The sequence below is a fragment of the Hyla sarda genome, chromosome 12, assembly GCF_029499605.1.
Source record: "Hyla sarda isolate aHylSar1 chromosome 12, aHylSar1.hap1, whole genome shotgun sequence".
Taxonomy (NCBI): domain Eukaryota; kingdom Metazoa; phylum Chordata; class Amphibia; order Anura; family Hylidae; genus Hyla; species Hyla sarda.
In genome coordinates this window covers 24381360-24495308 of record NC_079200.1, presented here as the reverse complement: position 1 = coordinate 24495308, position 113949 = coordinate 24381360, and the positions used below count along the sequence as shown (strand labels likewise).

At 45.8% G+C, this 113949-nt stretch overlaps 1 protein-coding gene across 1 annotated transcript; it reads left to right on the top strand.

Moving 5' to 3' along the window:
* Positions 1-33144: 33144 nt before the first annotated feature.
* Positions 33145-113037, top strand: IGFBP4 (insulin like growth factor binding protein 4). Its single transcript, XM_056548450.1, has 4 exons — positions 33145-33624; positions 105132-105286; positions 106219-106347; positions 111612-113037. The coding sequence occupies exons 1-4, from the start codon at positions 33279-33281 to the stop codon at positions 111744-111746; spliced, it is 765 nt and encodes a 254-aa protein (XP_056404425.1). The 5' UTR covers positions 33145-33278; the 3' UTR covers positions 111747-113037.
* Positions 113038-113949: the final 912 nt, after the last annotated feature.

Here is a 113949-nt window from a genome sequence, read left to right as displayed (position 1 = left end):
ACTTTGGTCAGGTCTTCGTTAATTTTGTCATGTTCGATACGACTTCTAGTCAGAACTATATGAAGTAGTGTCATGGAGTGCTCATGATGAGCTTGCTTCCATATATTAATGAAAACTGGATCCTCATTGAATTGTGCCGGGACTTTATAGGCTCTAAGTCCCCTAGGTGATCTTTCGCATTGGACGTATGACTGCAACGAGTTGATCGTCCAGAAGATGTTCATTTCTTTCTCAGATAGATTTGTTATGCGATGTTCTAGGGACTTCACATCTATCAGTTCGATGTCGTCCTTGATGTTACATTCCAGGAAATACCCCCCCGGATCCTCTCTCCCAGTGAGTAACAAGTTTTCCAAATCTGTCAGCATCCCGTCCGATTCCACGATTCCATGTCCATATTTTGAGGCATGGTTTCTGCCATAGTAGCGCGCTCTGAATACAAAGGAATCTCACGATCAAATAAACAAAGCAGAGGTGTAATATTCGGCACTGCTACACCTGGCTAAGCTGGACTATTGGACGGACACTCGACTAGGAAAAGTCCATAGAGGTGTGGTGGTGCTCTCATATGATAGCAAGATGCAAATCTTCAATGCAATGAAGGAGTAGAAATAATCGGCACTCACCAGTCTTCTCCAAAATCAGCTTCTTTATTGAAAAATACTCACAACATGTAATGCAGCTTATAGCCCACATGATGGAGACCCACAGGGGACAACTGGACCATTTTTAATTCTCCGGAATAGAAAGAGTTAAACCTAAGCCGGGGATTAGCCTAGACCAATATCTATTGCAACGAGAAACATATTGGATTATTCAGACAGCAGCAGCAGGTCCTCTTGGCCTTAATGAGAAGGTAGATTATGCGCCTTGTTTTTAAACTGTATAGTTTTTAACTTGCACACTTTTTTAACAAGTTTCTATTCTTAATGCTAGCTTCTACTGACGCACTTACAAAATGGCGACGTTTAGCCAATGACGAGACTCTAACGAGGACTCGTCAGGTACGTCAGGTAAGGAGGGCGGTCCAGAGCTTCTGCGATTGGCCGCTCACCCGTATAAGAAGCAGCACAGAATCCCAGGTAGTCATGGCCGGATGATGCTCGCGTAACGAGCGAAACAGCATCTGTTGCCTACTACTTACCCCCCCCCCCCCTGCACCGATCCCTCTCCCCGACTGCATTACATGTTGTGAGTATTTTTCAATAAAGAAGCTGATTTTGGAGAAGACTGGTGAGTGCCGATTATTTCTACTCCTTCATTGCATTGAAGATTTGTAAATTACTTCTATTAAAAATTCTTAATCCTTCCAGTATTTTTTAGCGGCTGTATACTACAGAGGAAATTTTTTTCTTTTTAGATTTCTTTTCTGTCACGACCACAGTGCTCTCTGCTGACACCTCTGTCCATATCAGGAACTGTCCAGAGCAGGAGAAAATCCCATTAGCAAACATATTCTGCTCAAGACAGTTCCTAAAATGGACAGACGTCTCAGCACAGAGCACTGTGGTCGTGACAGAAAAGACATCCAAAAATAAAAGAATTTCCTCTGTAGTATACAGCCACTAAAAAGAACTGGAAGGATTAAGAATTTTTAATAGAAGTAATTAACAAATCTGTTTTACTTTCTGGCATCAGTTGATTAAAAAAATCTGCCCTTCAGGGCAGGTGACCAGGGTTTTTATAGATCCTGACTCACATGTATCTGACATGTGCTTTGGTTCTTAAAGGGGTACTCCGGTGGAATTTATTTAATTTTTTTTTAAATTCAACTGGTGCGAGAAAGTTAAACAGATTTTTAAATTACTTCAATTATAAAATCTTAATCCTTCCAGTACTTATCAGCTGCTGTATGCTCCACGGGAAGTTCTTTTCTTTTTGAATTTCTTTTCTGCCTGACCACAGTGCTCTCTGTTGACACCTCTGTTCATGTCAGGAACTGTCCGGAGCAGGAGAGGTTTGCTTGCACTCTGGACAGATATTTTAGTTGTCTTTGACTTTATAGAATTTTGAATTGATGCAATATATAAATCTTTTCCTGAACTGTTCTGTTTAAAGGGGTACTCCGGTGGAAAACATTTTCTTTTTAAATTAACTGGTGCCAGAAAGTTAAACAGATTTGTAAATTACTTCTATTAAAAAATCTTTACCCTTCCAGTGCTTTTTAGCAGCTGTATGCTACAGAGGAAATTCTTTTCTTTTTGAATTTCTTTTTTGTCTTGTCCACAGTGCTCTCTGCTGACACCTGATGCCCGTATCAGGAACTGTCCAGAGCAGGAGAAAATCCCCATCGCAACCTATGCTGCTCTGGACAGTTCCTGACACGGACAGAGGTGTCAGCAGAGAGCACTGTGGACAAGACAAAAAAGAAATTCAAAAAGAAAAGAATTTCCTCTGTAGCATACAGCTGCTAAAAAGTACTGGAAGGGTAAAGATTTTTTAATAGAAGTAATTTACAAATCTGTTTAACTTTCTGGCACCAGTTGATTTAAAAAAAAAAAAAAAAATGTTTTCCACCGGAGTATCCCTTTAAAAATGCACTTCATTTATTGTACGTCATTCTCGGATCTTACCATGAGGTGGCAGCAGAGATCAGTAGATGAGTTTGAGTTAACTATGACCAATGGAGCAAATATGAAATACAACAATGGAGCAAAGTCCGTAATAAATTAGGCCAAACTGATAAATAGGAAGCCATTGCTATAGGCCAGAGGCTGGCTCTATCTGTTCAATCACTGCTTGCCATCTGTGGACAAACTGTGGCTCACAAACGTTGTAAAACTACAAATCCCAGGATGCCTTGACAGGGAAAGCTGGGAGTTATAAGGGTTTATTTTTGACTTTAGCCATAGATATTAACTGTGGACAACTTAATAGAGTGTTTCCCAGCCGGAGTGCCTCCAGCTGTTGCAAAACTACAACTCCCAGTATGCCCGGACAGCCAAAGGCTGTTCGGGCATGCTGGGAGTTGTAGTTATGAAACAGCTGGAGGCACCCTGGCTGGGAAACACTGACGTGGATAATGGAACCGATCTTTTTCAACTGGTTTTATTTTTACAATAGTTGCTGCTTGTAGTTCCTTATGCTATAACCTATATGTGCAATAATAAAACAAAAGTTTGACAGTTTCGGGAACCTTCACTTGCTGTAAAACATTTTAATTTTAAATCAACTGGTGGCAGAAAGTTAAACAGATTTGTAAATGACTTCTACTTAAAAATCTTAATCCTTTCAGTACTTATCAGCTGCTGTATGCTCCGCAGGATGTTCTTTTCTTTTTGAATTTCCTTTCTGTCTGACAACAGTGCTCTCTGCTGACACCCCTGTCCATGTCAGGAACTGTCCAGAGCAGGAGAGGTTTTCTATAGGGATTTGTTCCTAGTCTGGACAGTTCCTAAAATGGACAGAGGTGTCAGCAGAGAGCACTGTGGTCAGAAATTCAAAAAGAAAAAGAACTTCGTGTGGAGCATACAGCAGTTGATAAGTACTGGAAGGATTAAGATTTTTTTTTAAATAGAAGTAATTTACAAATCTGTTTAACTTTCTGGAGCCAGTTGGTATATAAAAAATGTTTTTTTCTGGATCTACTCCTAGTTATCAGACATAAGATGGAGGTCTTCCGGGATTTTTTTTTAAGTGTAGTTCATAATATAGTGTCTGTTCCTGTGTTTCATGGTAGTCTAGTAATTCCTCTGAAATTTTTGCCCCAATGTTTATTTTTAACAGTATACAAAAATGAGTGTCGTCTCAGGTTTTCCCAGGTTGCAGTGTGGCCCGAGATAATACATCACTAGTCAGGTGATCAGAGGGAGCCTGTCTTTGCTTTCATGGTTGGAGTGACCACTAGGTGGAAGGGAGATCATTTTGCAGGGAATTTGAAATTTTGCAACAGCTAGAGGCCCCATGGTCAGAAAACACTGGTCTATTGCATTGAAGGCAGCACAGGTGTGTTTCAGTGGGTGGGGTGGCTAATGTGTGGGAGGGAGAAAAAAAATCAACTCACACTTACAAACAAGAAATCATGGGATTTGTGGTTTGAGAGAACAAACTCCAACAGGAAATAGCCAGTTCACATTAAGGTAGCCACAGCGTTATGATAATCTCATAACATAACAATTGAGCCCCAGGACAAGCACAGATCCTTCCTAAGCATGTCCATTACTGCCTGGCAGGTAAGTACTAAAAATCACCTTATAGTAGACAACCCCTTTAATCTTGTACCTGAGATGCTCTATAGCAGTGGTCCCTAACCCAATCCTCAAGACCCACTAACATATATATATATATATATATATATATATATATATATATATATATTTATATTTATTTATATATATATTTTTTTAGTTACTCCATTGGAATAGAACAAGGAAAAATTCAAATCCTGGACTGTTGGTGGACCTTGAGTACTGGGTTGGGGACTTAAGAATTAAAGGGGTACTCCAGTGAAAAACTTTTTTTTTTTTTTTTTTTTCAATCAACTGGTGCCAGAAAGTTAAACAGATTTGTAAATTAATCCTAATCCTTCCAGTACTTATTAGCTGCTGACTACTTCAGTGGAAATTCTTTTCCGTTTGAAACACAGAGCTCTCTGCTGACATCACAAGCACAGTGTTCTCTGCTGACATCTCTGTCCATTTTAGGAACTGTCCAGAGTAGGAGAGTTCTGGACAGTTCTGGAGAGTTCCTAAAATGGACAGAGATGTCAGCAGAGAGCACTGTGCTTGCGATGTCAGCAGACAGCTCTGTGTTTCAAAAAGCAAATCATTTCCACTGTAGTATTCAGCAGCTAATAAGTACTGGAAGGATTAAGATTTTTAATAGAAGTAATTTACAAATCTGTTTAACTTTCTGGCACCAGTTGATTTAAAAAAAAAAAAGTTTTCCACCGGAGTACCCCTTTAACCCCTTAAGGACCCATGACGTATGCATACGTCATCACACCCTGGGTCTTAAGGACCCATGACGTATGCATACGTCATGGTCTTTTTCTGGTCTCTGCCGCTCACCCGGCGGAGATCGGAAGCGGATCCCTGCTGAAATCCTTCAGCAGGGATCCAGGGCAAACGCCGAGGGGGGCCATGTAGGCCCCCTATGTCGGTGATCGCCGCAAATCGCAAGGGAAATCGCCCTTGCGATTTGCGGCGATACCGGGCTGATCGGACCGCCCGGTAATTTCGCATGATCACAGACAGCCAGGACCATGCTGAAGACTAGGAGCGAGGTGGCAAGCCGGCCACCTCCTCCGATCCCCTGCGATTCTTCGGTTAGTTAACCGACCAATCGCAGGGGGGGGGGGGGGGGGGGGGCAGTTACTTCCTCCCGGCCCCTGGAAGTCCGGAGAGGACGGGGGGAAGACTGGAGGAAGCGGCGGGGGACGGGGGAGTGCTGGGGACCGGCCCCGGTACTTACCTCGTCCCTGAAGACCCGGATCCCGGCGATGAAGACGGCGGCGGCGACAGGTGAGTAGATCTTCAGCCGCGGTCGGGCCCTTTACAGCAATGCACGTCGGCGTAAAGCGACATGCATTGCTGTATTGGGACCCTGTATACAACAACTCCCAGCATGCCCAGACAGCCCTTGGCATCTGGGCATGCTGGGAGTTGCAGTTTTGCAACATCTGGAGGTCAGAGTTTTGGGACCACTGTGCCCTTCCAGATGTTGCAAAACTACACATCCTCAGCATGCCCTTACTGTCCAGGCATGCTGGGAGTTGTAGTTCTGTAACATCTGGCCCTTCAGATGTTGCAGAACTACAACTCCCAGCATGCCTGGACAGTTTTGGCATACTGGGAGTTGTAGTTTTGCAACATCTGGAAGGGCACAGATTGGGAACCACTGTATAAGTGGTCTGCAAACTGTAGTCCTCCAGATGTTGCAAACTACAACTCCAAGCATGCTGGGAGTTGTAGTTCGGCAACATCTGGCTCTAAAGATGTTGCCGAACTACTACTTCCAGCATGCCTGAGAATGTTTGGGAGTAGTGGTTTTGCAACAACTGGAGGCACACAGGTTGGGAAACATTGTCTGTTTCCTAACTCAGTGTTTCCCAAGCCGTGTGCCTCCAGCTGTTGCAAAACTATAACTACCAGCATGCACTGATAGACTGTGCATGCTGGGAGTTGTAGTTTTGCAACAGCTGGAGGTCCCCCCCCCCCTGTGAATGTACAGGGTACATTCACATTGGCAGGGGCTTACCGTGAGTATCAGGCTGCAAGTTTGCGATGCAGCAAATTTTGCGCGGCAGCTCAAACTCGCAGCAGGAAACTCGCTGTAACCCCCGCCAGTGTGACTGTACCCTAAAAACACTACACTACACTAACACAAAATAAGATATAAAGTAAAAACACTACATATACACATACCCCTACACAGCCCCCTCCCCAATAAAAATGAAAAAAGTCTGGTACGCCACTGTTTTCAAAATGGAGCCTCCAGCTGTTGCAAAACAACAACTCCCAGTATTGCCGGACAGCCGTTGACTGCCCAAGCATGCTGGGAGTTTTGCAACAGCTGGAGGCACCCTGTTTGGCAATCACTGGCGTAGAATACCCCTATGTCCACCCCTATGCAAATCCCTAATTCAGGCCTCAAATGCACATGGCGCTCTCACTTTGGAGCCCTGTCGTATTTCAAGGCAACAGTTTAGGGTCACATATGGGGTATCGCCGTACTCGGGAGAAATTGCCTTACAAATTTTGGGGGGCTTTTTCTCCTTTCACCCCTTATGAAAAGGTGAAGTTGGGGTCTACAACAGCATGTTAGTGTAAAAAAATTAATTTTTTACACTAACACGCTGGTGTTGCCCTATACTGTTCATTTTGACAAGAGGTAAAAGGGAAAAAAGCCCCCCAAAATTTGTAATGCAATTTCTCCCGACTACGGAGATACCCCATATGTGGGCGCAAAGTGCTCTGGGGGCGCACAACAAGGCCCAGAAGGGAGAGTGCGCCATGTACATTTGAGGTGATTTGCACAGGGGTGGCTGATTGTTACAGCAGTTTTGACAAACACAAAAAAAACAAAACCCCACATGTGACCCCATTTCAGAAACTACACCCCTCACGGAATGTAATGAGGGGTGCAGTGAGAATTTCCACCCCACTGGTGTCTGACAGATCTTTGGAACAGTGGGCTGTGCAAATAAAAAATTTTGTACAGCCCACTGTTCCAAAGATCTGACAGACACCAGTGGGGGCTAAATGCTCACTGTACCCCTTGTTACGTTCCTCAAGGGGTCTAGTTTCCAAAATGGTATGCCATGTGGGGGTTATTTTGCTGTTCTGGCACCATAGGGGCTTCCTAAATGCGACATGCCCCCCCGAGCAAAATTTGCTCTCAAAAAGCCAAATAGGACTCCTTCTCTTCTGAGCATTGTAGTTCGCCCGTAGTGCACTTCAGGTCAACTTATGGGGTACCTCCATACTCAGAAGAGATGGGGTTACACATTTTGGGGGGTATTTTCTGCTATTAAGCCTTGCAAAAATATAAAATTTGGGGGGGAAACACACATTTTAGTGATTTTTTTTTTTTTTTTTTACGTATGCAATTTTACGTATGCAAAAGTCGTGAAACCCCTGTGGGGTATTAAGGCTCACTTTATTCCTTGTTACGTTCCTCAAGGGGTCTAGTTTCCAAAATGGTATGGCATGTGGGTATTTTTTGCTGTCCTGGCACCATAGGAGCTTCCTAAATGCTACATGCCCCCGAGCAAAATTTGCTCTCAAAAAGCCAAATATGACTCCTTCTCTTCCGAGCATTGTAGTTCGCCCGTAGTGCACTTCAGGTCAACTTATGGGGTACCTCCATACTCAGAAGAGATGGGGTTACAAATTTTGGGGGGTATTTTCTGCTATTAACCCTTGCAAAAATGTAAAATTTGGGGGGAAACACACATTTTATTGAAATTTTTTAACATATACAAAAGTCGTGAAACACCTGTGGGGTATTAAGGCTCACTTTATTCCTTGTTACGTTCCTCAAGGGGTCTAGTTTCCAAAATGGTATGCCATGTGTTTTTTTTTGCTGTTCTGGCACCATAGGGGCTTCCTAAATGCAACATGCCCCCCAAAAACCATTTCAGAAAAACGTACTCTCCAAAATCCCCTTGTCGCTCCTTCCCTTCAGAGCCCTCTACTGCGCCCGCCGAACACTTTACAAAGACATATGAGGTATGTGCTTACTCGAGAGAAATTGGGCTACAAATAGAAGTATACATTTTCTCCTTTTACCCCTTGTAAAAATTCAAAAATTGGGTCTACAAGAACATGCAAGTGTAAAAATGAAGATTGTGAATTTTCTCCTTCACTTTGCTGCTATTCCTGTGAAACATCTAAAGGGTTAAAATGCTGACTGAATGTCATTTTGAATACTTTGGGGGGTGCAGTTTTTATAATGGGGTCATTTGTGGGGTATTTCTAAGATGAAGACCCTTCAAATCCACTTCAAACCTGAACTGGTCCCTGAAAAATTGTGATTTTGGAAATTTTGTGAAAAATTGGAAAATTGCTGCAGAACTTTGAAGCCCTCTGGTGTCTTCCAAAAGTAAAAACACGTCAATGTTATGATGCAAACATAAAGTAGACATATTGTATATGTGAATAAAAAAAGCAGAGAGCTTCAAAGTTAGAAAAATGCAAAATTTTATAATTTTTCATCAAATTTTGGGATTTTTCACCAAGAAAGGATGCAAGTTACCAAAAATTTTTACCACTATGTTAAAGTAGAATATGTCACGAAAAAACAATCTCGGAATCAGAATGATAAGTAAAAGCATTCCAGAGTTATTAATGTTTAAAGTGACAGTGGTCAGATGTGCAAAAAATGGCCGGGTCCTAAGGTGTAAAATGGCTGGGTCCTTAAGGGGTTAAAGCCTTACTGTCATAAAAAAACAAAAAAAAACAACAACAAAGCTTTCAAATGTACCACAGATGTGTCAAAAGTTTAGATTGGTTGGGGTCTCAAAGCTTAGACCCCCACCAATCTCTAGATATGCTTTTTCCTGTCTTGTTCACTGTTTAACCTAATGCAGGGGATGGAGTTCAAAGACTTACATGCTTGGTGGGGGTACATGTCAAAAGTTTTTATTTTATTTTTTTTTTTTAAATGACAGTAACACTTTAGGTTTTGGGAACTGTGACAGTAACACTTTAGGTTTGGGAAAAGGCTGGAAAGCATGGAAAACTTGCTGTCATGTTCCTGGAACCAATCTATGACTATATTACCATAGTGGTATTGTGCACAGTCCTGACAGTGTCCTTCTACAAAAAGGGAAACCGCTGCCATGAAGAGATGAATTTGATGGGCCTCAATGATTACATAAGACCTACTGTCCAAAGGTCCAGGGGGTGTCAAGAAAACATTCCCCACACCATTACGTCTCCTCTAGTAGGGGCTCATGGTGCTTGTCCAAAATTCTGACCCTTACAACAGCGTGGTGCGGTGTCCCAGGGCAAGAACACCTTTACTACCTGAGCTCTGTTTGGGTGGTTGTGTGGAGAGCTGGGGTTAATGGTGTGTATGTAGACTATGCGTGAAGTGACTTAGGTAAATCTTTGTGATGTCAGGAATGTTAACCCACCACACACCAAGGATGAAGCGGTTGCCGGGCAAGGAATACCGCAAAGGCAAGGTTAGGGAAGCCACTTTTGAACTTTACTTTACAGACAGGTGATAGAACAGGTACAGTTCAGTTATAGTGCGATTTATGCTGAAGATAGCAGTAGGGAACAATAGTTGCTTTCTTGGCACTTGGAATGGTCTGAACTTGACGTGGACAGACTTGAATGAGCTAGTCTTAAGGTGAATAAACGAAAATTAGGAAACACAGATTGGAGAGAAAGGAGGTAGCTGCCGCTGGCCTAGACTTTCACACACGGTGTTCCTGGGTTGGGGATTACTGCCAAAGTAGACTTATTAGGACCCGAGCTGCCGGAGGCTTTCACTCGCGTTATTCTTTGGTTGCTATGGGGCCCGTCGGCTCTTTTGGCATTTGTCCCCAAAGCTGACTTGAACTTGATTAAAGACCTGGTCTGGGGGATCCTTGTATGGGTGGACAACCACTCTGGAAAAGATAGACTCGAAGAAGATCCTTCACATAGCTCTAAGTGGACTCTACTCTACTCACTCTCTAATTAGCTCCTCCCTGTCTAGACAGACCTGGGGGAGCAGGGCAGGAGGCACTGTTTGGCCAAAGTGCACATGTGATTCCCTATGCATCCTCCCACACAGTTACAGTTCATACTTTCCATGACAAAGAAAATATAAAGACATTAAATGGACTCTAGCCTATAGCATCACAAAGGGGAAGATAGCTCTCAAGTAAACTCATTAGTCAGCCCTCATTCCACGTCAGAACTAGTGATGAGCGGCATTGGCCATATTCGAATTCGCAATATTTCGACAAATATTCATCCTATATTCGCGAATTTCGTGTATTCGAGGAGGAAAACAGTGAGGGGGTGGGCAACTTTACTATTGGTTGCTAGGGATGTTGTTGATAACCTCTGAAAAGTATATTTGCATCATTCTAAGTGGCCACAAGTGAAAAGAAGGAAAATGTGAATATTCACATATGCGGAAAAAAGGGAATATTTGTAATTTTGAATATATAGTGAATATATTTGCAATATTTGCAAATGAGCAAATTTGAAATGCGAATTTTGGTGTCCAACACTAGTCAGAACCTGTACAGTCTGTCCCCAAAGTCAGTGTAAAGTCCTGAGTCAAGTCTGTGCAGAGTGCTTCCACAAGTACTACAAGTCCGATGACCGATGACCACTTCCATTGGAGTTGTGGTAAGTGAACTTTGTCTGCAGGACTCCAACCACCAACTCCAACCACCTCAACATCACACCACCACACATACCTGGTTACACCACACTCCTGGTGTCATTAACTGACTACCAGCCAGCTGAGCATGCCTAACACAATAGTCCACACTTACTCAATCCTCTGAATACCAAAATGGTGCATCAGAAATCTGGATCCATCTGATCAGGCCCTGTTTTCCACTACTTATTGCAATTTTTGCTTTTTTTCCTGCCCACTAGAGTCTCGCCCCTCTGTTTCTCCATGACAGAAATGGCCACTTTCCATTACTGTGCACCTCCTGTCCATCAGAACAATTCTTGACAATCACCTCTGACCCCTTTTGTGTTCACATCCATACGATCCCCATTCACTAGATGTTTTTTTTTGTGTGACTGTATATTCCCTCTTGTTACAGGGACATAGGGAGAGATTTTTTTAAACTTGTGGAGTTGCCCATAACAACCAAGGAGATTGCTTCTTTCATTTTCAAAAAGGCCTCTGATTGGTTGGTATAGACAAGTGCACAATTTTTCCTCTGCACAGGTTTTGATAAATTCAATGCACAGTTCCAAATGTCTTGTATAGAAAGACTTAAAGCGGTATTCAAGCTTTATACATCTTATCCCCTATCCAAAGGATAGGAGATAAGATGTATGATCACAGGGGTCCCGCCACCGTTCTGTGCCAGGCGCTGCCTCCGAGACGGAGACATGACATCATGGCCATGCCTCCTAGTGACGCTACGTCACGTTCCTTCCATTCATGTCTATGGGAGGGGGCGTGATGGCCATCACGCCCCCTCCCATAGACATGAATGGAGGGGCGTGGCTTGGCATCACTCGGGGGGGGCATAGCTGTGATGTCATGTCCCCATCTCGGAGGCAGCACCCGGCACGGAATGCCGGGGGCTGCACCGAGATCGTGGGGGTCCCCAGTGGCGGGGCCCCTGCGATCATACAACGTATCCCCTATTCTTTGGATAGGGGATAAGATGTATAAAGCTGGAATAACTCTTTTAAAAAAATCTCATGATGCCTGCATGTAATAACAAACCTAAATGTACCTTCCTTCGCTCCCCTGGTGCCTCTGCTATTGCTGTCTTGATCCCCGCTGAAATCCTCTTCCTGCTGTAGCTGTGTCCAAGCTTGGCTAGTGATTGGCTGAGTGGCAATATGACAGATTGGGCCAAGGCCCCAGTCTTCTTCCTGAAGCCCAGACATAATCTGCCATACCAGGTAAGAGAATGGTCGGCCCTGTAGTGTCAGTCCGGTGCTCGTGGATAGTAGATTATGATAAAACAGAAAATCCCGGCACTCGATGAAGATCAATAAATTTCTTCTTGTTTTATTTATGCATACGGCACACTTAACAGGCAACGCATCACGCGTTCCGGCTTATGCCTTTTTCAACTGACTGTGCAGTTGAAAGATGCATAAGCCGGAATGCATGCTGTATTGTTTGTTAAGTGTACCGTATGCATAAATAAAACAAGAAGGAATTTATTGATCTTCATCGAGTGTCGGGATTTTCTGTTTTATCATAATCTGCCATACTGCCGCCCAGTCAATCTCTAGCCAAGGCAAGACACTGCCCCAGAAGCAGTAAGAGTATCGCAGTGGAGACCAGGACAGCGATACCGGGGTCACCGGGGGAGTAAGTAAAGGTTATTTTTATTCAGGAAATTTTTTTTTGCCGGCATCCTGGGTATGTTAAGAAATAAAAGATTATTGCAAAATTTAGAAACTTGTCAGAGCAGAATGTTGGCCCTCAAACCAACTTGCTGGCCAAAGATGGATGTAAAGCTTAATGTTTATTTTAAATTTTGAAGAAAAAAAACCTCTATTACCACCAACACATCATCATAAATCCGTAACCTCGGAGTGAAATGACAAGTTACGGCCACTGCTATTTGCCTGGCAATAACTTCTAATCCAGAACCCGGCATTTGCCAAAACCACATCCTATAAAATATGAGTGACATGCTCACTGCGCTTCATCTGCCAATCTACGTTAATCCAGAGCCTGCGATTGGCCAAAACTCTGTCCTTTAAAATAACAAAAAACTGGTTACAACATCATGTCTGCCAATCTCTTCTAATCCAGATATTTGCCAGCAAGTTGTCTTTTATAATAACAGAAGAGCTTTCTTCCCGCCCAGTCTGTCCTAATCCAGAACAAGTCTGCCAAGTCTGAACTACCAGGGAAAAACCCACAGTTCCTTGTGTCAATCTTGGTTCATCTGAGATTGATATATTTTGGTATGATATGCAAAAAAATAAAAATAAATAATGATCGCAATTTACAACTCTCATCATGCCCAATGGGCGTTGTAGTTTTGCAAAAGCTGGTGGTGAGCCGCCACTCAAAGAGCATTTTGCCAAAATAAACCAACAGGTCTATAATGATGCATTATTAGCCAATATCTAGTGTGATCTTTGTAGGGCCAAGGCCCAGTATCAGATGTTTCGATGTACATGTGGATAGTGTTGTCTCATATTTTGTATGGGCACGAACAAAAGTAGAAGAGGCAATTATAAAATACTACATATTCAGTCTATACTCTACTGTATATGTAAAATTTTTATCAACAGGACGGATGCCCGCAGGGTTGACTTTGCACGCTTTGTTGCGAGATGTGCGGGTGTTGCTGTAGGCGTGCGTATGGCGTAGGGTGTTCTGCAGCAGTGGGGAGGGTTCTTGTGGTTGAGGCGCAGTCTGGTGGGGTGGCTGTGGGCTAGTGGGACCTATGGTGGGGTCATTAGGTGGTCAGGCTGTGGGGTAGCTTTGGCATGCCAATGGTGCATAAGAGGTGCGTCTGGTAGACTCACTTGAAGGTTGAGATTAAGGACTGAATATAAAAGCTGGAATATTCAATATTGATTACACAAAATATAAGCTCCTTCAGGTAAAACTTAACAAGTTTAAGAAAGCGGAGGAGGAGCGGTGACGGTATCGGATGATACAGCATATGTTCTCCAACTTTTTGCAGACTTTTGATATTTTTGCCAGGATCACTGGGGAAATGGCTCATTTTATACCTTGATTTCGTGGGGGAGGGATATATGGTTTATGGGGGTAACGCTTGGCTGCGATATGATGAGCAGTTAAGCTAGCAGAAGGCGGCCCGTCTGTCGCTGCAATGGAAACATAAGTGTATTAGCTTGTGGATTTGGCTAATGGCTGTGCCGCGGAAAGGGGCAGTCGTGAGGGAGCCAACAGCTTGGAGCGGGCGGCAGAGGTCATGATGTCACGGCCACGCCCCCATTACTTCACATCACGCCCCCTCAATGCAAGTCTATGGGAGGGGGCGTGGCAGCAGCCACGCCCCCTCCCATAGACTTGCATTGAGGGGACGTGGCGTGATGCCCGCGCCCAGTGTTCTAAATGAACAGAGATCGTGGGTGTCCCAGTTGCAGGGACAGAGCACCCCTTTAAATATCTAGGGGCACAGCACCCCTTTAAATATTTAGTTTCTTTCTTTCTTCCTTTTCTTAGTGTGTTACAAAACCTTGAATGTAATTTTTTTTCTCTTGACCTAGCCGTATGATGGCCGTATCTGTCAATCACTTCTGGTATCCCGCTGAATGACTGAAGGTTTTGGACAGAAAGTCACTCCTAAACTCCAGTTCTGGTGTGAGTTGCTTTGAAGCAGATCAACTTGTTTATGGTATATTGGATGATGATACTCTGCACCAAAAAGACTGACTTTGGGACTGAACCTGCCAACTTTTGGGTAAGAAGCTTAGAAGTTTATGTACAGAACCTGATGGGTTAGTTTCTGTTATACTGCATGCTGCAAGTGGACCTTATTGCTGTATGTGAATTATTACAATAAACCCAAAACTAATGAACTGTGAACCTGGCTTTTTGGGTTTGTTTGCTTGGTGAAAAGACAGTTTGAAAGGTCCCGTTCTGTATATGGTGGAGGATGGTGTTGAAGTAACTTATGCAAACCAGCATACAGCAGACCTAGGCCTCACAGCACCAGTCCAGCCAGGCCATGGTCCAGACCTTGCAACAGCAGTCCTAGGCTATGCAACAGCAAACGGCTGCACTAAAAAGTGCTGGCTCCATACTGGTGAGACATAAAAAGCATATTTGCTGGACTCTAAAGACTACAGTAAAAATATTGTCCCAAGGCTTGTGCTGAGGTCTTTAAAGGAGAACTTTGGGATAGGGAGGTGTGGTGACACAGGGGGCGCAAGGTATACTTGTCAATTCGTGACGTCAGGGCACCGTTAGCCTATACACAGTCCAAGGTGGAGACAGCTTCTCCTGGGCCAGGCACAGGGCAATGAACACACCGACGCCGGGTTAAAGATAACTGTCTTTTACTGAGGCAGGTGTAGATGGTACAACACTCTCAGTATGGAGCAGAGTAGAAGGGGTGCAGTGTAACCCTTGAGAGCCCTGTTGCATTGCTGGGACTTATGGTGCTTTTCACCCACTTGAAATAGATAGACTAGAGACTTGAAGATCAAGAGATATCCCACACTGACTAGGGTTCTGCTAAGGTCCAATTTACTGACACCGCCAGGGTATGACTCACCAACTCCTGTATGGGGGAACACTTGCAGAATGGCGGGGCTGATTTGATTACAAGCTTTTCTTCAGGCTTCACCTCACACTTCTTCCACCTCCTTTCCACACTGCTCAGAACAAAGTCTTAATTGAACTTAGTCCAGACCTAAACTGGGGCTACTCCTCCCCCCCCCACAACACTACATACAGGGCAATTTGGGGGGGGTCACATTGGGTAACAGGGGTTGCCTGGTTACTCTGTATCTCCTTCTTAAAGGTACAGTACATATATCATACAAGTATACAGTAAATATAGTAAAGTGCATAAACACAGTAAACAATAGAACAGTGGGCCCATCACAGGAGCAGCAGGCATGCCCAAGGAGATCCGCAGCCCACAGGACAGCCTTTGGTGCTGGGACACCACAGAGGCTTTTAGCATTATGTCATTTATAAAAAACAAAAAAACAAAATGAACATTTACTTTCCACCTGTTGCTCCGCAGATGCCTCCATTGTCCTTTTGCACTCCTTCCGGGGTACCCGTGGTTAACACGTCACGCTGCGGCTCAGCAATTGCTGGCCGCAGCGATATCCAGTGATTGCCCGTCTGCAATCTGATGTATAAAGCCCTGGCACCAGGAAGAAGACCAGTGCCGGGACTTATGTCAGATATGTCAGATTGCAGAAAGCCAACAATAAAGTAGTGGAACAGTTAGTGATCCCAAGGCCCTTTAGGAAAATGGTGTTAGATATGGCTCATTCTTGTGTGTTGAGGAACATCTACAGATAAGACCAGGGACCAGATTTCAGAGGTTCTAATAGCCAGGTTGCGATACAAAAATAGGAAACCACTGTAAATCTCGTCCTATCTGCAAGTTAAATAATGAATGTATACCATCCACAAACTGATGGGCTGGTAGAGAGGTTTAATAAGACCTTGAAATCCATGTTAAAATTTTCTGTAGAATTGTGAAAGGAGACTTGGGAGAAGTTACCCCATACAAAATTGATCATGTTGCACAAATGCCGAAAGGTGATGCCAAGAGTTAAGGAACAAGCCCAAGAGATCCAAAAAAGTGTGTACAAGTTTTTGGCTAAGTGGCAGGGCTCGCTACACAAGCCTGAGGGGCCATTGTATATCAGGAGAATAATGGGGAAAAGCGTCCGGTTATGTATCTGAGCAGAAAACTGTAGAGAGAGAGAATGTCTCACAATAAAGTGGGCAATAGATTTCCTCTCATTTTCTGCTTGGTAGAAACTTCCGGCTTGTCTCAGACCATGCCCAATTGAAGTGGATCAGTCGAAATTAAGGAAATAATGCTAGGGTAACATGTTGGTTACCCTGTCAATGCTTATGCCCTGTCAAATCTCCAAGTGCTGCAATGAGATCGCAAGGGTCCCCAGCGGCATGACCCCCTCGATAAGACATCTTATCCCCTATATTTTGGATAGGGTGATAACATGTCTAGGGGCAGAGTACCCCTTTAAAGACAATTGAACCTGTAAAGGGGAAAGCAAAAAAAGAATGCTTATGCCCTGTCAAGCGTCCAATGGGGGGTGGGGGGTGTTTATGTAAGCAAGCAGCTAGTAAAATGGCGGATGTGAGGTATGTATCACTAAGGCTTTTGACTCACTGACTTAGGACTGAAGTTTGGGTCGCTAATTTGGTAGTAACGGAAGGTTCTGGACAATTTTGCACAATAAATGAGAACACTGTATTTAGAAAAATCTTTTGTTTTTATGTCACTGTATTCCTAGAACCATAACTTTTTTTTTTCATTTTGCCATCAATGGGGCCGTGTCAGGATGAGTACCGTACAGCAATTCTGGCATTATTTTTGTTATCATTATTTTTTTTTCCAACGGTATGAACTGTATGGCTTATATTCTGGTTTGCTTTGGCTCTGATTTTGTTCTTGTTATAACCCTTCCTGTCTAATTATTTCCTTGTCCTAGCCTTATTCCCTGCATTAAGTTAGCTTAAGGACCATCACCCAGTTGGGGCTGCTATCAGGGGCAAATTGTCCAAGTAAGTAGGGACAGTGTTGCGCGTGGAGTTCAGGGCTGCTCTGCCCCCCTCCACATTATAATTTCTTCTATATCCTGCTGCAGTGTAATATATCTGTCAGTGTAAAATAACAGGCATCAAATTAGGTCCTACCAGGGGGCCTCATCTGCTTGCTAAGATCTGCGTGCGTTCATAAGGCCCTTGGCTGCCCTGACAGCCTTTCACAACTTCATGATTATGTTGCATGGGTGTAAAGGGGGAATTATAGGGGAAATATTTTACATTTATTATTGTGCTCCTCTTTCATCTCAAATACAATTGTGCCTGCTGCTTATATATTATCTGTCATTATGTGTTCTGACACTTGTAATCTAAGATTCTTTTCTTTGACCTTTGCTTTTGATTCACCCCTGATGAAGTTCTAAATGAACAGAAACGCATTGGGTATACAGCAAGGGGTTTGTTTGTGTTTGATTGGTGTACAGAAATTTGGACCTGTTAGGCGATATACTGGGGAGCTGCATCTTTTTCCCCCCTCCTTTTTCGTTTTGGTTAGTGATAGGATCACCCTATATACACAAAGTTATATTTTATAGCACCTACTTCTGGTCATGTGGGTCCAGTTGATATATATATACACAGGTTGGGCCATTTACATGGATACACCTTAATAAAATGGTAATAGTTGGTGATATTAACTTCCTGTTTGTGGCACATTGGTATATGTGAGGGGGGAAACTTTTCAAAATGGGTGGTGACCATGGCGGACATTTTGAAGTCGGACATTTTTAATCCAACTTTTGCTTTTTCAATAGGAAGAGGGTCATGTGACACATCAACCAATGTGCTGCCCATTGTGTTGGATTGTCAATGCAACCCTCTTCTCCCACTCTTCACACACTGATAGCAGGAGAAATGCTAGCACAGGCTTCCAGTATCCATATACACTGCTATATACTACTATATACACCGCAGGAGAAATGCTAGCACAGGCTTCCAGTATCCGTATACACTGCTATATACTACTATATACACCGCAGGAGAAATGCTAGCACAGGCTTCCAGTATCCGTAGTTTCAGGTGCTGCAGAATGGGCAAAACAAAAATTGGAACAAGACCCTCAGTTTACGCAGAAGATTTTGTTCAGTGATGAGGAAACTTTTATGTGAATGGTGAAGTTAATAAACAAAACCACCGCTATTGGTCTGACACCAACCCACATTGGATAGATCCCTCCAAGGCTGTTGGAACACAAGAATTGATGGTATGGTGTGGTAAATGGGGTACAAAGATAGTCGGCCATTCTTCATCAATGGAAACCTCAAGGCCACTGGATATGTGAAATTGCTACATGATGATGTGTTTCCATCTTTATGCACTGAAGCTGCACGTTCCCTGAGTTTTTCCAGCAAGATGGTGACCACCACATTATGGGTGTCAGGTCCGAGCATTCCTAGATGAACAGTTTCCTGGAAAGTGGATTGGTCGTCGTGGGCCAGTTGAATGGCCCCCAAGTTCTCCAGATCTGACCCCCTTAGACTTTTATCTTTGAGGTCATCTGAAGGCAATTGTCTATGCTGTGAAGATACGAGATGTGCAGCACCTGAAACTACGGATACTGGAAGCCTGTGCTAGCATTTCTCCTGTGGTGTATATAGTAGTATATAGCAGTGTATACGGATACTGGAAGCCTGTGCTAGCATTTCTCCTGCGGTGTATATAGTAGTATATAGCAGTGTATACGGATACTGGAAGCCTGTGCTAGCATTTTTCCTGCGGTGTATATAGTAGTATATAGCAGTGTATACGGATACTGGAAGCCTGTGCTAGCATTTCTCCTGCGGTGTATATAGTAGTATATAGCAGTGTATATGGATACTGGAAGCCTGTGCTCGCATTTCTCCTGCGGTGTATATAGTAGTATATAGCAGTGTATACGGATACTGGAAGCCTGTGCTAGCATTTATCCTGCCGTGCATATAGTAGTATATAGCGGTGTATACGGATACTGGAAGCCTGTGCTAGCATTTCTCCTGCGGTGTATATAGTAGTATATAGCAGTGTATACAGATACTGGAAGCATGTGCTAGCATTTCTCCTGCGGTGTATATAGTAGTATATAGAAGTGTATACAGATACTGGAAGCCTGTGCTAGCATTTCTCCTGCGGTGTATATAGTAGTATATAGCAGTGTATACGGATACTGGAAGCCTGTGCTAGCATTTCTCCTGCGGTGTATATAGTAGTATATAGCAGTGTATACGGATACTGGAAGCCTGTGCTAGCATTTCTCCTGCGGTGTATATAGTAGTATATAGCAGTATATACGGATACTGGAAGCCTGTGCTAGCATTTCTCCTGCGGTGTATAAAGTAGTACATAGCAGTGTATACGGATACTGGAATCCTGTGCTAACATTTCTCCTGCAGTGTATATAGTAGTATATAGCAGTGTATACGGATTCTGGAAGCCTGTGCTAGCATTTCTCCTGCGGTGTATATAGTAGTATATAGCAGTGTATACGGATACTGGAAGCCTGTGCTAGCATTTCTCCTGCAGTGTATATAGTAGTATATAGCAGTGTATACGGATACTGGAAGCCTGTGCTAGCATTTCTCCTGCGGTGTTGCTATCAGTGTGTGAAGAGTGGGAGAAGAGGGTTGCATTGACAATCCAACACAATGAACACATTTTATAAGTGGTCAGAAACTTGTAAATAACTCATGGAAGAATAAAATTACGTTAAAACCAAGCACATCATTGTTTTTCTTGTGACATTCCCAATAAGTTTGGTTTGTCACATGACCCTCTCCCTATTGAAAAAACTAAAGTTCGATTAAAAATGGCCGACTTCAAAATGTCCTTCATGGTCACCACCCATCTTGAAAAGTTTCCCCCCTCACATATACTAATGTGCCACAAACAGGAAGTTAATATCACCAACCATTCCCATTTTATTAAGGTGTATATATATATATATATATATATATATATATATATAAATTTGCCACTAGATATGAAGAATGCTTCATTTAAAAGATATTTACATCACATAGTGTGAAGGGGTTAATGTCTACTTCCATAATATGATAATCCTGTCCTGCTCACACAGCTCTTGTAAGAGTTGCGCGCCGTGCACCTGTAAGATCCCCCCATATCGCCAATCCCCACATGGCCAGGACAGATTGTCATCATTTGGAAGTAAACATAAAGATTCAATTACTGTAAGTAAAGATCTTGCAAACCGTGAATAATTGACAAACAAATTATGTTAGAAAATGACATAAGTTTTCATTATGCAGTAAAACAATCCGGCCTACGGAGGCTTCTAATTTCCTCAAAGCCGGCTGGCACGCTACAGTGACATCATTGTAGTCGCCTATACCAGACTACAGAGGACCAGCTGTAAATCTGTCTAGAAGAGCTCGAAACTGAGTGCAAAGAGGACCATGATGGAGGAAGCCAACCCAAGACCCATCACCATTATGACCCAAACACAACAAAAAAAGCATTCTACTGCTGGTGTCCCAATGGGCAAAGAGTAAGACGGATACTGAAAATACTGATAAATCCTGGTGGAGAACTAATGATAAAAGTACCCGGTTGTGCCGTTTTGCTCTGACATGGAATCCACAAGATGGACATAAAATACTCTCCATGTTGTACAAGGTCCCTACCAAAATGAAAAGTACAAAAGAAGAAAAAGACCAGAGGGCGGCACCTCTTGCGTTACCCTGGATAAAGGGGGGGGGGGGGGGGGGGGGGTTCTTGCAGGTTCTATAAATTAGCCGCTCACCTTGAGCATGTAGGAAAAATGTGTATCACCCCGTGGGGGGTTGGTATAGATGGTATGGCTCGGTGCAGCCCAAAGGTCCCAGGTGCAACCAGATGGTGTCCTGTAGATACTGGATAAGGATAGGAAAAAAAACGACCTTGGCAGCAGGCGCTCAGGATCCCAGAAGAAGTCGTCACACTCAGGTCATAAAGTGGCAAAGTACAGCAACTTCATGTGATGTACAGCAATAAAACAATGACGCGTTTCGGGGTGATGTACTACAGTCAATCTGTTGAAGGGGTAGTTTCACCCCGAAACGCGTTATTGTTTTATTGCTGTACATCAAATGAAGTTGTTTCACTTTGCCACTTCATGACCTGAGTGTGACGACTTCCTCTGGGATCCTGAGCGCCTGCTGCCGAGGTCGTTTTTTTCCTATCCTCATCCTCCTACCAAAATGAAAAGAGATACTGTATGTGAACAAGTTCCTCCAAAGAAGGCGCTGGTACCCGAAGATGAAGGTATACTTCTTTATTAGCTACGCGTTTCGATTCCGAACCGGGAACCGGTTCGGGATCGAAACGCGTAGCTGATAAAGAAGTATACCTTCATCTTCGGGTACCAGCGCCTTCTTTAGAGGAACTTGTTCACATTAGTGTTGCTCGCGAATATTCGCAATTCGAATTTTATTCGCGAATATCACATATTCGCGAATTCACGAAAAGTCGCGAATATAGCGCTATATATTCGTAATTACGAATATTCGTTTTTTTATTTTATATTTTTTTATTTTTTTCACAGTACACATCACAGTGATCATCCCTCTCTGCTTCCAGCTTATGTGGTGTAAGAAGGCTCTAATACTACTTTGTGAGACCGGTGTGCGAATTTTCGCATATGCTAATTTTCGCACGCACGAATATGCGCATATGCGAAAATAAAACGGGAATATTACGACTATGCGAATATTCGCGAATATGATGAATATTCCTCCATATATTCGCGAATATTCGCAAATTCGAATATGGCCTATGCCGCTCAACACTAGTTCACATATCTCTTTCCATTGCAATCCACGGGAAGTTCCTCGCGGCAGCGGTTCCATCTGATTTTCTGCATCCAGACGCTACTGTAGGTGTTGTGCTCTGAGCGCAACACCTAGGGGTAAGAACCCATCTTTGCGTTATCTCTTTCATTTATGATAAACGGTCCTCACTAGGGGCGCACCTCTTGTTGTTTTTTCTCGTTGATATCCTACCAAAATGAGGTATGGCGAACCCCCAACCAACTCAACATGGCATTCAGTATAGGCCCAGCCTCCTTCATCAGTACAAGTGTACTTTCCCAGTATACTTACTAGTGTTGAGCAGCTTAGGCCATATTCGAATTCGCGAATATTCGCGAATATATAGACGAATATTCGGCATATTCGCATATTCGGAATATCCTCGTTTTATTTTCGCATATACGAATATTCCCGCGCGCGAAAATTCGTATATGCAGTAGTATTAGAGCCTTCTTACACCACATAAGCTGGAAGCAGAGAGGGATGATCACTGTGATGTGTACTGTGAAAAAAAACAAAAAAAAACGAATATTCGTAATTACGAATATATAGCGCTATATTCGCGAATATACGCGAATTCGCGAATATGCTATATTCGCGAATAAAATTCGAATTGCGAATATTCGCGAGCAACACTAATACCTACTCCTTGTGTTTGGCTGAAGAAAGTACAGGATGTCAAAGCGGAATGTGAATAGCTGCTTAATCTGAGGTGCAGTTAACCTAATGTATGCTGATAATAAATGATACTGTATCATTTTACACTATTAACGGGGTACTCCACTCCCCAGCGTTCGGAACATTTAGTTCCGAACGCTGGGTGCGGGCTTCGGGGTCGCCATGCCGCCTTCGTAACGTCACGCCTTGTGACGTCATGCCCCACCCCCTCAATGCAAGTCTATGGGAGGGGGCGTGACTGCCGTCACGCCCCCTCCCATAGACTTGCATTGAGGGGGCGGGGCGTGATGTCTCGAGGGGGGTGTGGCAACCCCCGAAGCCCGCACCCAGCGTCCGGAACTAAATGTTCTGAATGCTGGGGAGTGGAGTACCCCTTTAATGCATGTGAATGGTTGCTGGCAATGGGATTCTGCAGAGTTTTCGAGGTGGACTTTTCCACCCGGAAAATCTCCTCAAAAAATTCTGCCAGTACATTGAACTCATAGACATGTCTATTCTATCTGCGGAGTCCGCACGGAAAAATGCATTGCTGTCTATGAGACGACACATGTTTTGCCATGCGAACATTCGCCTCTCTGAACATAGCTTAACCCTTGTTTCATGCCATACCATATTGAGGGTAATACACGAGGCACTGTCCTCCGTTCTTTTTTTTGCTTTCCCCTTTACAGGTTCAGTTGTCTTTAACTTGACTTTTAGGAAGGCAAAAATTGTCTTTGTTAAATTAAAAAGAAAAATTTCAGGGTACACATGTGCGAAGCTGACGGAGACCTGTTTTTATAAAACTCAAGGCTTTGGTTGCTGCCAAAGGTGCCGCTGTTAAAGGGGAACTCTGGAGGAAAAAAAATTTGTTCAAATAAACTGATGCCAGAAAGTTAAACAGATTTGTAAATTACTTCTATTTAAAAATCTTAACCCTTCTAGTACTTATGAGCTGCTGTATACTACAGAATTATTTACAGTCTGACCAAAGTGCTCTCTGCAGACACCTCTGTCTGTGTCAGGTACTGTCCAGAGCTCCTGACATGGACAGAGGTGTCAGCAGAGAGCACTTTGGTCAGACTGGAAAGAACTTCACAAATTCCTCTGAGTACTGGAAGGGTTAAGATTTTTAAATAGAAGTAATTTACAAATCTGTTTAACTTTTTGGCACCAGTTGATTTGAAATAATTTGTTTTCCACTTGTTTCCACCGGAGTTCCCATATAAATGAAGGGGGTGGGGGGATAGTTATGTTTTCTAGTATTTGGACCAGACTTGTTACGCAATAAAATCTGACAAAAAACATTGAGGGGTAAATACAGTTGCGGCCGAAAATGTTGGCACCCCTGAAATTTTTCAAGAAATTGAAGTATTTCTCACAGAAAAGGATTGCAGTAACACATGTTTTGCGATACACATGTTTATTCCCTTTGTGTATGTTGGAACTAAACCAAAAAAGGGAGGAAAAAAAGCAACCATGTCACACCAAACTCCAAAAATGGTCTGGACAAAATTATTGGCACCTTTAACTAAATATTTGGTTGCACACCCTTTGGAAAAAATAACTGAAATCAGTGGCTTCCTATAACCATCAATAAGCTTCTTACACCTCTCAGCCGGAATGTTGGACCACTCTTCCTTTACAAACTGCTCCAGGTCTCTTATTGGAAGGCGTCTTTTCCCAACAGTAATTTTAAGATCTCTCCACAGGTGATCAATGGGATTTAGATCTGGACTCATTGCTGCCACTTCAGAACTCTCCAGCGCTTTGTTGCCATCCATTTCTGGGGGCTTTTTGACGTATGTGTCACGATGCCGGCTGGCAGGTAGTGGACCCTCTGTGCCAGAGAGGGATTGGCGTGGACCGTGCTAGTGGACCGGTTCTAAGCCACTACTGGTTTTCACCAGAGCCCGCCGCAAAGCGGGATGGTCTTGCTGCGGCGGTAGTGACCAGGTCGTATCCACTAGCAACGGCTCACCTCTCTGGCTGCTGAAGATAGGCGCGGTACAAGGGAGTAGGCAGAAGCAAGGTCGGACGTAGCAGAAGGTCGGGGCAGGCAGCAAGGATCGTAGTCAGGGGCAACGGCAGAAGGTCTGGAAACACAGGCAAGGAACACACAAGGAACGCTTTCACTGGCACTAAGGCAACAAGATCCGGCAAGGGAGTGCAAGGGAAGTGAGGTAATATAGGGAAGTGCACAGGTGAAAAACCCTAATTGGAACCACTGCGCCAATCAGCGGCGCAGTGGCCCTTTAAATCGCAGAGACCCGGCGCGCGCGCGCCCTAGGGAGCGGGGCCGCGCGCGCCGGGACAGAACAGACGGGGAGCGAGTCAGGTAGGGGAGCCGGGGTGCGCATCGCGAGCGGGCGCTACCCGCATCGCGAATCGCATCCCGGCTGGCAGCAGGATCGCAGCGCCCCGGGTCAGAGGACGTGACCGGAGCGCTGCAGCGGAGGGAGTGAAGCGAGCGCTCCGGGGAGGAGCGGGGACCCGGAGCGCTCGGCGTAACAGTACCCCCCCCCTTGGGTCTCCCCCTCTTCTTGGAGCCTGAGAACCTGAGGAGCAGACTTTTGTCAAGGATGTTGTCCTCAGGTTCCCAGGATCTCTCTTCAGGACCACAACCCTCCCAGTCTACTAAAAAAAAATTTTTCCCTCTGACCTTTTTGGCAGCCAAAATTTCCTTGACCGAGAAGACGTCCGAGGAGCCGGAAACAGGAGTGGGAGGAACAGATTTGGGAGAAAAACGGTTGAGGATGAGTGGTTTGAGAAGAGAGACGTGAAAGGCATTAGGGATACGAAGAGAAGGAGGAAGAAGAAGTTTATAAGAGACAGGATTAATTTGACACAAAATTTTGAAAGGACCAAGATAGCGTGGTCCCAACTTGTAGCTAGGGACACGGAAGCGGACATATTTAGCGGAGAGCCATACCTTGTCTCCAGGGGAAAAAACGGGGGGAGCTCTTCTTTTCTTATCCGCGAACCTCTTCATGCGTGAAGAAGCCTGTAAGAGAGAATTTTGGGTCTCTCTCCATATAAAGGAAAGGTCACGAGAAATTTCATCCACAGCGGGCAGACCAGAGGGCAAGGGGGTAGGGAGGGGGGGAAGAGGGTGACGGCCGTACACCACGAAAAATGGGGATTTGGAGGAAGATTCAGAGACCCTGAAGTTATACGAAAATTCGGCCCATGGAAGGAGATCTGCCCAGTCATCCTGGCGGGAGGAAACAAAATGTCGCAAATAATCACCCAGGATCTGGTTAATTCTTTCTACTTGTCCATTGGACTGGGGATGATATGCAGAGGAAAAATTTAATTTAATCTTGAGTTGTTTACAGAGAGCCCTCCAGAATTTAGACACGAATTGGACCCCTCTATCCGAGACAATCTGCGTAGGCAACCCGTGAAGACGAAAAATGTGTACAAAAAATTGTTTAGCCAACTGAGGCGCAGAAGGAAGACCAGGAAGAGGGATGAAATGTGCCATTTTGGAGAATCGATCAACGACCACCCAAATAACGGTGTTGCCACGGGAAGGGGGTAAATCAGTAATAAAATCCATACCAATCAGAGACCAAGGCTGTTCGGGGACAGGCAGAGGATGAAGAAAACCAGCGGGCTTCTGGCGAGGAGTCTTATCCCGGGCACAGATAGTGCAGGCTCGCACAAAGTCCCCAACATCCGTCTCCAGAGTCGGCCACCAATAGAAGCGGGAGATGAGTTGCACAGATTTCTTGATGCCCGCATGACCTGCGAGATGGGAGGAGTGACCCCATTTGAGGATTCCGAGGCGTTGGCGTGGAGAAACAAAGGTCTTTCCTGGAGGAGTCTGCCTGATGGAGGCAGGAGAAGTGGAGATCAGGCAGTCAGGTGGAATGATGTGTTGCGGAGGGAGATCAACTTCTGAGGCATCCGAGGAACGAGAGAGAGCATCGGCCCTAATGTTCTTATCGGCAGGACGAAAGTGAATCTCAAAATTAAATCGGGCAAAGAACAGAGACCACCGGGCCTGGCGAGGATTCAGCCGTTGGGCCGACTGGAGGTAGGAGAGGTTCTTGTGGTCGGTGTAGATAATAACAGGAAATCTTGATCCCTCCAGCAGATGCCTCCATTCCTCAAGTGCTAATTTAATGGCTAGAAGCTCTCGATCCCCGATGGAGTAGTTCCTCTCCGCTGGAGAGAAGGTCCTAGAGAAAAAACCACAAGTGACAGCATGCCCGGAAGGATTTTTTTGTAGAAGAACAGCTCCAGCTCCTACTGAGGAGGCATCAACCTCCAATAGGAAGGGTTTGGAAGGGTCAGGTCTGGAGAGCACGGGAGCCGAAGAAAAGGCAGACTTGAGTCGTTTAAAGGAGTCTTCTGCTTGAGGAGGCCAGGACTTGGGATCAGCATTTTTCTTGGTTAAAGCCACGATAGGAGCCACAATGGTAGAAAAATGTGGAATAAATTGCCTGTAATAATTGGCGAACCCCAAAAAGCGTTGGATAGCACGGAGTGCGGAGGGGCGTGGCCAATTTAAGACGGCAGAGAGTTTGTCTGGATCCATCTGTAGTCCCTGGCCAGAGACCAAATATCCTAGAAAAGGAAGAGATTGGCATTCAAACAGACATTTCTCAATTTTGGCATAGAGTTGGTTGTCACGAAGTCTCTGAAGAACCATACGGACATGCTGGCGGTGTTCTTCTAGATTGGCAGAAAAAATTAGGATATCGTCCAGATATACCACAACACAGGAGTATAACAGATCACGAAAAATTTCATTGACAAAGTCTTGGAAGACGGCAGGGGCATTGCACAGTCCAAAGGGCATGACCAGATACTCAAAGTGTCCATCTCTGGTGTTAAATGCCGTTTTCCACTCGTCCCCCTCTCTGATGCGGATGAGGTTATAGGCGCCTCTTAAGTCCAATTTAGTGAAGATGTGGGCACCTTGGAGGCGATCAAAGAGTTCAGAGATGAGGGGTAAGGGGTAGCGGTTCTTAACCGTGATTTTATTAAGACCGCGGTAGTCAATGCAAGGACGTAGGGAGCCATCTTTTTTGGACACAAAGAAAAATCCGGCTCCGGCAGGAGAGGAGGATTTACGGATAAAGCCCTTTTTTAGATTCTCCTGGACGTATTCGGACATGGCAAGAGTCTCTGGGGCAGAGAGAGGATAAATTCTGCCCCGGGGTGGAGTAGTACCCGGGAGGAGGTCGATAGGGCAATCATAAGGCCTGTGAGGAGGTAGAGTCTCAGCTTGTTTTTTGCAGAAAACATCCGCGAAGTCCATATAGGCCTTAGGGAGACCGGTTACTGGAGGAACCACAGAGTTACGGCAAGGGTTACTGGGAACCGGTTTTAGACAGTTCTTGGAACAAGAGGACCCCCAACTCTTGATCTCCCCAGTGGACCAATCCAGGGTTGGGGAATGAAGTTGAAGCCAGGGAAGTCCAAGGAGAATCTCCGAGGTGCAATTGGGGAGGACCAAAAGTTCAATCCTCTCATGATGAGATCCGATGCTCATAAGAAGGGGCTCCGTGCGGAAACGTATGGTACAGTCCAATCTTTCATTATTTACACAATTGATGTAGAGGGGTCTGGCGAGACTGGTCACTGGGATGTTGAACCTGTTGACGAGAGAGGCCAAAATAAAATTTCCTGCAGATCCAGAGTCCAAGAAGGCCACTGTAGAGAAGGAGAAGGCAGAGGCAGACATCCGCACAGGCACAGTAAGACGTGGAGAAGCAGAGTAGACATCAAGGACTGTCTCACCTTTGTGCGGAGTCAGCGTACGTCTTTCCAGGCGGGGAGGACGGATAGGACAATCCCTCAGGAAGTGTTCGGTACTAGCACAGTACAGGCAGAGGTTCTCCATACGGCGTCGTGTCCTCTCTTGAGGTGTCAGGCGAGACCGGTCGACCTGCATAGCCTCCACGGCGGGAGGCACAGGAACAGATTGCAGGGGACCAGAGGAGAGAGGAGCCGAGGAGACGAAACGCCTCGTGCGAACAGAGTCCATATCTTGGCGGAGTTCCTGACGCCTTTCAGAAAAACGCATGTCAATGCGAGTGGCTAGGTGAATAAGTTCATGTAGATTAGCAGGAATTTCTCGTGCGGCCAGAACATCTTTAATGTTGCTGGATAGGCCTTTTTTGAAGGTCGCGCAGAGGGCCTCATTATTCCAGGACAATTCTGAAGCAAGTGTACGGAATTGTACGGCATACTCGCCAACGGAAGAATTACCCTGGACCAGGTTCAACAGGGCAGTCTCAGCAGAAGAGGCTCGGGCAGGTTCCTCAAAGACACTTCGGATTTCCGAGAAGAAGGAGTGTACAGAGGCAGTGACGGGGTCATTGCGGTCCCAGAGCGGTGTGGCCCATGACAGGGCTTTTCCGGACAGAAGACTGACTACGAAAGCCACCTTAGACCTTTCAGTGGGAAACAGGTCCGACATCATCTCCAGATGCAGGGAACATTGGGAAAGAAAGCCACGGCAAAACTTAGAGTCCCCATCAAATTTATCCGGCAAGGATAAGCGTATCCCAGGAGCGGCCACTTGCTGCGGAGGAGGTGCAGGAGCTGGCGGAGGAGATGACTGCTGAAGCTGTGGTAGCAACTGTTGTAGCATAACGGTCAGTTGAGACAGCTGTTGGCCTTGTTGCGCTATCTGTTGTGACTGCTGGGCGACCACCGTGGTGAGGTCAGCGACAACTGGCAGAGGAACTTCAGCGGGATCCATGGCCGGATCTACTGTCACGATGCCGGCTGGCAGGTAGTGGACCCTCTGTGCCAGAGAGGGATTGGCGTGGACCGTGCTAGTGGACCGGTTCTAAGCCACTACTGGTTTTCACCAGAGCCCGCCGCAAAGCGGGATGGTCTTGCTGCGGCGGTAGTGACCAGGTCGTATCCACTAGCAACGGCTCACCTCTCTGGCTGCTGAAGATAGGCGCGGTACAAGGGAGTAGGCAGAAGCAAGGTCGGACGTAGCAGAAGGTCGGGGCAGGCAGCAAGGATCGTAGTCAGGGGCAACGGCAGAAGGTCTGGAAACACAGGCAAGGAACACACAAGGAACGCTTTCACTGGCACTAAGGCAACAAGATCCGGCAAGGGAGTGCAAGGGAAGTGAGGTAATATAGGGAAGTGCACAGGTGAAAAACCCTAATTGGAACCACTGCGCCAATCAGCGGCGCAGTGGCCCTTTAAATCGCAGAGACCCGGCGCGCGCGCGCCCTAGGGAGCGGGGCCGCGCGCGCCGGGACAGAACAGACGGGGAGCGAGTCAGGTAGGGGAGCCGGGGTGCGCATCGCGAGCGGGCGCTACCCGCATCGCGAATCGCATCCCGGCTGGCAGCAGGATCGCAGCGCCCCGGGTCAGAGGACGTGACCGGAGCGCTGCAGCGGAGGGAGTGAAGCGAGCGCTCCGGGGAGGAGCGGGGACCCGGAGCGCTCGGCGTAACAGTATGTTTGGAGTCATTGTCCTGCTGGAAGACCCAAGATCTTGGACGCAAACCCAGCTTTCTGACACTGGGCTGTACAGTGCGACCCAAAATCCATTGGTAATCCTCAGATTTGATGATGTCTTGTACACATTCAAGGCCCCCATTGCCAAAGGCAGCAAAACAACCCCAAAACATAATTGAACCTGTAGGTGCTGTGTTCTTTTCTTTGTAGGCCTCATTCTGTTTTCGGTAAACAGTAGAATGATGTGCTTTACCAAAAAGCTCTATCTTGGTCTCATCTGTCCACAAAACATTTTCCCAGAAGGATTTTGGTTACTCAATTTTGGCAAAATGTAGTCTTGTTTTTTTATGTCTCTGTGTCAGCAGTGGGGTCCTCCTGGGTCTCCTCCATAGCGTTTAATTTCATTTAAATGTTGACGGATAGTTCGCGCTGACACTGATGCTCCCTGAGCCTGCAGGACAGCTTGAATATCTTTGGAACTTGTTTGGGGCTGCTTATCCACCATCCAGACTATTCTGCGTGGACATCTTTCATAATTTTTTCTCTTCCGTCCACGCCCAGGGAGATTATCTACAGTGCCATGGGTTGCAAACTTCTTGATAATGTTGAGCACTGTGGACAAAGGCAAATCTGGATCTCTGGAGATGGACTTGTAACCTTGAGATTGTTGATAGTTTTCCACAATTTTGGTTCTCAAGTCCTCAGACAGTTCTCTTCTCCTCTTTCTGTTGTCCGTGCTTAGTTTGGCACACACAGACACACAATGCAAAGACTAGGTGAACTTCTCTCCTTTTTATCTGTTTTCAGGTGTGACTTTTATATTTCCCACACCTGTTACTTTCCCCAGGTGAGTTTAAAGGAGCATCACATGCTTGAAACAATCTTATCTATCCACAATTTTGAAAGGGTGCCAATAATTTTGTTCAGCCCATTTTTGGAGTTTGGTGACATTATGTCCAATTTGCTTTTTTACTTCCTTTTTCGGTGTAGTTCCAGGACACACAAAGGGAATAAACATGTGTTACTGCAATCCTTTTCTGTGAGAAATACTTCATGTTCTTGAAAAATGTCAGGGGTGCCAACATTTACGGCCATGACTGCGGCCATCGCTGCCAATACAGTGAAGGAGTTTAAACATGCATGGGATAGGCATAAGGCTATCCTTCATATAAGATAGAGATAAGCATAAGACTATCCTTCATATAAGATAGTGATAGGTATAAGGCTATCCTTCATATAAGATAGGGATAAGCATAAGGCTATCCTTCATATAAGATAGGGATAAGCATAAGGCTATCCTTCATATAAGATAGGGATAAGCATAAGGCTATCCTTCATATAAGATAGTGATAGGTATAAGGCTATCCTTCATATAAGATAGGGATAAGCATAAGGCTATCCTTCATATAAGATAGTGATAGGTATAAGGCTATCCTTCATATAAGATAGGGATAAGCATAAGGCTATCCTTCATATAAGATAGGGATAAGCATAAGGCTATCCTTCATATAAGATAGAGATAAGCATAAGGCTATCCTTCATATAAGATAGGGATAAGCATAAGGCTATACTTCATATAAGATAGGGATAGGTATAAGGCTATCCTTCATATAAGATAGGGATAAGCATAAGGCTATCCTTCATATAAGATAGGGATAAGCATAAGGCTATCCTTCATATAAGATAGGGATAAGCATAAGACTATCCTCCATATAAGATAGGGCCAGGGATTATTGGGCGGACTAGATGGGGCAAATGGTTCTTATCTGCCGACACATTCCATGTTTCTATGTTACCGTATTTTTCGTCGTATAAGACGCACTTTTTCTTTTGGGGGGGGGGAAATGTTGCTGCGTTTTATACGGCGAATACACCCCTATCGCGGCCGTCCCTGCGGCCATCAACGGCCGGGACCCGCGGCTAATACAGGATATCACCTATCGCGGTGATGCCCTGTATTAACCCTTCAGACGCGGCGATCAAAGCTGACCGCCGCGTCTGAAGCGAAAGTGACACTAACCCGGCTGCTCAGTCGGGCTGTTCGGGACCGCCGGCGGTGAAATTACGGCGTCCCGAACAGCTTACAGAACACCGGGAGGGACTTTACCTGCCTCCTCGGTGTCTGCTCTGTGCCGGGATCCCCTGCATGGCCGGCGCTCACCTTCGACGTCATCACGTCGTCGCACACGCCGTCCCGTCATCCAATAGGCGCGGCGTGCGTAGCGACGTGATGATGGCGACGGAGAGCGTGGATCCCGGGGAAGAAGACGTCCGGAGCGTCGGGGACACCACGGGGACGCGGCAACAGCGATGGAGCGACACCCAGGGCAGCGGTGATGAGCGGTGATGACGGGTCCGGAGCGGCGGGGACACGTGAGTACTACCTCCTATACCAGTGGTCTTCAACCTGCGGACCTCCAGATGTTGCAAAACTACAACTCCCAGCATGCCCGGACAGCCAACGGCTGTCCGGGCATGTTGGGAGTTGTAGTTTTGCAACATCTGGAGGTCCGCAGGTTGAAGATCACTGTTGGGTTCAGAATCTTTTTTTTCTAGATTTTGCACCTTTAAAATTGCCGGTGCGTCCTATAGGCCGGTGCGTCCTATAGGGCGAAAAATACGGTACCTTTTAAAGGCATTGTATATAGAGCATTTTATGTGTTCTGCTGGTTTAGAACGTATAAATGCTTTCCACCTCTGCGTCCTTCTTTCCAAGTTCTCCTACATCTCGCGCGCTCCCTCTCTCATTCCCAGTGCTCTCCCCCTTTCTCCTAGCAGTGGGACTCGAGATAGGAGTGGCTTGCAGCCAGTATAAAGTCCACATCTATCTGCTCAGTGCATTAAACCTCAGTCCCCTTCATTCTTGCTATGGAGAGCAGCACAGCTAAGACTACATCATTTCATGTCCCTGTATGCTAACTCCTGACCAGGCTACCAGCTCTGCCCCGACTCTCGTTCACCCTCTAAACCTTACTTGCCAGTCACACACAACACAATGTCTGGGCATTGCCACCTTGCCTTTATCCTGATCTCCTTGGCATCTCTCGGAGTGGCCGATGAAGCCATACAGTGCCCCCCTTGCTCTCAGGAGAAGCTTATTCGCTGTCTGGACCCTGTTGGGTGCCTGGAGTTGGTGAAAGAACCTGGGTGCGGTTGCTGCGCCACCTGTGCCCTCCAAAAAGGGATGCCTTGTGGTGTCTACACACCCCGCTGTGGCTCAGGGCTTCGCTGTTACCCCACGAAAGGTACTGAAAAACCCCTGCACACCCTAATGCATGGACAGGGGGTCTGCACAGAAATCGGGGAGATAGAAGCCATACAGGGAACGTTCCCAACAGCAGGTGAGAACTAAACAATGGCCACAAGGCAACAATAACTTCATGCAACCTTGTTCTTCTCTTGTGTCTTAAGGATCTTGCAGTTGTGTCTGTTCCACTTCAAAGGCAGGAAATGCCTCCGGTATATAACAAAAAAACGGAATCGAATTCTTAACTCTTTTTGCGCCAGATCTTCTGGTATAGCAATAATATATAGCAATGTATAGTTACCCACATGTGATGTCCTAGAGGCACATGGGTGGAGGTTTCGTACCCTCATCCTACGGGGTTAAGTCTGGAAAAGTTAAGTGTGCTTTGTAGAATCCTGATTCTTGCTCCACATCTGTCTATATAGTTATAGGATTTAATGGCAAGTCATGTACGAAGGTAGGAGGAAGACTGTGGATGGGAATGGAATTTACTGTACAGTCCGTTTCTTTAAGACGATAACTTGGGTCAAAGTGGAAATTCTCGGTAGATTGGGCAAAAGAGAGACAGGTTCACTTTTTGTGTTTTCTTAAAGAAATAGAACAGCAGTACTATATCATGCATTAGATCTGCAGAGTTTCCTCTAGGCAGCATAGCCATCTTCAGTGTCTGAACCGAACAATGGGATGGAAGCTGCCTTTGTCCCAATATCTGTAAGGATGCCCGTATAGGTACCAACATAGCGCTTTCTACCGTATTTTTCGCCCTATAGGACGCACCGGCGTATAAGACGCACCCAATTTTTAGGGGCAAAATCTAAAAAAATTAAGATTTTGAACCCAATAGTGGTCTTCAACCTGCGGACCTCCAGATGTTGCAAAACTACAACTCCCAGCATGCCCGGACAGCCGTTGGCTGTCCGGGCATGCTGGGAGTTGTAGTTTTGCAACATCTGGAGGTCCGCAGATTGAAGACCACTGCATAGGAGGTAATACTCACGTGTCCCCGCCGCTCCGGACCCGTCACCGCTACCCTGGATGTCGCTCCATCGCTGTCACCGTTGCTCCGGAACGTCTCTGCTGCCGGCTGGGGTATCCTCGCTCTCCGTCGCCGCCATCACGTCGTTACGCACGCCGACGCACGTACGCAACGACGTGATGACGAGGAAGGAGAGCGCCGGCCATACAGTGGATCCTTGAACGAAGAAGACACCGAGGAGGCAGGTAAGGTCCCTCCCGGTGTCCTGTAAGCACTAACCCGGCTATTCAGTCGGGCTGTTCGGGACCGCCGCGGTGAAATCGTGGCGGTCCCGAACAGCCCGACTGAACAGCCGGGTTAGTGTCACTTTCCCTTCAGACGCGGCGGTCAGCTTTGATCGCCGCGTCTGAAGGGTTAATACAGGGCATCACCGCGATCGGTGATGTCCTGTATTAGCCGCGGGTCCCGGCCGTTGATGGCCGCAGGGACCGCCGCGATAGGGGTGTATTCGCCGTATAAGACGCACTGACTTTTCCCCCCCAGTTTTGGGGAAGAAAAAGTGCGTCTTATACGGCGAAAAATACGGTAATTTTTAGCCCTTCACTCCGCAGGGTGTTTTTCTTTACATGTTTATATTTTGTAATTCTCGTGTTTATTGGTTGTTTTTATTTTTATGCTTTTGTTGGATGGACAAATTTTATAGATTAACCTTCTAATATTAGACATATTTATATTTAGTAATGCTCGTGTTTATTTATTATATTTTTTTAATGCTTTTGTTGGATAGACTAAATTTTTAGATGAACCTTCTAATATTAGACATGCTTATTCTTGTTTTATTAATTGCTTGTTTTATCAATTTTATCTACTATATAGCCTGATTGTTTTAGACTGTAGCATGCATTTTGTGATGTATACCTGTTTGTGTGTTGTATTGTTCCTACATGTACTCATTGCCTTTCCTTGTACATCTGTAAAGCTATCAGGACTAGTGATGAGCAGCAGGGACCATATTAATATTCGCGATATTTCGCAAATATATGGACAAATATTCCCTGTGTTCTTCTTAATTTTTTCATGCGACAATTCGTAATGAAATTCGCATATTCACTGTGTTTTTTTTTTTTTTTTACCTAAAAGAACGGAGGGATCAGTGTCCAGTCTGGAAGTGCCGATATTCGCATATGAAATTCGCATTGTGCGGATGCGCAAATATATCTCACCTAAAAGAAGGGAGGGATCAGTGTCCAGTCTGGAAGTCCCGATATTCGCATATGAAATTCGCATAGTGCGCATGCGCAAATATGTCTCACCTAAAAGAAGGGAGGGATCAGTGTCCAGTCTGGAAGTGCCGATTTTCGCATATGAAATTCGCATAGTGCGCATGCGCAAATATATCTCACCTAAAAGAAGGGAGGGATCAGTGTCCAGTCTGGAAGTGCCGATATTCGCATATGAAATTCGCATAATGCGCATGCGCAAATATATCTCACCTAAAAGAAGGGAGGGATCAGTGTCCAGTCTGGAAGTGCCGATATTCGCATATGAAATACGCATAGTGCGCATGCGCAAATATATCTCACCTAAAAGAAGGGAGGGATCAGTGTTCAGTCTGGAAGTGCCGATATTCGCATAAAAATTTGCATGTAAATTCGTATAAAAATCTGCATTAAAAAAACACGAATATTTGTCATTACGAATGTATAGCACTATGTTCAAAACATTCGCGAAATCACAAAGTGCCCATATTCTCTGTAAAAATTAGCATTTCGAATGTTCGTGCTCAACACTAATCAGGACTGCCTCAATTAATCAATTATCTTGTGCCTGGTCAGTGGTACAATATAGGAATATTTCGGCACTTCCGTAGAATCTGCGGTGGTGCACGAGGTAGGGTAAAGCCAACGGTAGAAGAAAGATGATACCTGGCACTCACCAGTAATGCACAGTGAAGATTTATCATGCCAAAGTGTAGTACAAGGACGCATTTCGGTGTGGGAGCCTTCCTCAGCTGTCTGCCTCCGGCAGACAGCTGAGGAAGGCTCCCACGCCGAAACGCGTCCTGGTACTACACTATGGCATAATAAATCTACACTGTGCATTACTGGTGAGTGCCGGGCATCATCTTTCTTCTACCTGTTCAGTGGTATAGACTGTTGGCCATACATGAGCTAGTCTATGTAAAGATGTTGCAAAAGGCCGGTGAGACAATCGTGTCTCTCTAACATTGCCCTCTGCCCTATATCTTTAGCATAGAATCATAACTAGGATATGGCTGACAGGCCATTGCTCCACATACTGAATGCCCGAGTGGACACTAACAAGTCACTCTGCATTGGCCAGGATATTTACATCCAGGACCAGAGCGGATCTAGTTAAAGAAATGCCTGGATATCCATTTACTCTAGCATAGGACTCTTGTACTGAAAACCGGAACCTTCTTATTACTATATAATCCCCATTTTGTTCAATATAAGGATTTAGGATGGGGAAGGGTGTTGGTGCTTAGCCATAACTGGCATTGTGTGAGCTTATCCAAGCCATGAATCATAGATGAAGATGCGGCAACTTTGGTGGCAGCCACATGACAATGTTTGGCTTTAACCAATGGGCAATAACGTTAAAGGGGTACTCAACCCCTAGACATATCATCTCCTATCCCCTATCTCAGCTGCGGCACCCCAGATATCTGGTGCACAGAGCGAACATCGCTCCATGCCGGATGACTTTCGATGCGGGGCAGAGGCTCGTGATGTCACGGCCATGCCCCGCTCATGACGTAACGGCCACACCCCCTCAATGCAAGTCTATGGGAGGGGGCTTGATGTCCGCCCCGCCCCCTCCCATAGACTTGCATTGAGGGGTAGTGGCCGTGAGGGGTTGTAGCCTCCGGCGCTGCACCCGACACTCTAAATGAGTCAAGAGCCTCTGGCACTGCACCCAACACTCTAAATGAACGCCGGGTGCAGCAGGGAGATCGCAGGGGTCCCCAGCGGCAGGACCCCCGCGATCAGACATCTTATCCCCTATCCTTTGGATAGGGAATAAGATGTCTAGGGGCAGAGTACCGCTTTAAATGACTGAAGATGACAGATAAGATGACATCATATGTCCGATCCTGCTGCTTGACTACCTGCCATATACCTCTAGCTAAAGCCTCCCTATAAATACATGTACGTATCTGTTTGCTTAACATCTGCAGTAAATGTCCCTATTTGGCCATCTGAAATGTTAGGAGGTATGCTGGACACTATCCAGAGCTCAATATACACTGCTCACAAAAAATAAAGGGAACACTTAAACAACACAATGTAATGCCAAGTCAATGACACTTCTGTGAAATCCCACTGTCCACTCAGGAAGAACACTGATTGACAATCAATTTCACATGCTGTTGTGCAAATGGAACTGACAACAGGTGGAAATTATAGGCAATTAGCAAGGCACCCCCAATAAAGGAGTGGTTCGGCAGGTGGTGACCACAGACCACTTCTCAGTTCCTATGCTTCCTGGCTGATGTTTTGGTCACTTTTGAATGCTGGTGGTGCTTTCACTCTGGTGGTAGCGTGAGACGGAGTCTACAAGTGGCTCAGGTAGTGCAGCTCATCCAGGATGGCACATCAATGCGAGCTGTGGCAAAAAGGTTTGCTGTGTCTGTCAGCGTAATGTCCAGAGCATGGAGGCGCTACCAGGAGTCAGGCCAGTACATCAGGTGATGTGGAGGAGGCCGTAGGAGGGCAACAACCCAGCAGCAGGACCGCTACCTCCACCTTTGTACAAGGAGGAGCAGGAGGAGCACTGCCAGAGCCCTGCAAAATGATCTCAAGCAGGCCACAAATGTGCATGTGTTCACTCAAATAGTCAGAAACAGACTCCATGAGGGTGGTATGAGGGCCCGACGTCCACAGGTGGGGGTTGTGCTGACAGCCCAACACCGTGCAGGACATTAAGCATTTGCCAGAGAACACCAAGATTGGCAAATTCGACACTGGCGCCCAGTGCTCTTCACAAATGAAAGCAGGTTCACACTGAGCACATGTGACAGAAGTGACAGTCTGGAGACACCGTGGAGAATGTTCTGCTGCCTGCAACATCCTCCAGCATGACCAGTTTGGCGGTGGGGCAGTATTGGTGTGGGGTGACATTTCTTTGGGGGGGGGGGGGGGGGGCCGCACAGCTCTCCATGTGCTTGCCAGAGGTAGCCTGACTGCCATTAGGTACCGAGATAAGATCATCAGACCCCTTGTGAGACCATATGCTGGTTCTGTTGGCCCTGGGTTCCTCCTAATGCAAGACAATGCTAGACCTCATGTGGGTGGAGTGTGTCAGCAGTTCCTGCAGGAGGAAGGCATTGATGCTATGGACTGGCCGCCCGTTCCCCAGACCTGAATCTGATTGAGCACATCTGGGACCGCTCCATCCACCAACGCCACGTTGCACCACAGACTGTCCAGGAGTTGGCGGATGCTTTAGTCGAGGTCTGGGAGGATATCCCTCAGGAGACCATCCTCCACCTCATCAGGATCATGCCCAGGCATTGTAGGGAGATCATACGGGCACGTGGAGGCCACACACACTATTGAGCCTCATTGTGACTTGTATTAAGGACATTACATAAAGTTGGATCAGCCTGTAGTGTGGTTTTCCACTTTGATTTTGAGTGTGACTCCATATCCAGACCTCCATGGGTTGATACATTTGATTTCCATTGATAATTTTTGTGTCATTTTGTTGTCAGCGCATTCAACTATGTAAAGACGAAAGTATTTCATATGATTAGTTCATTCACTCAGATCTAGGATGTGTTCTCTTAGTGCTCCCTTAATTTTTTTGAGCAAGGTATCAGGTCACAGAAGTAACTTCTTGAAGCCCAGGACTGCACTACAGCCAGAGAAGAATTAGTTTGGTGTGGGATATGCCACTTGCACTGACAAGGCCTTAGTTACATAGTTACATAGTTAGTACGGTCGAAAAAAGACATATGTCCATCAAGTTCAACCAGGGAATTGGAATTGAAGGGTAGGGGTGTGGCGCGATATTGGGGAAGGGAAGGGATTTTATATTTCTTCATAAGCATTAATGTTATTTTGTTCCAGGAATGTATTTAATCCTGTTTTAAAGCTGTAAATGTTTCCTGCTGTGACTAGTTCCTGAGGTAGACTGTTCCATAAGTTCACAGTTCTCATGGTAAAGAAGGCTTGTCGCCCCTTGAGACTAAACTTTTTCTTCTCCAGACGGAGGGAGTGCCCCCTCGTCCTTTGGGGGGGTTTAACCTGGAACAGTTTTTCTCCATATTTTTTTAGTTAATTCCCATCTAAGAATGTTATGACCATTACTGCCAATTGCAAACATTAAATAGACAATGTCATTTAAAACATTTTTTTGTTGATATGTCCTAGTGACATGTCAAAAGTTTTGATCCCTTGGGGTCTGAGTGTCCGACCATTAGAACCAGCGGGCACCAGTGCATTTATTCCCTGAACGACAGGAGATGGACTACAATAGAAAATATATGGGGGAGATTCATCAAAACCCGTCCAGAGGAAAAGTTACTGAGTTGCCTATAGCAACCAATCAGATCGCTTTCACAGGAAGGCCTCTGAAAAATAAAAGAAGCGATCTGATTGGTTGCTATGGGCAACTGGAAACTTTTCCTCTGCACAGAAATTTGGCGTATATGATGGGACCAGCTCCTTGTATACGTACCAAATGTATCCAGAAAGCTCTATTTATCCCATGGAGGGCAGAAATAGGGCAAAAGCTGGATGAAAACCAAGGGAATAGTTGTACTTCTTCATATTTGTCTTCCAAAAAAAATTCTAATTCAAGACCTAATTGATGTTTAAAGGGGTTGTTTACAAAAATAGCTATGGACTCGGGGGTGGCTTAAAAGAAGATATACTCACTTGCCCCATTTCCCTACGATTGGGTCTTAATGGTGCCTGACTGAGTAGCACAATGGACCCTGACGGATCCCATTCACTTTATTCCGTCCGGTGCATGTTTTTTTTTAGTAGGATCTGCCCCCCCAAATTTTTTTAAATGCAATCTGTAACGGTGCCCCCCCAAAACAGAGCTCTGATGAAGATGTAAACTAAGTACCATGGCTTTATTTTACTTCAAATTTACTTCCGATTTTTTTAAAATCTAATAATCCCCAGTCAGGTTTAACCCACGCTTAGATAAGGATAAGTGAAAGAACGGCACTCCCCCCGATGCGGCAATCTTTATTAGGCATTATTCATCTTTAGTGCATACAGACATGCAGTGGGGAGCTGTGCACCGACATATAGGAGTAAAAATCGGCGACAGCTGTTTCCTGCATAGGCACTATGCAGGAAACAGCTGTCACTGGTTTTTACTCCTATCTGACTGTGCTCAGCTCCCCGCTGCATGTCTGTATGCACTAAAGATGATTAAAGCACATAGTTTGCTCAAACAGTGCCACTCTTGTCCATGGGCAGTGTCTGGTATTGCAAATCATGCCCTGTATACCTGTGTTATACGCTTCACTGCAATACCAAAAATAACCTGGGGACAAAGAGTGGTACTGTTGCAGGCCACTTTTTCGGGATCTCAGATAGTAATCTCAGCAATTTCCTAATGTCCTTATCTCTAATGTACAGCAGCGCTCTCAGGTTTGATGTGTAAACTCTAGGATCATTGGCGTCTGTGTGCCTGACCACTGCACCGAATAATTGATCTGGTGGCTATGGGAGTCTTGGTCTATTTTCATTGTTATTTGTACTTTGGAATTAAATATTTGTTGAAGACTTTCAATGCAAAACAGTAAAAGTCAGTAAACAGATCATCACAAGGTTTTTAGCTCCCAGGGGCTCAGCTATACAGGGAGAATGTGCCCCCACGGCACTCACCTGCCAACAATTTCACTGTGGTCCATTTAGTCTTTGGTTTTCCATAAACCCCAAAATATCCTGACATGGTTACTGATTAGAGATGAGCGAACTTACAGTAAATTCGATTCGTCACGAACTTCTCGGCTCAGCAGTTGATGGCTTTTCCTGCATAAATTAGTTCAGCTTTCAGGTGCTCCCGTGGGCTGGAAAAGGTGGATACAGTCCTAGGAGACTCTTTCCTAGGACTGTATCCACCTTTTCCAGCCCTCCGGAGCACCTGAAGGCTGAACTAATTTATGCAGGAAAAGCCATCAACTGCCGAGCCGAGAAGTTCGTGACGAATCGAATTTACTGTAAGTTCGCTCATCTCTATTACTGATTGATGGTCCTGCGAACTACAGTGGTCCCTCAAGTTCCAATATTAATTGGTTCCAGGACGACCATTGTATGTGGAAACCATTGTATGTTGAGACCAGAACTCTATGGAAACCTGGTAATTGGTTCTAAAGGCACCAAAATGTCATCCAAAAATAGGAAAAAAGTGAGGATCAAAGAAAGATAAGTAGATAACTAATATAGATAAAGCAAATCCTTACATATAAAAGTAAGAAAGATCTGCTGGGAGCTGTAAATCACTGTCTATGTCAGTGTTTCTCAAGCAGGGAGCCTCCAGCTGTTGCAAAACTACAACTCCCAGCATGCCCGGACAGCCAAAGGCTGTCCGGGCATGCTGGGAGTTGTAGTTTTGCAACAGCTGGGGCCACCCTGCTTGGGAAACACTGGTCTATGTAGAGGACAGGACCTTCTTCAGGGTCCTGTAAGTAAAAAAAAGTAATGAAATCGCCCTCACCTGGTGTCCAAAGGAGAAGGTAACCCTGGTACAGGTAAAGTGTACAGAACATGTAATACCTCCCTGTACTGTAGGGGGCGCTACCAGACACCAGTCAGTGCATACGCTTCAGTAATATAGGGGTGTTACCAGTGAATGCCCATTTTGATTGGTCGGTTCTTCAGGCCATTGACATGTTTCGCAGATCTGGACTGTCTGTACATTGTATGTTGAGTCTGGTTTCAACTTACGATGGTCCAGAAAAGACCATTGTATGTTGAAACTATTGTATGTTGAGGCCATTGTAAGTTGAGGGATCACTGTACTTTGCAAGTGTTCCATCCTATTCAAGATATAACAGCACTCAGGGGCATACCTAAGCAGTAATCCTCCCCCAGTAGCCAGTTATACCCACTAGTAGCCAGTAATCCCCCCCCCCCCCAATAGGCAGTAATCCCCCAGTAGCCAGTTATACTCCCAATAAGCAGTAACCCCCCCTTTAGCCAAGTAGATCCTCCAGTATCATAATACGCTTGCTAACCGGGGAATGCATCAGGGGAAGAATGTGGCCCGGCTGATCTGCGCAGGAGAGGAGGTAAGTTTGTGTATTTTTTTTATTTTTTATTATGTTTGGTATTGCCTACTGGGGGGAGATTACTGCCTACTGGAGGAGCTACATGGCTAAAGAGGGGGAGGTTACTGCTTATTGGGGGTTTTACTGGCTACTGGGGGCATTACTGCCTATCCTCCCCCAGTAGGCTGGGTTCACACTACGGTTTGTAATTACGGTTCCCGTATACGGCTGGGAGGAGGGGTGGGCGGGACTTAATCGCGGCGCCCGCACTCAGCCGTATAGGGAACCGTAGTTAATGTATGTCTATGAGCCGACCGGAGTGAACCGCAGCCTCCGGTCAGCTGCTTTTTCGGCCGTACACGGTTTCCCGACCGCAGGCAAAAACGTGGTCGACCGGTCGGGAAACCACATACGGCCGAAAAAGCAGCCGACCGGAGGCTGCGGTTCACTCCGGTCGGCTCATAGACATACATTAACTACGGTTCCCGAATACGGCTGAGTGCGGGCGCCGCGACTAAGCCCCGCCCACCCCTCCTCCCAGCCGTATACGGAACCGTAATGACAAACCATAGTGTGAACCCAGCCGTAGCCAGTTATACCCACTAGTAGCCAGTAATCTCCACTAGTAGCCAGTAATCCCCCAGTAGCCAGTAATCCCCCAGTAGCCAGTAATCCCCCACTGGAAAACATTTCCTTTTTTTTAAATCAACCGGTGCCAGAAAGTTAAACAGATTTGTAAATTACTTCTATTAAAAAAAAATCTTAATCCTTCCAGTACTTATGAGCTGCTGTATGATCCACAGGAAGTTCTTTTCTTTTTGAATTTCCTTCCTGTCCGACCACAGTGCTCTCTTCTGAGTAAGATTTTAAGAGTCCAGAGTAAGGTTTTCTATGGGGATTTGCTCCTATTCTAGACAGTTCCTAAAATGGACAGAGGTGTCAGCAGAGAGCACTGTGGTCAGACACAAAGGAAATTCAAAAACTTAAGAATTTCCTGTGGATCTTACAGCAGCTGATAAGTACTGGAAGGATTAAGATAATTTTAATAGACGTCATTTACAAATCTGTTTAACTTTCTGGCACCAGTTGATTTAAAAAAAAGGGGCACTTTAATAACAAAGATGTCACTAATATGAGAGGTATCATTTTTAGAAATGTACTGCCAAGTGGTACTCGGGCAAAAAAAAGGTTGGGAACCATCGTTCCATGGGAAAGAAGGAATCACAAACCCTGACCTAATTAGATTTGTGCAACTTTTGCATAGGAAGCCAATGAGACGATGGTGGTCATAGTCGTCCTGTAAGTCTTTGTGTAGCTCAGATATATGAATGACCTGTGTATCTGAGTAGATATAAAAGTGCTGTCACGTATAATATAGCTGGTGGATAGAAGGCGCAATCGATAACCTAGATAACTAGAAAATCTTTTTTTTTTTTTGCTTTGTCAGCTTATTACTGTTTACCGAAATCCATGTGTCATAATGTAGTACAAACATTACCCGCAGAACTGAGATGTGTTAGAACTCATGACGGTATGTCATCTGTATGTGATGTCCCAGTACGGGATATAGTCCCGTACAGCACTTGGGCCCTGTCAGGTATAGTCCCTCTGTGTCCTAGGGTTCTCCTGCAGCGTCTCCCCCATACTGTTACATTGTCTTATGTATAATAAAAGACCTTTGAGTTAATCACATGATACTGTTGTCACATGTTCAAGTCACATGTTTTGTTACCCAGAGAGCACCAGCTAACCAGGTGACCTGCAGCTTGACCTATGGGCTCCTTGCTCAGCCCCCCTTTATAAGGGGGGTGGGGGAGGTACTACAATCACTCTCTTAGATCCTGAGGTCAAGTGCAGTCCAGATGTCTCAGAGCCAGTGTCCAGCACACCTGGAGGCCTCAAGCCTAAATTACAGCCACAAGTCAGTAAGTCAAGTCATCTCGGTCTGCTGTCACTATGATCAGTCAAGTCAAGTCTATTATAGTCAGCGTGGTTGTCCTAAAGTCTGTCAGGTCACTGCAAGTCCCAGCAAGCTGCGAGGTCCCTCTGTGTTACTGGCCACCTCTCTAGGATCCTGGCCTAGCTGTAAAGACTGTTCCATCTGTCTACCTCAATAAAGCTACCGTTAATCCTAACCTGGTCTTGGACAATTATTACCCTGCCTAACCTAGGGATAGTGGATAGGGTGGTTACTTGGGAAAACCACGACCTGGCGTCACGAACATCTAGAGGTTAATAACATCTGCCCCATACCTCACATTGCACCCCATTGGCTCACCACATGTAGTTTTACGTAACACTACACGTAAGCCTGTGCCTCGGGGGACTAATTCGACTCTGCTACATCTGTTGTATGTCAGCCCGTGCAGGATTAGGCCTGTAAGGTGTTTTCTTAACATTATAGTACAGGACATGGACTGAAGTTGTTACCAAATAAGTTGGTGCAATAATTGCAGAGATTACAGACAATATTGTGTCAGGAAGCATGGAGTATATACAGAGCTGGAAATATATATGTACAGGGATTCACAAGATAGAAGTCAGCAAAGAAAAATCTCCTAATGTGTTCAGTGTTATTCAGAGCCTGTAATGTTTTATGTGACCCCTGCTCGGCCAACATATAGATAGGAGCAAAGTACCGTATTTTTCGCCGTATAAGACGCACTTTTTCTTCCCCAAAACTGGGGGGGAAAAAGTTGGTGCGTCTTATACGGCGAATACACCCCTATCGCGGCGGTCCCCGCGGCTAATACAGGACATCACTGATCGCGGTGATGCCCTGTATTAACCCTTCAGACGCGGCGATCAAAGCTGACCGCCGCGTCTGAAGGGAAAGTGACACTAACCCGGCTGTTCAGTCAGGCTGTTAGGGACCGCCGCGATTTCACCGCGGCGGTCCCGAACAGCCCGACTGAATAGCCGGGTTAGTGCTTACAGGACACCGGGAGGGACCTTACCTGTCTCCTCGGTGTCTTCTCCGTTCAGGGATCCCCTGTACGGCCGGCGCTCTCCTCCCTCGTCATCACGTCGTCGCGTACGTGCGTCGGCGTGCGTAACGACGTGATGGCGGCGACGGAGAGCGAGGATACCCGGCCGGCAGCAGAGATGTTCTGGAGCGACGGGGACACGGCGACAGCAATGGAGCGACATCCAGGGCAGCGGTGACGGGTCCGGAGCGGCGGGGACACGTGAGTATTACCTCCTATTCAGTGGTCTTCAATCTGCGGACCTCCAGATGTTGCAAAACTACAACTCCCAGCATGCCCGGACAGCCAACGGCTGTCCGGGAATGCTGGGAGTTGTAGTTTTGCAACATCTGGAGGTCCGCAGGTTGAAGACCACTATTGGGTTCAAAATTTTAATTTTTTTAGATTTTGCACCTATAAATTGGGTGCGTCTTATACGTCGGTGCGTCCTATAGGGCGAAAAATACGGTAACCAAGTTTATTAGGCTATAAAAAGACATGGGGGGAAATTTATGGTTGGTTTTACAGGGTTTTTTTATGGTAAATTTTTGCAAATTTTTTGAACTATGGGTAAAAAAGTTGCAAATTTTTTTTGTAACTCATTTAGACTCATTAAAGTGTGGCATGGGTAGCTTAAAGGGGTACCCAATCTTAGACACCTTATCCCCTATCCAAAGGATAGGGGATAAGATGTCTGATCGCGGGGGTCCTGCCGAAGGGGAACCCCGCGATCTCTGCTGCAGTACCCCAGACATCCGGTGCATGGAGCAAACTTAGCTCCATGCCGGATGACTGGCGATACGGGCGGAGATACAGCCACCCCCCCTCCCCCCCCCCCAATGCAAGTCTATGGGAAGGGGCGTGACGTCCGTCACGCTCCCTCCCATAGACTTGCATTGAGGGGGGCGTGGCTGTGACGTCACGAGTGGGGCGCGATCGTGACGCCACGAGCCTCCGGCGCTTCACCCGACGCTCTAAACAAATGCCGGGAGAAGCAGGGAGATTGCGGGGGCTCCCCAGCGGCGAGACCTTCGCGATCAGACATCTTATCCCCTATCCTTTGGATTGGGGATAAGATGTCTAGGGGCTTAGTACCCCTTTAAACTTTCTAAGCTACTTTGCTATTCATGGAGAATGCGCACCTCTGTGACAAATGTCCAAAAAGTACACATGACGTACACCCAGGCAAACAGGGGTAAAAAGCACTTGACTTACAGAGACAATGATAAATTCCCACCATGCTCCAGTTCAGCCAGTGTTGGCCCAAAGAAGGGCAACCCCTACCCACACAGAAGGTGTAATCCAGTACCAAAAATTCCATTTCGACTCTGGTTCACCATGACCTTTCTCTGGTAGAAATTTTTTCCCCCGCATCCGGTTTTGTGACTGGACTTAATATACCACGGTTTTGTCTGGTCACAAAACCGGACTTGTGAAACGCTGACTTGCACCTATATACACAGCTCTGCTGCACATGCACATACACCCCTTCTGCATATCCACACACACAGCTCTGCAGCACCTACCTACATACATAGGTCAGTTACAGCTTTGCTACATACACATATAAAACAAAATTATTGTCCAGCACCAGGATGTGGATAAAAACGGGTTTCTTTATTCAATGAAGACAGCTACATACATGAAATCTCTGACACGTTTCACGCTTTCGCGCTTAGTCATAGAGTGGCATACAACACATAAGAACACATATATATACTAAAATTTCTTCTCACCAATTGGTGATAAAACAGATGGAAAATACGAAACGGATCCGGTATATTCAGAAAACATGTACCGGATTCACCAGAAATATACATTGTATCGTGGATGCAGTGTGAATAACGTTCAAGCCACAAGCGAACACTGCGACAAATATATAAATTTATCAAAATGAATATATATTATATCTAAAAAAAATATATATAAAAAGGGTTACAAAAGATATTGCACCAACCGCAGGAAAAATCGCATGTGTCTGAATATATACCACACTGTCCAATACCATATTTAAGCAGGGACCATTATCAAAAATAAGTAATTTAATAATATAAATAACAATAAATTCCTGTTTATATCAGACACCCAACTGAGAAATAAAAATTAATATGTCATAATTAAATTCAGTCTATGATTTAGACCAGTTGGGTGTCTTTACATACACATATGACCCCAATGTAACCAATAGATGACTATATTCAGGTCAGTGAAGGCAATGAGGCCATGCCTGTCTGTAGTTGTATACTTTGGCATCACATGTTGACAAGCTGCCAACATATACATACTTTGGATGGCAGAACAGTGGTGTTATCCTGAACTAACTCGCATTTTGTGTGTTTGTTTGGGAAATCACCATTATGACTTTAAGTCTGTGTTACACAATAGATGCTGATTTTCTGGCAGCTTCCCAGTCTGACTGGGAGCACATGGTAAGTGAGCTTTTACACCTTGTTCCCACTGGTGTGGTGCTGTGCGGCGTCCATTGCTGCCGTGGCGCCGTGTCTGTGGGGAGGCGCGGCCCAGGGACTGGTTTGAGTGACATTGGGGCTGCTCTGCCAGTGGGTCGCTCCCCCTGTAGGCACTGGTGTTGAGGCGGTGGTGGTCGCCGCCCAGTGCTACGCCATTTTATGCTAGGGACGTTAGGGACCCACTCTAAATAGGTGGCCTTGACGTGGCGAGTGGGCTTGTACCTTTTGATCAAAATGTATAATAACAACCTGTTAGTGTTTGAATTTAGGCTGAGAAGCAATCAGATCATAATACAATATGTGGATGTGTGACCATGTCTGATGATTTTCAAAATTCTGTAGATGCTTCCACTGCCTCCGTAATTTTTATTAAATTTTTATTATTTTTATTAAAAGTTCACCACCCCAATTGCAAGTGAGACTGTGAGACTGCCAGTCCTGGGTATAAAGAGATCATGGGACATATTTCTGTCTTGACCTTTGACATATAATTTTTATGCTAACCCTAAGCCATTTTATTTCTCAACTGATTACTCCAATGTAGGTAGTATTTCTGGGTTCTGCAGTTCACGCTCATCTATGTCTTATATACTGGTGACCTGTAACTAGTCTGACTAAGTCCCTTTCCATGTCAGTCGTCCCTAGTGTTTTCCCATTTGATACATTTTTCCTCCCCTTGTGCATTACCTTACTTTTATCAGTGTTGTCCCTCATCTGCTACATCTCAGCCAAAGCCTCCAACCTATTCAGATTAATTTGCAACAGTGCACTGTCCTCAGTTGTGTTATCTACTATACACAGTGCACTGCCTCTATTGTGTTATCTACAATGCACAATGCACTGACCTCTCTTGTGTTATCTACTATATACAGTGCACTTTCCTCTATTGTATTATCTACCCTACACTGTTTAGTATCATCTGCAAGAACTGAAATTTTAGCGTGAACATATACACCGCTCACCTCTCCCGTACTTCACTGCATCACCTGTGCAAGGACATGCTAGTCCTGTCCTCGGCTAGGTACATAATTGGAAAAAAGAAGTTCATCCAGCACTCAAGGTGTGCAGATAAAACCAATGCTTGCTTTATTGAAAATCTTCTGACAGGGATCACAACAGAGATAATCTCTGACATGTTTTGCACCTAGGTGCTTAATCGTAGACTGACCACCTAGGTGCGAAACGAGTCAGACATTATCTCTGTTGTGATCCCTGTCAGAAGATTTTCAATAAAACAAGCATTGGTTTTATCTGCACACCTTGAGTGCTGGACGAACTTCTTTTTTTCAATTGTGTACCTAGCCGAGGGCGGGACCAGCATGTCCTTGCACAGGTGATGCAGTGAAGTACGGGAGAGGTGAGCGGTGTATATGTTCACAATAAAATTTCAGTTCTTGCAGATGATACTAAACAGTGTAGGGTAGATAATACAATAGAGGAAAGTGCACTGTATATAGTAGATAACACATTAGAGGTCAGTGCATTGTGTATTTTCAATAAAGCAAGCATTGATTTTATCTGCAAGCCTCGAGTGCTGGACGAATTTCTTTTTTCCAGATATTTTATTGTGTAATACTTCTACATGGTCATTTATACATGCTAATAAATAGTAAGAGAATAAGGACCAATACTGCCCCCTGTGGAAACCAACTACTAACAATGACCCAATTCGAGTCTGTTCTGTCAATAACTACTCCCACAATTCACAGAAAAACTAACTCATCACTGGAGAATTGTACCTGAACACTGAACATAAATTCACTGGGGGGGGGGGGGGGGTACACACTTAAAGCATAACTTTTATTGGAGACCCCACTACTAAACAGTGTATATACAGCCAGACATATACCGAATATGAAAGTCCCAACAACTGAGAGACCACCTAATGCCAGAAAGATGCAGAAAGGGGCGAGGGTTATCAGTTCACATACCGGCACTAAACCTGGGAAGTAGATTAATGAACTGGGGAAATAGGGAATCAGATGCAAAATACTCATGACCTAGGGTGTAAAGAAACCTTGGAATTCCCTGGGGGGAGATGTAGTGAGTCTGTCCCTTCTCCCAAAGGGGCCGTTGGGGCACCGCCAGGACATGGTAGAGTGCACTCTGGGCTGCAGCGCAATGCAGTTGGGGGTATAGTGGGTAACTTACATGGCGGAAGCGGGGAGCCGCTGCCGTCAATTACTATTAAGCTACTGACTGGTTACTATATTCCTTACCTGGGTATATTGTAGTTAACTTAAACTCTCACTGTTACTTTATTTCTTTCTGTCACCCTATTGGTTTGATAATTTTTATACTGATTACTCTTGACCTGGAGTAACTGGTGAATCTTGTGAATATTGTCTGCCTGGTTAACCCCTGAGGAACCCACCTTATGTGGTGGAAACGCGTCGGGTTGTACCAGTGCACGGGTGTAGCATTTAGTAGGGACTTCTAGAGTCCAAGGCATAGTTCGGGGTAGGGGGTAGTCCTTTTTACTGCAAGTGTCCCGACGGTCCCTGTGAGAGTAGGGATAGACTCACTACATCTCCCCACCAGGGAATTCTAGGGTTTCTTTACACCCTAGGTTGTGAGTATTTTGCATCTGATTCCCTATTTCCCCGATTCATTAATCTACTTCCCAGGTTTAGTGCAGGTTTGTGAACTGATAACCCTCACCCCTTTCTGGCATTAGGTGGTCTCAATTGTTGGGACTTTCACATTTGGTATATTTCTGGCTGTATACTGTAGATAGATGGTAGATAGATAGATAGATAGACAGATAGATAGATAGATAGATAGAAATCCAAAAGAAAAACAGCACTGCTGGAGCTTCGTATGAATGGGTGCACGCAGAACCGGACCTTGGTTAGGGGTCCATAGGCTTCACAGTAAAAATACAGAAATCTGCAGCACACAGGTCCAATGTGGTGAAAACAGAAGAAGTTTTAATCCATAATGTGAATGTGTTACAGCGACGTTTCTGCTGGATCACCCAGTCTTGAGAAAGAAAGCCCTGGAGGGGACAGAATGGGAACGGAGGGGCCCCATGACAGGGGTATTATGCGGGAAGGTAAGGGTTAAATGTGAGGAGTTTAGAGGAGGGAGCTAGGGAAGCGCGGGCTTTTAGTGAGGGAGTAGGGAGGAGTTAAGGAGGGTATATAGGTGAGGGCATTGATACGGGGGTCACAATCTGCGTGGCTGAAGAAGTGTCCCTACCTGTGCCATGGCAGACATGGAAGCGATTCTGCGGCGCGTGCGGGATGAGGTCCTCCGGTGCGGCTCCCAGTGGCTGGAGGACGCGCTCCCATCCCTCACCGCCTCTCCGGTGCCTTCGGCGGGGGAGTCTGGGCCCCGTTCTAGCGGTCGGCGCTCTCGCCCGCCGGAGCGCCTGTCACCTGCAGCTTCCCCTGTTCCCAGGCGCCGACGGGTGAGTCCTTCTCCGGCCGCTTCCTGCCGTGGGTCCGGAGCGTCGGGCGGGGGGCGGTCCGGTCAGGCACCCCTCGGTCGGCCTGTTGTGAGGAGCGGTGCGGGGCGTGCTGTCGGCGCGCCCCTGGGCTTCGGTGAGGGACCGGTGCGTGGTGCGGCCCGCTCTGGAGGGCGGGCCCGGCGGAGATCCGGAGCTGCTGTTTCCTCTGCCCCTCGGTCGGGGGGGCAGTCTCCTGCAGGCCTGGTTGCTACCCGGGCCGTGATTCACGTTGCGCCCTCTGCTTCCTCTTCCAGGGGGAGCAGGAGGGCTGGTTCTGCAGTGTCCCCTGCTGCTGCTGCTGGCAGGGGGGCGGTGCTTCTGGGAGGAGACGAGATCGAGGCTGCTCTCAGTGAGGTCAGTGAAGATGATCTGCTGCTGCTGGCTGGAGATTCTACAGAGACCCTTGTCCCCTGCTCCCCTCCGGGGTTGTAGCAGGTGTTGGCGTCAGCGGGGTCCGGTCGCCGCCACTGTCCGTCCAAGCTGCTGGTGGGGCGAATTCTGCTGCTGCGGAGTCGTCGGACGGGGTCCCCCCGGTCCTTTCCTTGGAAGATGTGTCTGTCGCCCGTGATGTCCGGAGTCGCCCTTCTTCTGGAGTTACGGCCGCTGGTTCCGAGCCGGTGAGGTCGGGTGAGTCTACCACTGTCTCCAGTCTGGGGGGTTTTGGGGGGGGGGGGGGTGGGCGATTTACAATTGTTTTTTAATGGCTTGCATGCTTTACTGCGGGGGAGTGGTCTGGGGGCGGGGGGGGTCCCAGGTGTCTCCCGTACCTGTTTGGGGGGCTGGGGGGGTGCAGCTGGCCGGGGGGGGTGCTGGGGTGTCAGGACCGGTTGGGGGGACTGGGTCGGGCTCGTCGGTAGGGGCCCCTGTGGTGGCGGCGTCGGGCTCTGGGGGAGGTGTTCGACTAGCGGATGCGGCTAGGGGGGAGATTTATGTTTGTTTTGAGGGCCCATTGGGCGCTCATCTCAAGGCGGAAGTCCGGGATAAAATTTGGAAGCGGGAGTATGTCGACATTTTTTCGCTCCTGCCGCTGGATAAGTTCAACTTGGACAGGGTCCGGCCGGACGAGTCTAAGCGGTTGGAAAAGGTGGAGGAGGAAGAGCGTCGGCGGTATCGGCTGATACCGCGGACGTTCTCTAATTGGCTTCAGGCCTTCGCCATTTTGGCTAGCGTGGTGGGTGAGAAGGCGCCAGAGTCCTGCTCCGGTCTCTTCTGCTACATGGATGCGGTGGGGGAGGCGTATCGGATTTATGGGGGCTCGGCGTGGCTTCGGTACGACAAGCAGTTCCGACAACGCATGGCGGTGCGTCCGGATCTGCGTTGGGAGCATAAGGATATAGGTTTGTGGATGCGGCTGATGGCGGCTCCTCGTAGCGGGACCGGGCCGCAGTCCTTTCGGGACGGTGTCGGGGGTTCGGGTTTGGGGTCAGGGCGGTCAGGGGGGGCCGGGCGTGGGGTTTGTTGGCAGTTCAACGAAGGGAGCTGCAAGTTCGGGGCGGATTGCCGGTTCAAGCACGAATGTTCCGGTTGCGGGGGTGGGGGACACGGTTTGTCACGCTGTTTCCGGCGGGGGAAGGGTAAGCCGGGAGAGGCTGACCAGAAGAGGGGTGACGCCGGTGCGGGTGGAAAGGATGTTGCCTTTCCTCGCGCTTTACCCAAATAGGGAGGCGGCGGAGCTGTTGCGTTTGGGTTTCGCGGAGGGTTTTCGGATCCCCTTTTCCGGGTCGGCGGGTTCAGGGGGGCAGGTGCGGAATTTGGTTTCGGCACGGGCCCGTCCGGAGCTGGTAGAAGAAAAACTTTTGCGCGAGGTGGAGCTGGGGAGGATGGCTGGTCCTTTTGCTGGCTCTCCTATTGAGGGTTTGCGGGTGTCGCCTTTGGGCCTAGTGCCCAAAAAAGAGCCCGGCAAGTTTCGCCTCATTCACCATCTCTCACACCCTGAAGGGGGATCGGTGAATGACGGCATTGACCCGGTTTTGTGTGCGGTGTCGTACACTTCTTTCGACGCTGCGTTGGTGTGGGTGCGGCGTTTTGGGCAGGGGGCTTTGTTGGCGAAAACGGACATAGAGGCAGCTTTTCGCCTGCTGCCTGTTCATCCTGACAGTTTTTACTTGTTGGGTTGCTGCTTAGGTGATAGTTTTTTCGTTGACCTTTGTTTGCCCATGGGTTGTTCTATCTCGTGTGCATTTTTTGAAAAGTTTAGTTCGTTTTTAGAATGGGTGGTGCGGCGGGAGTCCCAGTTGGACTCGGTGTTGCACTACTTGGATGATTTTCTTTTTTTGGGTCCGGCCGGGTCTCGGGTTTGTGCGGTGCTGTTGCAGGAGATGGAGCGGGTCGCAACGTGGTTTGGCGTCCCGTTGGCGCCGGACAAGACGGAGGGCCCGTCTACGGCGGTTAAGTTTCTGGGGATCGTTATTGATACCGTGGCGATGGAGTGTCGGTTGCCGGATGAGAAGCTGAGTGAGCTGAGGGAGGAGGTCAATAGGGCATGCAGGGTTAAGAAATTGCAATTGCGGGAGGTCCAGTCACTACTGGGTCGTCTCAATTTCGCCTGCAGGATCATGCCTATGGGGAGGGTTTTTTGCCGGCGGCTTGCGGCGGCTACCGCGGGGGTTTCGCGGCCTACCCACTATGTCAGGTTGTAGGCGGACTTGAGGGCGGATTTGCGGGTTTGGCAGGATTTTTTGGGCAGGTACAACGGTCGGTCAGTGGTGATGGGTTGCCCGGTTTCTAATTGGGATTTGGAGTTGTTTACCGACGCGGCGGGCGGTTGTGGTTTTGGGGCCTATTTGCAGGGTCAATGGTGTGTGGGTCAGTGGCCGGAGGTCTGGCGGGTGGCGGGTTTGACGCGGAACTTGGCTTTGCTTGAATTGTTTCCGATTGTGGTGGCGCTGGAGGTGTGGGGGGACTTGTTTCGCAATAGAAGGGTCTGCTTTCATTGCGATAACATGGGGGTGGTACAGGCTATCAATAATCAGACGGCGAATTCTCCGCCGGTTGTTACGCTACTGCGTCACCTGGTGTTGCGGGGCTTGGAGCTTAATTCGCATGTTGTCGCTTTGCATGTGCCGGGGGTGGTTAACTCAGTCGCTGATGCTCTCTCTCGTTTGCAGTGGGACCGATTTCGGGAGTTGGCACCGGAGGCCGAGGAGCGGGGGATCCCTTGTCCGGAGTGGCTGTGGAGGCTGGTTTAGCTGTGGCGATGGGCCTTGTGGGACGGTCTGTGACCAGGTCAACGTGGGAGTCTTATAGTCGGTGGTGGGCAGATTGGGAGTTATTGCTTCGGCAGCTTTCCATTACGGGCGCCCCTTCGGAATGGGAGGCGGCTCTTTTATTTTATGTGGGCAGGGCTTTTTGTGAGCGGGTGTCCCCGTCGGGTCTGGGTCGCCGGATGGCGGCTTTGGCCTTTTGGTTCAAGGTCCGGGGAGTGCCGGATGGGACGAAGTCTTTTTTGGTGCGGCAGGCGGTGCGGGGGTTTCGTAAGGGGGCTAGTTCTAGGGATTTGCGCAAACCGGTGACATTTTCGTTGTTGTTGCGCTTGGGTTCTTTATTGGCTGGGGTGTGTTTTTCGGTCTATGAGCTATGTTTGTTCCGTTTGGCTTTTGCGTTGGCGTTTTTTGGGGCTTTTCGTATATCGGAGTTGGTGTCGCCTAGTCGTTGTCGGGCCGGGGGGCTTCTTTTTTCGGATGTGGTTTTGGTGGAGGGGGTTTTGCAGTGCCGTGTTCGGCGGTCAAAGACGGATCAGTCGGGTCGGGGGGCGGTGGTGCGTTTGGCGCGCCTGGGGAGTTCGGAGATGTGCCCGGTGGCTTGTTACTCCGCGTTTTTGGCTTTGCGGGTGGGGATTGTGGGTCCGTTGCTGGTCCATGCTGACGGGGGTTTTCTGTCTCGTTTTCAGTTTGTGGGGGTTTTCCGTAAGTGTTTGCGCGCGGGGGGATTCGTGGCAGAGGACTACAGTTCTCATTCCTTCCGGATAGGTGCGGCGACCGAGGCGTCTCGGTGGGGCCTGGGACCGGAAATGGTTAAGCAGATTGGGAGGTGGGAATCGGAGAGGTATAGGCTGTACGTTCGTCCTCATTTGTTGTGATGTGCGTGTGTTTGCGAGTGTGGGTTGTACTGTATTCTTTTCTTTTGTCGTTTCAGGTGGAGCGGCTGGGCTTGTCTGGATTGTCGGCCATTCGTATGTGACGCGTGGGGCAGTGAGGGCAGGGGTTCGGCCGGCGGGCAGACAGTTGGGATTGGACGGTTCGGTGGCCCAGGTTCGCTGGTTGGGAAAGGGGGGCATGAGGTGGTCAGAACTGTTGTCCAGGGTCCAGTTCTTTGTTCAGCTGGACCGGTCCCCAGATATATTGGTGGTCCATTTAGGTGGGAATGATTTGGGTGTGCGCAGGTCTCGGGATTTGATCAGGGACATTAAACTGGACCTGTTGCGTTTGTGGTCCTCTTTCCCGGATTTGGTCCTGGTGTGGTCCGAGATGGTTGCCAGGCAGAAGTGGAGGCAGGCTCGGTCGGTGGTAGCAATTAACAAGGCGAGGATTAAGGTGAATAAGGCGGTGAGTAAGTTCGTGGCCAGGAATGGTGGTTTGGTGGCACGACACCGGGATCTGGAGGAAGGGGGCGCGGATTTTGTGGCCTCGGATGGTATTCATCTTAATGGGATGGGTATGGATTTGTGGCTTCTTGAGTTGAAGGAGACAGTGGAGAGGGCATTGAGGCTGTGGAGGAACGGGGACAAGTAAGGGGTCACTTGTCCCCGTTGTGGCGGGGTCAGGAGAGGAATCTGGGGAGGCACCAGTGGATGGGCATGGTATGTTGGATGGTGTGGAGGTGGGCTGGGAGCGGTTCCCAGCCAGAAGGTGGAATTCGGGTTGGTGGGCTTCACAAAATGGTGCTCCTGTGCAGGTGAGCTACGGCTAGGAGCAAGTGAAGATCCCATCACCTGTGGTCTGGTAACGGTGCCCCTCAGGTTCTTCTCCTGCGCTAATAGACATCCTAAGGTTAGGACAGGTTATATTGTTATGTATGACGTTCATACATCGGTTTACAATGTTGTAATTGATTATTTATGTTATTTAATAAATGGGCTGCTGTGGCCTTTGTTTAACCAACACATGTCTTATGTCATTTATGGGAGGGAATAAGCTAAAATTAAGTTAAAGGTGTTAAATGATAGATGATCTGGTGGGGGTCTTAGCAGCTATAATATCCCCTAGTCAAGACATTCACATTATGGATTAAAACTTTTTCTGTTTTCACCACATTGGACCCGTGTGCTGCAGATTTCTGTATTTTTACTAGATAGATAGATATGAGATAGATAGATAGATAGATAGATAGATATGAGATAGATAGATAGATAGATAGATATGAGATAGATAGATATGAGATAGATAGATATGAGATAGATAGATAGATAGATAGATAGATAGAGAGAGATAGAGAGATAGATAGATAGATAGATAGATAGATATGAGATAGATATGAGATAGATAGATATGAGATAGATAGATATGAGATAGATAGATAGATATGAGATAGATAGATAGATATGAGATAGATAGATATGAGATAGATATGAGATAGATAGATATGAGATAGATAGATAGATAGATAGATAGATATGAGATAGATAGATATATATGAGATAGATAGATATAAGATAGATAGATAGATATGAGATAGATAGATAGATATGAGATAGATAGATAGATATGAGATAGATAGATATATATGAGATAGATAGATATAAGATAGATAGAAAGATATGAGATAGATAGATAGATATGAGATAGATAGATATGAGATAGATAGATATGAGATAGATATATATGAGATAGATAGATAGATATGAGATAGATAGATATATATGAGATAGATATAAGATAGATAGATAGATAGATAGATAGATAGATAGGAGATAGATACTTTATGGGTTGGGTAATACATAGTTTGCTGTTCAGAGGTCATACGTTGCAAGCTATCATAAATAAAAGATTTTAGCTGACTCACATTATTTTTGGGACATTTCACTTTCCATGAAATGTCCTCGTGCATTTCAAGGAGAGATAAAGGGCTTCATAATTCAGGGAACTGGGAAATATTGCTGGGATTATGTGAAATATTTGCTAGAGAGCAGATAGTGCTGCCACTCCTCAACTTCCAAAATCAACAGGTAGAAGTTTCCTCGGCCAGGCCTTAAAGGGGTACTCCAGTGGAAAACGTTTTTTTTTTTAAATCAACTGGTGCCAGAAAGTTATACAGATTTGTAAATTACTTCTATTTAAAAATCTTACTCCTTCCAGTACTTATCAGCTGCTGTATGTTCCACAGGAAGATCTTTTATTTTTTATTTTTTTTCTCTCTGACCACAGTGCTCTCTGCTGACACCTCTGTCCATGTCAGGAACTGTCCTGAGCAGGAGAGATTTGCTATGGGGATTTTCTCCTGCTCTGGGCAGTTCCTGACATGGACTGGGGTGTCAGCAAAGAGCACTGTGGTCAGACAGAAAAGAAATAAAAAAATTAAAAAAACTTCCTCTGGAGCATACAGCAGCTGATAAGTACTGGAAGGATTAAGATTTTTTAATAGAAGTAATTTACAAATCTGCATAACTTTCTGGGACCAAATGATTTAAAAAAAATGTTTTCCAGTGGAGTACCCCTGGATTACAATGAGACATTACTTACCTGGATCCGTGGTCCTGGTTTTTATAACCTCCATTGCTAATAGCCAGGTTTGCACAATTGAGGCTGAACCATCTATTAGCAATGGAGGCTGATACAATGGATATCTCCGGAACAGGACTACAGACCTAGGTGATACCTTGTTGTGATCCGGTTCACCCGCACTTTATGATAAAAAATGACATGTTATATCTATTCTCTAGGTCAATACAATTAAACCAATACCCAGTTTATATTGTTTTTACATAGTTTTTCTATTCTATTCTGTACTATACTGTTTATAATTTTTTTTTTTATAAACTTTTTTCCCATTTTAAGTCCCTATTGGGGACTTTTATATGCAATCATTAGATTAGAATATTCACTGTTCAATGCTTTGCTTAAATGGGCCCTGTCATTAAAATATTTCTTTTTGCATATGATACAGCAATTAAAATAAATAAGATTTTTAATTTGCTCCCTGTAAAAAAAAAAAATATATATATATATATTTTGATGTCACTTCCATCTTGATGTCACTTCCATTTTGATGTCACTTCCATCTGGCCACTAGGGGTCTCCCTTCTGCTCCAGACCACATTCCGTCTGCTCAAAAGCACAGACTGTGGTCTCCTGCTGGACTGGCAGGAGACCAAACTCAGGAAGTGCGGTCTAACCATAGGCAGTGAATAGCACTTTCTCTCTGCCTGTCAATGAAATAGACGAGGGCATACATATGCCCTGCATCAACTAGGGGTAAAAAATATTTTCAAAGATTTTTTATATAAAAATGTTTTTTCAATTATCCATTTTACCATCTATTCTGTAAAATTATCCTGAAATCTTGCAGTTTTCATTCTGACCCCTAAGCCTAATATTAAAGGGGTATTTCAGATTTTTTCTTATTTGACTGACATCAGTCCCTGCAGCCCCCGCCACAGCATACTGTTTTAAAGTGGCCGCAGCGCCGCAGCATGGGCCGCAAAACAGTGTGCTGAGGCGGCTGCTGAAGGCAGGGCCAGGGCAGCTGGGCTAACGGCGCATTATTTGATTCTGTCCGCAGTGGCTGGGGGCTCTTTCATAAAAAAAAATACCGGCATTTGCATATTTTTTCTACAAAATTACCGGCAGAGGCACTAAAATACCAGCTGGGTGGCAACCTTACCTGAGGTCTATGGGGCTGCTGAAAAGCATCTGTCCAAATGCTGTAGACAGAGCTGAGCAGAAGCTCAGGTAAGATGGCTGCCTTCATAATAATGTACAAAAAAAAAATATATATATATATATATATATTTTTTTTATTTTTTTTATTTTATTTTATTTTATTTAACAGAAAATAGAAACAGATGAGAAAGAAAGGACATGTTTCACAATCTGGCCCTTATCAGTGAAATAGATCTAGGTGACAAGTTTCTTTCAAATCTAAGGGTTAATGGATCTATACTTGTTGTACGATAGTATCCTAATATACACAGCCTTGTGCACTGATTCATGGGAAACCCCATTCTGTAAAACCTTACTAAGGAAATAATAGACAGGTCTCCTGTCCTTTATCTATTAAAGGGGTACTCCACCCCTAGACATCTCATCCCCTATCCAAAGGATAGGGGATAAGATGTCTGATCTCAGGTGTCCCACCGCTGGGCACCCCCGCAATATAGCATGCGGCACCCACCTGTTTCTTGTCCGGAAGCGCTGGAGGGTCTGGGTCCCGACCACGGGGATGGAGTATCGTGATGTCACGACTCCGCCCCCGTGTGACCTCACGCCCCGTCCCCTCAATGCAAGTCTATGGGAGGGGGCTGAGTCGTGACGTCACGGACTTCTGTTCCCGTGGTCGGGACGCAGACCCTCCAGTGCTTCCGGACAAGAAACAGGTGGGTGCCGCATGCCTCCGGCGCTTCACCCGACGCTCTAAACGAATGCCGGGAGAAGCAGGGAGATCGCGGGGCTCCCCAGTGGCGAGACCTTCGCGATCATACATCTTATCCCCTATCCTTTGGATAGGGGATAAGATGTCTAGGGGTGGAGTACACCTTTAACCAGAGAGTAGAGCAGCTGCAAGGAATGGCTTTCCTTCTAGAGGATGTGGCACATCCATACGTAGCCCATTGAGTTCAATCATATAATGTAATTCCAAAATTGTACGGTAATGCTTGATTTCCCCTATGGCGGCACTGCAAGGAAATTGAACACTTGAACATTGCCGGAGATCTCTGTAGTAGGACACCTTGTGATTACCTTATTGTCATAAGACTCTTCAAACACAAAGTCACTTGCTAAAATACTGAACTCCTTTGAAGGGGTTATCCTGTTATGAAAAACATTTACCCGATGACTGGCGATGCGGGGTGGAGGCTCGTGATATCACAGTCAGGCCCCTCTCGTGATATCATGGCCACGCCCCCTCAATGCAAGTCTATGAAAGGGGTTTGTGACAGACACCGCGCCCCCTCTCATAGACTTGTATTGAGGGGGCGTGGCCATGACGTCAGGAGCGGGATGTGACCGTGACGTCACGAGCCTCTGGGTTCTGCAGCCGACGCTATAAACGAACGCCAGGGGCAGCAGGGAGTCCGCGGGGGAATAAGGCATCTTATTCCCAATCCTTTGGATAGAGGATAAGATGTCTATAAAAAATGTAATCCCCCATTTTCCTATTTTACTAATGAAAATTTTTTAATTTTTTTTTATAAATAAACATATTTGGTATCGCTGCATGAAAAATGCACGCAAAAATGAAAATTATCAGTGTCCGTAAGACTAAAATGGTTAATATCCTTGTGGGGTTCAAGGAAACCTGTAATTTTGAAAACTCATTCCAATCTGCAGTCATCTTGTTATAGAGTAGATGGAGATGAGCAGATTTATATGCAGTTTTATGGGAAAAGGATAAATTATCATTTATTTATGTAAATCTTTGCCCATTCTGGGCTTTTAAGAGGTTAAGTGGTCGGTCCTACTCAGTGATTGACAACTCTGTTTATATGCATACCTGAATACAAATAACTGTTAATTACTGAGTAGGACCGCCCACTTGTGTACTTAGCCCAGAATCAGGCCAGAATTTATACACACGTATAAATTATACATTATAAATATTATAGAGCCCCTTCTGCTCTATAACATGATCCCTGCAGATTGTACTGTATTGTATATATCATCTGATCAGCTCCTCCTGCTCTATAACATGATACCAGTAGATTGTACTGTATTGTATATATCATCTGCTCAGCTCCTCCTCCTCTATAACATGATACATGCAGATTGTACTGTATTGTATATATCAATCTGCTCAGCTCCTCCTGCTCTATAACATGATACCTGCAGATTGTACTGTATTGTATATATCATCTGCTCAGCTCCTCCTGCTCTATAACATGATACCTGCAGATTGTACTGTACTGTGTTTATATCATCTGCTCAGCTCCTCCTGCTCTATAACATGATACATGCAGATTGTACTGTCGTGTATATATCATCTGCTCAGCTCCTCCTGCTCTATAACATGTTACCTGCAGATTGTACTGTATTGTATATATCATCTGCTCAGCTCCTTCTGCTCTATAACATATCTGCAGATTGTACTGTATTGTATATATCATCTGCTCAGCTCCTCCTGCTCTATAACATGATACCTGCAGATTGTACTGTATTGTATATATTATCTGCTCAGCTCCTCCTGCTCTATAACATGATACCTGCAGATTGTGCTGTATTGTATATATCATCTGCTCAGCTCCTCCTGCTCTATAACATGATACCTGCAGATTGTACTGTATTGTATATATCATCTGCTCAGCTCTTCCTGCTCTATAACATGATACCTGCAGATTGTACTGTATTGTATATATCATCTGCTCAGCTCCTCCTGCTCTATAACATTATACCTGCAGATTGTACTGTATTGTATATATCATCTGCTCAGCTCCTCCTGCTCCATAACATGATACCTGCAGATTGTATTGTATTGTATATGTATAATCTGCTCAGCTCCTCCTGCTCTACAACATGGTCCAAATATATTTGCGGTGAATCGCTATTAAAAACTGCTATTTCTGGGCTACATAGAGCCTCAATAGGGGTGTAGAACACTTTGCCTTGTCGTAACACGCATAGGGAGTGTGCTGTGTTAGTGAAATAATACTGTTATTCAGTATGACATGCAGATTACAGGCGTCGCTATTAGAATTATTGCCACACAGCCGCACAGTGAAAGCAAACTCTTTTTTGAGGACCCATTTGAGGGCAAGTCTGGTGCCAGCAACTGCAGTAATTCCAGCTCCAATAGTGTATAATTGCTGCAGTGTATAAGCTGTGGCGGTGAAAAAGCTTGCACTTGTATCTTAAAATCGAGCTGGCAATCTGCTGCGAGGTCAGCTACCACCTGTCCCAGCCCCTGCCTCTAAGCACAACCTCATGCTCATGACTGAGTGTCCTGGGTGCCCGAAGCGTTTACTTTGAAAAAATACTGTCAAACTACAAGATCAATAAAACAAGAAGATCCCATGGCGGCACAATGAATGACAGCGCCTAAAGGTTGCAGCAGCATGAGGAGACCATAGGGCGGCACTATGATAAAGCCTAGATATGGCAGCAGTGTGAGGAGACCATATGGCAGCACAATGACACAGTCTGGAGGTGGTGGCAGCCTATGTAAGCCACAGAGTGGCACAATTTTAGAGTGGTGAGTCAGCTTGTACTCCCTCTCAGTGGTGCAGGCCTGACCCGGGAGGGCTACCGGGTAGATCCTGGAAGTATGAAATGCTTGTCCATAATGTGATAGCCTGGGGGATGTAGGGTATGGGGAGTGTAGCTATGCGGTGACCCTTGCTATTCGTGACGCCAGGGTGAGGGCTCCTCAGTAATGCTTGTCCTACCGCCACCCTTCCCAAGAGCGATAGGGAGGTAGATAATAATAGAATGTCCACAACCGGAGAGTTTTCTGAAACAGGTATAACTTTTACTGAAGATTTTCTGCAAGCTTCATAAACGGAACAGTCTCTATGCATACAACTGCTTCCTTTGGAGATTAACAAAGGTTGGGACTTTAGCAATTTAGAGTCTTTTACCCCTTAAGTACTCGGGTTTTTTCCTCCTCACCTTTAAAAAATCATAACTCTTTCAATTTTGCACCTAAAAATCCATATCATGGCTTATTTTTATTATGCGCTACCAATTCCACTTTGTAATGACGTCAGTCATTTCACCCAAAAATCTACCGCAAAACGGAAAAAAAATCATTGTGAGACAAAATTGAAAAAAAAAACCCCGCTGTTTTGTAACTTTTGGTGGCTTCCGTTTCTACGTAGTAAATTTTTTGGTAAAAATGACACCTTATCTTTATTCTGTAGGTCCATACGATTAAAATGATCCCCTACTTATATAGGTTTGATATTGTCGTACTTCTGGAAAAAATCATAACTACATGCAGGAAAATTAATACGTTTAAAATTGTCATCTTCTGACCCCTATAACTTTTTTATTTTTCCACGTATGGGGCGCTATGAGGGCAAATTTTTTGCGCCGTGATCTGAAGTTTTTAGTGGTACCATTTATGCATTGATAGGATTTATTGATTGATTTTTTATTCATTTTTTCTTGATATAAAAAGTGACCAAAAATGCACTATTTTGGACTATGGAATTGTATTGCGCGTACGCCATTGACCGTGCGGTTTAGTTAAAGATATATTTTTATAATTCGGACATTTCTGCACGCGGCGATACCATATATGTTTATTTTTATTTACACAATTTTTTTTTTTTTATGGGAAAAGGGGGGTGATTCAAACTTTTAATAGGGGAGGGGTTAAATTATCTTTATTCACTTTTTTTCACTTTTTTTTGCAGTGTTATAGCTCCCATAGGGACCTATAACACTGCACACACTGATCTTTTACATTGATCAGTGGTTTCTCATAGGAAACCACTGATCGATGATTCTGCCGCTTGACTGCTCATGCCTGGATCTCAGGCACCGAGCAGTCATTCGGCAATCGGACAGCATGGAGGCCGGTAGTGATCCTCCAGCTGTCTTGCAAGCTGTTCGGGATGCTGCGATTTCGCCGTGGCTATCCCGAACATCTCCTTGAGCTAACCGGCATGCTTTCACTTTCATTTTAGACGCGGCGTATAACTTTGAACGCCGCGTCTAAAGGGTTAATAGCGTGCGGCACCGCGATCAATGCTGCGCGCTATTAGCCACGGGTCCCGGCCATTGTTAGAGGCCGGGCCCGACCCGCTATGACGTACGTCATGGGTCCTTAACAGGTTAAGTATTATGCGCTGTTCCACTGGATTCAGGGGGTTTAGTTGCAGTCCAGTAGTCACGGTTTTGGTTCAGCTGAGGCCGGTAGGTTTTTCAGGCCTAGCGTGTCTTTGCAAGTTGCGCAGATCCATCCTGCTAGTCCGGCATCCACGAGAGCAGCAACCCCAGAGAGCGATAATTGGCTACAGCTCCCTTATATGGGCAGGGGCTGGACTAGTGCTAATTGGTCCATACTGATGTCAATCACCATTACAAAGAATTGTGGGTAACATGTGACCCAAGGACCTCCAAAGGTCCTCTTACATACCATAGAGGATATTAAGATGGTCACATGACCGAAGGTCCTGCGACGCTAAACAAGGTAAGTACTTTACATTATATTAGATATACATTATTTACATGTATTATCATTAAAGAATTAGACTTGAGAAGAGGCGACTAGGGGCTGTCCCACCTGAGGAACCCTACCTGACTGTAGTTACTCTGACTTTGGGGACCTCTACACTAGGTACGGTATGCAATACGGTACCGGGACACCACAATAATATCAAGCCATGCACGTGTAAGTAAACACAGCTCGTACTGCGAAACTGCGTATCAAACTTTGAATGTCTCATTTAATCAGTTATGGTTTCATTTTCTCGCTCCAACCTGTTTCTTTGGATTCTTGTGGCAATTCCAGAGATAACATATGAGGACTAGACATGATCGAATTTTATTAAAAATTTCATTTGGCCCATTAGTAGAATTTTCAGCAAAAATTTTGGTCGATATGAATTTATTTGGGTCGAAAACCTATAAAAACTGACATGAGCCAGTGGAGACCAAATGGCGGCAGAATGACACAGTCTGGAGTCGGCGGCAACATGAGGAGATCATATAGTGGCTGTATGACACAGCCTGGAAGTGATGGTAGCATGAGGAGACCATATAGTGGCAGAATGACAGCCTGGAAGTTACGGCAGCATTAGGAGACCATATAGTGGCAGAATGACAGCCAGGAAGTGGCAGCAGCCTGACAAGACCATATGGCCTCATAATTGAAAAGATTAAGATATATTTTAAAATTTTTATTAAAGATTTTAAATAGATTAACATAAAAATATTTTCCACTTGGGGTTACTATGATTAGTGTTGCTCGCGAATATTCGCAATTCGAATATTATTCGCGAATATCGCATATTCGCGAATTCGCGAATTTCGCGAATATAGCGCTATATATTCGTAATTACGAATATTGTATTTTTTTTTTATTTTTTATTTTTTTCTTCACAGTACACATCACAGTGATCACCCCTCTCTGCTTCCAGCTTGTGTGGTGTAAAGAAGGCTGTAATACTACTATGTGAGACTGACGTGCGAAAATTCGCATATACGAAAATTAGCATATGCTAATTTTCGTATATGCAAATTTTCGCACGTGTTAATTTTGTATCTGCCAATATTCACTTATGTTAGTTTTCGCATTCGCGAATTTTCGCATATGCGAAAATAAAACGAGGACATAACGAATATGCGAATATTCGCGAATATATGACGAATATTCGTCCATATATTCGCGAATTCGAATATGGCCTATGCCGCTCAACACTAACTATGATCCCCGCAGCACTAAACACCCGCTCTGATGGCACACTACTGGCCGGGCAGATCAGCTATTCCAGGGCAAACTCTGCTAGTTGCGGCCCCAAACCAAGTTTGGCTGCCCAGAAGTCCAGCGGATCTTCAAAGTGTGATGGCAGGGTCATGTCAAGCTATGCCACCACCTGCTGATTCAGGTCCTACACCAGGACTACCTTCTGCTGAAGAGTTGCTTCACTATGCGGGTGAAGAAAGCTACTCATCTGCGACTGTAGACTCAGGCTGCTGCTGATGAAGCTGGTACTGCTCCTGCCACCCCACCCTTCCCCAGCAGCCATGGCAGTGGAAGGTGAGCACAGAGGGCCCCCCAAGTCAGACCTGCGAGAGGATGTACGATGGCACAGATAGGCATTGGCCAACTGACTACGTAGGATGTCTCTTTAGTAGGTCAGTTTGTCCTCCCTCTCAGTGGGTGTAAAAAAGGCCCCCATTTTGTGCCGGTAGCAAGGGTCCAATAAGGAGGAGAGCCTGAAGTCATCCCGCTGCCAAAGAGGGACAATTCAGTGGTCACTATGTAAGCAAGTGAGAATTCATTGTGACATTTGTGCAAGTGACTCGGAGGGACTCCCTGCCTCCATCTCCACTGCATACTGCCACTGTGTGTCTGGGTTCTCTGTCTAGCCTTCCTCATAACCCTCTAGCTCCTCTGGCTTCTCTTGCTCCTCCTCTCCTGTCAGATGATTATAAAAACCAGCCATTTTGCGAAACCTATACTGTGCTCCACTATCCCCCTCCTCCTCCTCTTCCAGTTAAGCCCCCACAGGGCTAATGTGGCCGTGAGATGTGGGCGCCACATCTCCAGTGCCCTGACCATCCTTCATTTCCAACACATGTTGTAGTAGATGAAGCAGTGGAATGACGTTGTTCATCCCGCAATCCTAAAGACTGACTAATATTGTGGCTTCCTCAAAGGGCCTGAGCAAACGGCAGGTGTCACGTATGAGCTGCCACTGGTTGGCATTGAAGTTACACAGGGGAGTCCCCCTATCGCTTAGATAATGAAGAAATCTGTGATGGCTTTTCTCTGTTCGAATATGGAGGGTGGAATTCCAACGTGTGGAATCAGACTATGTTGGGGGATACCGTTCTGACGCTGCAGCTCAAGGAGGGTGTGCTTTGCCGTGTACGAGTGGCTGAAGTGCATGTAAAGTTTCCTTCCCATTGTTAGGATGTTTTGCAGATGGGGGAACACTTCAGGAACCGCTTGACAACCAGATTGAACACGTGTGCCATGCAGGGTGCATGGCTCAGGCTTCCTTGATGCAGCACAGACAAGATGTTCTTCCCGTTGTTGGTCACCATGGTTCCCATTTCCAATTTTCGTGGAGTAAGCCATGATTTGATTTCTTGATGAATGACACAGACTGAAGGAGGCAGAAGCAGAAGGAGACCATATAGTGGTGAAATGACACAGCCTAGAGTTTGCACCAGCATGAGGAGACCAAAATGTAGCAGAATGACCAAGCCTGGAGGTAGCAACAGCCTGACAAGACCGTAGGGCTTCACAATTGAAAAAAAATAAAGATATATTTTAAATTGAAGTTTTTAAATAGATTAACATAAACATTTTAATCAATGACACATCCTGTAGATGGCACCACCATGAGGAGGCCAAAATGTGGCAGAATAACCATGCCTGGAGGTGGCAGCAGCAAGAGGAGACCATATGGTGACAGAATGACACAGCCTGGAGGTGGCGGCAGCCTGACGAGACCATAGGGCCTCACAATTAAAAAGATTATAGATATTTTTTTAAATTGCATTTAGCCATGTTAACATCCTCCGAACACTTGATGAACAACTGCCACACCGTAGAGTAGCTGATTTCCCCCCCAACACTCCGCATTGACTGACTGCCGCCAACTCCTGTTCCATTACCTCCCGCGAAGCAGGTGGTCTACCCCGGGCACGTTTGGCTCCAGACTTCCCACTGCTGCCACCATGCTGACTCCCAACCATGCTACCACCTTGCTGGCTCAACTGCTGGCTCACGGGCAGCCTGCAAACCTCTTCTCCTGATGATGATGAAGCCCCTTCTGCACCCGGCTCCCAAGTGTGATCGGCTTCATCATCATCGAGTTGTGTCTGCACGTCACTGATGTCCTCCTCAGGTCCCTCAACAGTGTCTGCTTCAGGAGCCTGAACGCTTGCAACACCACCTCCCACTCCCCTCTTCTCATCCCTACTTGCCCACCTAGCGCAGGAAGCGGGGGATGTCTCCTCCCCTTCTTGGCTGGGCAGTAGCTGCTGACTGTCCTCTAGTAGATCGTCCTGACTAAAAAGTGGAGCTGAACCCACAGCATAAGATACTTCTATGGGGGAGAGAACAGCAGAGCACAGAGGCAATTGGAGGACTGGGACTGCTCCCGGGCCAATCCAACTGAGGATTTCGTCTGAGGAACCCACCAACTGTTGACTGGGGGTTTCAGATGTCACTTGTGATTAAGTGGATGACCAAGTTAACCAGTCAATAATGGCAGGTTGCTGGTCAAGACACGACCGCTGGCTGATACCAGGAGCTCAGGCCTCTCACTGCAACTCCTGCTGCCACTCCACCCTAGTCTGCTGTGACCTCTGCCTGCACCTGATGAATTTAGGCCTCTGCCACTCCTCTGTGCACATCCTGACACTTCTATGCCTGACATACTTAGTGCATATATGAGGGGAGGACAATGTGCTTCACTACGCTTAAAACAGTATTTGTCTAGAACAGCAGCAGGTGTGTACTTTTGGCTGGCCTTTCACAGTAACTAGGCCCTTAAGACTTTAACAGGAACAAAATGGTACACCACGTAGATGTATGTACATGGTATGCACTTATGAGGGGAGTACATTATGCTCCACTGCACTTAAAACAGTATTTGTCTTGAACAGCAGCAGGTATGTACTTTTGGCTGGCCTTTCACAGTAACTAGACCCTTAGGAGTATAACAGGAACAAAATGGTACACCACCTATGTATGCAGAGGTTACACTTAATAGAGGGCAATATGCTCCGCTATGCAACCTGTATTAGGCATTAATAGCATGTGATTATGGCTTTTAGTGCTCTGCTCACCCTAACTGGCTTGCTACTTTTAGCTTTTCAGTTGTTGTTTGATTGCACTTTTTCCCTCAATCTCTCTCCCTTGCCTATCAGTGCTTCTATGCTGGATTAGAGCTTTAGGTGAATCGCTGCTGTAAAAATGCTTTTCTGTGCAACACACACTGCTGTCTGTCCCTCTCCCTCTCTCTGCAATAAAATGCTAAAGTAACTGTAACTGGCCGCAAGATGGATGCCGATTATATAGGACTGTGACATCACAGGGGTGGCTGGCTGCTGATAGGCTGCATGCTGTATGTGATTCAGGGTCATCTCGCCTACCCGTCTTCCCGCCTTTTCCTTGCCCCATGTCCTGACATGTGGAGCCGCCATCTTAGATACCCTGGAGCCTGGACCACACTAAATGGAGTTTAATGAAGTGATTTGTGCGATCGAATCGCAGCCATATTCGGATTCGTTGTGAAGCAAATTCTTCCGGAAATTCGTAACGAATTTGGATTTGTCAAATTCGATTCGCTCATCTCTAATTGTATATATCATCTGTTCAGCTCCTCCTGCTCTATAACATGATACCTGCAGATTGTACTGTATTGTATATATCATCTGTTCAGCTCCTCCTGCTCTATAACATGATACCTGCAGATTGTACTGTATTGTATATATCATCTGTTCAGCTCCTCCTGCTCTATAACATGATACCTGCAGATTGTAATATATTGTATATATTATTTGCTCAGCTCCTCCTGCTCTATAACATGATACCTGCAGATTGTACTGTATTGTATATATCACCTGCTCAGCTCCTCTTGCTCTATAACATGATACATGAAGATTGAACTGTATTGTATATATCATCTGCTCAGCTCCTCCTGCTCTATAACATGATACCTGCAGATTGTACTGTATTGTATATATCATCTGCTCAGCTCCTCCTGCTCTATAACATGATACCTGCAGATTGTACTGTATTGTATACATCCTCTGCTCAGCTCCTCCCGCTCTATAACATGATACCTCCAGATTGTACTGTATTGTATATATCATCTGCTCAGCTCCTCCTGCTCTATAACATGATACCTGCAGATTGTACTGTATTGTACATATCATCTGCTCAGCTCCTCCTGCTCTATAACATGATACCTGCAGATTGTACTGTAATGTATATATCATCTGCTCAGCTCCTCCTGCTCTATAACATGATACCTGCAGATTGCACTGTATTGTATATATCATCTGCTCAGCTCCTCCTGCTCTATAACATGATACCTGCAGATTGTACTGTATTGCATATATCATCTGCTCAGCTCCTCCTGCTCTATAACATGATACATAAAGATTGTACTGTATTGTATATATCACCTGCTCAGCTCCTCCTGCTCTATAACATGATGTCTGCAGTTTGGTCTTCATTTTTAAGGATCTCTTTAAATATAAAGTGACTGTTAAACCTTATATACCGTATTTTTCGCCATATAAGACGCACCCAATTTTAAAGGGTGAAAATCTAGAAAAAAAAGATTCTGAACCAAATACAATGTAAAGTATAGGACAGTGATCTTCAACCTGCGGACCTCCAGATGTTACAAAACTACAACTCCCAGCATGCCCGGACAGCCGTTGGCTGTCCGGGCATGCCAGGAGTTGTAGTTTTGCAACATCTGGAGGTCCGCAGGTTGAAGACCACTGGTATAGGAGGTAATACTCACATGTCCCCGCCGCTCCGGACCAGTCACCGCTGCTCTGGATGTCGCCTTCCATCGCTGTCGCCGTGTCCCCGTCGCTCCAGAACATCTCTGCTGCCCGGTATCCTCGCTCTCTGTCGCCGCCATCACGTCGCTACGCACGTTGGATGATGGGACAGCGTGCGTGATGACGTAATGATGACGAAGGAGAGCGCCAGCCATGCAGGGGATCGCGGCACGGAGCAGACACCGAGGAGGCAGGTAAGGTCCCTCTTGGTGTCCTGTAAGCTGTTCGGGATGCCGCGATTTCACCGCGGCAGTCCCAAACAGCCCGACTGAGCAGCCGGGTTAGTGTCACTTTCGCTTCAGACGCGGTGGTCAGCTTTGATTGCCGCATCTGAAGGGTTAATACAGGGCATCACAGCGATCGGTGATGTCCTGTATTAGCCGCGGGTCCCGGCCGTTGATGGCCGCAGGGACAACCGCGGTATTTGCCGTATAAGACGCACCAACTTTCCCACCCCCCCCCCCTCCCAGTTTTGGGGAAGAAAAAGTGCGTCTTAGGGTATGTTCACATTGGTTAAGGTGTGAGGCGTTTTTTTTTTTCGCGTGGAATGCGCGTGGATTGCACGTGGAATGCACGCGGATTGCGTGCTGAATTTGCGCTGAATTCCGCATTTTACATTGGCTTCTATGGAGTTACGAGCGGAATTCCGCATGAAGAAAGAACATGGTCATTCTTCATGCGGAACAGAATTCTGTGACAGAATTCCGCTAGAGGAATTTCCTCAGTGTGAACAGAGGAGAGGAAAGTTAACTAAATACTATGGGGTATGGCACCGCTGAATGAATTGAAGAGGAATAAGCGAGCATAATTACTCTCCAATTCCTCAGTGTGAACATACTCTTATACAGCGAAAAATACGGTATGTCATGTTTTTAGCTCCTATAAAAGTATATCAGGATAACTAATTAAAAGGGGTTCTACTGTGGAAAACATTTTTTTTTTTTAAATGAACTGGTGCCAGAAAGTTAAACAGATTTAAAAATGACTTTTATTTAAAAATCTTAATCCTTTCAGTACTTAATAGCTGCTGTATTCTCCACAGGAAGTTCTTTTCTTTTTGAATTCTTTTCTGTCATGACCACAATGCTCTCTGCTGGCACATCTCTCCTTGTCAGGAACTGTCCAGAGCAGGAACAAATCCACATAGCAAACTTATCCTGCTCTGGACAGTTCCTGACATGGACAGAGGTGTCAGCAGAGAGCACTGTGGTCAGACTGAAAATAAATAAAAAAGAAAACAACTGTGGAGCGTACAGCAGCTGATAAGTACTGGGTAGGGTTAAGATTTTTAAATAGAAGTAATTTACAAATCTGGTTAACTTTCTGGCACCAGTTCATTTTAAAATACATTTTTTTCCACCAGAGTACCCCTTTAATCTTAGAAGACCAAGCATAGGCACTAATCAGCAATGTTTAGTCTGTTTAAATTAAGGTCACATTATAAGAATGCAGTGGTACATGTCGTAGTAGTACCTTTTTAAAGGTGTACCCGTGATGGAACGGGAAATACGAAATGAATGGGGCCTTAGTTTGACTGATGAATTGTGACCATCCATCCTGGAAGTAGCCTTCCCCTTTAAAGGGGTAGTCCAGTGGTGAAAAACGTATCCCCTATCCTAAGGATAGGGGATAAGTTTGAGATCGCGGGGGGTCCGACCGCTGGGGCCCCCTGCGATCTGCTGTTTGGGGCCCCGGTAGCCTGCGGGAAGGGGGCGTGTCGACCTCCGCACGAAGCGGCAGCTGACACGCCCCCTCAATACATCTCTATGGCAGAGCCGGAGATTGCCCAAGGCAGCGCTTCGGCTCTGCCATAGAGTTGTATTGAGGGGGCGTTTCGGCCCCCGCTTCGTGCGGAGGTCGACACGCCCCCTTCCCGCAGGCTACCGGGGCCCCATACAGGAGATCGCAGGGGGTCCCAGCGGTCGGACCCCCCGCGATCTCAAACTTATCCCCTATCCTTAGGATAGGGGATAAGTTGTTCACCACTGGGTCACCACTGGACTACTCCTTTAAACTTGACTTGAAACAAATAAACACAAAGAGGGAAACTTAGGACAAGTCTTTATATGAAAGTGGAGGATGAGACAGACTTTGCTCTCTGAGTGACCTAAAATGTGATCCTCTGTTAGGACAGTTAAATATTAACCAGACACAAACACTGTGTTGTATCAGCGCCCACAATTACCAAGAAATGCAATACGGGGCCACTGATATTATACAATGTATGTTTTATTCCCGATCCTTCCCTCCTGAAGTATTCCCCTCCTGGGGGTCATCTATTTTCGATTCATGACATCATTTTGAAATCTTTTGGATTTTTTACAACTTTGTAATAGTGTTGAGCACGAATATTCGTAATGTGAATTTTTATCGCAAATATCTCTCTTCCTCATGTAATCTCCTTACTACTGGGGTGACACACTTTAACAAACCCCTTCCCCATTTGCGGAACAAGTGTTGGTCTAACAGTTATCAACTATGTATGGCATTCGGTATAGAAAAGGTTAAAGGGGCTTTCTCACTAAAGGTGTTGGACCGCCACTGATCACCTATTGATAGTCATCAATCATTTCACTGTTTATTGTTTGCTCCGGTTTAGTGTTATTTGGGCTTCTCTAAGATGCTAATACAGTGATCCCTCAACTTACAATGGCCTCAACATACAATAGTTTCAACATACAATGGTCTTTTCTGGACCATCGTAAGTTGAAACCAGACTCAACATACAATGCTACCTACAGTCCAGATCTGTGAAACATGTCAATGGCTGGAAGAACCGACCAATCAGAATGGGCATTCACTGGTAAAACCCCTGTATTACTGAAGTGCATGCACTGACTGGTGTCTGGTATTACATGTTCTGTACACTTTACCTGTACCAGGGTTAGCTGCTCCTTTGGACACCAGGTGAGGGTGACTCCAATACTTTTTTGGGACACTGTGTACTGTACAGGACCCCGAAGAAGCTCCTGTCCTCTACATAGACCAGTGTTTCCCAAGCAGGGTGGCCCCAGCTGTTGCAAAACTACAACTCCCAGCATGCCCGGACAGCCTTTGGCTGTCCGGGCATGCTGGGAGTTGTAGTTTTGCAACAGCTGGAGGCTCCCTGCTTGGGAAACACTGACAGACCATGATTTACAGCTCCCAGCAGATCTTTCTTACTTTTATATGTAAGGATTTGCTTTATCTATATTAGTTATCTACTTATTTTTCTTTAAAGGGGTACTCCGCTGAAAACCTTTTTTCTTTTAAATAAACTGGTGGCAGAACGTTAAACATATTTGTAATTTACTTCTATTAAAAAATCTTAATCCTTCCAGTACTTATTAGCTGCGGAATGCTACAGAGGAAATTCCTTTCTTTTTGGAACACCGATGACATCACAAGCACAGTGCTCTCTGTTGATATCTCAGTCCATTTTAGCAACCATGCATAGCAGATGTATGCTAAGGGCAGCATGGGGGCTCAGTGGTTAGCACTACTGCCTTGCCGTGCTGGGGACTTGGGTTCAAATCCCACTAAGGACAACAATAAATAAAGTGTCATTATTATTATAATAACGTCAGCAGAGAAAACTGTGCTTGTGATGTCATCAGAGAGCATTCCAAAAAGAAAAGAATTTCCTCTGTAGTATTCAGCAGCTAATAAGTACTGGAAGGATTAAGATTTTTTAATAGAAGTAATTTACAAATATGTTTAACTTTCTGCCACCAGTTGATTTAAAAGAAAAAAGGTTTTCACCGAAGTACCCCTTTAATCCTCACTCTTTTTTATTTTTCGATGACATTTTGGTGGCTTCAGAACCAATTACCAGGTTTCCATAGAGTTCTGGTCTCAACATACAAAGGTTTCAACATACAATGGTCGTCCCAGAAGCAATTCATATTGTAACTTGAGGGACCACTGTATTTATTAGGCATTAGTTGTGGAGACGTGTTCTGAATAATCTGGCATAATAAAATATATATTTATATAATAGATAAAGTTTCTATAAGTTTTTCTTGATGTTTTAGTTTTTAGTCTCCCATAGCCACATGAGCTGAGAGAAATCCCTGCACCCACTTCTCCGCCTGTGTATATCAACTCCTAAATTCCCATCTGCTTTCTTAAAATGATCAGAAGAATGTCTTTATCAGCTTCTCGGCCTTTTGATCAAGTGTAGTACCTTTCCTGTTAGTTGGCGGTGTGGAAGACCACCAAGGCAGGATGGGTAACCACATAGTAGGATGGGTGTACCAGGAATGGCTGTATAGCACAGCAGTCATCCCCGATGAGACCTGTTCCCTGCTGGATCTTGGCCTAAGGTCCGGGTAGAGTGAAGGCCGTGGTGCACAAGTGTCCTGGGAGTGGTGACCCCCAGGGGGCCGGAATTCACTTGGGATTGGCAACCCCACTTGAATGAAAGCACGTAGCACGCACTTTTTCTCTCACTCTTCTGGGCACTCACCCTTAGTATCCCGGCTTTCCGGCTAGGATCGGGGATTTTTTTATAGATCCGGTCGGATGTCCGGCCAGTATTACACACTGCGCACATCCTCTTATTTATTTATTTATTATTTTTGTCACTGCGTCCACCTTTTTGTGTTCTGTTTGTCCACCAGGATTTGGTAGGGTGCGGTAGCCCTTCTGGGTGTCCCTCCTGCCGGTCTAAGGGAGGGGTGTGGCCATCAGGTTCCTCACCTCCCTGCTACAGTGGCGTAGCGTGGGTTGTCAGCACCCGGGGCAAGGCAAGTAATTTGCGCCCCCTAACCCGTGGATTTTAGCACTCGAGTCTCTTCCACTAGATTAGTTAAAGAAACCCTTACCCCCTAAGCACATGTATTGTTTACCTCTGAATTACTATACCTCTGAAATGCAAAACACTCTGTGCCCATCACTTATAGTAATAATGCCCCATCCTGTGCCCCCACATATAATAATTATAACCCGTCCTGTTCCCCCCACATAATAATAATAATGTCCTCTGTCCTGTGCCCCCCACATATAATTCCCTCTGTTCAGCCCCCTCAGGGGGCATTATATGCGAGGGGCACAGGACATTGGGCATTATATGTGGAGGCACAGGACAGCCCCACTGTCATATGCCCATATAATGCACATATAATGCCCCCCTGACATATGTCCCTGACTTATAATGCCCCCTGTCCTTTGCCCCTCACATATAATGCCCCATGTCCTGTGCCCCTCACATATAATGCCCCCTGAGGGGGCAGGACAGGGGGCATTATATTTGAGGAGCACAGGACATGGGGTATTATATATGAGGGGCACATGACAGGGGGGCATTATATGGGAGGGGCACAGGACATGGGGCATTATAAGAGGGGCATTATTTGTGAGGGGCACATGTCAGGGGGCATTATATGTGGGGGCACATGATGGGGCATTATATGTGGGGGGCACATGACAGGGGGGGCATTATATGTGAGGGGCACATGACAGGGGGCATTATATGTGAGGGGCACAGGACAGCAGGTATAATAAGTGATGGGCACATGACTTTGGGTATTATAAGTAAGCAGCAAATGTCAGGGGGGCATTATATGTGCATTATATGGCCACATGACAGAGGGCCCCTGTCATGTGCCCCCACATATATTGCCCCCTGACATGTGCCCCTCACATATAATGCCCCCCTGTCATGTACCCCCACATATAATGCCCCTCTGACATGTGACCCTGACTTATAACGTCCCCTGTCCTGTGCCCCTCACATATAATGCCCCATGTCCTGTGCCCCTCACATATAATGCCCCCCTGACATGTGCCCCTCACATATAATGCCCCCTGAGGTGGCAGGACAGGGGGCATTATATGTGAAGGGCACATGTCAGGGGGGGGGGCATTATATGTGAGCGGCACAGGACATGGGATATTATATATGAGGGGCACATGACAGGGGGGCGGTCCTGTCATGTGCCCCCACATATAATGCCCCCCTGACATGTGCCCCTTACTCATCATTTGCCCCTCTCACTTATAATTTGCTCCCCCCTCCCCTTTCTCATGCCCGTCACCTTTCTCCCATGCTGCGGCTGCTCCATTCCTGCAGTCAGTGAGAGTCGCGGGGACGTGATCTCCGGGCGCCGGTGCGATGATGTGATGTCATCGCGCCGGCCTGCCGTGATTGGCTCTCACTGACTGCAGGAATGGAGCAGCCACGGCGTGTGATAGCAAGGTGATGGGCGTGAGAAAGGGGTGGTGGAGCGGGACAGCCGACAGCTCCCGCTCCACCATGCTATAGTTCAGGAAGAGGGGCAACAATCTTGGGGAGGGGGGGGCAATAGCCCCGTCGCCCCCCCCCCTGGATCCGCCACTGCCTCCACAGTGGGCGGCGACCCGGCAGCTCGGATCGGATTCGCACAGCCAGCACTGCAGAGAGAATGAGTGAGCCAGGCAGGGGCAGAGAGCTGCGAGTGCGAGCGCGCCCCCCCAGATGTTGCACCTGGTGCGGCCGGCCCCCCTGCACCCCCCACGCTACGCCTCTGCCCTGCTATACCCTGTGACATCCTTGCTTCGGCAGGATGCCAAACTGGTTTTACTGATTCCTTGGTGACAACCTGGTTAACGCCTAGTTGTCCGCCGGGAACACCTTCGGTCCCTGAGTAGCTTCGGCAAAAGGGTACATCGTACCTGGAACCTTGCAGGTGCCTTTAGGCCCGGAGGCAAAGGGTTTGGTTTGTTGGGGGGACTCTCTCCTTTTGGAGAAGCGCTTGTGATAGACAGCATCCTCGTGCACGGTTTTTTGTGTAAACACTTGCACTTTTTACTTGCACTCGGGTGATTTGAGAGCACGTACCTCGGCTTTCAATTAAAAAAAACAAAAAACAAAGAATGTCTTTATCAGCGGAGGAGTCCCAGGGCTCAGACATCTGTACATTGTACCAAATGAGATTAGGGACCTAAAGACGCTCGCATCTCCGGCTACTGTATTCATCAGAACTGTCTAACAGGAAAACTGTCTATGTTGCCCATAGCAACCAGTCACAGCTCAGATTTCCTATCTTGAGGAGCTCTGGAAAAATTAAAGGTGAGCTGTGATTGGTTGCTAGGGGAAATATAGGGGACCAGATTCCCAGAGAGGTGGACAGGAACACAGAAGGACCTTGCAGCTTGCTGGGGCCAATTAGACTGGTAATAGACTTTAGATAATTATCTTGAGGCTTGACTTTAAACAGGACTTGACTACTTGTAGTGACAGCAGACATAGACTTTTGACTTACTGGAATGACTGTAGCTTTGCGGCCTTCCAGGTGCTGGTCACTAGCACTGAGATCGCTGGTGTTTTCTGTGCTCAGTAGCAAGAGAATAGAGACTGAATTGTAATGGCCGCCCCCTTATATAGAGGGGGGCTGAGCCAAAGCCCAATGGTCAAGCTGTGGGTCATAGGTTAAGCTGGTGCTCTCTGGGTAACATCATGTGATAACATAGACATAACATGTGACATTTCACAGGTCCTTTAGACAACAGCTTGAGTCCTCCAAAGGTCCTTTATACTTATTACATAGGTATACTGACTAAACATACAGTACAACAAATAATACTATAATAACAGCAGGGGAGACACTGCAGGAGAGCCCCCTAGGTCACCGAGGAACTCAACCTGACAGGGCCTAAGTGGAGCGCAAGACCATGTCCTGTACTGGGACATTACAGAGAGATTATATAGAGTAATAGGAGAAGATATAGGAGGTTATATAGAGTAATAAGAGGAGATATGGGGGAGGTCATATGGAGTAATAGGAGGAGATATAGGAGAGATTATATGGAGTAATAGGAGGAGATATAGGGATAATATATAGAGTAATCTGAGAAGATATAGGGGAGGTTATATGGAGTAATAGGAGGAGATATAGGGCATGTTCTATGTAGTAATAGGAGTTCTGTTACACGCCTGAAACGCGTAACTCTGCATTTACCGTTCCTGTTTTTATCCATTTAATAAATCTGGGATCTGCTATACCTCGCTGGCATTTCTTTCTTGTTTCTGCATTCGGTGCTGCCATACACCTGCCGTGCGTTGGTTTTGGGAGGATGGTCCGGTGGTAGCTGATCAGCTCGTACTTTACCTGAGATATAGGGAGGTTATATGGAGTAATAGGAGGAGATATAGGGGAGGTTATATGGAGTAATAGGAGGAGATATAGGGGAGGTTATATGGAGTAATAGGAGGAGATATAGGGGAGGTTATATGGAGTAATAGGAGGAGATATAGGGGAGATTATATGGAGTAATAGGAGGAGATATAGGAGAGGTTATATGGAGTAATAGGAGGAGATATAGGAGAGGTTATATGGAGTAATAGGAGGAGATATAGGGGAGGTTATATGGAGTAATAGGAGGAGATATCGGGGAGGTTATATGGAGTAATAGGAGGAGATATAGGGTATGTTCTATGGAGTAATAGGAGGAGATATAGGGGAGGTTATATGGAGTAATAGGAGGAGATATAGGGGAGGTTATATGGAGTAATAGGAGGAGATATAGGGTATGTTCTATGGAGTAATAGGAGGAGATATAGGGTATGTTCTATGGAGTAATAGGAGGAGATATAGGGGAGGTTATATGGAGTAATAGGAGGAGATATAGGGGAGGTTATATGGAGTAATAGGATGAGATATAGGGGAGGTTATATGGATTTGTGGTGAGGGGTGTGGTGAGGGCAGATGTCGTTACCCTCAGGGCAGATGTTATTAACCCTTGGTATTCGTGATGCCAGGGTGTGGTTGTCCTCTACACCACCCGAGGTATGGCCGCTGGTTACTGGGCCAGGCGTGGGGCAAATAATCACTCTGATGCAAGGTTACAGAACAACGGCAGCTTTACTGAGGCAGACAGATCTTAACCCCTAAAGGACACTGCCCATTTTGACCCCTTTTATATTTCCATTCCCAGACCCATATGAGGGCTTGTTTTTTTGCATTACCAGATGTACTTTGTAATGACAGCACTTATTTTACTCTAACATATTTTTTTGTGTAAGAAAATTCTAACAAAAATCTAATTTAGCTAATTTGGGGTGGTTTCGTTTTTGCGCTGTACACTTTGCGGTAAAAATTACATGTTTTCTTTATTTTCTGTGTCAATACGATTAAAATGATACCCATGGTTACATACTTTTCTATTATTGCACTGCTGTTAAAAAATCTCAAAAAAAAAAAAAAAAAATCAGTATGTTTAAAATTGCCCTATTTTGACCACCTCTAACTTTCTTATTTTTCCATATTCAGGGACATATGAGGGCTCATTTTTTGTGCCATGATCTTTAGTTTGTTTTGGTACCACATTTGCGTATATATGACTTTTTGATCTTGAAAATTTTTTGCAGTTTGATGTGACAAAAAAGCAGAAAATTTTTACTTCTTTTTACGTTAACGGCATTCGCTGTACGGGATCATTAACATTATATATTCATAGTTCGGACATTTATGCATGCGGCGATACCAAATATGTTTATTATTTATAGTTTTTTTTTAGGCTTTTTTGTATTAATATGGGGAAAAGGGGTGATTTAAAACTTTATTGGGGGAGGGGCTTTTTCACATTTTTTTCCACTTTTTTAAAAACTTTTTTTTTACATTTATTTTACACTTTTTTAGTGCCCATAGGGGACTACTTACAGCAATCATTAGATTGCTAATACTGTTCAGTGCTATGTATAGGCATAGCACTGATCAGTATTATCGGTGATCTTCTGCTCTGGTCTGCTGAAAGGCAGATCAGTGCATAAGACCCCGGGAGATGGACAGAGGCAGGTGAACCATTATCAATGCTGCACTGCCGCAGATGCCGTGATCAGTATTAATTACGGCAACTGAGGGGTTAATGGCAGACATCAGCGCGATCGCTGATGTCCGCCATTACCGGCAGGTCCGCGGCTGCTGACAGCCACTGGAAGCCCGCCGGGAACGAAGCCGCATCACAGCCGCGCTATAAATGTACGGCGCTGTGCGCTGACACCATGCAGCGCCGAACATTTATGGCGCATGTCGTTAAGGGGTTAAAGTCTTTACAGCTCAGTTAGGCCCAAGGAGATAACTAGTGAGTGTAGGAGAATTGCGGGCTCGCTGGTACCTGTAGTGACCGCTGACTTTACACTTGACAGACTTGACTATGCTGACTAGACTTCTCCCCTGTATTTTCTTATCAGGTTTTGACTTCCACCTGAAGAAGGTTCATGGTTGGTAGAAGCGTGGCTGCGTGACTAGGCCTTGGTCTCCCTCGGGACACCAGACACTCTCAGGTCTTGACTGTACTGTAGCCCAGCATGTATAGAACTGAAACTAAACTAGCTCCTCCCAAGTATATAAGGGAGCAATTTGGAGGACTCCCATAGGTCACCAACAAGTCACCTGGTCACTGGCACCTTCCTTGTGTGGTAACGGGGTGTGTTGAGGGCAGTTGTTATTATCCTAGGGGCATATGGCTTTAACCCCTTGTATTCGTAGACAGATGGTAAAGTCTATACAGTTCAGCCAGGGCCCAAGGAGGTGACCAGTGACTCAGAGATCTTGTCGTAGGACTGGACAATTTAATGGAGGCCACGCTGACTTGACAGTTGCTGACAGGGACTGACTTGACTGATGACTGACAAAGCTGTGACTGTAAATTACTTGCAATGGACTGTGGCTGCAGACTGGACTTGAGGCCTCCAATGACCCTGGACACACACATTAGGACTCGACTTTACCTCAGCAAAGACTCAGAAACAAGAGAGAAGCTCCACCCAGGGCTTATATGGCGGAGACTAGCAGGGAGTCCATAGGTCACCCCTGGGATCACCTGGTCACTGGTACCTCCTGGGTAACAATCACATGGTACATTTCTTAAGTAACAACACATTATATATCACAATAAACAACAAAACGTATGTATGGGGGGGGGGGGGGGGGGGGGAACAAGTACAAGGAGGCCCAGGGGACACAGAAGGGAGGCTTCCTGACAGGACAGCAAGGGTACGGGGCAACAACTCCCGTACTGGGTCACCACACTTGGTTGTATGGACTTAGCGACAACACTTAAAGGCACGTTAAAATGAATATAATACATTAACTCTTTGTATGACAGACTGGGTGATGAGAGTCCTGAGGAGTGTGGAGGCCAGGGGACTGGGACTGAGTCATCCTGATAGGACCAACAGTGTACGGAAGGGCCACTTCTGTATTGGGCCACCACAGATTAATAGGAGGTGACATAGGAAAGGTTATATGGAGTAATAGGAGGAGATATAAGATATCGTATATGGAATAACAGGAGGAGATATAGGGAGGTTATATAGAGTAATATGAGGAGATATAGAGAGGTTATATGGATTAAAATGAGACTATGGAGTAATAGGAGGAGATATAGGGGAAGTTACCGTATATATACTCGAGTATAAGCCGAGTTTTTCAGCGCGATTTTACTTGCAGAAAACGCCCCCCTTGGTTTATACTCGAGCCTGTCAATCCCTTCTCAGTGGTCTTCAACCTGCGGACCTCCAGATGTTGCAAAACTACAACTCCCAGCATGCTACCCCTTAATTCCCTGGTTGAACTTGATGGACATATGTCTTTTTTCGACCGTACTAACTATGTAACTATGTAACTATGTAACATCTGGAGGTCCGCAGGTTGAAGACCACTGATTGAAGGGATTTACCACGGTGATAATGAAGGGGGGGGGGGGGATGATGACGAGGGGGATGATGACAGGGTGATGATGACAGGGTGATGATGATGGGGGTGTTAATGACGGGGGTCTGGATGATGACAGGGTGATGATGACGGGGGTCTGGATGATGACAGGGGGATGATGATGGGGGTCTGGATGATGACAGTGATGATGACAGGGTGATGATGACGGGGGTCTGGGTGATGACAGGGTGATGATGACGGGGGTCTGGATGATGACAGGGTGATGATGACAGGGTGATGATGACAGGGTGATGATGACAGGGTGATGATGACAGGGTGATGATGACAGGGTGATGATGACGGGGGTCTGGATGATGACAGGGTGATGATGACAGGGTGATGATGACAGGGTGATGATGACAGGTGATGATGATGAGGGTGTTAATGACGGGGGGTCTGGATGATGACAGGGGGGATGATGTATTTCCCACCCTAAGCTTATAGTCGAGTCAATAACTTTTCCTGGGCTTTTGGGGTGAAATTAGGGGCCTCGGCTTATATTCGGGTCGGCTTATACTCGAGTATATACGGTATATGGATAATGTAATGTAGTATAATAAGATATGATGGTGCAGGTCACCAAATACACTGTAAAACATAAAGTAAATGTGCTGTATAAGACGGCCAGCCACTTGGGAGAAGGAGGAAGACGGATAAGGTTTGGAGCCCTCTCAGCAGCTGGAGCCGAGCGCAGAGACCTGGAGACCGGCCACACATTCCTCGAGTTTAAAGCAATAAAGCTTCGGCAGGGAGTAATCTGCAAGGATTTCCTGGATATCAGGAGGAAATACATGTGGGCTAGGTTCACTTCACCTGCAGGTAATGTGCCATGAACGGGAAGATTGAGCATTAAGAAATCTGTGGAGGTGGGGAGACTCATGGACGTTGAAATTAAAAAGAATGATTCATATTACATAAGCTTATTTTATGTAAGGTCAGAATAGCCAAAAAAGAGAGAGTAGAATTAGGATAGAAGCGTGTCTTGGACGGGTTTACTTGGATAGATCAAGGAGAGGATGATGGGACGCAGGTTCCTACTTGGGGGAGGGATTGGCGGTGTCAGAAAACAACTGTGCCTTTATTTCAAAGTTATCATCTATGGAACTATAAAGAGTTAGGAAAACAGAGCAATATATAAGATTGATGACATGAATGTAAGTTTAGATCCTTAAGAAAACGTTATAAGACAAAGACGATGAAGTGGGAAGGGAATGAGTATGGAAGTGTACAGAGATATCGGGAGAAGCTACGGTATATGTCTTGAGAATAAAGGGAGTGAATTCATATTGGATGGTTTTATGTATGGAGGAAAGAAGAAAGGGGGTGAGATTGATGATGGAAGTGATAACGGGGCAAATAAAGAAGGTGCTGGCAAAGACTTTAGATGTAGGGACAACATGGTGGTGGAATAGGAGACATAGAAACATATACAAAATAAGTGGGAGCTCTACATAAAACAGAGGAAGCCTAAGCCGAGGATACTGCGTTACACTTACCCATGTGCCAAATAGATACTATATATTGGAAAAAGAAGACGAGGCAGTCCTGCTAGGCTAGGAGTATGATAGAATAAGTAAGATAAAATCACATTTATTAAAGATATAATACATTGTGAGGTCTTAGGCAGGGCCATTGCTTCAGACTACTCACGCTAGTAAAGCTATAGTTTGCATATTAAAATAGGCAATAAAAATATTAGTGCACTTAGTATGTTGAATGGGACAAAAGGGGGGGGGGAATTGATGAGCGCAATGCGGCAGTCTCGGTTTATAAAAGGTATCTTGGCCTTGTAAATAATCCATTGTGTGCTTTTGGTAGTGCTGGAGACTCTCGATTGTGAGCCCACTCAGCTTTAGCAAGGCTGCTGAATTGTGGATAACCACACTGTAAATGAGCCCTCTATACCCCGATGGCACGGGGACAGTATGCAAGAGGGAAATAAATGTCCGGCACTTCATGCCTCTTGCCGGATCTAGCGATGTCAGTCACATGCGCATAGCAGCGCTTGGAGAAGTTGCCGATCTATCCCTCTCTACCCTGTCGGCACAGTCTTTGTATCTTCACCATTGAACATGGGGACGTGGCTCCCCGAAACGCGTTTGGTACGAGACTGCTTGTCTGCACAGGAATCACCCTCTCACACTTTTCCCCGTACCGCCGGGGCAGAGAGGGCCAGTTCTGGAGGACCTCCAGCGCTGCCATACGCAACCGACTGACATCATTATAAACATCACCAGAAAGATCCGGCAACAGCGACACAGTGCCGGACTCCTATCTCCCTCTCATACTTTCCCTGTGCCGCTGGGGTAAAGAGGGATAGATCGGCAACTTCTCCAAGCGCTGCTATGCGCATGTGACTGACATCGCTAGATCCGGTAAGAGGCATGAAGTGCCGGACATTTATTTCCCTCTTGCATACTGTCCCCGTGCCATCGGGGTATAGAGGGCTCATTTACAGCGTGGTTATCCACAATTCAGCAGCCTTGCTAAAGCTGAGTGGGCTCACAATCGAGAGTCTCCAGCACTACCAAAAGCACACAATGGATTATTTACAAGGCCAAGAAACCTTATATAAACTGAGACTGCCGCATTGCGCTCATCAATTCCTCCCTTTTGTCCCATTCAACATACTAAGTGCACTAATATTTTTATTGCCTATTTTAATGTCTATTTTTATATACAAACTATAGCTTTACTAGAGTGAGTAGTCTGAAGCAAGGGCCCTGCCTAAGATCTCACATTGTATTATATCTTTAATAAATGTGATTTTATATTTTAGACACAATGCTCTCTATTTTTTCTTACTTATTCTATCATACTCCTAGCCGAATAGGAGACAGCTGACTAGTGGAAAGGTATAGAAACATAGAATGTGTCGGCAGATAAGAACCATTTAGCCCATCTAGTCTGCCCAATAATCTGAGTCCTACCAATAGTCCCTGGCCCTATCTTATATGAAAGATGAAGTATGATCTTAAAGTGTACCTGTCATTAACAATAACTTTTAATGCAATGTAGAAAATACTACTATACGTATATTTGTAATGTACATTGATTAAAGAATCTGTATATTTTTGGGGTGAAAAAATGCTGTCCCTGCAGCTATTGCCTGTGTGTCTCTATGAGGAGTCCAAATACAGGAAGTGAAGGCAGGACAAGTAAGGCTCTGTGCAGGCTAATGGACAGTCAATCATCCTGCTGTGTGAGTCGGGGACATGTCAAACAGCCTCTCTGCACAGAGCCCTGCTTGTCCCCAGTGTACAGAGCCCTGCTTGTCCTCAGTGTACAGAGCCCTGCTTGTCCTCAGTGAACAGAGCCCTGCTTGTCCTCAGTGTACAGAGCCGTGCTTGTCCTCAGTGTACAGAGCCCTGCTTGTCCTCAGTGTACAGAGCCTGGCTTGTCCTCAGTGTACAGAGCCCTGCTTGTCCTCAGTGCACAGAGCCCAGCTTGTCCTCAGTGTAGAGAGCCCTGCTTGTCCTCAGTGTACAGAGCCCTGCTTGTCCTCTGTCTACAGAGCCCTGCTTGTCCTCAGTCTACAGAGCCCTGCTTGTCTTCATTATACAGAGCTCTGCTTGTCCTCAGTGTACAGAGCCCTGCTTGTCCTCAGTGTACAGAGCCCTGCTTGTCCTCAGTGTACAGAGCCCTGCTTGTCCTCAGTGAACAGAGCCCTGCTTGTCCTCAGTGTACAGAGCTCTGCTTATCCTCAGTGTACAGAGCCCTGCTTGTCCTCAGTGTACAGAACCCTGCTTGTCCTCAGTGTACAGAGCCCTGCTTGTCCTCAGTGTACAGAGCCCTGCTTGTCCTCAGTCTACAGAACCCTGCTTGTCCTCAGTGTACAGAGCCCTGCTTGTCCTCAGTGTACCGAGCCCTGCTTGTCCTCAGTGTACAGAGCCCTGCTTGTCCTCAGTGTACAGAGCCCTGCTTGTCCTCAGTGTACAGAGCCCTGCTTGTCCGCCCTCACTTCCTGTATTTGGACTCCTCATAGAGACATACAGACAATAGCTGCAGAGACAAAAATCTACACATTTTTTAACCAATGTATATTATAAACATACAAATAATGGTATTTTCTTCTTTTTATAAAAAAGTTTTTGATAATGACAGGTATACTTTAACATTAAAGTAGGTGAAAAAAAAACTTACAGTAACCACTCAATTTGGCAAAATGTATAAGGCTGCTTCAGGGAGTACCAGGCATCTCATATATTCATCTACACTTTTGCCTATATGATATATGTTAAATGTCTGAAAGTCCCAGCAGCAGCACACCCTGGGATATACTTATTATTGGAGGACCTTTCTAACAAAAAGGATGATCCATAGCATGCAACTGACGGTGTGTGACTTAAAGAAGTACTCTGGGATATGAAAACTTATACCCTATCCTAAGTAAAGGGGATAAGATTCAAATTGTGGGCAGTCCGTCTGCTGCACCGCACGAAGCAACACCGACACGCCCCCTCAATGCAGGGCTATGGGAGAGCTGTAGATTGCCAAATTCAGCGCTCTGGCTCTCCCATAGAGTTGTATCGAGAGGGCGTGTCAGCTGCCGCTTTGTGCGATGGTCGAACGCGCCCCCACCCCTCGGACTGTGGCTGCTCCGTACAGGAGATCATGGGGGTCCAGTGGTCGGACCCCTAGCGCGATCTGAAACGTATCCCCTAGTCTTAGGATAGGGGATACGTTTTCATATCCTGGAGTACTCCTTTAAAGGATGCTTCTACTTTTGACATGACTGGGTTAAAACATGAGGTAGTTGTATCATATGTAATTCCTATATACATGTAAGTCTGTGTCCTATAGGGTAGTTTCTGCCTGTGGAGGAAGGATTTGACAATGTTAAAGGGGTACTCCGCCTCTAGACATCTTATCCCCTATCGAAAGGATAGGGGATAAGATGTCAGATCGCGGGGGTCCCGCCGCTGGGGACCCCTGGGATCTCGGCTGCAGCCACCCACCTGTTGCGGCTTCCGGCAGCGCTGGAGGCTCTCATCCTAACACCTCACGACCACGGTGACGGGAGATTGTGATGTCACGACTCCGCCCCCGTGTGATGTCACATCCCGCCCCTTCAATGCAAGTCTATGGGAGGGGGAGTGACGGCCGTCACGCCCCCTCCTATAGACTTGCATTGAGGGGGGGGACATGACGTCACACGGGGCGGAGTCGTGACGTCACGATCTCACGTCACCATGGTCGCGAGCCGAAGCCTCCAGCGTTTCCGGAAGCCGCAACAGCTGGGTGCTGCAGCCAAGATCCCGGGGGTCCCCAGTGGCGGGACCCCCGCAATCTGACATCTTATCCCCTATCCTTTGGATAGGGGATAAGATGTCTAGGGGCGGAGTACCCCTTTAATGGAGATGTTTGGAAAGCTGAGATACTGAAGTACCATCTGAAGGCAGTGTAGTTTATAAAGAAAGGGAGGGGAGTATACAGTGACCCCCCGACCTACGATGGCCCCGACATATGATGAAATCGACATGCGATGGCCTCTCAGAGGCCATCGCATATCGATGTCAGCATCGACATGCAATGCTTTTTTATGTCGGGGCCATCGCATTAAGTGCTATCCGGCAGCGCCAAATGCTTAAGCTGCTGCCGGATAGCAGCTTAATGTTCCCCGTGTGGTGCGGTAAGTATTACTTACCCCTCCACGATGCTCCGGGGTGCCCTCCGGGTCCAGCGCTGGTCTTCCGGTGTCTTCTCGGCCCTCTCCGATGACGTCAATACGCTCCTGCGCACGTCATCCAATAGGAATGGCGTACGCAGCGGCGTAATGACGTCGCTACGCAGGCCCAGTAAGGCCTTGCGAAAGACAGAAGAGGACCGGAGAAGACAGCAGAGGACCGGAGAAGACAGAGGAGAGCCCAGCGGAGGCCGGGGTCACCATCGGGAGCTGCGGGGGCACCATCTCGAGCGGCGGGGACAGGTGAGTACAGCTTCCTATACTTTACATTGCACGAATCCCTCAACATACGATGGATTCGACAAACGATGGCTCGTTTTGAACGAATTACCATTGTATGTTGAGGGACCACTGTATAAAGGAAAATACAATGGTTGGCAAGTGGTGGGTAAGGGACTTGAGTCATATGAGGTAGGGTAGATAAAGTATAGGAAGTGATAGTACCAAGAAACTGGCACGTTAATATATTATTACATGATGATGCCTAAAAATATATACAGAAATATCATTAGAACAGAAATCTTCCTGAAAACACTCTGTGTCCTCCTGCACAGTCGACCAGCAGCCAAGACGTTAAAATTCCTTACATCCTCCCCTGTTGCCCATAAAGGAGGAAAATCACTTGCCAATCTGGCCTGGCTCCAGCCTGCTTTCTGAGATTACCATCTTGGATGGATGTCACGCCAGCAATGCTCGAGAGAAATACACATGGACCAGCCAGCACCTTCTGGAGGGACTGTCAGACTTTCCATAAGCTCATAAGAGAAGTGGGGCTGCAGAATAGCAAAATGCATATAGTGTGATGGGGGAGGGTATGGGAGCCGGGGGTGACCCCATTAACACCTTGGACCCAACACTGGGGTTTGCACTGCAGCTTTGATGTTGTTTTACGAGTAAATTTGCCAAAAGCAGCAACTCCCCAAAGCGTTAACACTTTTCCTGGCTCCTTTCTGTCTGTGTCAGTGTGTATCAAGCTGCATATCCCTTAACTCACTACAGGCTCTGCCATCCTGCATTAGGCGAGCAGATGCTAATGTCTTAGTTTAACAATAAAAATGCACAAAAGATCCACATCAGTATCAAACATAGAGATATATAAAATACAGGAAAATTGAGTAAAAAGACCACTCCAATAGACGACCACTTTCTATTGCAATTTTGGGATGTTGTCTCAAAGAGCTTTCACTGTATATACCATATCTATCTATCTATCTATCTATATATATATGTGGTGCGGAACTGTGTGGAAAGCCTTGTGGGGTGTAGGGTAGTTGGGGTGTTGCTGTTCTAGATACTGAAAGGGCGCTGTTAACCTCAATGCATATCCCCAACATATCCTCAATATATCCCCACACCTCTTGTTTGAATAGTTATTGTGTAATATTATGTCTGATACTTGTCTTTGTTTGTACCCCATAATTGTAAGCGCTGCGGAATCTGTAGGCGCTATATAAATAAATAAATAAATAAAATAACCCTTGTCACTCGTGACGCCAGGGTGAGGGTTAAAACTCTGTAGTGATGCTGGGCCTATCGCCACCCTTCCCAAGAGCGATAGGTGAGTGTGAAATGAATAGATTGTCCACAGCAGTGCTGAACTTAAAACTTGCGGAATCTTTACTGAAGATTTTATGCATTTGCAATAACGGTAACAGTCCAGATAACAGAGTCTATTTAAACAGCACAGCAGTGATTGACAGATGCTTAGGATCGGAAAGTTCTCTTTAGCTTTAGAGGATTGTATTTGCATAGATCCGCCGGATTTATGGGTTTGATTAGGTCCGGAGATCTTGCTGAGGTAGCAGGGAATTGTATGAACTATCCGTCTCTAGCGCAGGCTTAGGCCTAGTAATTTGTCTTGTAAGTTGCAGAGGTCCTACCTCATCCAGAGTCAGCAACCCAAGAGCAATGATGCTGCTTGCTTGGCAGCGCAGGAACAAGATAGCGATCAAGATGGCGCAGCTCCCTTATATGGGCAGGGGCTGGCCGTTTTGGATTGGTCCAATCAGCTGTCATCGTTACAATGGATTGTGGGTGATCACATGTCATGAGAACCACCAAAGGTCCTTCAGCAAACCATAGAGTTCTGCAACTCGGTCGCATGACCCGCAGGTCCTACGACGCGAACAAGGCAAGAATCTTTAATAGACATATTTACATGTTTATTTACATAAATATTAACTAACTAAGGGGTGACGAGGAGCTAGCTAAGGTAGAGGACCTCCAGATGTTGCAAAACTACAATTCCCAGCATGCTCTGTGTTGTAGTTTTGAATCCTCTGGAGGTCCGCAGGTTGCAGACCACTGCGGCCTTCGTCATCATCCCCCCCCTCATCATCACTGCCTGTCACCGCCTGACCACTGCGGCCTTCATCATCATCCCCTTTTGTTTTGTACTCACCTCCCCTCGGCGGGAAGTTAGGGGCTGGTCCGGGCCATCTATGCTGCAGGGACCGTCAGGTGTGGAGAGTTAGTTGTTGCGGGCTGTCCATTTTCACCGGGGGGGTCCTCTTCTCCACGCTTCGGGCCCGGACTAGTGACGTTGCCTTGACGACGACGCACAGGGACGTTGCTCATGAACGTCCCTGTGCGTTGTCATGGCAACGTCACTAGTCCGGGGCCGGGCCCGAAGCGTGGAGAAGAGGCCCCCCGGTGAAAATGGACAGCCCGCAACGACTAACTCTCCACACCTGACGGTCCCTGCAGCATAGATGGCCCGGACCAGCTCACCCTAACTGGAGGTGAGTACTGGATGATGACTAGTGTTGAGCGGCATAGGCCATATTCGAATTCGCGAATATTCGCGAATATATGGACAAATATTCGTCATATATTCGCGAATATTCGCATATTCGTTATATTATCGTTTTATTTTCGCATATGCGAATATTCGCGTATGCGAAAATTACCATAAGTGAAGATTAACATACACAAATTTAGCACGCGCGAAAATTCGCATATGCGAAAATTAGCATGCGCTAATGTTTGCATATGCGAAGTTTTGCACGCCAGTCTCACACAGTAGTATTACAGCCTTCTTCACACCATACAAGCTGGAAGCAGAGAGGGGTGATCACTGTTATGTGTACTGTGAAGAAAAAAAAAAAAAAAAAAACGAATATTCGTAATTACGAATATATAGCGCTATATTCGCGAAATTCGCGAATTCGCGAATATGCGATATTCGCGAATAATATTCGAATTGCGAATATTCGCGAGCAACACTAATGATGACGAAGGCCGCAGTGGTCTTCAAGCTGCGGACCTCGAGAGGTTTCAAAACTACAACACCCAGCATGCCCGAACAGCCGATGGCAGTCCGGGCATGCTGGGAGTTGTAGTTTTGAAACCTCTGGAGGTCCGCAGGTTGAAGACCACTGATGAAGGGATTGACAGGTGGAGAGTTCACTCAAGTATAAACCGAGGGGGGCGTTTTCAGCACGAAAAATCATGCTGAAAAACCCGGCTCATACTCGAGTATATACGGTAACTTAATGAAATACTATTTTATGTGAATTCATTTGTTATGGTCTTAAGTGTTTTGGTGTGGATAGTTTTGTGGACCATACTATATGGAATCTCAGATTGCCATTTTCTTTGGGTAATCCCTTTCTATCCTGTTCCCATAGAAGTGGGCCCCCAATCTGCCAAACCCCACATTAGTTGCTATGGCTTCTGTTTTGGTAAATATGTACTTAGTTGTGCCTATCACTCACCTCTTGATACATTTATCATGAGCATAAGACAATAGGATCAACCAATAAACTCTACAATGGCTTGTTTTATACTGGTGTAATATACGTGCATTTTTCAGTCCGCATTACCACTGCTAGTCCCAGTTTTTGATGCTTAAAGGGGTATGTTTACACGCGTGTGTAAAATTCTGAACTATCAAAATATATTGTTAATTATCCCGTGCAGTGAACGTCGTAAATGTAAAAATAAAAAAAATAAATAAAAATTGCTGCTTTTTCATCACATTTTCTTGTCATTTTTGACGTAAAATGTACAGCGTAAAAACAAAACCTTCCACAATTTGCTAAATTGCATTTTTCTTTTTAATTTTCCCACATACATAATATTTTTTTGGGTTGCGGCCGTACATTTTATGGTAAAATAAGTAATGTCATTACAAAGTAAAATTGGTGATGCAAAAAACAAGCCCTTATATGGGTCTGTGGATGGAAATATAAAAGAGTTATGGTTTTTAGAAGGCGAGGAGAAAAATGCAAAAATAAAATTGGCCTGGTCCTTAAAGGGGTAATCTGCTGCTCAGCGCTTGGATCAAACTGTTCCGAACGCTGGAGCCAGCACTGGGAGCTTGTGACGTCATAGCCCCGGGCGTGACGTCATGAGGGGGCGGGTCTATGACGTCACAAGCTCCCGGACTTTATTAAATAGCAGGGGCCTGGGTTGAAATCTATAGGAAAAGTTTTTTTTTTTACAATACAGTGGTCCCTCAACATACAATGGTAATTCGTTCCAAACGACCCATCGTTTGTCGAATCCATCGTATGTTGAGGGATCCGTGCAATGTAAAGTATAGGAAGCTGTACTCACCTGTCCCCACCGCTCCGGACCAGGTCCTCACCGCTCCCGATGCTGTCCCAGGGGCTCCCGATGCTGTCCCGCTGCTCCGGTGTCTTCTTCACGATCCTCTGGCTTCTTCCGCATCTTCTGCAGGGTCTGGGCCTCGCTTTCTGGTGACGTTATTACGCTGCTGCACCGGCGCGGCGTGCGTAGTGACGTAATAACGACGCCGTAAAGCGAGGCCCGGACCCTGGAGAAGATGCGGAAGACGCCGGAGGATCGCGGAAGACGCCGGAGGATCGCAAAGTGGACCCGGATTAGTGGGAATAGGTAAGCGAACCTGCCCGGGATGCTTAAACTGCTATCCGGCAGCAGCTTAAGCATTTTGCGCTGTCGGATAGTACTTAATGCGATGGCCCCCACATATAAAAGCTGACATCGACATGCGATGGCCTCTGAGAGGCCATCGTATGTCGCTTTTATCATATGTCGGGGCCATCGCATGTCGGGGGGTTACTACTTTAAAATTATATTTGTCAATATTAACACTTTGGGGGACAGGTTTGCCTCTATTCATACATGCTGGTTAATGTTTGTTTGCAACAGCGACTGTGGGCCAGATATGTGCAGCAGGCCAGGAAAAATACAGCAAAATAACGCCGGCCTTGATACATGACCCCCTCTATACCTGTACCATTCAAAAAATAAAATAAAAAAGGAACTCCATCTTATACGGACTTGATCCAATTTACTTGTAGGAGATTGGGGTGCCCTTTAACTGCAGAAATAAGATGTAAAATTCATGTCAACTAAAAATTGTACATACTCCAAAATGCGGCTGCAAGCTGAAAAGGAAACAGAGAGCCTTGATCCGACCGGTTACCAAGCTCCATTATTGGTCCTAGAAATGGTAATGTTTACAGACCTGAAGATTTATGACGGAGGGTAACTCCATTTCCAACATTAAGTGTTATTCCTAAAAGTGAGAAGGTCTGGGAGTTAATTACATAGCGATGGATCTCCGGCTGCCAGCGACAGGCCATTTGGAAGGAGTCTGCTTGGAAAAATCAATATAAATATTATAGAGATGGAATGTGTTGAAATCACCCTCTGTAAAAGAAAGTAAGTGTAAGTGTCGTATGGGGTGTGAGATGCAGGGCAGATGGCATTACCCTAGGGGCAGATGGCATTAACCCCTTGTATTTGTGACACCAAGGCGTGGTTTATCCTCTATACCACCCGAAGGTATACCGCTGGATCCTGGGCTAGGCATGGGGGCAATAATGACTCCAACGCCAAGTTACGGACAGCTGTAGTTTTACTGACTAACAGATGGTACAGTCTATACAGTTCAGCCAGGCCCACGAAGGTGACGAGTGACTTCAGAGCCCTTAAGGGCTTGATGGGACTTTTAGTAGAACGGGACAATTTAGTGCGCCTTTTATTATTGGCACCTTTTCAAAATTGTGGATAAATAAGATTGTTTCAAGCATATGATGCTCCTTTAAACTCCCCTGGGGCAAGCAACAGTGTGGGTAATATAAAAATCATACCTGAAAGCAGATAAAAAGAAGAGAAGTTCACTTAGTATTTGCATTGTGTATCTGTGTGTGCCACACTAAGCATGAACAACAGAAAGAGGAGAAGAGAATTGTCTGAGGACTTGAGAACCTTTGGTTCTGGAGTCCATCTCCAGAGATCTAGATTTGCCTTTGTCCACAGAGCACAAAATTATCAAGAAGTTTGCAATCCCTGGGTGTGGACAGTGAAAAATTGATGAAAGGTGTCAACGCAGGATAGTCCGGATGGTGGATAAGCAGCCCCAAACAAGTTCCTAAGATATTCAAGCTGTCCTGCAGGCTTAGGGCGCATCAGTGTCACGCGAACTATCCATCGACATTTAAATGAAATTAAACAATATGGTAGGAGACCCAGGAGGACCCCACTGCTGATACATTTTGCCAAGTCAAAATCCTTCTGGGAAAACGTCTTGTGGACAGATGAGACCATGATAGAGCTTTTTGGGAAAGCACATCATTCTACTGTTTACTGAAAACAGAATGAGGCTTACAAAGAAAAGAACACTGTACCTACAGTGAAATATGGTGGAGGTTCAATTATGTTTTGGGGTTGTTTTGTTGCCTCTAGCACTGGGTGCCTTGAATGTGTGCAAGGCATCATGAAATCTGAGGATTACCAACTTATTTTGGGTCGCACTGTACAGCCCAGTGACAAAAGGCACCCAGAAATGGATGGCAACAAAGCACTGGAGAGTTCTGAAGTGGTCAGCAATGAGTCCAGATTGAACTTGAATCCAATTGAACACCTGTGGGGAGATATTAAAATTGCTGTTGGGAAGAGGCGCCCTTCCAAAAAGAGAGACCTGCTGCAGTTTGCAATGGAAGAGTGTTCCAACATTCCGGCTGAGAGGTGTAAGAAGCTTATTGATGGTTATAGGAAGAAACTGATTTCAGTTATTTTTCCAAAGGGGGTGCAACCAAATATTAAGTTAAGGGTGCCAATAATTTTGTCCAGACCATTTTTGGAGTTTGGTGTGACATTATGTCCAATTTGCTTTTTCCCTCCCTTTTTTTGGTTTGGTTCCAATACACACAAAGGGAATAAACATGTGTATAGCAAAACATGTGTTACTGCAATCCTTTTCTGTGAGAAATACTTCATTTCGTAAAAAAATTCAGGGGTGCCAACATTTACGGCCATGACTTTAACACTCTTACATATATAACATAGGGATTATATACATTTACAATAAATAGATGCAGGTGTGGGGGGGGGGGCAGGGGACATGGCAGGAGGCTACCTGACAGGGCAGCAAGGATATGGGGTAATACCTCCTGTACTGGGCCACCACAAACTCTCCCTCTTAAACACAGCTGTCCTCAGCGACTGGTCCTGGAGGACGGACGACTAACAGAGGCCACTGGGACCTAGTGAGAACAGTTCCTGGGGCATATTGGTGTAATGTCCTTCACAGGTCTGATTGTGGGAAACAAAACAAAAACAAGTCCATGTGGCACTTGACAAAAAATGTCCATACATGCTCTTTGGGGTAAACATGTGGGATTCATTTCTCTTGTAACTGCAACTTCAACACAATTATGACACTTGAACACATTTGTGTGGATTGGGCTACCGAAGGCTATCCACCCAATGCCTTAGCTGCTGGGGCCCCTCGGCACTAACCACTTCTCCCCAGAACTCAGTAGGTAATTTTGTACTATACAATAAAGTTACCTTTCCATACTGTACTCTGTCACTATTCGTGTTTGACTTATACTTCAGGGGAACCCTCTGGCCAGTAGAGTACCCTGCACACGTGGACAGGAAGAAATGTTAGCCATATATACATTTGATGATGATGGTGGACTGGGAGTATACGTTTTGCTACAGTCCTAATCTAGACATTACATATGGCTAGACTAAATTAGTTATACTTAGACTGACTATGTGGTACAACTTTATACAATATACTGTTACTTACTGTACCTAGCTGGTATTTGTCCTTGTGTCGACCTTTGGGACCTGCGCAACACCATCTCTGGAGAGTCTGGAATTCTTGCGTCTTCTGGAGCTCTTGGAACTTCTGGAGCTGCGGCTGGCTCTTCCTCAGCGAACTCAGGAGCTGGTATGAGTTCAGGACTTACTGGAACCAGAGTCGCTGGCAGCTGTGCTGGAGAGGCTGGTGACAGAGTTGGTACTCGGGAGACTGGTGTATAGGCTGGAGCTAACGGTGACAAGACTGGGACTGGTGTGGGTACTACTGTGGTTTGAACCAGCCCTGGAGTTGGTGAGACACAGAAGATTGCAGGCTGACTTGGAGAGAACATGGGGAAATCCATAGAGGAGTGGATTCCCTCGCCTGGGACGTACTCCCTTGCCAGTCTAATAGCTGGAGGAGGTGGTGCTGGGAGCACTGGTAGATCTTCTTTCAGACATAACTTGATACGGTTTCGGTGGACAACTTGCGGCTCATGCCCAGGCTTTTGAACCTCATATACATCAGATTCTGGATAAGTTAACGTGTACGGTTCTGTCTCCCAAATAGAGTCTAACTTGTGGGTCCTTAGAAACTTCCGCAGCTAGACTTTATCACCCAACTGAAGTGTTTTGGCAGAACCATGACGGTTATAGTCCTCCTGTTGTCTCTGTTGGGCCTCACCCATCTTCTTGCTGACAATTTCCTTGGCCTCTAGGATTCTTCTCTGGTGGTCAGAGACCCACTCCAGGGAGGCTTACGGAGAGTTGTTGAACGGGACTTGAAGCCCAAATGTTCGGCTTTTAAGTAGCGGCCATGTCGCCCAATCATTAGGTAGAAAGGGGTGTACCCCGTAGAATAGTGGACTGTGTTGTTATAGATCCCCAATAGTTCGGTCAGTAGTCGGGGCCACTCTTCTTATCTCGACACAGAGGCTGCTCGCAACATGTGGATTTGATTAATGCGCTCACAGAACCCATTCCCCTGGGGATGGTAAGCAGTAGTCTGGAGTTTTTTGCAGGCATGATTGACACAGCTCTTGGAAGAGTTGGGCCTCGAAGGCCATCCCACGGTCTGTTAGGACAGACTCTGGACACCCAAGGCTTTGCACCCATCTGGGCCGCTGTATTGACTGTAAGGTTTTTAACTGGTACAACGACAACCCATTTAGAGTAGTGATCCACTATGGTGAGAGCATAAGTGTACCCGGACCGGGTAGGAGATAACTTGGCATGGTCTAGCACGACCAACAGGTTGGGCCTTTCAGTCTGGATGGAATGGAGGGGTGCTCTTGCGTCCTTCCACACATTCTTGGTGACATTACAGACAGCACATTCACTGCACCATTTCTGAATGTCGCTCCACATTCCGATTCAATAGAATCTTTGCCTCACAGTAGCTTCGGCCTTGTGGACTCCAAAGTGTCCCGACTGGTCATGGTATGCGTTGAGGACCATTGCCGCATCTCTTCGGGGAACCAGAATCTGATGAAGTTGACCACCAGAGACCGGATCCAAAGAATTTCGGCACAACAGTCCTTTGTGCAAAAACAGTCACTTCCTCTGTCGCCACAGACATTTCAGCTCATAATCACACTGGGCCCGGCGTAGACGGATTGCTACCTTTTTCACCAGAAGGTAGTCAAACAGATCCCCAATGACTCGACTTTCATCTTGAATAGTCTTCCAGGTCTACAGGTCTTCTTTAACCTTTTTTGGACCTGGGTTCACCATCCATCAGGGCGGTCATAACATTCTTGTTCACGAACCATTGATAAAATTGGGGCTTCTCCACATCTTCCCACACATCTTTAACAGGTGGTTCTTCGCCAGGGGTCATCCGAAACAGTACATCAGCATTGACGTTTGACTTGACGCTTCTGTACTTGATGGTGATATTGTAATTGGCTCGTCTTGAAGCCCATCGCTGTTCAATGGCAGTGTTCAGGTGGGCCAACAGGTTATTGTCCGTGTAGACAGTAAATAGCGTGGCAGCCAAATAGTCTTTGAACTTTTCGGTCACGGCCCACACCAGTGCAAGAAGTTCCAACTTGAATGAGCTGTAATTGGCATCGTTCTTCTCTGCTCTTCGCAAGTTGCGACTGGCATAGGCAATTACTCGCTCTTGTCCTTCCTGGACTTGGGACAGGACAGCTCCCAGACCCCCGAAGCTGGCATCAGTATACAGCCAGAACGGCTGACTGTAGTCTGGATACGCCAAGACGGACACTAGGACACTGAAAATTCAGATGGCCCAGGCACCTTTCCATCAGGCGCTGGAACGTAGCTGGGGCATTGCACAGCCCAAATGGCATACTTTTATCTCGAACAGTCCCATGGGTATCATGAAGGCGGTCTTCTCCTGATCCTCTATGGCCATGGGCACTTGCCAATATCTGCTGTTAAGTCCAGGGTGGAAAAGTAAGCAGCCGACCCGAGGGCTGTGAGTGACTCCTCGATCCTTGGCAGAGGATAAGCATCTTTATGTGTGACATTGTTCAGTTTTCTGTAATCAACACGGATAGTTCCGTCTTTCTTCTTGACCAGGACAAGTGGCGCCGCCCAGGGGCTCTGACTTTCTTGAATCATGTTTGCCTCTTTCATGTCAGCCAGCATGTTCTTGACAGTCTGATACATGCCTGGCGCAACCGGACGGTGTCTTTCCTTGATAGGTGGGCTACCATCTGTGAGGATGCGGTGCTGGATCATTGAAGTATGCCTGAAGTCTGTGGGGTGCTTGCTGAAAGCCTCAGGGTACCTCTTGGCAACATTAATGATTCTGTTGACTTTCCCATTGGTGACATTGACGAGGGTTCTCACAGCTCGAACAAGAGGACGATCTTCCAATTGCATAGGTTCCAGCAGGGCTTGATAGTCCCTAATCTTGACTCCTGGATGTGCACGACTCCAGATGATGGTCTCTGTGTTGGGTTGTAAGGCCACCGACCTGATGTCTTGAACTCGTACTCTGCATATTTCACCTTGCTTGTTGGCAAACTTCTGGTCCGCCTGTAGAACTTTCAAGTGGTGCTGTGCAGCCCGCTGGCCTGAAGAGAGGTATGCAATGCATCTAACACTTCAGTGAAACAATTCTTCATAATGTTCATCCCCAATATAAACTCAGCAGACCCCATATCTGTCACATTAGTTCCAATCACTCCCTGCCCGCTAAGTACGTGAATAGTTGGCTCTCAGTATCCATGTCTGGGGACTGGTTGCCCATTATTTGCAACTACTCTGAAGTTAACATCATCAGACCCACACACAATAAACTAGCATCCCAATGCTGATAGAAAACACTTTTAGGTATAGTAGACATTTGTGACCCTGTATCTATCAATGCCTCCAATGGTACACCTTCTACAACAATTTTTATATAGGGGCAGGAGGTGACATAAAGTGAAAGTCCTGACTGAGGTCGTTCGGGGATTGGACCTGATGACTGTTTTCCTGAGGCTGGTCCTCGACCTCAGGGGAAATTTGTTTACATCCCAGCACTGCATTTTCCAGTAAGTGCAAAAGGGTCTTTGAGTCCCCGAGGGTCTATTGGGCAGAGGGTTGCGGTAATTGAAATTGCAGAGAGCAGGAGCAGGGGTAGGTTTTCTAGGCAGGGGCGGTTCACGGACAGGTGCAGCGGCCCGGGTGGCGAGCTCCTTCACAGCCATAGTCAGTTGTTCAATGTCCTGCCTAACACTCTGTAAATCTGGGGTGGCTGGCAAAGTAGAGGACACTGGGGCAGGGGCTGGTGACGGTGGTGGTATAGGTCTGGCTACTGCCCCTAGTGGCCCTTGAATGGGTGTAAGGGGTGTACAAGCTTCCTCTAACTCTGTGCCGGAATCAATCACTTGGATAGCCAGTCTTTTGAAAGCGGGGAATGACATGTTGGGGTTTTGGACCGCTAACATTCTTAGCTGGGCTTTGTCCCACTTATTATGAGCCCCATCAATAAATCTGTCCATTAACACCTTGTTGTCCTGCTGAGGAGTTATACCATCTAATTTTTGGACAGTCTATAGGGCATTCTGTAGGGCTACAGCATACGCTTTCAAGGTCTCACCTGGCTTTTGTCGCCTTTCATACAGCCGGAGACGTACCTCTGATGGAAAATGTGACTCAAATACCTGGTACAGTCCTTCAAAGAACTACTCTACAGTTGCCTTCTCGGAGTCTGGCCAGGTGCTGACTTCCTCCAACGCTGGGCCCTGTAGCTGTCCTGTGGGCAATTGCATCTGTTGGTTAGGAGGGAAAGGATAAAAGACAAACAAACTCTGGATCCTGTCTTTGAAATCCCTCAATGTGAAGAGGTCTCCATTGTAGGTAGGGAGGACAGGGTTCCCCATGAATACTGGTGCAGGCACTGGAACACCATGACTTTTGATGTTGACTGCAGGCAAGGAGGGCAGGGCCCTGGCTACTGAAGCTGGTGATGACCTCGCTGTAAGAGAAATAAGGTGCGTTCCCCTTTAAGAAGCCTAATGTAATGCTGCAGCGGCTCCAGTTTGACTGATGGGGGTACTACAATGGACACTCCCCCTCTTTTTTTGCAGGTACCCTGTGATGAACAGTCTTGCGTCCAGACTTGCAGACAGTAACGTGACAATAATGACCGATTCGGGCACCGGAGACTTGATACTGATGATCGGTGGTGGTTGCGGAGCCTGTGATACAGCGTGGCTTTTCGGGTGACTGCCGGAGACGGGCGCAGCAGCCGGTACCTCCAAGATGGCTGCGCTCAGGGAACTTTCTGTCTAGATCCATTCAGCAAAATCTTCTCCTGTGCAACACAGCGCAGCTTTTTGGTTCCTCCTCACTTGATTGAAGAGGCGTCACTGCTGAGGACTGTCGGGGCGGAGCTGCGACCGCTTGTGCATGTAGGAACCACCGGAATAAATTAACCCTTTCAGGTACCACCTCTATGCAGTTCACACAGTTCACAGTAGCAGATAGCAGTGTTTTCTTCACCTCTGCCTCTATTTCACAAGCGCCTTGGGTAAAACACTTTTCACTGGCAAAGTCCCGTACACTTTCTGGCACAATTTTTGTCGCTCGTGCTTTTTACACTGCAATACTGGACACAGTTCAGACTGGGGGAGGACTTTTCGCATAAGGCGCACACCCGTATCCTGTTCGTAGGACACCAAAAGTTGTGGTATGCAGGGCAGATGGAATTATCCTAGGGGAAGATGGCATTAACCCCTTGTATTTGTGACGCCAGGAGGTGGTTTATCCTCAATACCACCTGAAGGTATACCGCTGGATCCTGGGCTAGGCATGGGGGCAATGATGACTCCGACGCCAAGTTACGGACAACGGTAGCTTTACTGAGTGACAGATGGTACAATCTATACAGTGTAGTCAGGGCCCACGGAGGTGACCAGTGACTTCAAAGACCTTATGGGCTTGCTGGGACTGGTAGTAGAACGGGAGAATTTAGTGCAGGCCGCACTGACTTGACAGATGACTTGACTTGTGACTGACAATGCTGTGACTGTAGCTGACTTGTAGCTTGTGGCTGCAGGACTTGACTTGAGGCTCCTATGACTTCAGACACACTCCTAGACTCGACTGCACTTGACCTCAGCTTAGCAGAAAGAAAGAAAAGAGACTCCTCCCAGGGCTTTTATGGGGGAGACTCTGGTGGGATCCCATTGGTCACCCTTAAGTCAACTGGTCACTGATACCTCCTGGGTAAAGATTACATGACAAATCACATGGTAAACAGTCTTAAAGATATAACATTCTTGCATAGGGATAGGGCATAAGATGTATATAGCGGAAAGAAACTTTGCTGCCTTTTTTCCAGAAAAAAACAATGACGCAACCAAAGGTTGTGTGTAGTATTGCAGCTTAGCCCTGTGGACAGGTGTGGTGCTGAGTATGAATGTTTAGGAGGCACAGAAAGAAGGTTTTAGATGATGAAGAGGCACCGGGGTTTGTATTATAGGGGGTACAGCAGTGCCCCCCACTGCTGTACCCCCCTATCATACAAACCCCGGTGCCTCTTCATCATTCATCTAAAACCTTCTTTCTGTGATAACTGTTGAAGAGGCACAGAAGAGGGGATTGTTTGGATGAATCATGAGAAGGCAAGGAAGGGGGTCGTGTGATTAGGGTATGATAAGGGGGTACAGCAGTGTGGGGGGGGTGATGAATGTTGAGGAGGCACAGCATGGGGGAGGGGAAGGATGAGGGGTTGTATGGATGAATGATTAGGAGGCACGGGGGGATTAGGGTATGATGAGGGGGGACAGCAGTGTGCGGCGGTGGGGGGGGGTGATAAATGTGTTAAGGAGGCACAGCAGGGGGGGGGGGGTTGGGAATGAATGGCGCCAAAATGGAGCTTCGCTTGTATAGGCAGAAATCCTTGCACCAGCCCTGTTTGGGGGGCAGGGGCTCAAGTAGAAAAAAAGGGCACTTCTAATTATAAAATGTTTGTGAAAACCTTACATATGTTAACAAACAATTCCTGAGGTAAGGGACATCCAGCAGTCATGTCAGCTGAATAGGACCTGCTTTACCCCACAGAGGTCCCAATCAGTGAGGGCATTCTAGGGCAGGTGCATTAAAAGGGCAGGGGCTCAAGCCCCCTTTTGAGTCTATGTGTGCACGTCCCTGGTCAATCAGACTGCAGCATAGAAAACAGAGAGGAGGGGGTTACGGAGCAGCCTGTGGTGATTGGCTGAAGAGATCCAGCACAGCACTTCAGACTCAGGGAGAAAGTGTATGCATGGTGAGTTAGGGCGGGCTCAGTGCTTTGCTCGGACACGGACACGCCCCTTTCTGAGCAGTGGATGTCAGAATGAGTAAGCAGCAGAACAGAGGGATTTGTAAGCCAAATACAGACGATAGACACATAAAAAAGACATGTAAAGAATCTGCATGACCTAGTGAGTAACATATATAAGCATTATTTTTTTTCTGTGATATGACAGGTACGCTTTAAAGACTGTGATCTGTAAATCATGTTATATGGGAACTTTAAGAATGTTTTCTAGGGTTGGGGAATTTCCTGTTGATTAGCAGTGCAGAATGTACTATGCAAATCCGCAGCATGTCACAGTACAATGTATATTCATTGACAATTTACATTACAATATTAATTACAATATTAGAGCAAAAGGATATGTTTATTGGGGGAACCCTGGGGGAACCTTGTTGGATGTGATACGGTTGGGATACATGGAGTCATACAGGTTCCATATGGCTTCCTGCGGCACATTTGCCCACAGATGTTGCTGTATATCCCGCATACTTATAGGTTGTTTGGGAGGGCACCAGGCTATGTTTCCACACAGGTTTTTTTCTGGTGTTTTTTTTTAGAAAACTTCCACTGCGGTGTTTGAGCTAAAGCCAGAAGTGTATTCTAAAGGAATGGGAAATATAAATAAAAAGGGCTAATATGTCTCTTTCCTATTGGATCCAGTGACTTTAGCTAAAAAAATGCAGTTTTCCAAAAAACACCAGAAAAAAACTGTGTGGAAACCTATTCATACACACAGATCCGCAGTTGAAAAATTAGCAGTTAAAAATATGTAAGAATTGCCTTGTAAAACCGCAGTTGTGGATCTGTGCGGACATTACCCCAACAGCGACATAGATGGCAATGCATTTTCATGCAGAAACATCTGAAAACAATGGGTCTCTGCTAATGTCTCTGCGGAATTCTGCACAGAAATTCCATTGTGTGAACATAGCCCCATACTGCTGTAAAATGCCTGTTGGATGCCCTGCCATTAGAGGCTACGCCTGTGGCCACAGGATGTCCTGCACATATCGCTGAGCTGATAGTGTCCCAAACACAATCTGGATTGGTCACTTAGGACGATACAGTTCCAGTTTGTAGCAGTCCAGGTTTCTGGTTCATGACACTGCAAATGAAGGCAACAGTGGCTGGCTGTCAATGGTAGAACATGTGATGGATCATTTTGTGATTGATGTGTGTGCTGTCATATACCTATGGCTCTAAACACCTCCTAACAGCTTGGACAGAACACCCCAAGTGGCGGGCATCAAAGTAATCATCCTGCTTCCCTCACTACAATGATGCTTCCCCCTCTGACAGTCTGTCAGCTGGGCAAAATGCCTTTAAAGGGGTACTCTGCCGCTAGTCATGTCATGCCCTATCCAAAGTATAGGGGATAACCTGTCTGATCGTGGGGTCCGGCCACTGGGGACAACCGCGATCTCCGTGGCGGCACCCCAGGTGTGAACCATGCCGGATGACTGGTGATCATGGCCACCATGCCCCCTCCATTCATGGCTATGGGAGGAGGCATAACTAGTCATCACACCCCCTCCCATGGACATGAATGGAGGGAGTGGGGCGTGACGTCACGATCATGGAAGCTTCCACCAGACTTCCGTGACCGTAATGTCGCAGTGCTGGTCCGGGGATTGAGGGGGTCCCAGCAGCTGGACCCCTGGCGATCAAACACGTTATCCCCTATCCTTTGGATTGGGGATAACATGTCCCATGGACTTGCATTGAGGCGGCGTGGTCACGAGCGGGCGTGGCCATAAGACATGAGCCTCAGGCGCTGTACCCGACGCTCTAAACGAATGCCGGGTGCAGCAGGGAGATCTCGTGGGGTCCCACCTATCATTTGGATAGGGGATGAGATGTCTAAGGGCAGAGTACCCCTTTAAAAAACTGTAATGGTCCCCAGAGTTTATGATCTCCCATCAATGGGTGTGGATGAAATACTTATAACCATGAATCGTATGCTTTTCTTTTTTCAGCCGAAGATGACTACCCAAATATCAGTTTAAATCCATGTCCTACAAATGACAGGATCTGCATCCAGAAAGAGCAGGCAAAAGCGAATCGGAACGCAATGCAGAAAATGAAGAAGTACTCAAGCCAAAAAACTGTCAACAATCTTCCTGTCCAAATGGTGAGAGGAATGCATGATGCTACCAGATTTAGCATAGTCATGATGAGCGTAATTAAGCTTTGGCTTACAATGAGAATTACTGTATTATTATAACATATCCCGCAAAGAGCTTAAAGAATAAGTTTAAAAAAATTGATGTTTGTATTGCAAAAACAGTGCCTCACCTGTTAAAGGGAATGTGTCACCATTTTATTTTTTTTATAAATAAAATTGTTCTATCAAGATAAAGCATTTCATTTATGTATTTAGTTTTAGGACAATGTAGTTTTAATGTTATTTATTAATAAAATGTGTACTGGCGGCTGCCATTACTGTTGCCTCTTTGTGGTGTGTCACGTCACAACACCTACACAGACGCTTTATGGCAGGCACAAGGCATAGGAAAGTTAAGAATGAGAGTGTCTAATAGAGAAGCATTGACTGCTTAATGCACATGTGCATAGCACAGGCTAGGTGAAATGAAAGGGGGAGTCAGCACCATTTTCTTAAAGTCCCCGAGGAACAGTGACATATTAAGAGATATCTAGTCTGTCCTTTACCACTCTTCAGACACCAACAAAATGGTGACAGTGGAATTGAAAAACTACAAAACAAGTTGCTTGCTTTCACCAGATCCCTCATGTTAGCTCCCTCTGCTGGTCAACAGTGGGAGATATGACAAGTTATTATAAAATTTTTCATATTATGTGACAAGTAAATGTAAAAAAACATTTCCTAAAATATTTTAAAAAAACGTGTAAAAAAAATAATATTCACATTTGGTGACACATTCCCTTTAATAGGTTGAGTGGGATATTGCAATACCAGACACAACCTAAGTGTGGTGCTATATTTTCAAAGAACGCAGCCATAGTTTTCTCATTCTGAACAACATTTTTAAACAAAATAGTTTTTTTTGCTGGTGCTTACATTTTATTGTTGTTTTTTCCTAGGGTACGTGCCAAGTGGCATTAAGTATAGCACTAGAGAGATTGGCATCTCTCAGGACCAAGACACAGGAGGACTTTCTAAATTACCCAATCCCAAATTGTGACCGGGATGGAAACTTCAACCCCAAGCAGGTATATTACCATTATCATACAGTGAAAATTATAGTTTATGTTAACAATTATTTGTCCTATTATAACCTGATTGTCAATACTGACTTATATACAATCATTGGGGGAGCAGTTGCCCATAGCAACCACTCTAATTACATTTTTCACAGGCCTTTTTAAAAATGAAAGAAGCTATCTGATTGGTTGCTATGGGCTCCGTCTCTATACAGGTTTTGATAAATCTGCCCCACTGACAAAAAATAACGCACCAAGAATGAGTAAATTAAACTTTTTATGTGATAAAGCACATAAGGATACATAAGTAGCGTTGCCACCTTTCTTGCCAGCCATGCTAATTTGAATAATTCATTATATATATGCGTAACATCACAGGATACACATATGCGGGTAAAATTATGTCCAATTCTGACCCCTATAACTTTTTTATTTCTCCTTATACCTGTATGAGGGCTCATTTTTTGCGCCCCGATCGGTCTTGTTTTGATGTGACTTTTTGATCGCTTTTTTTTATTATTCGGGAGTTGCAGTTAGTTACTAACTACAACTCCCAGCATACCCTGATACAGCCTGTGGCTCAGCAACTTCCCTAAACAAAAACTACAACTCCCAGCATGTTGGACTATATACAGTGGGGATAAAAAGTTTGGGAACCCCAGGTAAAAATTTTTATTAATGTGCATAAAGAAGCCAAGGAAAGCCAAGGAATTTATAGCATGCACTGCCCCCTTTGCAAAGCTGACACTTGCCAGTGTCATGGATTGTTCTCTATCATCATCTGGGAAGACCAGGCGATGTCAATCTCAAAGGTTTTAAATGCCCAGAATCATCTGACCTTTCCCCAACAATCAGCACCATGGGTTCTTCTAAGCAGTTGTCTAGAAATCTGAAACTGAAAATAGTTGACGCTCACAAAGCTGGAGGAGGCTATAAGAAGATAGCAAAACATTTTCAGATGTCAATATCCTCTGTTTGGAATGTAATTAAGAAATGCAGTCATCAGGAACAGTGTGAGTTAAAGCAAGATCTGGAAGACCAAGAAAAATATCAGACAGAACAGTTTGCAGGATTGTGAGAAAAACAATTCAAAGCCCAAGTTTGACTGCACAATCCCTCTAGAAAGATCGGGAAGACACTGGAGTTGTGGTACACTATTCCACTATAAAGAGATACTTGTACAAATATGGTCTTCATGGAAGAGTCATCAAAAGGAAACCTCTTCTACGTCCTCACCACAAAAATCAGCATTTGAACTTTGCAAATGAACATATAGACAAGCCTGATGCATTTTAGAAACAAGTTCTGTGGACCGATGAGGTAAAAATTTAAGTTTTTGGCCGGAATGAGCAAAGATACGTTTGGAGAAGAAGGGGAACAGAATTTAATGAAAAGAACCTCTGTCCAACAGTTAAGCATGGGGGTGGATGAATCATGCTTTGGGGTTGTATTGCAGCCAGTGGCACAGGGAACATCTCACGAGTAGAAGGAAAAATGGATTCAATAAAATTTCAGCAAATTGTGGATGCTAACTTGATGCCATCTGTGAAAAAGCTGACTTTAAAGAGAAGATGGCTTCTACAAATGGATAATGATCCTAAACACACATCAAAATCCACGGGGGATTACTGAAGGTTTTGCCATGGCCTTCACAATCTCCTGACCTCAACATCATTGAAAATCTAATCCGTAGAAAAGAGAAAAGAAAACCAGGGCAACTCACCAAATACGTAAACTTCAAGCTTCTTTATTGATCCATGAAGGGTATAAACAGTTCAAGACACGGGTGGACAAACAACAGGGGGACGTTCGTTCGGGGCTACGGTGCCGTTTCGCAAGATATGCTTCAACTGGCCCACATCGTCTTCCAGTTGAAGCATATCTTGCGAAACGGCACCGTAGCCCCGAACGAACGTCCCCCTGTTGTTTGTCCACCCGTGTCTTGAACTGTTTATACCCTTCATGGATCAATAAAGAAGCTTGAAGTTTACGTATTTGGTGAGTTGCCCTGGTTTTCTTTTCTCTTTTCTACGGATTGTTTGCATTGGACTTTGCTATTACCAGTGAGCACCATCAGACGTGGTTGAGCCAGCAGAGGCATTGGATGTCAGGTGCTAATAATTAAGGAAGCAGTGCCGAGTTTGTTCTTTTCTACTATTTAATATCATTGAAAATCTATTGATAGACCTTAAAAGAGCAGTGCGTGACAGACAGCCCAGAAATCTCAAAGAACTGGAAGACTTTTGTAAGGAAGAATGGTCAAAGATACCTCAAACAAGAATTGAAAGATTCTTGGCTGGCTATAAAAAGTGTTTACAAGCTGTGATACTTGCCAAAGGGGGCAGTACAAGATATTAACTCTGCAGGGCGCCCAAACTTTTGCAGACACCATTTTTTTGTTTTCTGTTATTTTGAAAGTGTAAATGATGGAAATAAAATCTAACTTTTGTTGACATATAAGAATGTCTATTCTGTAATTTGATGCCTTTTGGAGATTTTTCCATCTTTCCTTGGCTTCTTTATGCACATTAATACAAATTTTTCCCTGGGGTGCCCAAACTTTTGATCCCCACTGTAGCAGTATATAGTATAGGTCAGTGTTTACCAACCAGGGTGCCTCCATCTTTTGCAAAACTACAACTCCCAGCATGTCCAGAAAGCCGACCGCAACTCCCTACCACAGCATTGGGCACAAGTGGACTTTGCAAATGTACTGTGTGAGTGCTATCCTCCTGTTTTTCTTCTTACTTCCTCTTCAATTATGATCTGTAAATTCTTGCCTTTTTTTGGCACATATGGTCATTCGGAGATCCTTAGACATCTCCGTCTGAAGCTGATCACAAAGGTTAGGTCATCTTAAGAGGGACTTGTGCCAAAATGAAAAAGAAAAGCTAATGTGGTGGATTTGGTAAAATGTCTATTTCAGAATATTCTTGCTAAAAATGGTCACTCACTAACTCACTCCCCCCTCCCATTGAGTTTGAAACAATGGGGGAGATTTATCAAAACCTGTGCAAAGGAAATGTTGTCCAGTTGCCCATAGCAACCAATCAGATCGCTACTTTCATTTTGCAGAGGCCTTGTTGAAAATGAAAGAATCGATCTGATTGGTTGCTATGGGCAACTGGGCAACTTTTCTTCTGGACAGGTTTTGATAAATCTCCCCCAATGTGTATAAGATGGCGCCTGAACAGGGACTACACCCAAGATGATAAGACCATGTCCTGGGTGAGGAATGCCTGTAGATAGAAGAAACCAATCACAAGGACAGTTATTCATGACGTGTTCCAGACTATAAAAATACTTGTAACTGTTTTAAATACAGGAAGTATCATTTTCTGAACTGTGTGTGTCAGTGTGATTTCTTCTCTTGTGCATATGCTGATCCTGATACCTAATTATACAAAGGAGAGGCGCTCCCTGTGGAGGATCACATGTGCTAATGCCGGACAAGGACGGGGATACAGATTGTCTCTTACCTGCTCCGGTTGTGTACCGACATACACAACAATGGTCAGCACGTGTAGAAGGAAAGATTATTGTGTTTGTCTGCGGCCTTCCCATAAAAACTTGTATGATTCAGTGAACTTCTTAAAGAGTAGGGATTCTCAGCCACTGACAGGAACAAAGAGGCTTCAGGTAGGTAGGTTCAGGTATAAAAAGCTTTATTCAGCCAAGATGGAACGCGTTTCACTGCGCAGGCGCAGCTTCCTCAGGAGGCTGCGCCTGCGCAGTGAAACGCGTTGCATCTTGGCTGAATAAAGCTTTTTATACCTGAACCTACCTACCTGAAGCCTCTTTGTTCCTGTCAGCGCCTGAGAATCCCTACTCTTTACGAAGTCCACTGGATCATACATTAAACCTAAATAGGAAGGGGGCAGATACTCATCTGATATCGGGTCAGGTTCAGATCCATTTCACTAGCAGTCATAAATTATTGCGCAACATCCAAATTGGTATGAAAAAGATAAACAATTAGAGGAACTTGTCACCAATTTCGTGCTACCTCAACCATGAGTCATTAGGGCATTCCCCTGTGGCTCCTGCCTACCGTGCCGGCCTTGTTTGATAAATCTTTCCCTATAACCAAAAGATCTATCTATATTAATGGGGTGTGGAGAAGCCAATAAGAACCATTTTGTGGTTTTTGTCTATTCCTTTTTTAAAGGGGTATTCCATGAAAGAACATTTTTTTTTTCATATCAGCCGGCTCCAGAAAGTTAAACAGATTTGTAAATTACTTCTATTAAACAATCTTAATCTTTCCAGCTTATCAGCTGCTGATGTTGAGTTGTTCCTTTCTGTCTGACCGCAGTGCTCTCTGCTGACACCTCTGTCTGTCTCAGGAACTGTCCAGAGCAGGAGAGGTTTGCTATGGGGATTTGCTGCTACTCTGGACTGTTCCTGAGACAGACAGAGGTGTCAGCAGAGAGCACGGTGGTCAGACAGAAAACAAAAACTCAACTTCAGCAGCTGATAAGTACTGGAAGGAGTACGATTTTTAATAGAAATAATTTACAAATCTGTCTCATACAAGGTATTTGACCTGGCACAGTCACGATAATGTTCAATTACAGAGTGCTCTCCTGTTGGCAAACAGGTGGCTAGCAGCTTTATCTATATATGTGCCTCAGTATGATGCTTCTCGAATACAGCAGAGCCTTCAAAACCATATCCACATAGAGAAAGGAACAATTTCGGAGCACTCACCTCGGACACCAATTTAGTGTGCAGAAGATTCTTTATTCGGGATTACAATAGCAGGTACATAGCAGGGAGGTGGTGAGATGGAACAGGAGCGGGTCCACCGGCTGAATCCACCCGCTCCTGTTCCATCTCACCACCTCCCGGCTATGTACCTGCTATTGTAATCACGAATAAAGAATCTTCTGCTCACTAAATTGGTGTCCGAGGTGAGTTCTCCGAAATTGTTCCTTTCTCTATGTGGATATAATTTACAAATCAGTTTAACTTTTTGAAGCCAGTTGATATGGGAAAAATTTTTTTTTACATGAAATACCCTTTTAAATTGTTCACTATCTCTCACAGGTTTTACCTGTTTAGCTAAAAAAGTGCACATTGAATTCTAAACTTACTGCCATAACACATAGATAGCTTTTAGGATAGGTTTGGACAACCTAAAAAGGATCATCTTAAAGTACCGTTTTAGAAGTCCTGATAAAGACAAGCTTAAAAACATAACTATATCAGGAACTAAAGTGCCATAAAGAGATAAGTATGACTGACTTGCTTCTTAACTTCTTTTTTCATAGTGTCATCCAGCTCTCGATGGGCAACGTGGAAAATGTTGGTGTGTTGATCGGAGAACCGGGGTCGCGCTGCCGGTGCCTTATGATTCTACTCATGATCCGGACTGTCAATTGACCTTAGAGCTCATCAGAAAATAGTCGCAGGGCTACTTTTCCACTTGAAATCCACCTCACCACATTATTCTAATAAAGGAGATCTATCACTAAGTGGGGGCACATGAAATCTTCTTAAATTTTAAGAGACAACATCATTCTTTTCCTGAGGAACCTACAACTTTTTGAAGAACATATTTCAGATAAATAGGAGTGAACATGGGCAGGAAACTTGACATGCAATGTGGGTGGGTGTTTCGGTGTTTGAGAAAATGCATTCTATTGTTTTTTTTCTATTTAATAATCATAAGTAAGGCGGAGTCAAGTTTGTGGGATAGAATTTAATGCAGTGTAGATGGGGGGTCAAGTTTAGAAGCTTTCGATGAGCAAATTGAAGTTGTTTAGAAGACTTGTGGCAACACAGTGTCTGTAGAATGATGAGGTTATATTTTTGGTTTGTTTCTTCTACATGAATTGTGGAATTGTGGAATTTAATCCCAAATCATGGGACATGTTAACACCCGCCCTATGCTCCACCCAACAATGTTCCCGAAACAGCCTAGAAATGCCTCTTTATGCAGATCTAACTAGATGTCTGAGCACTCCAACTCCTCCTCTAAGCTCTGAGTGACAGCTCTAGTGTCCAATCATAGAATTATCACTCAGTAAAAAGGAGGGGCTGGAAAAGCAATAATTGCACAGAACTCTGTGGGCATTTAGCATGAATGGCCCGCCTTCTGGACACTTCCATTAAAGGGGGCTTGGAACATAACTAGAGAGTTTTTTTTATCATGGAACCTGCATAATGGGAACTTTAGGTATGTTTTAACTCCTCTCCCCATCCTACATGTGAAATTGTCAGCAGTACTTAAGGTTCAAAACTGCTGACAGATTCCCTTTAAGAGTGCGTATTATTAGAATGGATTGTGGGTCTCACTAACAGTATAATCTGTGACAGTCATAGCTGTCATCATGCCTATTCTCTGTGGCTAAAAGTGCCCATGCCTAAAATGCCAACTTTGGTGGGATAGACAGTTGATGTTGTTGCAGAGAAGGGTCAGGCGTATTGGATTTTCACTACCTGTACCTTTTGTTCTTGGATATATAACCTGGCACCCATGCTGTCCAGCTGTGGCTTACCCTTCCCCATAGAGAAAAATCATTGTATGGGGAAGTCACGAGAGAGACGACTGTTAACCGAAGAAACATTTATCCAACAGTTGTTGAAAGTGCATGGCCAACTTAAAGGGTTACTCCACTGGGCAGCATTCGGAAGTAAATGTTCCGAACACTGTTTTCACGCTGCGGGGGTCACCCGCGCCCCTCGTGACGTCATGACCACGCCCCCTCAATGCAAGTCTATGGGAGGGGGCGTCACGCCCCCTCCCATAGACTTGCATTGAGGGTGTGTGGCCGTGACATCACGAAGGGCAAGGCCGACCCTCGACAGCGCAAAAACAGCATTCAGAACATTTATTGCCGAACGCTGGCCAGTGGAGTACCACTTTAAGCCAGCATTGGAAGTTCATATCATACAAGGGGTTGACCAAACATAATTTAAGTGAATGTCTATTTTTCACTACCATTTAGTTTACTGTGTATGTCCAACATGTTCAACAATTATGTTAATCTTCTACTTTGGGTAGAAGAGGAACAGCGCCTTAGCTCCCTCTAGCTGTGGGTGAAGGTAGCCAGAGTTTTATCATTTAAAGGGGTTGGACTAGGAACAACAGCTATCACATATACACAGGATGGAGGATAAATGTATAGTTGCATGGGGTCAGACCACTGGGACCACCACCAATTATAAGAACCCAGTCTCCTGTTCGAATGGAGCAGTGGTCATGGGCGTACACTACCACTACTCACTGTCTCACTGAAAAAGATAGCCGAGTGCTGTACACATGGTCAGTGAACAGAGTGCAGACATATGGCCCTTTATAGAATGCTGCTCAGAGATGGACTTGTGATTGCTTGTGGCATCATCAATGAAACTTAAAGGGGTACTCTACCCCTAGACATCTTATCCCCTATCCTAAGGATTGGGCATAATATGTCTGATCACGGGGGTCTGGCTGCTGGGACCCCCCACGTTCTCCAGGCTGGCACTTTGGTGCTCTGGCTTCGGGCGGCTGTGTTCTTCATGTAATGCCACACCCCCTCCATTCATGTCTATGGGAGGGGTGTGGCAGCTGTGGTTGAGCGACCACAGCCGTCATGCCACCTCCCATAGACATGAATGGAGGGG

What these genes read in the sequence shown, in the direction of transcription:
- IGFBP4 (XM_056548450.1), top strand. Translation starts at nt 33,279, where the DNA reads ATGTCTGGGCATTGCCACCTTGCCTTTATCCTGATCTCCTTGGCATCT. An exon ending in GGGAACGTTCCCAACAGCAG is followed by an intron (nt 33,625 to 105,131) that starts GTGAGAACTAAA and finishes TTCTTTTTTCAG; the next exon opens with CCGAAGATGACTACCCAAAT. An exon ending in ACAATCTTCCTGTCCAAATG is followed by an intron (nt 105,287 to 106,218) that starts GTGAGAGGAATG and finishes GTTTTTTCCTAG; the next exon opens with GGTACGTGCCAAGTGGCATT.